At 46.3% G+C, this 143367-nt stretch overlaps 2 protein-coding genes across 12 annotated transcripts in view; one reads left to right on the forward strand and one right to left on the reverse strand.

Annotated features, from left to right (window-relative positions):
* The first annotated feature begins 33488 nt into the window (after window positions 1-33488).
* Window positions 33489-97068, forward strand: ZHX3 (zinc fingers and homeoboxes 3). Of its 2 annotated transcripts, none has more exons than XM_047069594.1 (3): window positions 33489-33603; window positions 92354-95399; window positions 96791-97068. In XM_047069594.1, exons 2-3 carry the CDS (start codon window positions 92540-92542, stop codon window positions 96799-96801), a joined length of 2871 nt encoding a protein of 956 aa, XP_046925550.1. In that variant the 5' UTR covers window positions 33489-33603; window positions 92354-92539; the 3' UTR covers window positions 96802-97068. The 2 variants fall into 2 exon arrangements, with proteins under 2 accessions (XP_046925550.1, XP_046925552.1); XM_047069596.1 differs by lacking the exon at window positions 33489-33603 and adding an exon at window positions 76728-76780.
* Window positions 97069-103075: 6007 nt separating this feature from the next.
* PLCG1 (phospholipase C gamma 1) overlaps window positions 103076-143367 on the reverse strand; it is a 40854-nt gene continuing 562 nt past the window's right edge. Inside the window, exons 2-34 of one of the 10 annotated variants that reach the window (XM_047067808.1) lie at window positions 123121-123273; window positions 122912-123005; window positions 122706-122753; window positions 120110-120194; window positions 119930-120013; window positions 119662-119696; window positions 119387-119459; window positions 119182-119283; window positions 118817-118935; window positions 118645-118730; window positions 118450-118570; window positions 117539-117707; window positions 117302-117424; window positions 117118-117219; window positions 116851-117038; window positions 116414-116614; window positions 116220-116339; window positions 115950-116130; window positions 114987-115064; window positions 114106-114209; window positions 113784-113880; window positions 113430-113499; window positions 112795-112952; window positions 111375-111471; window positions 111010-111234; window positions 110790-110938; window positions 109866-109980; window positions 109618-109779; window positions 109412-109500; window positions 109129-109316; window positions 106869-108928; window positions 103710-106064; window positions 103076-103296 (exon numbers count right to left, since the gene is read on the reverse strand). In XM_047067808.1, coding sequence (XP_046923764.1) covers window positions 108886-108928; window positions 109129-109316; window positions 109412-109500; window positions 109618-109779; window positions 109866-109980; window positions 110790-110938; window positions 111010-111234; window positions 111375-111471; window positions 112795-112952; window positions 113430-113499; window positions 113784-113880; window positions 114106-114209; window positions 114987-115064; window positions 115950-116130; window positions 116220-116339; window positions 116414-116614; window positions 116851-117038; window positions 117118-117219; window positions 117302-117424; window positions 117539-117707; window positions 118450-118570; window positions 118645-118730; window positions 118817-118935; window positions 119182-119283; window positions 119387-119459; window positions 119662-119696; window positions 119930-120013; window positions 120110-120194; window positions 122706-122753; window positions 122912-123005; window positions 123121-123273 — 3659 coding nt within the window. In that variant the 3' untranslated portion in view covers window positions 103076-103296; window positions 103710-106064; window positions 106869-108885. Of the gene's footprint in view, window positions 108929-109128; window positions 109317-109411; window positions 109501-109617; window positions 109780-109865; window positions 109981-110789; window positions 110939-111009; window positions 111235-111374; window positions 111472-112794; window positions 112953-113429; window positions 113500-113783; window positions 113881-114105; window positions 114210-114986; window positions 115065-115949; window positions 116131-116219; window positions 116340-116413; window positions 116615-116850; window positions 117039-117117; window positions 117220-117301; window positions 117425-117538; window positions 117708-118449; window positions 118571-118644; window positions 118731-118816; window positions 118936-119181; window positions 119284-119386; window positions 119460-119661; window positions 119697-119929; window positions 120014-120109; window positions 120195-122705; window positions 122754-122911; window positions 123006-123120; window positions 123274-142024; window positions 142059-143367 lie in introns of those variants that run through there. The other 9 variants (XM_047067812.1, XM_047067811.1, XM_047067810.1 and 6 more) reach the window with 9 other exon arrangements.

Genomic DNA, 143367 nt, shown 5'->3' on the forward strand with positions numbered 1-143367 from the left:
CTGTTTACTTCAGTAGTGAATATCTTACTTCAAACAGCCAAGCAAACAGTAGGCCTGGTACAGGCATGGTGGGCTGGGCAGCCCTCACAATGAAATATCTAGGCACAGTTGAATTTTCTGATGGGATGGCTTATGATCAAGTGCTCGCTTGGTGACTTTCATCAACTTTATGAAGTAGAGGGTGAGGATGTTTGCTAAGACTAAGTGGGAAGAGGTCAGAGTGAAAACAAAGAGATTTGACATATAATTGAGGTCAGGAAGGGTGAACTTGGGGCAACGTCCATGATTTCCTGACAGGATGCAGGACTCTGTTGAGGTAGGAGACGAGACTATGGATGGATTGGGGTATCAGTCATGTTCAGCTTCCTGGATTTAGGAGCGTATGGTTGGATTCAGCCAGGGTTGGGGTTTGGTGGCAGGAAGACAGTGGAACAGAGGATCTGCGGGTATTGTCCAGGGAGTGATTAACATGCCAGATAAGGGTTTTTAGGCTGGATGAGGGGGAGAAAAGGAGCAGAGGTGTCAATGAAGGCAAGGGCTGCATATATTGGAGTGATGGAGTAATAGGAAGACGTGGTTAGGTAGGGGACATGTGAGTGGAAGATTTCAGAGCTGGAGCAGTTAATTACTGGACATGACAAGCTCCTGAAGTGAACCCAGTGAAGATGAATGAAGTCAAGGAGGTCAGTTAAGAGGCTGGAGAGTTGTTTGGGTCATTCCCGTAGTCAGAAAACCAATCACAAGGATGTCAGGATATTAGGGTGGAGAGAAGGAAGGCTGTGAAGTCTTCAGTGAATGAAGTACTAGCAAGAGAAGAGGTGTTAATGACCAGCCTGCAGGCACCTCAGAAGATGGGGGGGGGGGTTGCCTGAGGGCAGTGGAAGAGCAACGACCTGGAAGCTTTAGTGGTTGCAAGGTCTCTCTGGAAGGAGTTGGCCTCGGCCCAGATCCCGTATGCTTCGGAAGGAATCCCAATTGAAGTGGGCTGCATCGATGGCATGTTGTATTGTGTTTCTAAACTTGGTCATGAAAATCATCTGAGGGTGTGTGTTAAAAATACAGATTCCAGGGTCCCATTCCAGACCGACTGGATTAGAATTTATAGGAAAGGAGACTGAGAATGTACATTTTAAAATGCCCCCACCCCACCACCACACACGTACCTGGTAATTCTTTATAATTAGGCAAGTTTTGGAAATGTAGCTGTAGTGTTTAAGATCATGGGGTCTGGAAGCTGACAGCCAGGGTGTGAAAGAGGTGTGGCGGGTAGGAGTGAGCCTTAGCCTATGGTTCTTCATAGCTTAGCTCTCCAGGTCTGTCTGGTATCAATCAGAAGCAGTGAATTAAGGGACCCTCCATTAGAGGCAAACACACTGACCACAGCAAGAAGAGACAGCCAGTGATGACAGAGATGAAAACACTGTATAAGATAATTCAAAGTCTAGCAGTTTGGAGGACATGCATTGTAGAAGAGAGTTCTGTTTGCCTCAGTAGCCCCTGAATACATTAATCATAATTGTTGTTCTCAACAGGAATAGGTCAAGTTATGGTTTGGTTAGTTCTGGAGGCCGAGAAGGAAGTAATGCAACTTAGAAAGCTTTCTAGCATAAACTAGCATGTTTTAGTGCTTCAGTTATCCATAAAATTAACTTGTGTGATACATTTCTATCTCTGAAGATATGGAACTAAAACATTTACTCAATGACCTGCTAAAGATAAGAGCAGTATGATCCCCAAGGGGCTTTATACATGATTAGAGGCTTAATATCATGATGGCTGCGGCCCTACCACCCCATTCTCTGTATTTTCGCCAAGAAAATTCAGTTCCTTTTCATGGAAAAGAAGAGGAATCCTGCAAAAGAATAGCTACTGGGAGGAAATTTGGAGTTAGCCATTCTTGGCTGACCATTTGGAGCCCCCTATTGCTAGTAAGGAGGTTTGGGTTTGTTCAGAATATTTCAACTATACTTCCAACCTAGTTTGTCCTACCCAAACACCAAAGCTGTGGGAAAATCATGTCAGCCCTGCTAGAAGTGGTTGCTATGGACCTTGAGCCTAAAACTTGATTTGCTCTATCATGTGTCCTATTTCTTCTTTCCTTTTAGCACAGCTGGTACTGAGAAGCCTGGCTTTCAGACTGCCACACTGGGTGCCAAACATGGCATAGCATCTTGGTTATATTCCTGTCACTCACCACATCCTTCCACTTACTGCCTCATCTCCTTGGTGAACTACAGGGAGCCACTTGAATGCACATCTTGAGACCTAGAAAATGTGGCAATGGAGGTTTAGTAATGCCAACCCAACCCGAACTTTCCATTTGCAAGTTAAGATTTTTTTTAAAGTAATGCCATTTAGAGAAAAAATGGGAATTCAGACTATTTTTCCCTTTTAGAAAAACATCTTCTAAAGCTAACAAATACTAAACAGAGGCCCATGAGTATTTTAACAGTAATAACATGCTCTTTATTATCACACTTACCTGCCCTATGGGGCCCAGGAACCCCTGAACTCTGTTGTATTCTGTATTAATGAAGGCTCTACTATATTGTGATGCTCTTATAACGTTTGAATCACTAAGTGTACTCAATTTGTGAAGTGTTTCTATGTCTACTGCGAACTAGGCACCTTGGGGGTTAAAAAAGAAGGTCTTTGTTCTCAGATATTTTTAAAAGTTCGACAATGTACATTTAAATCTCTAACCTCAAGCAGACGACCCTGTGTGCTGTGAAGGAGGTGTAATCAAAATGTAGGCTCAAGGATGAAGGAGGTTATTTCTGGTGGTGGGCGGACGTGGCGAGAGGGGATGGTGTGCTTTCATGGAGGGTTTGTATTCAGACAGGACCTTGAATTGGGTAGAATTTGGAACTGTTATATTTGATATTCTGTTTACGGAGGCATCATTTATTTTAGCAAGACTACAGAGATACTTTGGTGCTTAATGAATTAGCTTTCACTCATCCAGAATGCCTCACTCCTTAATTATTTTGATAATTTTTCTTTGTAATTAAGTATGAAGTATTAAGGAATGTGTGGTGGAGAAGAGCTTTTATGGGAGCCCTTAAATAATCTTGGGATCATAGTAGATGTCTCAAATTCTAAAAGAATTGGAAATATAGTGCTATGGTAGTGAATAGAAAACCAGAGTGATAATGGAAGGTATGTGTTTGGGTATATGGTTTAGGAATTGGGGGAAGAAGGAGCTCTAAGTGAGATGGTGAGGCCTTTGTAGGAAAGAAACGTCTTCCCGGTTAGGGGACCTCTTGAATACTCACTGTCTTGTTTCTGAGTGTCTTTTCCAGGAATTGTTGGCAATGAGGGCAGGAGAGCCCTGTGGGCTGGGGCCATAATAAACTTCTCCCTTGTTCTAGTATGGCCAAGCACAGAGGGTTTTACAGAATGGGTCTACCCGCTCTAGGTCTGTGTGTGCCTTATTTCTGGGCGTGGCCTGCTTCAAAGCTATATATTTCTGACAGAGTGGATGCTTTTTGGCTGACACGTGTCCCTCTGGGTGAATCCTCACTCCTTTGGCAGGCCCATTTCTTGCCATGGTAGGTTAGCTACAACTGGACATCATGTCATCCTTGCAGTTGGTTATTATTAGGTCTGAGACCTTGCAGCCAGTTTTTCCTTTCCCATGTAAGACTGAATTTTCACTCATGTCCTTGCCCTGTCATTTCAACACTTAATTTTCCAGGCAGTTGAAAAACATACCATTTGCTACCTTTTATGCTGAAATGGGGCCCTGGCTCAGAATTCTGATTTTTTTGGGGAATCTGCATACACGGTTTTGAAACAAATACTATTTTCCTTGTTTATTCCTGATAATGCCAATAGCATTTTAAAAGCTGAGATATTTGGTAATGCTGTCTATCCCATTTTACCATGCAGGTGACTGAAGCAACTCTTAAGAAAATGAATTCAGTCACTCACCAATAATGTACTTATTTTATGCCAACGGTGTGTCAGATGCTATGCTAGACACCAGTGGGGAACAGTCAGACATGGTCTTTCTCTGGCCTCGTGCCACTTATAGTCTGGTGGATCTATGGATCTATCCATGATAGATTTGTAGATAACTATAGGCCTGGAGACAGAAAGGCGTGGTGCATAGTCCTGCTTTTGCCATTTACCAATTATATGACCTTAGGCATTTGACTCTGTGTTCAGAATAATACAGACTCTGTGTCAACGTGAATAAAAACCTCTTTTAACACGGTTTATAAGAGTTTCATAATAGTTACGTGACACTACATAGAAAAGAGCTTTGAGAAGGTCAAGTCACTGTATATGCAGATACAGGTGGGGGTCATCAGCCCCTGCTCTGTTTAATAGGAATGGCTAACAGAGGGTTTCCACTAGTGTGTGGGTTCAGAGAATGCCATGTACTTCAGAGAATCCCCAAATATAATACTAGGACTAAATACTATTAATATTTCATGAATTCTAATGCTTTTAAATAATAAGAAAACCAGCTATTTTTGGTGCCTGGGGTTAATGTAGGCTACTTAGTCATCCCTAGCAAGCTGTAGATTTAATACGTACTGGCATTATTTCAGCAAACAATGCTTCTGGATATTTACTCTCTAACTGGAAATTTATTACTACAAGAATGGATGTATATGATAATAGCAGTCTAATACATACTTTTATTACGGAGTAGACATACACAAGTTTATCTGAACAGTAATTATAATAAAATAAAAGGTATCCTTGGTAAGAAGTAGGAGGTATCTTTAGTTTTTTACAGATTTAGGTAGATAAGGAGTTTTGAGCTGCGAGATTCCTTTTTGGTTCTAACCTTCTTTTGTTTTTATGGTCAGTCTTCCTGCATATCCCTGAAGGACCTTTCATGTAGATATTTTCTGTAGTAACCTAGACAAGACCCTTAGTCTTTCGGAACTTCAATGTAGTCATAAAATGTGGCCTTTGCTTTGCCATGCCTGCTTCACAGAGTTGAGACATTCAGACCAGACAAAGGATTGGAAAGGATGTGCTTCTATCTGTGATGGTTCTCATTAGTCCACAGGTGTAGTGGTCAGATAGTTCTGGCAAATGAATGCCTCAGAAGGGCTGTGTCTTGATTTGTAGTACAGCCTTGTTCAGGTTGCCTGATTCTTTCTCGTTAGGATTTTTTTTTTAAGTTTGTTTTATTTTGAGAGAGAGAAAGAGTGGGGCAGGGGCAGAGAGAGGGAGGGACAGACAGAATTCCAAGCAGGCTCAGTACCATTCATGCAGAGTTTGGCGTGGAGCTCAAACTCACGATCTGTGAGATCATGACCTGAGCCGAAATCAAGAGTCAGATGCTTAACCAACTGAGCCACCCAGGTGCCCCTGATTCTTTCTCATTAAAATTCAGTGCCTTCCACATCTTTTGGTCTCATTCTCATTAAATAGCTTTTCACTTTATGCTTGGTTAGCCATTCACCAATATTTATTGAGCTTTTGCTATGTGTTAGGCATTGTGTGGGGTGCTGGGCATATAAAGGGGAGAGGGCCAGACACTCTTGGCTGTTTGGTGGGGAAGGAGCCCAAGGCTACAGCATCAATTCTTGCCTGAATTTCCAGCCTGCTGGCCTTCCCTATGTATTTCAGACTTGCCAGTTGCCACAATTGTGTGAGCCAGTTGCTTAAAATCTCTTAATGTCTGTCTGTCTGTCTGTCTGTCTGTCTCTCTCTCTCTCTCTGTGTGTGTGTGTGTACGTACTTACACACATATATCCTATTGGTTCTGTTTCTCTGGAGAACCCAGACTGATACATTACTTAACAAATGCTGTCATCCTCGGTGCAGAAAGAGGAAGAACAAATGTAAACAAAATGCTTAGTGTGGTTTTTAGCCATGTTGAGTTTGAGGTGCCCGTGGAATCCACATGGAGATATCAGCAGGCAAATGTAGTCAGGTCAAGGAGAACTCACACAAGTGGTCTGGACTGCGGATAGAGAAGTTTGGAACCCCAGGAAACACGAACATTTAGGGGAGAGGCAGAGGAAGAGGAGCTGGGAAAGGAAACCAAGAAGGAGTAGATAGAGAAGAGCAGGAGAGAGTGGGGTTGTGGAAATCTGGGCAGGGGAGAATTTCACGGAGGGAGTGCAGCACTGTCCAGCATCTCAAGGTCAAGAGAAATGTTGGTATATGTCCTGGGAGGTGTCATCGAGGTGACTGTTTCAGTGTCGTCGTGCATTACAGTGGGTGGAACAGAGTCCATGGCGATGACATGAAGATGCATGTTTGCTGCTCCTGTTTCCTCAAGAAGCTCACTTATGCAGTGTGAAGACAAGAAGGGGCTGTGGGAAGGGATGATCTTAGGATGGGAGGGGCTACAACATGTTCAGAAGTGAAGAGACAGAGCTAGAAGACAGGAAGAAGGCAGAGGTGCAAGGGAGAGAAAGCTCACGTGCTCCCCGGGGGTGTAAGGACCCGCACAAGGGATGGCCAGAGGTGTTGCCAGAGGCAGAATGCCTGTTTCACTTTATATGGAAAGAGAAAAGGTAATGGGGATACAGGTAAGTTATAGATGGGAGGAGACTAGACGTTTTGCCCTCGTCAAAGCTTCTATTTTCTTTGTGAAATGGACCTTTGGCAGCAACTGATAGCCAGGGTGAGCTGGTGCAGTAAGGTCTCTGAGACAGGAGTGAAGGTATAACCTTATTGCTGCTGGTTATCACTCCCCATTGTCTGTTGAATGTAAGTTTTGCTCCGCAGTCTGATGTTTGTACAGTCTTCCACAGTCTCCCTTTAACTAGTTCTGCCAGGCCACCTATCTTTTCTGTTTCATTCCAGCACCCTTGAACTTGAACTTCAGCCAGGAGTGTCTGCTGTAGCGCTGGAGTGTGGCCTAGAGAGACTGGGCGTTGTAGGGAGGATGCCATCAGACTCAGAGCCAGCAGTCCTGTGGTCCGATCTCGGCCCCTCCATTTACTAGCTATGGGCCTTGGACATAGCTTAACTTCTCTGGGTCTGTTTCTTCATTTGTAAACTGTTAATTATAACAACAATAATGAAGGATGGTGGTGATGGTTGTGTCAGAGGAGAAAACATACTTTAAAGTACTTTGAAGAGGATAAGTAGTATATAAATGGAGCTGGTGTCATGAGGCCATGAGTAACCTTAGCTCCAGGCTTTTGTATAAATGCTCTTTACCACTAGGGCTCTCCACCTTCTCTCTAAATTCAGCCTGTATTACGTAGAGACATGCTAGCTCCTGTAACAGATGAACCCCGCCGAAATCTCAGTGGCTTAAAACAGTAGACATGTTCATGCCCATTTCAAATCCAGTCACCTGTGGGGGTGAAAGGGGCCCAGACTGATGGATGTGCTGCCGTCTTCAAACCGTTGTTGCCAAGATTGCTCTGGGTGTCCATGTCCTGCCAGCGGAGTGGGGGAAGAGAAAGTATGGATGACTGTCTGGGAGGCTTTTATGCACCAGGCTTAGGATGGGAGCTGGTGACCAAGGCCAAAAGAGAGATGGCTGAGGGAGGCATTTACTGGGTGGGAGGCAAATTTGGGGCATGTAGGTTTTCATGTGCGCAGAATGGTGGCAGGGGCTCTGAGAAGCATCGGGCTGGCCCTATGCATCCCTACGACAGGACAGACAGGCCACTCCTGCCTTGGCAGACAGGGCATGGGAAGGCCAAGGGGCCTGGGGCTGGTTCCTGGTGAAGGCAAGCATTGCAATGGTGGGAGAGAAGCCCTCCGGCTCAGGGGAGACAGGTGGATGAGAACTGGGGTATTTACACACCTTCTAAAAGCTGGGGAGGCAGACACTGTTTACCTTTCCTAAGATGAGAACACTGATGAGGTGTGGCCTTGACAAAAGCCACACAACGTATCAGCAGAGAAATGAGCTAGGACTTGAGTCTTCTGACATCAAAGCCCCTGGAGGGGGAGCCAGGAAGTACCCCACCCAGAGAGCTGGAAGAACTGGGCTCTGAGGTTGGTTGGAGGTGAACCCCTGGGCACAGGGTAGAGGAGGACCTCCATGGTGGCTGCACCTTTTATGAGTGACTCACCTTTTGGCTGCTTCAGTTGGAGGAGGCCAGGCAGGACAGGAGCATTCCAGGCAGAGGCAAAGACCCTGAGGTTGGACTGTGCTTAGAGGGTTTGGGTACTGAAAGGGGACTGGGTTGGTCACGGTGAGCAGCAGGGGGAGGTGCATGAGAAGATGTTCGAGAGGGAGGCAGGGCCCAGATCACACAAGGGTGTAAGGCCATGGCAAGGAGCTAAGATTTTATTCGAAGGACAGTGGGAAACCATTGTACATTTTGAGTGGAGGGTAAAGGGTGGTCCAGTTTATAGTTTAAAAAAGACAACTCTGAGGGGCGCCTGGGTGACTCAGTCAGTTAAGCAGTTGACTCTTGGTTTTGGTTCAGATCATGATCTCTCGGTCATGGGTTCAAGCCCCGCATCAGGCTCTGCAGTCATAGCATGGATCCTGCTTCAGATCTCTGTCTCCCTCTCTCTGCCCCTCCCCTGCTCATGCGTGTGTGCGGGCTCTCTCTCTCTCTCTCAGTCCCCCTCTCTCTGTCTCTCTCTCTCAAAAATAAAAACGTTAAAAAAAAATGGACTACTCTGGCTGTTGTGGAGAATGAGTGGAGGGGAGGCCATGGTATATATTGGACGCAGTGGGGGTGGGAAAAGCAGGAATTGAGTAGAAGTGGGTCTGGAGCTCCAGGCAGAGGTTCAGGCTGGTAAAGAAAATTGGATCCTGTATTTCCTGTTAGCTCACTCCCTGTTCTTAGCCAAACTTCCTGTGAGTAGCCTTATCCACAGTATCTACTTCCTCACCTCCTCAGCTCAGCCCTTTGCACTCTGGCCTCTGTCACTGCCGCTTTCCTGAGATGTCTTGGGGAAAGGGTGCAGCCCTTTGTGGTTAGCCAAGTCTGAGTCTTTAGCTCTTGAAGGCTTGATTTGCATCCAGTAACACTGTGAGCTCTTCCTGCCTTGGAATGTTCTCACTTAGTCCCTTGTCTCTCTGGTTCCTCATCCTATGGCCCCTTTGCTGTCTCCTGACTTCTCAGCCGGGCCCTGAAATGATAGTATTCCCCCAGCCTTCTGGCCTTGGTCCTCCTGGGTTCTCTCTGTGCCTCTTTGAACAAAAGAGTCCTCCCCACTTTCATCATGCCAATGTCTACTTGCCTTTCCAGCCTCATCTCAGCCGCCCTCTCCTCCAGGAAGCCTTCCCGACCCCTCAGGCTGGGTTAGGTGCCCCTTCTCCTTTTTCATTTCTCCTGGAGCATGAAGTGAATATGATAGCACTTAGCACCCTGCTTACTTATTTGTCTCTCCAGTCTAATAGTGCTTGAAGGATAGGATTACAACGAAAGGCCCTGTGATCTAGGACAAAGATTGCTTTCTGTAGTTTAGGTGAAAGCCACACTTTGTAATGAAGGTATCTACACCTGATTGTATGTCCTTTAGTAGAGCAGTCATTTCTCACTTGGTCTGAGGACTGGGATTCTGGTATAATGTCTTCTGTGAACAGAAGGAATTACCTCAAAAGAATTAGTAATTGTCTCCATCTTCTGAAAGGAAAAGAAATCTGAGAATTTAAGAATATGAATTGGCTTCAGAAGAGCTTCCAAAGACCTGCCATGCCTGGTAATTTCGTTCTCCACACCCTTGTTCCCACTTCAAAAATGTGTTCTATGTGCCTCGTATTTTGTGATTCCACAGTTGTGGGTTCGCCGTTACAGTTGCCTCTGTGTTGATGAGCACTAAAGTTCTCCTGGACTGAATTGTGATAGCCTTTGAAGGCAGCAAACAGGGTGAACGAAAGACCAGCTTCTGCCTTTATACCCTGCCTCCTGCTAACCGGCTCACTGTGTGAGTGAAAAACTAGAGACAGCACAGTATCCTCTTAGGCATGCAAGTCACAACCCTGCACTTTCAGCAAGGTGGCCAAGGCCACTAAGCTCTCTTCTCCTTCAAATGTCTTCTTCTACCCCTTTTTTTTAAAGTTTAAATTTTAGTTAACATACAGTGCAATATTGGTTTCAGGAGTAGAATTCAGTGATTCATCACTTACATTCAACACCCAGTGCTCATCACCAGTGCCCTTTTTAATGCCCATCATCCATCTAGCCCATCTCCTACCCACCTCCCTCCATCAGCCCTCAGTTTGTTCTCTATTAAGAGTCTCTTGTGGTTTATTTCTCTCTCTCCTCCCTTCCTCCTCTCCTCCTCCTCTCCTCTCCTCACTTCCCATATGTTCATCTGTTTAATTTCTTAAATTCCACATGAGTGAAATCACATGGTATTTGTCTTTGATTGACTTACTTCACTTAGCATAATACATTCTAGCTCCATCCATGTAGTTGCAAAAGGCAAGATTTCATCCTTTTTGGTGACTAAGTAATATTCTTTGTATGTACACACACACACACACACACACACACACACACACACCACACGTCATCTTTATCCATTCATCAGTTGATGGACATTTGGGCTCTCTCCATAGTTTGGCTTTTGTTGATAATGCTGCTATAAACATTGGGATGCATGTACCCCTTCAAATCTATATTTTTGTGTCCTTTGGGTAAATACCTAACAGTGCAATTGCTGGATCATATGGTAGTTCTATTTTTAGTTTTTTGAGGAACCTCCATACTGTTCTCCAGAGTGGCCGCACGAGTTTGTGTTCCCACCAACAGTGCAAGACGGTTCCCCTTTCTCCACATCCTTGCGAACACCTGTTGTTTCTTGTGTTGTTAATTTTAGCCATTCTGACAGGTGTGACATGGTATCCCATTGTGGTTTTGACTTGTATTTCCTTGATTATGAGTGATGTTGAGCATCTTTTCATGTGTCAGCCATCTGGATGTCTTCTTTGGAAAAGTGTCTATTCACGTCTTCTGCCCATTTTGTAACTGGATTGTTTGTTTTTTGGGTGTTGAGTTTGAGAAGTTCTTTATAGATTTTGGATACTAACCTTTTATCAGATATGTAATTTGCAAATATATTCTCCCATTCTGTAGGCTGTCTTTTAGTTTTGTTGATTGTTTCCTTCACTGTGCAGAAGCTTTTTATCTTGAAGTCCCAATAGTTGACGATTGCTTTTGTTTCCCTTGCATCTGGTGACCTATCTAGTAAGAAGTTGCTCCCACTGAGGTCAGAGAGGTTGCTGCCTGTGTTCTTCTCTAGGACTTTGATGGTTTCCTGTCTCACATTTAGGTCTTTCATTCATTGTGAATTTATTTTTGTGTGTATGGTGTAAGAAAGTGGTCCAGTTTCATTCTTCTGCATGTTGCTGTCCAGTTTTCCCAACACCATTTGTTGGATAACAAATGGATATTCTTTCCTGCTTTGTCAAAGATAAGTTGACCATGTAGTTATGAGCCCATTTCTGGGTTTTCTGTTCTGTTCCATTGATTTGTGTGTCTTTTTGTGCCAGTACCATATTGTCTTGATGATTACAGCTTTGTAATACAGCTTGAAATCCAGAATCATGATGCCTCCAGTTTTGTTTCTCTTTTTCAGGATTGTTTGACTATTTGGGGTCTTTTGTGGTTCCATACTTCTTCTACCCTTTTGAGTTCTTTCTGTCTTCTCTAGGTTCCAAACCCACTTTATCCTTTTTTTTTTTTTTTTTTTTTGCAGGTGGAACAAAGAAAATTAAATATTGAATCCCTTTTTCCCAGTGGCTTGAGTTTTAGAAACTTTCTTGCTTTTTTCAGTGTTCAGTGTTCTGAGCCTGACTGAGTAAAAATCAGAGACACCTTTTACTAAGTGCAACACTTAGTTTGATTACTCAAAATAATGCTACAGTTTGTCCTTGTGCCTTTTTGGTATAGTGTGGAGCTGATTATTTTTTAGGAAAAAAACACTGAGGTTGTTATTTATTTTAACTATAGACATCTCTCAAATAAAATGAGACTGCCTGAGTATATAGAACAGTGGCCTGACTTTGAGCCCCCATCTTACTTTCTCAGGCGTTTCTTGTTATTAGGGTGAGCAGTGCTCACACATGAGCCACTCTCTATTGATTCTGCTTACGTTTACTTCTGGTGTCCAAACAAGACATTAGGATTGCAGACTCTCAGATAGGAAGTGACATAGGGTTTTCCAGTATGCCCACTGGTGAGACACCAACTCCCCTTCTCATGTGGGGGGACCTCTCTGTTAGCCCAAGAACATTCTTCCTCACAGGAAGCTGTAATCTGTCTTGTGACCTTTGACCCATTTAATTTACTTAGTTTCCCCCACTATATACAACGTATACCACCCTTCAAGTACGTGAAGGCAGCTATCATCCCTTTCATCCCTCAGGCCCTTTGTTCTAGAGGATGGATAGCTGGTGTTTTCAGATGTTCCTTATTCTACATATTGTGATTCTCATAGATCATCCCAAGGTTTTGTTAACTTTTTCAGGTGGCTCAATCTCTTGTTAAATTTACTCTCAGCTGAAACCCGCCTCTGAGTGAGGTTCTAAAATGTCTATTTAATGGACTCCTTTTATCTCAGGGTCTTAAAAGTAAAGTACTTTGTTATATTTGGTAATATTATAATATGTTTCTCCTTAAAGAAAACACAGGCTTTTTTTTTTTAATTTTTTTTTTAACGTTTATTTATTTTTGAGACAGAGACAGAGCATGAACGGGGGAGGGTCAGAGAGAGAGGGAGACACAGAATCGGAAGCAGGCTCCAGGCTCTGGGCCATCATCAGCCCAGAGCCCGACGCGGGGCTCGAACTCACGGACCGTGAGATCGTGACCTGAGCTGAAGTCGGACGCTTAACCGACTGAGCCACCCAGGCGCCCCAAGAAAACACAGGCTTTTTAAGTCCTGGGGTGCTGGTGCAATGCCAGTAAGGCCATAGAGGTTGATTGCTAGCCACAGAAGAGGTAAGCAACTTCATTTGGGTCTGATAATAAAAGCTAGCATTGACTGAGCCCTCATAGCATGACGGCCGCTGTGCCAAGGACTGTTATTATGCATATCATTTAGTTTAATACAGCAGTGCTGGATGCTGTTATTGACCTCATTTTGATGGTGAAGAAACTGAGACTTAGACAGGTTGAGACTTACCCAATTTTCACGTTTCAGTGTGATCCAGACCTTGAACTCTTAATACACGATTATACTGCTTCTTTAGCACCTTTTTGCTGGGTAAAGCTCTATGTACAATGCCCTTCTCTTGTGTTTCATAGTTAGCTCTCTGATTTTCTTAAAGTGTAAATTTTGAGGGGTTCCTGGGTGGCTCAGCCGGTTAGGCATCTGGCTCTTGATTTCAGCTCAGGTCATGATCTCGCAGTTCGTGGGTTCGAGCCCCGCGTCAGTCTCTGTGCTGCCAGCACAGAGCCTGCTTGGGATTCCCTCTCTTCCTTTCTCTGCCCCTCCCCCGCTCATGTGAGTATGCGCTCTCTCTCTAAATAAATAAACTTTAAAAATATATAAATTTTGAGGGGTGCCTGGGTGGTTCAGTCGGTTAAGCATCCGACTTCGGCTCAGGTCATGATCTTGTGGTCTGTGAGTTTGAGCCCTGTGTCAGGCTCTGTGCTCACAGCTCAGAGCGTGGAGCCTGTTTCAGATTCTGTGTCTCCCTCTCTCTCTGACCCTCCCCCGTTCATGCTCTGTCTCTCTCTGTCTCAAAAATAAATAAACGTCTGGGGCGCCTGGGTGGCGCAGTCGGTTAAGCGTCCGACTTCAGCCAGGTCACGATCTCGCGGTCTGTGAGTTCGAGCCCCGCGTCAGGCTCTGGGCTGATGGCTCAGAGCCTGGAGCCTGTTTCCGATTCTGTGTCTCCCTCTCTCTCTGCCCCTCCCCCGTTCATGCTCTGTCTCTCTCTGTCCCAAAAAATAAAATAAAACGTTGAAAAAAAAATTAAAAAAAAAAAAATAAACGTTAAAAAAAATATATATATATATATACATATATTTTGAAAAGAAAGAATTAGATTGTTCTTTGCAACTCACCAGGGCACTAGAAGAGTGCCCTGCACGTGGTGGGTACTTACAGTAGAACTGAGGTCCTTCTAGGTCTCTAGACCCAATAAAAAGAGACTAAACCTCTAAGAGTTCTTTAGACTTGTTCTCTGGTGCCCCTCCAGACCCCACATGACCCTCTTAAGCCAATAAAATTCTAATGCCATCATGGTGGGCTGGGCTAAACTTTTGATTTGCCTTTGGGCAGCTTGTAGCATGGATCAAATGGGAGAGAGGGGTGGTGGTGGTAGTTAAAGTTAGACTGGCAGGCAGATAGCTGTACTCAGTCCTGGCTTTGCCGTACACACTCTCTAGGGACCTCAGTGTCCTCATTTCCTGGGAGTTGGGGGGGAGAGAGAAAGGCAGGAGGATGGGGGTGGGTGTTGGTTACTCCACACTCTTTCCCACTCTTTCAGAGGTTAAAATAGCTCTTTTGGTATTGGAGATTAAGTTTTTGTGCCCTGTTGCCCAACTCCGCACTTGAAACAGTGGCACAGTTGGAAGGATGGGTCTTTGGGAGGCTGCTCTTTCCCCCAGCCCCCAAGAGATTGGTGACTTGGATACCATTATTAACTTGGGATAAAACTGGACTCATTAACTATGCTTGGACTGAGGAATTAAAATACGGGTCTGCTTTGGGGTGCCTGGGTGGCTTAGTTGGTTAAGCGTCCGACTTTGGCTTGGGTCATGATCTCTCAGTTCATGAGTTTGAGCCTTGCATCGGGCTCTGTGCTGACAGCTCAGAACCTGGAGCCTGCTTCGGATTCTGTGTCTCCCTCTCTCTGCCCCTCCCCTGCTCACACTGTCTCTCTCTCTCTCTCTCTCTCTGTCTCTCTCTCTCTCTCAAACTTAAGTAAACATTAAAATTTTTTTTTAAATACGGATCTGCCTAGGACGTCTCCCCCAGTTCACAGGGCCCCAAGGGTTTAGGGACTGACAGTCTGTGGTCTATATGTGGAAGGTGGGGAAAAAAGTACGAGGTAGGCATTTCTTGAGCATCACCATGTGCTAGGGACTTTCTCCTGGTACAATCACCTTTTGGGGTGAATAGTAGTATTTCTGTTATATATGTGGAAAATTTGAACCCAAATCTCTTGGCCCTAAGTCAGCCCAGTCCTGGTGATCTCTGTGGTGACAGATGGTAGCCAGATATCCCTCACATCTGATTCTGTCTGCAGCCACAGAAATCCACAGTTGATGGCATTGCTGGGAGAACAGGGAAGGACTGTAAAAGAAGGGCTGTATATTTTTTTTTTCCTTCACATCTGTGAACTTGAAGAGACAGGGAAAGAGGAGGAAAAAAACCCAACTTGGCATGAATGATGTTAAGTGAGATCAAATAAGGTGAAAAGCAAAATAGAATCCAGAAATTTAGTTTTGCTTTTACCCAAAGTTCACGGGCGGCTGCTGTACAAAGTCCTTTTTACTTTTCACAAATGTTAAGCACTTTTCATAACATGAATCTCATTATCTTTTACTTTGTTTATGAACTTAAATAGCTTTATAAAAGACAAAGAACCAATTCAACACAAACTGTGTGTCACCTTTGTTATTTTATTTCTTGCTAATGTACAAATTATTACACTTATGAGTTAAAATTATTTTAGCTCCTCATGCATTCATTGTGAAAGTATTTTTTGAATAGTCAACAGTGAAGTAGAAATTTTAAATAAAAAAGAATCCTAACACCCTAGAAAGTAAACTTTTAAAGTTTTTTTCCTACTTTTGGTTGCATGCATGCATGAATTTTATATAGCTGGAAATGTACCAGTTTATATTGTGTTCTTTATGAATGTGTTTCCATGTTGCTATCTAACCTTCATAATTAATAATTTATCACTTTACCTTAAGCATTCTCCTACTTGTTGAATATTATTACTTATTTACCTTGCTTCATGTCATGAAACAGATTGGCAGTTTTGTTGGACATTGAAGTGGTTTATTTATTATTTTTCTTTATAAACATTATTTATTTGCGTCTTTGTACACTAGTTGCCCATCCCTCCCTCGTTTGTTCTTTCTGGCAGAGGGAAAGGAATTGTTATTTTTTTAGGATAATTTCTTAGAAGTGAGATGAGCAACTCTGAAGGTATATCAAAGAACATAAATATGGTAGTTTTAGGGGTTATTGAGAGAAGCAAGATAACAATTAAAGTGAGTCATTAAGCAGGGTTGTCACTTAAAATGTTAATGTGGATTTTTATTAAATCCTAGTTTTTTATTTTATTTTATTTTTTTAATTTACATCCAAGTTAGTTAGCATATAGTGCAACAGTGATTTCAGGAATAGGTTCCTTAATGCCCCTTACCCGTTTAGCCCATCTCCCCTCCCACAACCCCTCGAGTAACCCTCTGTTTGTTCTCCATATTTAAGAGTCTCTTATATTTTGTCCCCCTACCTGTTTTTATATTATTTTTGCTTCCCTTCCCTTGTGTTTATCTGTTCTGTGTCTTAAAGTCCTCATATGAATGAAGTCCTATGATATTTGTCTTTCTCTGACTAATTTTGCTTAGCATAATACCCTCTAGTTCCATCCACGTAGTTGCAAGTGGCAAGATTTCGTTCTTTTTGATTGCCAAGTAATACTCCACTTTATATGTATACCATATCTTCTTTATCCATTCATCTGTCAATGGAGATTTGGGCTCTTTCCATACTTTGGCTATTATTGATAGTGCTGCTATAAATGTTATTGAATCCTAGTTTTAAAAATTATTACTAAAAGAGAAATTAGACATTGACATTTACATACAAAGTTTAACTGAAACTCTTAAGTTGTGATTAAGCTTTAAAAAATAATTTGTTTTTGGCTAAATTGAATGCAGTATAATTTGGAACAAATCTTGTATTTGATTAATAGTATTGGTCCAAGTTATCCTGCATCCCTGAAATATTAGCATTGGCCTGGCAGTCCCCTGGGCTCTTCCCTGGAAGGTGATCATCCCCTTCCTAACCCATTCTGTTCAGCCCTGGGGAGCCTGGCCACTTCTGTGTGTCCACTCCTTTTTAACCTGGGGCCCTCTGGCCAGAAGGGCTTCTTTGTATGGTGCCGTTGTCCTTCCATTCGCCTCCCATGGACTGTAATTCTGCTTTCTGGAGCAACAGTCATGTTTATTCCCCTGGTCAGGAAACTTGAGAAAATCAGAGATCTGTTCTGGTTTTTGCTTTCTGCATCCTTAGCTCTTGGCACAGCTCCTGGCACTTAGGAGGTGCTCAAAAACACATTTGTAGAATGAAATTATCTTGAGACAGTCTTTCAAATATATGAATACAACCATGATGTCCCAACTTAGTCACCTCATCTTCAGGTTTAATATCCTCCAGTCCAGCCGTTCCTCATGAAAGAATTTCCAGAGCCTTCTCCTTCTTAATTAGTTTCTCACCATTGTCTGTGGCTGCTGTTGGCTGTCAGTCATTCTGTTATAATATGTGGCCAGATTGGCACCCAATTCTCCATAAGTGGTCTGATTTGCAGTCATACATTCAAGTGGGCATTACTTTCCCCCCTCCTTAGCAAATCCCTAGTTGCTTATATCTTTTCATGTGATCTGCTGTTAAGCCTAGTTTCTTCTAAGAGGTGCTTGTACTGTTGAGTGTTTTCTTCTAGATTAGTGTCACTTGGGATTTGATGGGGGCTCTTCAGTATCCTCATGTGAGTCCTCAGTAAAAATGAGGAACAAGGGTGGCCCACAAAAAGCTCTGTGGAAGCCTCCCTTCAAATTGACAGTAATCCCCTAATCCCATGTTTTTCAAACTGTGGTGTGCCTACAGATTATCTGGGAATTTTGTTAAAATGAAGATTCTGGTTCAATAGGTCTGTGTGCAATGTGAGATTCCAGTTTTCTAATCAGTTCCAAGGTGATGCTGATGCTGTGGGTCTATCCAGTCATGCTTGAGTAGGGAGGCACAGTTTTTAGAGTTGTTCATGAAAACAAATCCTTTGGTGTCTGGATAACCGTACCCGTCAGAGCCCCCAACAGATACTATCTGATGAGGTGCTTGACCCCATTCCCAGAGGTTCATCTCCTTCCACACTAAGTAAATGAGGGAAACAAGAGTGGTGCTATTTCTACCATCTTCCAAATGGTTGTGTATCTCTCCATGCATATTTAATTGGACCCTTTTTTCCAGCCCGGCAAGCTGTTATCCAACATATTTAGTATCTTTTCAGGTTTCTCGTTATGTGGACGTTTGATAATGTGACCAGCTATACTGAACACTTATTTTTTTATTATTAATCTAGCATACTCTTGTATACCAGAAAGTTACCCAAAGAGAAATTAAAGAGACAGTTTTTAAAAACATTGGTTAGAAAGTATAGTGTTACTGATAAAATTCTTTCATAAGAAATGCTATGGAGCATCCAATTTTTTTTTTTTTTTTTTTTTTTTTTTTTACTCAGTTGGAATTTGGAGAAAATGGATGCATTGTTGAAATTACATTCCTCAACTGAAAGATACTCCTGCAGCTGCCAGCCTTTCAGTAATAGATTAGCAAGTGAGTTTTGTAGAACTCAGGTTGGGGAGGTCATGAGCATCTGATCCCCCTTTTCTGCAAGCTTTCAATCTTTTAGCTTAGGAGACAGGTGCTTTTGTACAAAGCAGATAACACTATGTCCAGGACTTTTTTAGGGTGTTTTAAGGGATGATTATTATGTCAAAATTTGACGACAAAGGCATTTACACTTATTTTGTAGAGCTCAATGTGATCTGCTTAATAGAGTGTTGTCTCTGTATTAGGGATTCCCTACCTCTTGGTGAGATAGGCTCTTATTTCCTCAAAGCTGTAGGATTAGTAGAACAAGTATTCTGCTAAAGGTCTTAAAAGAGAAGTTTTGCTTTGAATCATTCTGTAGGTTAAGCACCTTCTGAGCTCAAAGGTTGTGCTTAGAAATTGACTAGTGTTCTCTTTTTATGAGCAGGCCTTTCGGATGTAGTGTTCTTGAGGGGAGAGGATATCAGAGTCACTTTCAAAGTGCATTCCACCCAGTGCCCTAGTCATGGCAATTTATAGCTTGGTTGTTGGAATTATCACAACCTGCGTGTGTGCACACACATTCACAGAGTTATATAGTCCCTTAAATTTTGCTTGTGTAGACCTGTAGACCATCTTTTCCTTTTGTTTTGAATACAGTAGGTGTGGCCACACCCTGGAAAGTATTCTCCCCACTGAATATCAAAAAAACCCCTCCCCCTGCACTCTCAAAGCCCGTGAGCCCCAAATTCATCATTTGAGCATCTGCGGGACAGGTTGACATGTTGCTCTTGTAGTTTATGCATTAATTTCCTCCCTTTCCATGATGATGGTTTTCCATGGTCGACTAGATCTTTTGTTGTTCTTTCAGCTGCTCACGTGCAAGCTCAGTTGCAGTAATAATCATGCCTTCCCTTTAACAATTTTCTTCATTATAATAATTTTCAAAAATGTATTAATAAACCTCCATGAACCCATCACATAATCTCGACAATATCGACATCTTTATGATCTAGTTTCATTTATTTTCTACTCTTCTTTATCCTTCCTACCACCACACATGGTCTTCTGCCCACCCCCCCATCTTCTAGTCTTTTAAACCAAATTCCAGATATCTTATCATCTCATCTGTGATATTTCAGTTTGTAACCTAACAGATGAATATTTTTTGCCACCTTTTTGTTGAAGTAATATACATAGGGGGAAATGAGCATAAGTGTAGAGGCTCGTGACTTTTCACAAGCTGAATGGATCTGTATAACCAGCACCAGATCAAGAAGCACAACATTTCCAGCACTAAGCAGTGGATTTTTCTGGGTGAATTTAATGTTAATCTCTAATTTGTTCTTTACCAAATATTCTGAACCTATGCTGGTGCATAATTGAAGCTTTTATGGTATGTCCACAATTTAACTAGGCAAATGTAATTAAGTTTTCATTCCAAATACTGTATATGAAACACAGTTTGAGTCTGGCTCTGTCAAAACAAACCAAAAACCCAAGTATTGCTAGTCTCAATGAGTTGATCACTTAGGCACTGTTGATTAATATGTTTAGATAATTATGACTCCTAAATAGTAAAGACAGCATCTTCCAAATATGTCATGAAAGTTGAGTACTGTAACTAGATGTTAAATTAGGAGAATCCCACTCAGAGGATTCTTATCTGATTGATAAGAAACTTTGACTCTGTTAGCATAGCCAAGTGGTTAAGAACAATACTCTGGGTTGAAATCCTTGCCTTGCCACTGTGTAGCCTGAGGCAGGTCCCTTTGCCTCTCTGTGTCTGATTGCTTATCAGTAACATGGAGATGAAACATCTGTTTCATAGGGTATTTGTGAGGATTAGAAGAAATAAGCGTGTAAGGTGCCAAGCACAGTACCTGGTTCATAACCATTCAACAAAGCAAACTGTTTTTATCCTTTACTTCTTTTTAGATTTCACAGTCTTTTTTAAAGGAAGGCTGTGGAGTTTTAGTAGCTTAATAACATTCAAAGTTGTGTCCACAGATTTATCAAATTTTCCAACAACCATAGCAGAACTTTGTCAAACATATGAGTACTTTTCTTTCAAATCGGTCATCTTGAAACCCTCTTATTCAAATGTTGCCTTTGCTCAAAATGTATTTGGACTTCTTTTTTTTTTTTTTTTTTTTTTTTTTTAAATTTTTTTTTTTCAACGTTTATTTATTTTTGGGACAGAGAGAGACAGAGCATGAACGGGGGAGGCGCAGAGAGAGAGGAAGACACAGAATTGGAAGCAGGCTCCAGGCTCTGAGCCATCAGCCCAGAGCCCGACGCGGGGCTCGAACTCACGGACCGCGAGATCGTGACCTGGCTGAAGTCGGACGCTTAACCGACTGCGCCACCCAGGCGCCCCTATTTGGACTTCTTATTACTAGTTGTTAGTCTACAGATGTCCTTTTTGCTGAAATTACAACCTAGGATAGAGGTGAATATGTGCATAATGAAATTTTGTTATTTATTTGATTCAGCAAACTTTTATTGACCACCTAGTATTTGTCAGACATACTAGGCACCAGAAATATAGCAGTGAACAGGTAAGACAGGGTCATTGCCCTATGGCATTTGCAATTTAGGGGACAAAAAGCTTTCACCAGTACCCTGGATCATGTCAACAATGTGACAGTACTAAATAACATTGTTAAAACTGCGGGAAGGAAAATGCAAAATTTTGGATGTTTTGTAGATATATCCAGTACTTTTATTGGTACAACAAAATCTCATCCTTGATATATTACCTGAAAGAAGACAGATAACTTCATTAATAAAATTATATGTACTGAGGGACACTCTGATCTGTAACAGTGCAATGATGTAACCAGCCCTTTAAATTCAAATTTGAAATAAAACAAGGAGCTCCTTTATTTCCTCTCTGTTTGTGACTTTGGAGCCACTCACTCATGAACTTGAAATCGGAAGCACAGTTACGTTAAACAACACAACTGAAACTAAATTATTCACCAGTGGCCTGGTGATGATCAAAAATGGTTATACATTCAAGAACATTTGTTAGGTTCCATTTTTTAGCATATCTAAAAAATGAACATGCTAACTAATTGATTTCTTCTTAAAATTTTCCAAATATTTGTATCTATTCGATTTAACACCTTAATGTTAAATAATTACAAAGTACATATAGTTAAATAAACAAAATTATAGAGTCCCAAAATTCAAAGGGGCTTTAAACATAGTTAAGGATAGTCACCCTTACAGTGCAAAAATGCCCTCAGCCTGTGCCCAACACCTCTGGTGATGGAGATGTTTATAGACTAGGGGGGTCAAGGGCATATAATATAAATGTAGCAACTTATCTGTTATAGGAGTGGTAGTTACCTTATGGGGAACTTTTGGGCCCTCTCTGGAAGTACAGGTTGGTTGGTTGGCTGGTTGTTTTTTTCCAGGTAACATTCTGGCCAGCTGTACATTGTCTTTTGCAGTCTAGTTTCTGTCTGTGGACCTCCATTGTGTCACCTTTCCAGTAAACTTTGGCATTGGGTAGGGAAACATCCCAAGATCTTTTTAGTTTTCTAAGTTTGTAATTAATATTATAGCATAAAATTTTAACCATTTATTCATTTAACAAATATTTATCATCTATTGTGTGCCAGTCACTGTTCTAGGCAGAAGGGATGATAGCACTGGGTAAAACGTCACTACCATCATGGAGATTTCAGGTTCATGAGTGAGTGGCTCTAAAGTTGCAATCAAACATGAAATAAAGGAAATGGATCAGGTCTTGAAGGAGATGATGATTCTGGTTTGGGACATGGTGAGCTTGTGAGGCAGTGGGCCATCCAAGAGCAGATATCTGGTAGGCAGCCAGCTCTGTGGTTGAGAGAAAACTGGCTTTGAGAATTCTTGGCATGTAAGGTGGGACTTGAGGCTATTGGAACAGAGGAAGTCAGCAAGGGAAGCAAGTGGTCTGAAAGTGGGAGGTAGTCTAGGATGGCATGGTGCTTGGTGCCTTGTAAGTACCACATAGAAGTTTTTGAATTCATTTATTTGATCAACAACTGTAATCCTTTTTAAGTAATTATGTAATAAGCATTACTTATTCAGTAATTGTAACATGAAGCAAGTACAGGTTTCTCATTACTTTGGAGAAACTCTTTTCTACTACAAAAATTTGGGAAGTGGAGGTTTTGTGTAATAACCTTTCCCTTTTTTTCTTTTTAAGAATTATGTGAGTAGCACATAGCCAAACTTTTAATAGCCAAAAATATGCAAGTGTGAAGAGTAAAGTTTGCCCCTTTACCCCTCTCCTTACCCTTTTCCCACCTAAGACTTTTTTTTCTATGGCTTTCCACATACTGTTCCTAGAGAAGCTTTGTTCTGAACAGAGTCTGTTTGGAGACTGAAGAATGTAATTCCTCATGTTTGTGTTTGATTCACAAAGACCATAGATAAGTTATATTAATTTTTCATGGTGGCCTCCCCAGGGGATGTTCTTGCCCTTGCCCTTAGTGGTGGGTAATCTTTTATAGGAAGTCCTTCAACTGCATAGTTAGTGGGTAGCTGAAGCTCCATTATGTACTTTGGGAAGCACAGCTGGACAGATGCAGGGTGAGGTGAGATCTCATTTCCAGGATACTAGAAAATCACACACACACACACACACACACACACACACACACACACAGATGGGACATGTAAAGAGTTCTGAAATCTCTTTTATGGTGCACTGAATTTTGGGTGTTACTTATACCAGTCAAGAGTTGATCAAAATAATTCTCGTGTGAAAAGTAGTCACAAGACATTGTACATTTTGTTAGGATTCTTGTTTCCTTAGTTTTACTGAATGTAATGGACCTAGGTTTCTAGAGTTGATGTTTGGCTGTCATTTATAGGTGGACCTCATTAAAAGTACTGAGAGCCTAATTGTGTCTAATGACTTCTGAGGCATTGATTGCACAGTATTAAAAATGCGTAACCATTTGTGCCTGAGGAAGATTGTTACTTGGTAGGGAAGAGGAGAGAGAAATTATGTGATTGCCCTTGGTGTTTGCAGCATATTATAGGATCTAGAATTTAAATGAAAAATTAGTCCAGAGCAAAAGCACTGCTTTCGTATTTGGTATTTTTTGACAACTTGCTGATCTCTGGTCTTCCCCATCTTGGTAAAATGGTACTTTCAAGAACTTAGTTGTTGAAGTCCTAAACCTGGAAGTCATCCTTAACAACTCTGTCCTGCACGTTCAGTCTACCAAAAGACCTGCGGATCCTACCTCCAACATAGAAAACCCATCTCCAGGGGTGCCTGGTTGGCTCAGTTGGTTAAGCGTCCAGCTTTTGATTTTGGTCAGGTCATGAACCCATGGTTCATGGGTTCAAGCCCCCCATTGGGCTCTGCACTGAGAGTGCAGAGTCTGCTTGGGATTCTCTCTCTCTGCCCCTCTCTCTCCTGCTCACACACGCACTCTCTCTTTCAAAATAAATAAAATAAATATTCATACTTTTTAACCCAGGGATTTAAAAATAGTCTATCTCAAAGAAATAATCATAGGTTAAGACACTAATTTATATAGAGATATTTATCTCCACATTATAAAGTAAGTAAACAGTAAACCAAAATGAACATGTTCAAGTGCCTGACACTGAGCAATTGTTAAATTAGGTACATCTATGAAGCTAACAAAATTCTATGAACAAAATGAAGCTAACAAAAATAGACTTTAAAGACATAGGGAAAATGTTTATGTGGTTTTTAGGGATGCTAAGTGAAAAAAATATATACTCCAAAACAGATTTATCCAGAATATCAATTCTATAAGAAGGTATATGCAAAGGAAAGTAAAAATTAATAGTAATTGTTTTTATAACTTGGATTGTGTGAGGGTTTCCCCCTGTATTCATATACTTTTCTGTATTTTCTAGATTTTTACAGTAAGTATACTATAATCAGGAAAAAAATATTTTTTAAATTGCCAAGTTGTCTCACAGAGAAATAAGAATGGCCAGTGATCACATGAAAATATTTAACTTAAGTAGTAATAAAAAATGGGAATAATGCTCAGTGAGATGGAGAATGCCTATTCCATATATTTAAGTGGGGGGAAAAAAGTAATATGTATACTGTGATCCCAGTTTGGTTAAAATTGTATGTATCAACATGCTGACAGTGCTTATCTCTGGATAGTTGATATTTTTTCAGATGACTTTTAATTTTCTTCTTTATGCTTATGATTTGGATTATGTGAGTTTTCTGCCCCTGTAGTCTTATCTATTTTGTATTTTCCAGTTTTCCTATATTAAATGCATGTTGCTCTTATAATCAGGAAATTTTTTCACACATTAAAAAATATCAAATTAGCCTTTCCATCCTCTAAAGCATACTTTCTGCTCATAAAATATGCTTAAAATATTTAACTTGGATGTTAGAATGAGAGAAATTTGAGGGAACTCTTTATGTAATTCAGTATTTTTTAAAAATGTTCACTTATTTTGAGAGAGAAGGAGAGAAAATCCCAAGCAGGCTCCACACTGTCAGCGCGGAGCCCAGCTCGGGGCTTGATCTAACAAATAGTGAGATCATGACCTGAGCTGAAATCAAGAGTCAGATGCTTAACTGACTGAGCCAAACAGGCGCCCCTGTAATTCAGTCTTAAGAGTTAAATGTATACAATGATATAAATTTCTACATTACTTTAAAGAGATGTATCTTTGTTTTGTCTAAGGTATATTTGCATACCTCAAATTATCTCCTTATACGGTTGGCCACATAAGGGCAATATGATGGAAAACTGTCTTTTTGCCATTTTTTATGAAGACTTTTGAGCCTTTTTAAAACGTTTTTTTAAAATGTATATTTATTTTGAGAGAGAGAGCATGTGAGTGCATAAGCAAATGGGGGAAGGGCAGAGAGAGAGAGGGAGAGAGGGAATCCCAGGCTCCACACTCAGTGCAAGCCCCACACAGGGCTCGATTCCATGAACAGTGAGATCATGACCTGAGTTGAAATCAAGAGTCAGATGCTTAACCAACTGAGCCACCCAGGCACCCCTGAGCCTTTTTATTTCTAAAAATTGAGATATCATTGACATACAGCACAATGTGCAGATTTTAAATGTATGGTCCAATAAGTTTTAACAAATATTTATACCCATGTGAATACCACCCCAGTCACTATGTAGATCTTTTTTTTTAACTACAGAAAACTTCCCTCATGCTTCCTTCTTGTCAGTCTTCACCATTCAAAGGTAATCTTTATTCTGCTTGTTACCACCATAGATTAATTTCACTTTTTCCAGAACTCCATATGAACAAAATCATATAATATATTCTCTTTTATGTCTAGCTTCTTTTGCTTAACATGATTTTGAGATTCACCCATAGTATGCATATCAGCAACCGATTCTTTCTTTTTAATTGCTGAGTAGTATTCTGTTGTGTGAATAGCAAGGTTTGTTTCCCCATCCTCATGTATGGACATGTAAGATATGTCCAGGTCTGGGTTATTTTATTATTATTTTATTTTATTTTATTTATTTAAGTTTATTTATTTTGAGTGGGGGGACAGGGGCAGAGAGAGGGAGAGAGAGAGGGAGAGAAAGAATCCCAAGCAGGCTCCTCATGGTCAGTGCAGAGCCTGATACAGGGCTCGAACCCACGAACTGTGAGATCATGGTCTGAGCCAAAATCAAGAGTCAGACATGCAACCAGCTGAGCCACCCACATGCCCCCCAGGCTTGGGCTATTTTAAAATCAGGAATGGTTAGCTTGTAGCTGTGTTATAAAGCCCAGTGTGCACCCTGCTTCTCTTTTCCTATGTAGCAGTGTTGGAAGATCAGGCATTTGTCCTGCAGTTCAGGGCTTGTTTCTAGGAGCCTGTCACCAAGACCACCACAAAGAGAGCAGAGAATAAAACTAAAGCGGCTGGCCAAGTCCAGGGCAGATGCCTCAGGAGTTCAGTTCCTGGGCACAGAATGGCAGGCCTGAAGATGAACTGAAAGCTCCTTTCACAGAAAGAAAGAAGAAAGACAAAGCTCAGCAGCGAAAGAGCTCAGGGCGTCCAGTCAGGGACCAAGACAGCCACTACCACATTGAGACCAAATCACAGCAGCTGTGTCAGGTTCCTCAGAGTGCTGAGCGTTGACCACCTGGAGAGAGGGTGGGGGGGGGGTCCTTCCTCACCCCAGCCGGCCCTGCGGCAAGTGTTGCCTGAGTGCCCATCTGGGCTCCCTTCTGCTGGGGCTTCTGGGGTAAGGAGCTGCAGCAGGACTTGAAGCACTGGCTATGCAGCCTGTGACTGCTCTTCTGATACGAGTCAAGTGAAAAAAACCCATGACCTCTTGGAGATACACCATCTGATAACTGGAAGCAACACTTCCCCGCCCCCCAGACTCAAGTGCTTACCATATATGTGTTATTATCCATACAGTGTAAATTACTCAAGAACAGGAATTGTAAGTTCTAGATTTGAGAGGTCTAGGATGTGTATCTCTGTGACAGAACAGGACACAGCACCTCGTCACCTAGCCTCATTCCTTGTAGAGTTCGTTTCCCTCTGTGCCATCACCAACCAAGGGGAATGTGGCCTTTATCCCATCTCCTTGGGCACTGCCCCTTTATCCCGTCTGTCTCCTGAATCTTGACACACAGTTCAGGTTAACTGAGTGTAAACAGAGCTGAGGAAATGGGGACGAAGAAGTACTTACTCAGTTAGCTTGTTGAAAACACTCTTAGAGGAAGGGATACTGTGGGGGCCCTCATTAGGCAGTGGCAGGACCAAAGAAGAGGGTGCCCCCCACCTGTCATGTTATGGAAGAATTTATGGCAACACTCATCCCGTGAAGAGGGAGTTGACCATGGATATTACACTGACCAGCTTTGCTGGAAACTGCTGAAGGGATCCTTGGATGCTTGGCAGCAGACTCAGCCAGCACGGAGTTCACTCTCTGTACCCCCTAGGCAGCTTTCCCCCTCCCTGGACTGTTGTCTGTCTGCTACCTCACTGTGTCAGAATCTTATCTGATTATCTTTTTGCCCTCATTTCTTGTCCAGGTCTATTTTTTTCTTTGCCTCCTTTTTCCTTGACCTCTTCAACTTAAACTTTCTGGTTAAAAAACAAAACAAATATCAGACTTTCTAACTTTGCGTTAGCTAACATTCCCTGCCCAGGCACTGACCCTGAGCACCTGCCAAAAGATATTTTTATTGCCTTTGGTTTCATTATAGATGACAAAACACATGGAATTGAATGTCTTTTCCCCAGGATTGAGTTGCTAGTTGTTTATTTCAAAACCAGATAGTATTTTCTGATTGAAGTTATTTATAAGCAGTTTGATTCTTTTTTTTTTTTTTTAATTTTTGTTTAGTGTTTATTCTTGAGAGAGAGACACAGAGCGTGAGTGGGGGAGGGGGGGAGCAGAGAGAGAGAGAGGGAGACACAGAATCTGAAGCGGGCTCCGGGCTCCGAGCTGTCAGCACAGAGCCTGACGTGGGGCTCAAACCCACGAACCGTGAGATCATGACCTGAGCCGAAGTTGGATGCTTAACCGACTGAGCCACCCAGGCGCCCCAGCAGTTTGATTCTTAAAACCCTTTTTGATATTACTGGATCAGTGTGGACTATTAGTCCCATGTGACACATGTGTTGAGAGGACATATAAATTAAAGCATTGATAAGTTGACACCAAACATGGGAACTGAAGCAATCTCTGCCCATCAGATAAATAATCTACTGGTTTTAAGGTGACTTTTACTTTTGGGGGATATATAATTTCCTTGAAATTACTAGTTTTAGGAAAAGCCACAGTTATTTTTCCTGGGTTACTATGTTATCTTCAGTTATAATTTTGATACAAGAGCAAAGAGCAGATTTTGTCTAGTCCGTTACCTTTTGTAACTTCAAACAATTATACTCTCTTAGACTTTAGCAAAGAAATTTTAGAGAAAAGACTTTTAAAGTCTTTCACCTCTCCCTACCAAGTATAGTTGACATTTTTAGGTCTAAATAACCAAGGATGTTTGAGCACATTCTTTAGCAAAGTAGTTAATATTTCATAATCAATTTTTTGGGATTTGAAGTATATGAAAGAAAATTTGTGATACCATTCTATGAAGTCTGTTAAACAACTTATTCTCATCGGCGAACATACAAGGTTCCTGTATCAATTCCTCTAGTAGGAACTGAGGATGATGAAAATTAATTTTAAATAAGGGAAATGAACATCTTTGAGTTCTGACCTTTTCCGTAGACAAAAGCAAACAATAAGACCCTGAATAATTGACATTCCTTCTCTGGAATATGAATATTGGGTTCTCTGTGGCAAGTGTAAACTTCATATTTGTAAATTACTCTAGGGTGTTAGTAGATTATCATAGAGATAGAGACAACTAAAGGAAATCATTGCATTACCTTATCAAGGGCGTTTTAAGATAAGGTAAAATTATGTCTTTGAATGGAAAGATATCCCATCTTCATGAATTGGAAGACTTGATATTATAAAGGTGGCAATACTACCCAAAGTAATCTTCAGGTTCAGTGCAATCTCTACCAAAATCCTGGAGGCCTTTTTTGCAGAAATGAAAAAGTCGATCCTAAAATTCATATGGAATTGCAAGGGACTCTGAATAGTCAAAACAATCTTGCAAAAGAAAGATAAAGTTGGAAGAATCATACTTTCCAATTTTATTTATTTATTTATTTATTTATTTATTTATTTATTTATTTATTTATTTTTATTTTAGAGCATAAGCAGGGGAGAGAGGCAGAGGGACACAGAGAGAGAATCCCAAGTAGCCTCCATGCTTAGCATGGAGCCCAATGTGGAGCTCAGTCCCACGACACTGGGATCATGACTTGAGCTGAAATCAAGAGTTGGACACTCAACTGACTGAGCCACCCAGGCTCTTCACCCTTTCCAATTTTAGAAAAGCTACAATAATCAAAAGTGTGGTACTGGCATAAGGCTAGACATATAGATCAATGGAATGGACCCAAAAATCCAGAAATAAACCCATATATCTATAGTTATTTGAGTTTTGACAAGGGTGCAAAGACTATACAATGGTTGAAAGGACAATCTCTTCAGCAAAGGGTGCTGGGACAACTGGACATTGACATGCAAAATAATGAAGTTGGATCCCAACCTCACACTATATAATACAAGTAACTCAAAATGGCTCAAGGACTTAATTGTAAGAGCTAAAACTCTTAGAAGAAAACATAAGGGTAAATCTTCATGACCTTGGATTTGGTAATGGATTCTTAGGAATGACACCAAATGTATAAGCAGCAAAAGAAAAAAGAAAAGAGCTAAATTGGACTCCCTCAAAATTTAAAGCTCTCTGCATCAAAGGACACTATTAAGAAAGTGGCAAGAAAATCTAGAGAACTGGATAGGACATTTGCTAATTTGATAAGGGCGCTAGTGTCCACAATGTATTAAAAACTCTTACAACTCAACAACAAAAAGACAACCCAATTAAAATATGGGCAAGGGCTTGATTGGAAATTTCTCCAAAAAAGATATAAGAATGGCTAGCACACTTCTGAAAAGATGTTCAACATGCATTAGTCATTAAGGAAATGCAAATAAAAAATCATAATGAGGTACTACTTCATGCCTACAAGGATGGCTATCATCAAAGCAAACAAACAGAAAAGAAGTGTTGGTGAGGATGTGGAAAAATTTGAACTCTCCTGCTTCACTGGTGAGAATATAAAATGATGTAGCCACTGTGAACAACAGTTTGGCGATTCCTTAAAAAGTTGAATATAGAATTACCATATGACCCAGCGATTCTGCTTCTGGATATATACCGCAAATAATTGAAGATATACAGTCAAACGAATACTTGTACACAAGTGTTCATCGCAGCAATATTCACAGTAGGTAGAAGGTGAAAACAACTCAAATGTCCATCAGTGGATGAATGAACAAAATGTGATCTATCCATACAATGGGATATTTTTCAGTCATAAAAGGAATGAAGTACTGATATTTGCTACAACATGGAAGAACCTCAAAACATCATGCTAAGTAAAAGAAGGCAGACACAAAAGGTCACATACCCAGAATAGGTAAATCCATAGAGACATAAGGCCTGTTAGTGGTTGGCCAGCCTGGAGCAGGGGGATGGTAGTGACTATTTAATGAGTATGAGGTTTCATATTGGGGTGACTAACAAGGTTTGGAACTAGGTAGAGGTGAAAGTTGCACGATATTGTGAATATACTAAATGTCACTGAATTGTACACTTTAAAATGGTTGATTTCATGTTATGTGAATTTTTAAAAATTATGTCATATAATTTTTATGATCTCATAAATGTGGCTTTGCTGTCATAGTTACCTTGTGACTGTTGGAATCCATGGGCTTTGCAGCGTTTGTATGTTGGGAAAGTTCTTTCCAACTGTGGGCAGGAAAACTCAAAGATGGATGATCCCAAGTGGGTTTCTTTCTAAAATAACAATTGAGAAATATAATTTTGTTTTCAAATTTTTATTCATAGAAGGTGGTAAAACTACCTTGAATAGGCCCTGGGTTGTTTTAAAATGTGGTATGAACTAATGTTTGTTAGTTTCTTCATTTAACTTAAAAAAACTATGTTTAAAATAACTGTATATTATTTGGTTTTTTGAAAATTAAGAGTAATTTTAAAGAATCTATGATATATATATATACATATGTATGTGTATATATATATACACACACATACATATGTATATATATATGCAATTGGAATTTTCTGATGGTTTGTTGTCCTGCACTGCTAGTGATTTTTGTGACAGTTTCTAAAATCATCACATGTGCTTTGTATTGTCAGCGGAATTGGTGTCAGATATAAGAAGGTTCTGTTTTCAGATCAGTCAAGGTGGGCTTGTGTGATAAAAATCTTAGTTGGTTTTTTTTTTTTTTCAAATCTTACACCTGTTTTGTTTTTGAAGGAAGGACTTTAGGTTAGATTTGGCAAAATATCTGGCATTGGAAAAGCTTCTCGCTCAGAGACGTAGAAATGCTATACCAGTGATCATAAAGCTTTTCTTTATGATGAAATTGATGCTTTTGTCTCATAGTTCTGCTTCTGGCCCTGTGTTATTTGTGGACCTGTTTCTCTAGCAGACATATTTATTCTAGTTGTGTTGCACACTCCTACCTGATTCCTTATCGGACTCAAAATATGCCATCCAGGCTTAGAGTTTGTAGACATGAAGCAACAAAGCTAACTGGTCTGCAGTGGATTGAATCCACAGCTTTTGGCATCATCATCATCATCATGTTCCAATAACTGAACTGGAGTGTAAGAGAATAAATGCCTTACTTGAGCAAAGGCTTTGCGATTTCAAAGTTAGAGGGGATCTGGCAAAAGCGTAGCAAAGTGTCTGGAATAAATATTATAAGCTGAAGTTTTGCGTAAGTGTGAGTAGTCAGCTTAAAATAATTGCTTCTGACTTCCACAAAATTAGGAAGATCTCCTTTTTGTTATGTTCATTGGATAATGTTTTAAAATAAGGGGTCAGTTTTTAAGTTGTGGAGAATTCAAAGTTAAGTTTTTCAATAAATTATTAATTAGGAAAAATTTCCAACAAGAGCTAGCAGTACCAACTAGACATGGTACTGCTGAACCATGACAGCCACAGGAGAAAACAAGTTATGCAGATGAGGCTGCCACTTACTGGGGGTGTCTGTTTGCTCCAGGACCCTGCCTTTGAACAGCAGCTTAGTGCATTTCCTTGTACAGTTTACGTAAACTTTCTGTGCCTTAGTTTCCTCACCTTGGCAATTAGAATAATAGAATCGATCACATATGGGTGTTACCAAGAACGAATTAGTTAATGTAGTTAAAGCTCTTAGAACAGTGCCTGACACAGAGTAAAAGCTTGATGTGAACATTAGAGACCTAAGAATCACGGTGAAAGGTAGCTAGGAGCTACTTTGGTGAAGGGTGCTTTTATGTGTTTACATTCACAGATCCCTATAGTTCCCACCCTCTGTCATGTGCCTGTGCACCGTTCTATCTGAGGTTCTGAGGGCCTCTGGTATACTCACTTTAGAGCCATTTTATTGGTAATGGGCATGTCAACCAAAGAGAATGCTTTGGGGAAAAAAAAAAAAAAAAAACGAACTCAAAAGCAGTGGTTTTTTTTTTTTTTAATTTTTTTTTCAACGTTTTTTATTTATTTTTGAGACAGAGAGAGACAGAGCATGAACGGGGGAGGGGCAGAGAGAGAGGGAGACACAGAATCGGAAACAGGCTCCAGGCTCCGAGCCATCAGCCCAGAGCCTGACGCGGGGCTCGAACTCACGGACCGCGAGATCGTGACCTGGCTGAAGTCGGACGCTTAACTGACTGCGCCACCCAGGCGCCCCAAAAGCAGTGGTTTTTCAGCTGCTTCCTGAGAAATTTGAAGATTGCATGAAGCGTCTCTAGTGGTTTGTTGAAAACACATAGTTACTGTCTCATTCATTTGCTGAGAGATACTGTGTGCCCATCATTGGCCCTGGGCAGAGTGGGACAACATCGGTGTTAAGGGTCAGAGACACAGATGATGATAATATGGTTCCTTGGCCTGGAACTCACAGGGTAGACCATTTTTTGGTACCACTACAATCCATGCCAGGAAAGCCCCAGGGCTTTGAATGGCAGAGCATCAGAAAAGAGCATATCCTTAATGGTGTGCATTCTTGAAGTTGTAAGGCCCACATCCATTGATTTTTTCCTCTCTGTTAAGCCATCTCAAACTTAACCAGAAGAGGGACAGGGAAACTCATTGGTGGAAAGAGTGTTAAAATTACTGATTTTATGAATCACCTGAAATTACAGATTTTAGAAATCATCTTGTTCTGATCTATTATCAGAGAAAATTGAGTTTGCTTTATTTCCGCTTATATTTTTTTCATTTCTGCTAGAATTTTAATAGTTTTAAATTGCTAGTTTGTATTTTTACAACCACATTTTACTCTCCTTCCTCCCTGCCTCCGGCCCTGGTTTTTCTGTTTGTGTATAGTTTTGATGGAAATGAATTAGGAAAGGAGATTGATGAGATTGGGTTACTCAGCTTCCTAAAAGGTACTTTATCTCTCCTCACAAAGTGATGAGATGCTGCTTTTTTCACAGGGCTGAATTGCAGCTGCCCAAGCAACAAGTGGACCTTTAAAGATGCAGACAGGGCTGCAAGAGATGAAGGGAGAAAGTGGAGAGACCAATGAAGGGAGGAAAAAGCATGTTTCCTGGGTAAATAGTATGCTTCTGAATTTTAACAAGTTTCTTGCCATACTTTGTAACTCCTAAGTCTTTAAAGCTATATTTAGTCTTTGTGTTATGGTTAAACATTCTTTATTTTCTCCTCCCTTGGTTTTTATTGCTGAGCTCTTTGATCAAATGATTTTTTTAATTAATCTAAAAATATTTATTGAATATATAATCTAGGTGAAATCCTAGATGCCTTGATAGGAACTTCTTCTACCTTAGGCTGATTATTGGATATAATAAAAGTTGAGCTGTGTATTGTGTCTCTCTGATGTGCAGGTTTAGTCTGAGGTCAGCTTTTAGTTTGAGTGCAAGACTTATACTTCTGCTTTATTAAATAACTGACTTGAAAAACTAGAACACTTGTTTGAATGCCACTTACCCAAACCATACTCTTAGGCTGCCCTCAGGAATAGGAAACACTTTTCAATGCTAAATATAATACTAAAGACAAAGCAGACGAGCAAACAATTAATGTAAGCCTTCATTTGCTGAAGTAGATGTGACCTACTTACGGTTTTGGGGTGTTTTTTGTTTTTGTTTTTGTTTTTTTTTTTTTTTTTTTGGTCATTTACTTATCAAGTTGTGAACTCAATTTATTCTGTTACTAAGCCACTCACAAGCTTTAGACTTTGGCATTTTGTTGTTGTTGGCTGTTGTTGTTAAACTTATGAAATAAAGGAAATCTATTGTATTAGTCTTCATTATAAAGTTAAGAACTTCAGTGTGCTGAATAGAAGTTTTTGGAAAGAAAGGGGAGGAAATGGAGTCAGAGTCAGTGATGGTATATAATGCTGGAAGTTCTGTGTTCAGCGTCCTGACGTAGACAACTGCACAGCAACATCACTCCTCCGCAGGTTTGGGGCTACCCAGTCCATGGGAATGTTTCTACTGTTGGAGCTTCTGGAACTTCCTGCCTTATGGTAGACTGCAGCAGGACTACTGTTAGATATAGGACACATTCCAGCTTGCTCATTCTTTAAATTTGAAGTGTAGATTGAGTAAAAACTACTTTGTGGCCTTGCATGTCAATCCTCTAAATTAAAAAGAGCATAAGATAAGCTTTTTCACACGTGAACTTTTATGTACATTTTCTAATGCTCACCTTCACGCCAACTGTTCCAGTCATACTGGTCTCCTTGCTGTCTGCAATCAATCCAGAGTCAACCCAGAAATGTTCCTGCCTCACATCTTATCCTTTCAGATAGCTACATGACTCCTGCCCTCTTTCACCTTCAGGTGTCTGCTGTGGGGACAGAGTTAATAGGAAAGGCAAAGCCAAAATTGGACTCATGAGGAATTCTCTGTTATTTCAGTCTGTTTACCTACTACCTGGCGACACTGAGCCATCTTGCCTCGCTCCAGCCTAGCTCATTGTCCTGCTCCACTCGTACCTATCAAGTACGATGTTTTGTTTACACTATACATCATGCTTTTTCTATGTTACCTTTAAGAGCTTTCAAAATTGATCTTTGACTTTTAAAGGCACATACCATTTGACCCAGCAATTGCATTTCTAGGAATTTATCTCACGTTTAACCTCATGCAGGTATGCAGGTAGCCCTGTTCCCCTTCGGCCTCTGTTGAATCCTCATGCGTACTTCCTATCCCAACGGCACTTGCACCGAGACTCGTTAGCTCTTGCTACCATTATTTTGTTGTGGCTGTGTGTCATGTCCCCCTCTAATAACTTGGGCAACTGCCTGCTTCTTTGCCTAAACTGCAGTGGACTGGAGACATTTGCACAGTAGCTGATTATATCCCCTTTCAGGTTTCTTCTTTTGAACTCCTGTTCCCTTACAGCAATGTTCCCTTAAAGCAATATGGCTGGAACTCCTGTTCACTTGCAAATATCACAAACTGTTACACTTTTTGTGTTGTGTTTTTTAGATATTTAGGTAATTAAGCATATAAGCATGTACTGGTGGTACTCTACTTGACAGCACACTAGAATCACCTCAGAAGCTTTATAAAATACTGATGCCTGGTCATCCCTCCGGAGATTCTGAGACCATTTATCTGGGATGTGGTGTAGGCATTGGCATTTTGTATTTAATTTTTTGGTAATTTTTTAAAATTCCAGTATAATTAGCACACAGTGTCATACTAGTTTCAAGTGTACGATACAGTGATTCAACACATGTATGCATTACTCACTGCTCATCATGATAAGGGTACTTGTTTCCCTTCACCTGTTTCACCCATCCCCCACCCACATCCCCTCTGGTAACCATCTGTTCTTTATAGTTAAGAGTCTGGTTTTTTGCTTGTCTCTCTTTTTCTTTGTCCATTTGTTTTGTTTCTTAAATTGCATAGATGAGTGAAATCATATGGTATTGGTCTTTCTCTAGCTTATTTCACCTAGCATCATACTCTAGATTCATCCATGTTGTTGCAAATGGCAAGATTTCATTCTTTTTCTTAGCTGAGTAATATTTCTGTATGTGTGTGTGTGTGTGTGTGTGTGTGCGCGCATGCACGCATGTGTGTGTACATACTACATCTTCTTCATTCATCTATTGATGGAAACTTGGATTGCTTCCATAATTTGTTGCTTCAATAAATGTAAGGATGCATATATCTTTTCAAATTAGGGTTTTCTATTCTTTGGGTAAGTACCCAGTAGTGGAATTACTAGATCATGTAGTAATTCTATTTTTAATTATTTGAGGAATCCCCATACTGTTTTCCACAGTGGTTGCACCAGTTTGCATTCCCACCAACAGAGCACGGAGATTCCTTTTTTCTCCACATCCTCACCAATACTTGTTTCTTGGTTTTGATTGTGGCCATTCTGACAGGTGTGAAGTGATATCTCACTGTGGTTTTGATTTGCATTTCCCTGATGATGAGGGATGTTGAGCATCTTTCCATGTGTCTATTGGCCATCTGTATGTCTTTGGGAAAATGTCTGTTCATGTATTCTGCCAATTTTTAATTGAATTATTTGGTGTTTTTCGGTGTTCAGTTGTATCAGCTCTTTATATGTTTTGAATACTAACCCTTTATCAGATGTGTCATTTGCAAATATCTTCTCCCATTCAGTAGGTTGTCTTTTAGTTAATTGTTTCCTTTGCTGTGCAGAAGCTTTTTATTTTGATACAGTCCCAATTGTTTATTTTTGCTTTTGTTTCTCTTGCCTCAAGAGACATCTCTAGAAAAATGTTGCTATAGACAATGTCAGAGAAATTATTGCCAGTGCTCTCTTCTAGGATTTTTATGGCTTTGGGTCTCACATTTAGATATTTAATACATTTTGAGGTTAGTTTTTGTATGATGTAAGAAAGTGGTCCAGTTTCATTCTTTCGCATGTAGCTGTCTAGTTTTCCCAACACCATTTGTTGAAGAGACGTTTTCCCTGTTGTATATTCTTGCCTCCTATGTCAAAGATTAATTGACCATATAATCATAGGTTTATTTCTGGGCTCTCTATTCTGTTCCATCAATCTATGTGTACCATACTATTTTGATTACAACAGCTTTGTAGTATGTCTTGAAATCTGAGGTTACGATACCTCCAGTTTTTTTGTTCTCTTTTTAAGATTGCTTTGGCTATTCGGGGTCTTTTGTGGTTCCATATAAATTTTGGGATTATTCTAGTTCTGTGAAAAATGTTATTAGTATTTTGATAGGGACTGCATTATTTAATGTACCTTGTTTTGCATAGTATGAAAATTTTAACAATATTTGTTCTCCCAATCCATTAGTGTGGAATATCTTTCCATTTGTTTGTGTCCTCTTCAATTTCTTTCACCCGTGTTTTATAGTTTTCAGAGTACAGGTCTCTCACCTCTTTGATTAGGTTTATTCCTAGGTATCTTATTGTTTTTGGTGTAATCGTAAATGAGATTGATTCCTTTATTTCTCTTTCTGCTGCTTCATTATTGGTGTATAGAAATGCAACAGATTTTTGTATATTGGTTTTATATCCTGTAACCTTACTGAATTCATTTATCAGGTCTAGTACTTGTTTGGTGGAGTCTTTAGGTAGGCATCAGCACTTTAAAAAACAGCCTGGGAGGTTTCCCTGTGTGATCAAGTGTGAGGACCAGAAACACTATTGATTTTTCTATATTGGTGATGACTCTGGTCATTTTAAACTCATCATAACCATGTAAAGGATTCCTTTGGGTTTATGAATATAAATGGTGTCATACATAAAAACATTTTGCCTCTGGATTTACAGTATTTGTATTTCTTTTTTGTTTTCATGTTACTTCATATTGGAAATAAGTCCTGACACTATATTAACAGTGATGATCAAATACGTCTTCATTTTTTGCCTATTTTTAATGATTACATGGCTCATTTCTTCTTTGAAGTATAATATTGGCATTTGGTTTTAAATAGATACTCTGATAAGGGGAAGAAAGTACACCTTTATTATTCGTTTTAGAATTTTTAAATTAGGAATAGGTATTGAATTTTAACGGCTGAATTTTTGGTATCTGTTAACATGACACGGTTTTAATTTAAGCTATTCTTAGATTATGTTTACTATTATTTTCTTTTAGATTTGAGCATAAATTCTAAGTAAGCTTTGTCTATAGTTTTCTCTCTTTTCTTTAGCCAGCTTTAGGACCAGTTTAGTACAATAAACTATATAATGTATATCTTGGCCTATTTTAGGCGTAATTTCTATATTATGAATTGTTTGTTTCTGGAGAGTTTGAAAGTACTCACTAATAAACCATCAGAGGCTAGTGGCTGTGTGGGAGTGTCATTTTTTTAAAGATGTTAGTCTAGTTAGGTATTCTATTTCTGCCAGTGTTAGAATTTTACATTTTTAATAGGAAATCCATTTATTTAATTTTATCCAAACTTTTTAAGCACATGACACTCCCTTACAATTTTATTGCCTTTATGTCCCTTTTTCCAACTTCATCATTTCCTTTTTTTTTTTTTTTAATTTTTTTTCAATGTTTTTATTTATTTTTGGGACAGAGAGAGACAAAGCATGAACGGGGGAGGGGCAGAGAGAGAGGGAGACACAGAATCGGAAACAGGCTCCAGGCTCTGAGCCATCAGCCCAGAGCCTGACGCGGGGCTCGAACTCACGGAGCGAGATCGTGACCTGGCTGAAGTCGGACGCTTAACCGACCGCGCCACCCAGGTACCCCAATCATTTCCTTTTTTGAAAAAATTAAATTTATGTTTAGTCTGTTCACAGGAAATTTATTAGAAATAGAAAACTTTATTAGGTTGTTATTATTAATAATTATTAATTATTAGAAATGAGAAAACTTTTAACATATAAAAAGAGGCTGTGAAAAATCAGTTTCCACTCCTGCTCCTCAGGTGGGCAGTTCCCTCTCCTACGCAGCAACTCCTGCCTATTTCTTAAGGTTCCTTCCAAAGTATTTTGGGTTTTGCTTTCAAAATCTCTAACTCCTTTCTTTAAAAAAAAAAAAATTTTTTTAATGTTTATTTTTGAGAGAGAGAGAGACAGAGCACATGAGTGGGGGAGGGGCAGAGAGAGGGGGAGAGACAGAATCTGAAGCACGTGGCGGGCTCTGAGCTGTCAGCACAGTGCCGGATGTGGGGCCCGAACTCACGAGCCGTCAGATCATGACGAAGTCGGACACTTAAGTGACTAAGCCACCCAGGTGCCCCTCTAACTCCTTTCTTTAAAAAAAAAAAAAAAAGTTTCTCTAGGTTTTTTTTTGTTGTTTGTGTCTCAATATTATTAGCTGGTGTGCTTAGTTGTTTTTTTTTTTTTCTTAACTACTCAAAGCAATGCTTGTCTTATGTTTTTTTCATTGTCCATAGATACCTTGTGTAGTGATTTTGTTACATTTTCTAACTTGATTATTGTCATTTCAGAGCTTATCTCTTTCAAGCAGATTATTGTTGGGTTTTGTCTTCTGTTGAACCAATCTTGAAGATTCTATAACTTATGTGTAAATTTATCCTCTTTAATTCATGGTTGTTATTGCATTTGTCATATTTTCTATAAATGATTTGTTTCTTGATTTTTATATTAGTTGTCTCTTTTCTGTTATACCTTCTGTTTTGGAGAATGTTTTTTTTTTCTTTCCTTTTAACTTTTAAACATTTTAAAGGTGAACAATCTTTTGAGTTTTCTTAGTGCCAAAAATAACATTTGTTTCTATATTTATTTACTCTCATCAAAGCAAAGAGGAACTTTTCTTTCCTTCCATATAAGGAAACTTTGCTTCTCCCTGTTTTGGCTTCCTCTCTCCTTATCTACTCCCATTATTTTCCCCTTTCACATTTTACATTTGTTCTGTGAGGTGTACTAATCTTCGGAGCTTCAACCTGGTGCTCACAAGTATTTTGCTATTCTTGATTCGGTTAGTTAACAACCACCGAGGTCTCACTCTAAGCTGGACGGACTCTGAGGTTGGTGCAGGAGATGTAAAGATGAAAGCAGTTCTGACCCTGCCTTCAAGGTCCCCTGTCTGGTTGAGGAGGTGGCGTGCATGCAGACTAACAGTGGCAAAAGATGTGATGTGTCAGGTGTCTCGGAGACACGGAGGGAGGGAGAGAGTGAAGTTTGGTGAGTCAGCAAAGGCATCCTGGGAGCTGAGTTATATTGTACCAGTAGAGCTTTGCAAGATAGAGGATAAAACAAAAGGGCAAAAGCCTGAAGATACCCAAGTTCATCATAGCCTAAAGGTACCCAAGTGGCTGGAGATGAGACTGAACAAAGGGATGTTGGGCCAGATTGTAAAGCACCTCGAATGCCTGTCCAACAAGTTCAGTTTGTCGTATCCTGTGGGCTGCATCACAATGGTTTTAAAGCAAGGGGGCACCATGCTCGAGTTTATATTTAGAAAGATAACTGTGGCTCTCAGGTGAAGCATGGGCTGCAGGAAGTCGGTTAAGCAGCTATGGCAGTCATCCAGGTAAGAGATGTTGGGAACTCGAACAAGGTGGTAGCAGTGGTGATGGAAAAGAGAGAATGAGGTGTTTCGAAGCAGTGTCTAAAAGCGCTAGGGTCTGACTCAGGTGAGATTGGGAATTCGTGGTTGACTGAGAGGGGTTGGTTGGTTTGTTTTAGGGAAGGCGATGACCAACAGTGGAAATATTGGCCAACTTATGGAGTGGGGTAATGGATGCAGGGGGGCTGCAGAGACTTATTTGGAGAGACAAGAGTTCATTTTAGGACTTGTCGAATTCAGGAAACCCTGAAGAGATGTAGGGAAACATATCTAGGAGCAGTTAGAAGCATGGGTCAGAAAGTCAGGTGTGTTGTGAGGGCTGGAGATAAATGGGTGGGACACACTTGCTCTGAGGATGTCAGAGTCATGAGAATAGACATAAACCCGGAGGTAGAGCATGTAGACAGAAAATAAAAGGGTTGGGATGGCCTCTGGGCAGAGACCAGTTCTTTATGTTCAGGAAATGGAGATGTCCTGGGCACTCTGATAACATGTCCCACACAGGGTGGTGAGAGCTTTTTCACATGGCTTATTTTATCTTCTCAATAGCCCTGTGTATGGAAATTATTACTACTCTACTTTGTGGGCCAGAAAACTAAGACTCCAAGGCATTGTTACTAATCTAGTTAGTGGGACTGCAAACCAGATCAAAATGCCAAATCGATGCTAGAAGAAGAAAGAGCCGTGTAGAAGAGATGATTTCCTATAAGGGGCAGTGGCCACCACAGGTCCAGTAGGATAAGAAGCCAAGCCACTGGTTTTCCCAGTTAGAAAACTGGTAGCGATCCCAGCCTGCCCAGTTCCCACAGAGTTCCTAAGTCAGCTCTCACTGGAGTGTGGAGAAGCTGAGGAAATGCAGGTGGCTATTGACTGCAGCTTTTGGAGACGGCTCAGTGGGAGAGGATTGACAGGATACCTGGTCTGCCGGGTGGCATCACTGTGTTTACAGATCAAGTGTTTTGAATTGCTCATCTTTTTTTTTTTTTTTTTTTTTTGAGGTCTTATGTCTTACATTGCCTTGTTTCTAGGCTTCTGCTACAAAAAAAAAAAAATCAAAACTCTGCTGGATTTCTTTCACATAATCTGCTTGTTTAACTTGTTTTCTTGGAGTTCTTTTTTTTCTCTTCCCTTTTACACATTGCTTTTAGATATTTCCAGGCTGTGTCTTAGTGACCCTCTTTGATTGCTAATTAGGTGAGACCCTGGGAATTCCTCCTTGTTTCTTTGAGGTCTTTCCATTCTGGAAGTGGTTTCTTCTGTCATTTGAATCTTTTGTTCAATTCAGCTTCATCCAGAATGCTAATTCATAGCCTGTGTGTGTCTTCTGGACAAGAATTTGTTCTTAAACTCTGACAACAGGAGAGCCCAGTGCTGAGAGCACGTACTCTGGAACTAGGGCCTGCCTGGGTTCAAATCCTGACTCTGCTGTCTACTCACTAGCTGAGTGACCCTAGGAATTACTTAGCCTTTTTGTGCCTTAGTTTCTGCACCTGTGGTTGGAGGCGATAATAATACCAAGGGTTGTGCTGAGGACTAAATGAACTGCTGCATCGTGAGCGTGCAGAATACACAGTGTCCGGTGCATGTCATGTGTTCTGCTGTTGTTATTGCTGTTGGTGTTGTCTCGGAGGAAATAGGAGAGATTACCTTTTCTTGATTATCATTCGGACCACGCAAATTCTAAGTGATACCTTTATAGACTATTAGAGCCTTACTTGAAAAACTAGGAATAAGTAAATTCTGGGAGCCAGGTAGCATTCCTCCAGATTTTAAAGTAATTCAGCAATGAACAACTTTGACTTAGGTCCAGATGCCACATCTGGATGCCCGTTGTGTGACCTCACCCTCCCTATGGCAGTGTTTCATTGCTCTCCCTAAAATACAGGCTGTAAAATTTTTATTTCTACCTTACTGAATAGTTATTTCAAAAAACTGTTAATTTTGCCTACCCCATCTGCAAATAATAGATGCTGGCCAACCAGTGCACAGAAGTTAAGTGATTTGCTTGAAGTCCATGATGGAGTTGGATTTCAGCCCATGGTCTGTGTGTGACTCCAGTGGTATTAAAAGAGGAGAAAAAGTTCACTGGGATGTATATACATCAAATTATCTACAATGCTGTCTTAGCTCAGGCTGCTGTAACAAAATACCACAGACTGGGTGGCTGACAAACAACAGAAATTTATTTCTCCCAGTTCTCGTAGGCAGAAGTTGAGATAAGGTACCAGCATGGTCAGGTTCTGATGAGAGCCCTCTTTTGAGTTACAGGTGGCCTTTTTCTTATTGTATCCTCCTATCGTGGGGAGGAGACAGAGCTCTCTGAGGTCCCTTCTGTGAGGGCATAATCTCATTCATGAGAGCTCCACTGTCATGAACTAATCACCTCCCAAGGCCCTGTCTCCTAATACCATTACATGGAGAGTTAGAATTTTAATGTGAATTTTGGGGTGGACACAAACATTTAGTCCATAACAAGTACCAACCCCTAAAGGTATAGTTATGAGCTCTCCACAGTGATTTTTTTTAACAGCAAAGGTGTGCTATTTTTATAAGCAGAAGAAAAACATAATTCCTTGAACAAACAAAAGGGTAATATCTAAGTGTTTGCATGATAGAAATAATAAGGTGAAATCATATCAACTAAACTCTTGTTTTTAAGGAAATTGAGTAGACTTATGAATGAGGGGGACAGTATTTTAAGAAATGATTGACAGAATTTGCATAGTCTCAGCTCTCAACATGTTTATTAACTATAAAGGAAAGAAAAGACAGTAACTTTGTAGCAGAGAAAGCATCTTAACCAAGTGATCAAGGTGAACTATCAACAGTTAGAAGACATACTGATATAATGACCCCTATGATATGATGTACTAAGGAGAATACATCATTTCTGTGTTATTTTTGTCAAAAATGCATAACCTCAGGAGAATGGGTTAACTAAGTGATAGGGATTAAGGAGTACACTTGTCATGATGAGGATAGAGCGTATTGAATTACTATATTGTACACCTGAAACTAATATAACACTGTATGTTAACTAACTGGAATTAAAACTTAAAAAAAATGCATAACCTCAGTGTAGTCATGAGAAAACATCAGGCAAACCCAAATCAAGGGGCAGTCAGAAAAATAACTGATTAATACTCTTAAAAAGTGTCAAGGACACAAATGGCAAGGAAAGATCGAGGTTCTGTCACAGGCTACAGTAGACTAAGAAATAACTACATACAATAGGATTCTAGATAAGACAGAAAAAGGACATTGCCAGAGAAAAACTTGTGCAACTTGAAAAAGATTTTTGGTTTAGTTAATAGTATTGTACCAGTGTTAATGTCCAGGTTCTGTTCGATGTGCTAGGTTTATGTAAGATGTTAACATTACAGGAAGCTGGGTCAGGGATATATGGAAACTCTGTTATTTTCGCAACTTTTCTGTAAGTCTAAAATTAGCTGAAACTAAAAAATTTGTTTAAAAAAGAAAATTTTGATAGGATTCATTACCAGAGTTTTCTGTTTTCTCCCTGTCTCATTTTCTTTTCAGTAAAAAGCCATCATAGGCTAGAGAAACAATTTGGTCCTGGGTAGACACTGGCTTAAGAATAGGAACAAAGCTTGGAGGTCAGTCCCCCTCTCTGAGTGGGTAAATGATAATGGTGATTTGCCACAGTGTTGCCTGTGGGCTCAGTTTTGAATATGTTAAATTTCCTAGACCTTTCTAAAGCTGTGCTGATGGGAGATTTTTCTGAAAATTTTGTGAGGCCAAGTGGGCAGAAAATTAGTCAGTGCAAGATATTGCACTTAAGGAAAAACAGAAATCCAAACCAGAACTTACACAGAGTCATGGGTCCAAAGATATCAATTAGTACCCTGGCATTCTCTTAAGATATTGCCTCACTGCTGCTGAGGCCAAAATGGGCCTTGAAATCGGCGCACATCCACGCAGAGATGACCAAACCCAAGCAGTCCTCTGGAAGCATATGTAGATGAAAGTCTCTCCTTGGTCATTAGGAAGCAGCCAAGTTTTAAAGTCTTGTAAACAGAAAAATCATAAAAATTAGAGGTTTATAACATGTTCAAATGAAGAACGTTGCAAAGAGATAGCAGACTGGGAGTCTGCGTGAAGTCCAGGAGGATTTGGACTCTGTCAGAGTACAGACTGCTCTGTCCACAGGACGGAAGATGCCCCACCAGGCTGGGACTGACATTTTGGTTGCTGCAAAGTTGAGCTCACTATGTATGCAGCTCACTATATATATATGTGTATATATATATATATATGCAGGTTGAATATCAGGTTTGTACCTGATGAGGTATAGCCTGATGAGGGATTGTTTCCCAGATGCCCTGATGTAAGGAGAGGACAGCTCTGCACAAATGGCAGGAACAGTAAGGCTCCTGGAAAGCTATACCACTTCTAAAAATGAGGGGGGAAATCTCGTGTGTCTCCATTGAGTTTGGTTGGTATTAAAACAATTCTGGCCCACCCAATTAAGAATTTAATAATCTCACTGAACTAAAAAGACAAACAAACTTTGTATTTCTGTACTTCCGAGCTGAAGACTCGACTGTTTTCAGTCAGCAGATATTTTGTGAGCACCCGTTATGTGCCAGGCACTGTGTTAGGCCCTGAGAATAGAGCAGTGATCAAGACAGTCATGGTCCCTGCCCTCATGGAGCTCGGTTCCTCTGAGCTCTGAGGCTGAACCAGCCAGCCCACTCACTCAAAGTTGCCTCTTCTAAAATGGCTTGATTTATACCAAGATAAAAGTTTGCCCACATGTAATCCTAGAATTTAAAAACCTCTTTATACATATTTTGTTATTTTAGTTTCCTTCCAACAGTACTTAAAAGGTGTGTTTTCATGTGTATTTCATATGTTTCATATACATAATTTTGAAGTAGTATTTGGTGCCTTTAATCATAAAACCTGCCCCCCTCCTGACCATTCCCCTCAGGCTCTGATGTTGAAGACACTTTGGGAAGGCTTAGTGGGCTTGCTCAGTGCTTCTGGCAATCAGTCATATGTTTACCAAGGCAGAGTGAGCTTGGAGAGAGGCAGCGCGGCCAGCTGGCAGTGTCCAGAGGGAGCCACCTCTTCTCTGCTGCATAGACATTTCTCCTTTCCTGAATTTAATCTCTTGGGTCAGATTCTGAGTTAAGCCTCAAAGCGATGGACCAACTAGAGTGGTGCTAACTCACTTGATTCCACAAACTGTTAGTAATCTCTTCCTTGGCCCTCCTTCCAGAGGCTCTGGGCTTTCTTAAGTAGAGATTTGTCCTCACGCCTTGAGTTGGTAAAATACTAACAGTTATGAATTTTTAGTTACTGTATTTGAGAAGTACAGTGCATAAATGATGAGCAGCATACCTTATTTGTCAGAAGAGTCAAGGATAAGCTATTGGTTGACAATTAATTTGGAAGACTCACCTCTACTAACCCAGTGGAGTATATAAATGGTTGGTCAGTTTTTTGAAGCACTTTTGCAGAACAAAGTCCACATTCATCAGCAGAGCTTTTCGCCATCTGATTCTGATTCCTCTCCAGCCACAAATCTTCCAACCTACCCTTACATAGCTTCTCTTATGCCCTGGTTGGCTGTGTACTGTGTACTTCTGCATTATGAGGTTTTCCCTGCCCTCAAGTCCCAGGTCATCCAGTCCCCTTCCCCCCATCCCCCCCATAAATCCACCTTTGGTCTTCCTCTGGCATTGTTATCCGTTTTATTTTCTGGTGTCCCAGGCCCGTTGTAGCACATCTCCTATGGCACACATCGGCCCCCATTCTGTGATGCTTCTGTTGACATGTCTTCCTCCTGTCCTGGATTGTCAATCAACTCCGTGAGGTGTCAGGGACTTGTGCATTCATCCACATGTTCTCTGTGTGTATCCAGCATAGTGATTGAGTACTGTTCTAGCTACTGTCTAAGCACTTTATATATATTACCATGTTTAATTGTCACACTAACCATATGTGTGCCACATACTTGCTCATTATTAAGCTTTCCCTGCCCTTCTCTGCCTTCGAGTCCCAGATCATCCAGTTCCTACCACCCTCTCCTCACCCCCACGTAGCTGTCTTTGGTCTTCTTCTGGCACTATAATGAGAGAGAGATATTGTTATCCTTTTTTATTTATTTAACAGATGAGGAAACTGAGGCACAGAAAGGTTAAAAATTCTGCCCAAAGCTACAAAGTGGTGGAGTTGGGATTTGACTCCAGGTGGTCAGTTAGGAGTCATGGCTTCTAACCACTGCTTGGTATGCTCCAAGCCCATACTCTTTGCTGTATGCTATACTGGCATAATAACAGCTAGCATTTATCAAACACCAGCTGCGGCAGGAACTGGGCTAATGTTGAATGTTTATTATCTTACTTAATCCTCACAGAACTCCCATGATTCAGAGGGCTTAGGGCTGAGACACTTGTAGGCAGTACTACACTGGGCGCCTCGTAAGTGTTTTCAACTAGATGAACAATCGGATGAATAACAGTAGGGACAGAATTTGGGCAGAGAACTAATGTGTATTGAGTGCCTTACATTTTTTCCTGTAGGAAGGTTTTTCCCAGTATTTTATTATGAAAAATTTCAAATGTTCTGCAAAGTGAAAGAATTCCACAGTGAGCAACCATACACCCACCACCAGGTTTTGACCATTAACATTTTACTCTATCCTGTCCATTTATTTAGCCATCTATCCATATTTTTTAATGTATTTTCCCTCAGTGCTTCAGCATACATATCAGTAAGTAGAGGTCATTATTTATAAGCTTACTTTTTTTTTCTTTTGAGGTAAGATTTGTACATTTCATTGCAGTTAAATTTTAACTGTACTTGTGCTGAGTTTTGACAGAGGCATACACCTATGCAGCTCAAACTCCTACCAAGATATTATCATTACCCAGAAAGTCATGTCCTGTCCCTTCCTAGTCACTGCCCACCCCTAATTCCCAGAGGAGTGTATACTATTTTTATATTGTATGTTTACATGCTTTTTTTTGTTCCAAAAGAGTTTAAGGTGACTCATTCAGATCCATAAAATTCAGCAAGAAATAGGTGGAAAAAAAGAAACTAAGGAATATTAAGGTGCTCTCCTGGCTCCAGTGTGATATGCCAGGCATTTTTATAAGTAATATATTACTTAATCCTCGCAGGGGTATGCATAATTATTTCATTTTATAGATGGAGATGCTGCAAACTTGTGTAGCTAATAAGTAATAGGGACTCTTTGACTCTGAAGTCCATGCTTTTTCCACTGTAGCTCAAATAAAGCAAGACAACAGGTAAAATAAAAGCTTCTCTTAAAAGCAAATACGATCTCCAATAATATGTGCTCAAGTATTTGTAAAACTGTGTTACCTCTTCATGTTGGTGGATGGCGAGGTGGGGTCATTAAAATAGTCCTGCAGTATTTGCAAAGAGCCTTAAGGTCTAGGTTGGCTTTGAGTCCTGTATGGCCCTAAAGATGGGATTCCATGTCCTCAGTAGGAGAAAAAAAGCAGCTTTTCCAGAATCGGTGATAAAAATAGGAAGTCTTGGGGCACCTGGCTGGCCCAGTCAGTAGAACATATGACTCTGGGTGCCTGAGTGGCTCAGTCAGTTAAACTTCTGACTCTTGGTTTTGGCTCAGGTCATGATCTAACAGTTTCATGAGTTCAAGTCCTGCATTGGGCTGTGTGCTGGTGGCGAGGAGCCTGCTTGGGATTCTCTCTTCCTCTTTCTTCCTCTACCCCACGTGCGCTGTCAAAGTCTCTCAAAGGAAAAAAAAAAAGAATATATGACTCTTGATCTTGGGGTTGTGAGTTCAAGCCCCACATTGGGTGTAGAGCCTACTTAAAAAAAAAAAAAGGAAGTCTTAAAATGGTCCCATTGATTATTAAATAGAGCCATACAACAAAGAATATTTTTTATTATTAAATGGTCCCATTGATTATTAAATAGAGCCATACCAACAAAGAAGCAAGCATCTTACACACGAGTCTTGGTCAGAGCTTTCAACTTTGACTTTAATAGGGCTCATTTGTTGTGTTACAAAAGAGTAAAGGTAATATTTGGTAAAAGAATTATAAATATCTAACAGGGGGGCCTTAGAAATATTTATCTCTGCTACTTTCTTTTAAATTTTTTTTTTCAACGTTTATTTATTTTTGGGACACAGAGAGACAGAGCATGAACGGGGGAGGGGCAGAGAGAGAGGGAGACACAGAATCGGAAACAGGCTCCAGGCTCTGAGCCATCAGCCCAGAGCCCGACGCGGGGCTCGAACTCACGGACCGCGAGATCGTGACCTGGCTGAAGTCAGACGCTTAACCGACTGCGCCACCCAGGCGCCCCTATCTCTGCTACTTTCTGCATTCTATGTTGAATCTCCTTTATAATAACAGATTGGATATAGAAGTAAAGGGTCAGGAAGAATTGAAGATTACTTTGAGGGTTTCTTACTTGAAATGTCAGAAAAAGGATCAGGCCTTTTGTGGTAGGAAGGTTATCGCAGGGCTCCTGAATAAAGTTAGGGAATGGCTTTGAAAAAGAAAGGAAAATGGGGGTGTTAACTTGGTATCAACTTGGCAATGTAAAATAGAAGAATTTCCTCTTCTGGGCTGTTCTATAATTTTCATTTGATTCCTTTTTTTATAACTTCTGTTTTCTTTGATGAATTTCTGTTTGTTAATTTGTTTCAGAAAAATTTGTAATTGCTTATTGAAACATTTTTATGATGGCTGCTTAAAAATCCTTTGCAAGCTAATTCCAACATCAGATTCATCTTGGTATTGGTGTCATTTGGTTATGTTTTCTCGTTCAAGTTGTGATTTTCCTGGTTCTTGGTATAATGGGTGATTTTTCAGTTCTCTTCTGGACATTTTGTCTGTTACGTTAGGAGACTCTGGGTCCTATTTAATCATTTCTTTTACCAGGCAGTCAACTAGTTAGGTTTAGCACACAGGTTGGGATCTACTTTTGTGGGCTATGGTTCTCTTGACAGTTTCTTTTCCGAGCCTTTGTTTTTACTGTTTGGGTTTCCTTGGTTTATCTGACACAGCTGGGGCTCACACTGGTCCTTGCTGGTGCTATCTCATGGAGGGAAGGAGTTTCCTCAGGCCTTGCTGTCTGGTGATGCCTTTAGGTGGGGGTTGGGAGTCTCCATCCTGCTGGGTGAAGAGTACTTCCTGGGGCCCTGTAGGGAGGGAGAGTGGTTCCCCACACTGCTTTGTCAGTGGGCTCCTGATCCATCTTTGTTGGTGCTGCCAGCTGGCCTGGTATCACCAGCAGAACTCCCATTCTATTACAGGGAAGGATGAGCCCACCTGGATTGCCTTCTGTTGCTAGGTTGGGGCATGGGAAACATTGGATCTTGGGGGGTGTTGAGAGAGCGGAGGGGTGGGCAGCTGTCATAAGATGCTCTCCTGCTGTGTTGTTCCTCCAGTCCTGGGGCCACTAACCTGTTTGTCTTCCTTTTTCCACCTTTCAGACTTCCCCCTGGGTTGCCTCTTGTGTTATTTCCAGTGTCTGTAGTTGTACTCAGCAAGGAGGTTGAGAGAGAAGCCATTTATACCATGTTGCCTTAACTGTGACGGTGTTCTATTCAACTATTTGTCTTTTTGGATTATTCAGTTTTTTTTTAATATTTTTATTACTTTTGAGACAGAGACAGGGCATGAGCAGGGGAGGGGCAGAGAGAGAGGGGCACACAGAATCTGAAGCAAGCTCCAGGCTCTGAGCTGTCAGCACAGAGCCCGATGCGGGGCTCGAACTCACGAACCATGAGATCATGACCTGGGCCGAAGTCGGACACTTAACCAACTGAGCCACCCAGGCGCCCCTATTCAGTTGTTTTAAGTGAGTTCTGTAGACATCATGATGGAGCGGGTGGCTTCCAACCGTCTGGAGATCTGAAAGGCTTCCTTACTGCACAGACCTGCGGGCCTGCCCAGCACTGACGGTTCCTCAGCTGTCTTCCGCTTGCTTGGCTGCTGCTGTCAGTTCTTCACGTCTGCTCCAAAAGCAGGCATTTCTTATTGATGGTGTTCTTATGCTCACTGAATAATGCAGTAGTATGTCACATTTGTAGCGTGATTAAAACAGATAAACTGCTGCCTTTGTAGAGCCTTTTCTTAGCCTATCATTTTGGTCAATTTTCTTTCTCTTTTGGCAAAGGTTTTGTATTAAATTCAGCCATGCGAATTATATCTAATTATGATTTAACTATGAGATATTTAATTTTTATGTGAACATTTTTCATTTCAGAGCTGCAAAACAATAGCCAATTTTTTTTTTATAGATTAGTGTGAAAAAAAATTTTTGACATTTTCCACTTGCGCGTGAGGAATTTGAGGTCATCTCAGTTCTTCCACAGTAAATGTGCCTTAAAAAAAAATCAGAGTGGGAAATCCTTTATGTTAGAAGCCACGGGTCCCTTTGTATAGTTTACCATAATAGTTTTGCCCAAATAATTTCAGGTTAAAATTGCATACTATTTATTCCCACCCATTTCCTTTATTGGCTGTGACACACAGGAATTACGCCCATTGCTTGACTAACCTTTCTGACCTTTTGTTACTTGGCTATAAATTGACTTGGGTCTTTTGCAAAAACACTGTCAGGGGGGAAAAATCTTTTTGTTAGAACCCAGCCAATTCCTGCTTCAGTGCAGAACAGTTTGTTCTCCTGAAGAAATGAGCCAGTTCAGTGAACAGAAAAACATAGCCATAAACTGGCATCGCCAGAAACTGCAAAAGCAATTGCCCACGATCGTTCCACAGAGCAGGGAACTTTTATAAAAGTGCGACACTTTGGGGAGAAAAATACGGTTTTGCGTTCCATGGGCTCTAGGTAAACGTAACAGACTTTTTAGAATTGTAACCACATTGAAAGGGCCTTCTTTTTCTGGGCTCTGGCAGTCACCAGCACTCGAACATTTTAGATGGGAATGTTGGATTCTCCCTTGCCCACTCCCTGAGTCGCAGACTGCCCTTGGAGCACGTATGCCCCGCATTTGAGTTGATCTGTCCCACTAGGTGTGGGTCGAAAGCTTCTTCTGTTCAACAGCACAAACATTTCTTGAGTGATAGCTCTGTGCAACACACAGAGTCCCAGGCCCATCCCCCAAACAAGACATTTATGGTGGGCTAGCGAATTCCACGAAAATGTGAGAAGTAACTACAGCCTGGCAGCTGCAGGGACAGAAAAACTGTACAAGACACAAAGTCAGTACCTGGCCTGCTTCACTTCATTGGAGTGGTATTTGCAGGCTGTGTGGGAATTTGCCCCACAGAAGGAGAGGAGAAGGATGTAGTGGGCAGTGAGAGGGGTGCGGGAAGTTGACGAGGCGGTGTGGGTGTCCACGCACCGTTAGTAGGATTGCTTGGGTGCGGAGTCTGAGGTGGGGAAGGAGTGGTGGTCAGTGCAGCTGAGAGGGACAGGGACCAGACAGCGTGGGTGTCTGATGCCACGTGAAGCACTCTGGAGTTTATACTAGGCCGTGGGGGCTGTGTCAGGGCTTGGAGCAGGGCTGGCCCCAGGAGCTGGAGTGGGAAGATGTCGGTCCGCAAGGCAGCATGAGTGCAGGAAGGGCGGGTTGGACCAGACTGAGAACGGACCTGGACCCCAGGCTGAATGGAGGGACCCTGTCCTGTGGGGCATCAGTGCTGATGCCACGCCCCGTGTTTTGGAAACGCAAATGTTGTGATGCAGGAGCCCACACGGGGAGACGTGTGTGGGCAGGCAGCATACATCCCTGAAGTCCCCGCAGCAGTCTGCACACAAGAGGAGAGGGACTGTGCTTAGAAATCTCGCAGAGGGGCCACGGCCACCTCGGTGACCTGGGAGGGCAGGGAGTGAGGAAGGAGGCAGGAACCCCGAGACGTCTGCTTAACTCTTGAAACGCCTGGCAAGGACACCGTCACATATCCTGCCTCGTCTCATTTTCCTAGTGAGCCCTGTGCTGTAGGCAGCGATACATCCCATTTTATAAAAGAGAAAACTGAGGTTTAAGAGGTTAGATACTTCACCTCAGACGCAAGCGACCTGCACTAGAATGTTGCCGAGTCAGGGTTGGAACTCCAGTTTATCTGACTCTAACAGTAAAGACATGTCACCTCTGCTCTAACTGAGCACCCACCCCCCTGCCCTACCCTGCCCCCGCCCGGCCCTCGTGCCAGCCGTCTCACAATGCCTGCATCCTCTCTGCAAGAGCTGTGCCTACAAATAGACTTAGACTTTAGTATTGACAGTAATACAATTCATATTTTGAAAGCCTATTTTTCTTTTTTTCCTTAACCTGTCAATCCATGAAAATATCAGATACATGATTTTATTTCTTAAAATCTCACCATTTGGGAAGAATCGGTATGGAAGAGGTCCCAACCAAATAGGCAAAAAGTATAAATGACTCAATACTCTACAAGGAATAATGCAAGCTGGTGCAGCCACTCTGGAAAACAGTATGGAGGTTCCGCAAAAAACTAAAAATAGAACCGCCCTACGACCCAGCAATTGCACTACTAGGCATTTATCCGAGGGATACAGGTGTGCTGTTTCAAAGGGACACATGCACCCCCATGTTATAGCAGCACTATCAACAATAGCCAAAGTATGGAAAGAGCCCAAATGTCCATTGATGGATGAGTGGATAAAGAAGATGTGGTGTACACACACACAATGGAGTATTACTCGGCAATCAAAAAGAATGAAATCTTGCCATTTGCAACTACATGGATGGAACTAGAGTGTATTATGCTGAATGAAATTAGTCAGAGAAAGACAAAAATCATATGACTTCACTCATATGAGGACTTTAAGAGACAAAACAGATGAACATAAGGGAAGGGAAACAAAAAGAATATAAAAACAGGGAGGGGGACAAAGCAGAAGAGACTCATAAATATGGAGAACAAACTGAGGGTTATGGGAGGGGTTGTGGGAGGAGGGATGGGCTAAGTGGGTAAGGGGCACTAAGGAATCTACTCCTGAAATCATTGTTGCACTATAGACTAACTAATTTGGATGTAAATTTAAAAAAATAAAAAATAAAACAAGTTAAAAAAATGTGATGAAAAAAAATGTAATTTTATAATGTTCAAGTGAGTATGTGTATATAACAACTCACATTAGAATAATAAACTATGGCTTTCAGTGATTAGAGAAACTTTTAGGACTAACATGAAGTTAATTTGGTAATTTTTAGTAAATGAATGCTTTTAAAGGTTGCAGAAAACATTTTTCAGGTAAGTGTACTATAGCTGATGGAGAGGTTTACTAAGTAAAAACCATCTTCAGTAAAGTCCCAGGATGAATGAATGATTCTATGAAATATTGATTCTGTAGTCACGAGGTCTTGGATCCCAGGGTTAGGACCTAGGAGGCAGATGGGAAAGAACCAAAAGCAAACAGCCTACTCTGTATCAAAAATATAGTCTTGGTTAATGGATCAGCCCCTATTTAGTTACCAAAGGGAAATACTTTCCCATTTGGGACTGGAGCCTTGAGGTTCTAGCATCAAAGGCTATAATTATGGAATGTTGCAAGCTGTCTCTTTAGCATCTCATTTCACCCTTTTTTTTTTCTTTTGCTTCTCAAAGTGGAACCAAAAATAGTGTTTTTGCGATAGAAAAATGCTCAAAATGTGGGAAAAGTATCTAAGTCTTAAGCTAAGTCTGTATTATGATTTTGTGGTATCACTAGCAAAAGAAAATTTGCCGGATTAATATCTAATGTGACTGAGCTGCAGAACTGTAGTATGCTCCCTCGCCAAAACAGAGATTATATATAGCACAGGAAAAGCCAGCCCTTCTTTCCTCAAGTGGCTACGCAGCAGAGTGTAGCCGTGGCTGGAGAAGCACTTATGTAAGTGGGTGTGCTCATTAGCTGGGCTGTAAATTCACAGCACTGGGCCGCGCGGGTTCTTTGTCTGCCTGGCCTTAGCTCTTGCCTGCTTCCTCCGCAGGGTCTGGGGCCTGTGCCTGGCACAGAAGGAAATGCTGGAGACACAGAACCCAAAACACAGCCCCTGACAGTCTAGTGTAGTGGAGCAGACAGAAGAGCGGGTGGCCACTGCTCACGCAAAGCAAGAGGCTTTGGGCCCCGGAGCTGAGAGGAGGAGCATCGAGGCCCCCCCGCCCCCACCAGCCATGCCTGTGGCCTCTGCTCAAGCGGGCTGCCCTCAGTCTGTGAGCAAAGACAGGTCACTTGCCTTCCTGCACCTCACTTTCCTCCACCAAGAAAAGATTATAACACCCACCTGGTCCGCAGGTATTACACGATGCTGTGAAAATTGAATGTGGTAGCCTTACCCATGCAATGTGCCTTCCCTAGAATTGGCACAACGTGGGCTTTTGTGAATGTTCCATTCTCTGCCCCTTTCCTTCCCTAAGATCCCCAGACCAGTTCCACTCTGTTTTCTCAATACTGATAAACATGGTCCCCCTTGGTGAACTCTGTCAGTATCTCAACCTGGAACCTCAGAATTCTCTCCTCTTCACCGCCCTCCCCCCCCAAACCTTTCCTCCCAGTCTCCCATGAGTGAGTCTCCCAGTTGCTTTGGCCTTGTCTGGGCAGCGGCAGCCCCAGGGGGAGAGTGCAGGGCAGAGGGGAGACATTGCAGTCGTGGCTGCGTCACACTCCAGCGTTTCTTCTCATCTGGGTCCCCTCAAATCTTCTCCTGGTGGGTCTTCCTCTCTTGCTTCAGGTTACTGATCGGAGAGAAGAGAGTGAGGATTTGCTCATGCCAAGTTGCCTACATCTAGAATCCTTTCCTCCTGCAGACATTCTCCTCCCAGCCAGAGTCCTGCTGGGCATTCTTCGAAGGCACCCCACTGTGGGACCACATCTGGCTCCCATTTGTCCTAATGTTGTCGGAGTCCAAACCTGGAGGAGTTGATGAGTGGACACTGGGGAGATCTGCTCCCTTTCTTGAGTGGTTCATGGCTCCCCTTCCTACTCTCCAGCCCCCATGCCCAGGCAGGCCCTTCATCTAAGGCAGTGGTTCTCAGCAGGGCACAATTGGCAACGTCTGGAGACCTTTTTGATGGACACAACAAGGAGGTGGGTGGAAGGTGCTGTAGACACCTAGTGGGTGAAGGTCAGAACATTGCTAAATATCCTACGATACCCAGGACAGCCCCCACCCCCACCCCAACAAAGAATTACCTGGTCTAAAATGTCAATACCAGGTTTGAGAAACCCTGATCTAAGAGATTTTCCACATATGTTTCTTTCCTTGTGCTTGTCTGCCTCTGTGTCTGTGCTTGGGGGCTTGTGTTAACCTCAGAAGCTCTTGCTCCCCAGTAGATGGCCGGCCTTACCTCTCTGAAGTTTTTGTTAATCCCCACCCCAGTCAGAGTTGGTGCTCACCCTCAGGTTTCCAGACTCTGTGTGTCCATTCGTGGCAACACTTACCATCCTTTGCCTTCTGATAATCCCCTTCAATGTGGCCCTTTTTTCTCTTTTGAGAGTAGAGTAAGAGCTTGGCTATAACGAGGATGACCATCCAGGGGTGCCTGGTGCTTAGTCAGTTAAGCGTCCAACTTCAGGTCAGGTCATGTTCTCACAGTTCGTGAATTCGAGTCCCGCGTTGGCGTCTGGGCTGACAGCTCAGTGCCTGGAGCCTATTTCGGACTTGTGTCTCCCTCTTTCTCTGCCCCTCCCCCCATGTGTGCGCGCGCTCTCTCTCTCTCTCTCTCTCTCCAAAAATGAATAAATGTTAAAAAAAATTTTTTTAAATGGAGATGACCATCCAAACTCCAGTTTCTAGAGTAATAATATTCCAAGGCCCCAAATCTTTTTCGCTAGGAGAGTCCGTGATACAACATGGAATGAACACTGGAATTGGCATTAGGAGATCCAGTCTGATAACTAACTATAACATTCCAGCACTGTGGCCCTAGAAGTAACTTCCCTGAGCTTCAGCTTCCACATAGGTAAGGTGGAGATAACGTCCATTTCCTGGGTTTGTTTGAGGCTGTGAGGAGATGTTAGCACAGAGCCTGGTACACAGTAGTCAGTCAAATGTGGGTTGAACCTGAAAAATGAATCCGATATGACCCCGAAAACGGATTTATTTCCCGTTGCCTTGATAGCAGCAATCTTAATTCCAGGCGGCACCTCACCATTACACCCATCAGAATGAGGAGAAACCCTACTGACACCGGGCTGGTAGCACATCCTGTTCATTGTAGAAGTACCAGAGTGTTGAAATTTTCACCTATTCCCACTGACTCACTGGCTTCTGGCTCCCCACTGTTTTATAAGGAGATATTTCTCTTTTGAGATTTCTGGGGCCCTGGAACCATACCCTGAAGGTTGGGAGGTCACCCTGACCTGAGGTGAGGAGAAGTCAGCTGCTTTGTAAGGAGGCTGCTGAGGCATGAGAAGGACACTGCATCCATTCACTCCCACGACTTTCTAGTACATGAAGACCAGCACGGAGGAAGTAGTCTTACATTTTGTTCAGACATTATATTACATTTGCCTTTTTTTCCACACTGCTAAGTGTTTAGTGATAAGTAGATCCCATGTGCAAAGGCAATTTTCATGTATTCCTAGCGCTAGGGTTATAGAAACCATCTCAATATCCAAACAGTGGAAATACCGTCTAACATTACCAGACAATTTCAAACTTACTCCTTTTATATATGGCCTTATCTCTAGAACAGAGAATAAGGCTGTGCATATCAAAGGAAGAACTGATCCCACCCTTGGCAATAGCTATAAAACGTCCTCAGAAATGTCATCGGCCGTCCATTTTTATCAGTGGCTAAATAATCAAGAGATATTGCATGAGTAGGTCATGAGTCAGAGGCCAGGGGATAGATGGTGTGTGATCAGCTGGACGTCAGCATCGGTAGGGCTCACACAACTAACAGCAGCTTATGATGGTTCATCATCACACCACATGCCGCCTTTGGTTTCCTCCAAATCCTGGGGAACTTAACTCTACGTCCCGGGACTGAGCTTTTCACTTTAACATACTCTCTAGTACTATTCGCTCTTGCAGGATGTTCGTGTCTGTTTTCTTGCCAACCAGATGTGAGGTGGGTTAAGAGCGTAGCTTTGAGATCAGGAAGACCCGGATTTGAATCCCAGCCTTGCCTGTTGCTTGTGTGACCTGAGTGAAGTTACTTAGCTATTTAACTTTGGTTTCTCAACTTGGAAAATCGATTGATGATACTTAGCTCATAGGATTGTTGTGAGGACTAAATTAAATGGGGAAGTAAATGTGAAGCACTTGGCACAGTGCCTGACATAGAGTAATTTTTTTCGGTCAGTGTTGGTGGTGGTAGGGGTTCTCCTTAAGCACAGAGACATTGTGGCTGTGAATTCTCCTGTTTCTACTGCATTTCTTAGCACAGAGCTGACCATCTCATAGCACTCAAATATTTTTATTTGAAATGGTGACAGGGACACACATCTGCATACAACACATGCTCAAGAGGATAATTTGACAATGGCAATAACTTTAAAAAAAACCTCTAGAGGTCATGTTTTAAAAGTGTTTTAGCTCATTTCTAGAAATTTGATACATAAGAAGGAATCTAAGATAAGTCAGTCCCTACTCTTTGCAGTAATTTAGATCATTTGAAGGGAAGACATCTAGACCATTTCATCTCAATCCTTTGCTGAAATAACTTCACTTGGTTATGATTTACTGCCATGTCCTCTGTCTTCTGGAGGGTCAGTGTAAAGAGTGGCTGTTTGTGTTTTACCAAATTTAGCCTGCGTCCTCACCATTACCCATTTCTCCTTACATAGAGTTCTGAGATATGTTTCTCCTTGAGTTTACCTCCAAGACACTTTGTGTAAGAGTGAATGTCCATCTTCATTCAATAATGAAGTGCCACTCAAAATGCATTTCCCTGTTTGCCCTTGATAACTAGAGATCTCCAAGTTGAATATAGTACCAGGTGAGAAGTGGAGAACATTGTAACTGTCCCCGCCGCCCCCCTGCCCCATCTCTTCCACTTCCCCACTCCCTTCCCTAGCAAACAGACAATATTTATTTTTGTCTTCCAGTAGAGAGGGATCCTTCTCACTCTCAGCTCCAGGGGTGGATCTTGATGTGTAAACCCAGTCAGGTAACCCCTCGCATGTTGCCACAGTGATTAACCCAGTGGCAGTCAGTGCCAAGGTTCAGTGCTAGGCATGTGACCCAGTTCAGGCCATCAGAATGTTTGCTGAGGATTTGGGAAGAAAGCTCCTCGGTGTTTTGAGAGTCTTCTCTGTGTCCTTCTGTGTCCTTCATGAAGCCTGGGACTGCTATAGCCATCTTGCCTTGATTAGGGAAGGTACTCCTAGGATACAGCTAACAGAGTAGAGAGAAAGAAAACAGGCCTTGCTTTTATTGTAGAGCAAAGGAATCAAACCCAACCTGTGGGTTCTTCATGACCTGTGTTAGTAAACCCCCTTTATAATATAGGTCATTTGCATTGGATTACTTGTACCTTAGAATCCAAATGGTGCTTGGTAGATAAATTTCTTTCTATTTTATATATATATATATATATATATATATATATATATATATATATATATATATATATATATATATATATATTAGTGATTCTAATCTATGGACCAAGACTCTTACCTTGGAGGAGGGGGGAACAGGTTAGAGTGCTCCATTTTGGCAAAGCATGAGTTGCTTATGTATTTCTGCAAATTAAGGAAGTTTCTTGCCCATATATTTTCAAATTTATCTGAAGATTTTGATTAGTGAAATAAAAATTTAGGTAAAAGTACTGAATGTATAAGTTTCTATCATGTGTTTTCACATTGAATAGGTGTTAAAGTGTCATGTAAACTTCCGTAAAAATTTTTTGTGGTAGAGAAGGCATTGCTTAAGTGTTTCCTTTTTCCCTCCCACCCTCCCTCCTTCCCTTCCTTTCTCTAATTCTTTCTCTGAATCCTTTATCATCCTTTATCTCCTTCTGTTTAGTCTTGTTATCCCAACATTTGTTAGAAATAGCTGAGATATAAATTCTAATTAATTAATTTAGATGTCTACATTAAGATTCAGTTCAGCTTTCCAGATCCTGCACCTGTGAGCTATACAGACATGTGAACAAATACTGGGTATTTGAGTGCTTCTATAGCAAGAGAAGTGAACTGAAGTTCAATCTCATGCAACACATTGGGTATTGGATGGGAATACTTGTAATTATACCCCCTTTTTATTGCTAGTAAAGCAGGACACTGCAGGTGAACTCCTGTCACTCGTGTGTTTAATAGATGCCCGCTATGTACACATCATCACTGCTGAAGGTGAGCGGTCCCGCGCAGACCCCTTACCTCAGATCTTGTTCTTTGGAAAGACTGTACACCAGATACTATATGAACCAGAGCTATTTTTATAGAGGAATATATCAGTGATTGTTCTGGAACCTCTTAGAACTACTGTGTCAGAAGACCAGACTGGAACCTTGCATTTTATAAATGTCAATCACTGCTATTATGAAATATGCTCTTTGCTATTTCTCAGATGCTCTTTTCTTTACCTTTTCTATTTTGCCAGATTCTTGACCAGTAATTCTTAGCTTTTTTTTTTTTTGAGCCATTTACAGTGGTTTCTTGTCATAGAACCAAAATTTTGACACCCCTTCCAGCCTTGCACACACACACATACACACACACACACACATAAAATTTGTTGCAAGTAGAGCATTGCAGCAATTCATAACTATAACTCTCTCATGGAAAAGAGGCTGTTGTTGGCCCTGCATAGGTGTAAGTGAGCTAGCTGAATCCCATTCGTGTCTTTACTGGTGAATAAAGTAAAGCTGAATGCAAGGGAGATCCCTGAGACTTATCATAAGGACAACCCTGAATTGTTTCCTAATTTGTTCAAAACAAAACAAAACTTACCAAGTCTGGTATTACATGTCAGCAGTGACATAAGCTTGCTGAGCTCCCCAGTATTTGCCTGGCCCCTGTGTGCTGCTTCTAGAAGACCAGGCTGAGGCCGCCAGCTGGCTGTGGAGCCCTTATTCTAAGACTGTGCTGCCACTTTCTTGTGACACTGGAGTCAGAAGCAAAAGGGGCTTGCTGCCAGTAACCTGAAGGGCTGTCTTCAAGCACTGACCTATTTTTACCCTGTAACCGGTTCGGGTTTCTCTTTTCCCTCACAGTACTCACTCATTCTTTTGAGTACTCAAGAAGCCAGCTCCCTGGTACTTCTTTGGCTTGGTTGTTTTTCAGTTTGACATAGGTCATTCTTAACTGGGGACAGGAATATCTGCCCCCTTTCCCCAGTTGGAGGATGGGGGTTGATTGATGAGGATAAAACAAAAGGGACAGGAAAATATGAACCAGGTGAGGATGGGTAGCTGATGAGGAAGAACAGAACAAGGTGAAGCAGGTAGAGGAAGGTATTTGGGATTCTAGGTCCTGGACTCTGCTCTTTACATCCTAATCATGCATATGGACTAATTAGTCTACTCCTCAAACTGTGCTTTGGCTCCATACACCTGAGCGATAGAGGCATAGTGATACGGAGATACAGCCCTCGCCTCTGCCCGCAGTCTTGTCGGGGAGGAAGCTTGTTACACAGTGATGGCACATCATCACCAGGGCTGCAAGGGAGAGGCGTGCCAGCAAGGCTGCTGACTTGTCAGGCAGGAGCTTCCCAGCCAGGCCAGCCCTTCGCCTCCCGTCACCTCCACTCCAATGTGTTTGCACCTCCATTGGACCAGTGCCCAGTCCGTGTCATGCTTGTGTGCTTGTTGCCACTTGGGTATGTGCTTGTTCAGGTGCATTGCTCATGTCTCCTCAAGGAGACCTGTGGGGCAGAAGGGAATGCGTGATGCATGGCCCCATTCTTCCAGTGGTGACATGGCTGGGGGCCATAGGTTTTTAGTTGTTGTTGTTCTTGTTGTTTTTAAGGCCCTAAGGCCTTTCTACCTAGAATGCTACATGCTCCTCTCCTGCCTGGACAATGCGTTCCCACCCTTTAAGATCTGCTCCCACAGGGTGTTAAGTTCTACTCTGTCCTGGGGAACATCCAGATAGTTCTTCTATTGTGTTTCCACTGCCTTTTTCCTGTTCTCTGTTAGCACTTATAGCTTTGAGCATCAGCTTTACACCTGTATCTGTCTGTCTCCCCCACTGGGCTGTGAATCTTGGACACAGGCCTGTGTCTTGTTCACGTAGGATATACCAGCTGCCTAGTAGTGATGAGTCACATGCGTGAAGTGTCTGTGCCATATAAATGAAGTTCCTACCCAGCACCAAGATGACTGAAGATATGGAGAGGACCTCAAAACATTCTTGAGTGATTTCCAGACTTTTTGGGTTCGTAGAATATCTTTTGTACTTAAAAATAAAGGAAGGGATATGGAGAACATTTTGGACAATATAGCCTAGGAGAATGTAAAAAGTGGCCTGTTGTCATTCATGAGACAAAGAGACATTGATAAGGAAGGGTCATGTACACTGTGACACCTCAGGGGCACCTGTTGGAAGAGTGTTCCCCAAGTTCTGTATTTAAGGTCCTCTTTGGCGCAGGGCAATATTCAAATGATCTGGTAGAAAGCATTGCCATGCTTCAACATGAAATGTTTGTGTGCCAGCTGATTTAGAGATAGCCATGTTTAACATCTACAGAAGTTCAGGTTGACTGTGTAAGAGCCTTCTTGGTTCCCAAGGCATAAGTGCCACAGTAAGTGCTGGATAAAGATGGAGGTAGTGATTAAATGAACACCAGGATTCGCCTGGTACAAGCTTCTCTTGATTCTTTCTTGGTTTGGACCTTATATTTTGAGAAATACTGATAAATGTCAGGAATCTTCCTCAACTGAAAGCTATGTACACCAGAGGGTGCTGTGTTTCAATTTTCATATCTTTTCTTTCTTTTCCATTCCTAAGATTGTATGTTACGGGATTTGTTTGAAGATTAACCAGCTGAGGATTTGCCCTCAACAAAAGACTGTCGAAGGCCTAAACACACCCTACCCATTTACTGCTTTCTCAGCGTAATTAAAGGCATTTGGAAGTAGCTTACACCACAGACATTCCCGTCCTCTTGCTATATACTGCTAGTTCTTAGTTGTTAAGTTCTTTCTTTAAAACTAGACAACTTTTCTTATGCTGCAGCTTAAGTCCATTTCCAGTATTCTTTTTTTGGTGGAAATGGAGACCATCTGGTCACCATCGTCTATGTAATAACAATGATTGAAGATGGTTATTAAGTCACCCTTCGGCCTTTTCTCTTGTCTAGGCAAAATTGTCTCTGTTCCTGTGGCCATTCCCCATAAATCTCATTTCCAACCCTTTAATCATTTTGGTGGCTTTCTGTGGAAACTACATCAAAGGCTCAGCTTCAGTGACTCTATTCTGGTGGGATCTGGGCTGTCAGCTAATGAATTCAGAATGTGGTTGTTTTAACCATCCAGTTTCTGTAGCCAGTCCCTACATTTCCAAGCCATTCAGGATCTGCTAACCATTAGGGGGATGGTTTACTACCTCTTAATTGTGACACACTTTATAAATATGATTAACGTGCTGATTTGACTTAAAACACAAATTTTGGCTTGTGAATAATTATAGCTTTTTTTTCCCCCTCCCAGCCTGGTTTGTTGCATTTAAGATACTTTTCTGAGCTGATTATTAAGTGGATATGTTAGCTTTTTGGAGGATAGTCTGAATTTTGTTGTGTTTCCTTCATTTATTTATTTGCTCAATATCTGTGAGTGCCTACTGAGTGTCAGGATCTGTGCTAGGGATTGAGGACCCAAAGATGAAGAAGACGTCTTCCTTAAGTTCAAGGAGAGCTCACAACCTAGAAGGAAAATCAGACACATATTTTTTTTAAAGAGACAATATAAAGTATAAAGTGCTATAAAAGGTGGCAAATCAGTAGAAATTTAGAAAAGCTTCACTGAAAGGGCGTCTGGATGGCTTAGTTGGTTGACCATCTGACTCTTGGTTTCAGCTCAGGTCACAATCTCACGGTTTGTGAGTTCAAGCCCCACATGGAGCTCTGCACTGACAGCATGGAGCCTGCTTGGGATTTTCTCTCCCTCTCTCTGCCCCTCCCCTCCTTGTGCTCTTGCTCTCTCTTTCTCAAAAGTAAATAAACAAACCTAAAAAGTTTTTTAAAAAGAAAAACTTCATTGACGATGTCATATTTGAACTGGGTCTGAGCGTGAATTAGTCTTCAGGGATAATGGAGGTAGAGAAGGCTCTAGTGAGGGGACTCGAGTACATGTGAAGGCAAGGAGGTGTGTCATGGTGCAGCGAACCTCGGGTTGGCCAGACGTGAACTTGAGTGGCTGAAGAGGCAGGCAGATGCCAGACTGAAAACTGCCCATACCAAGCCAACAGGTATCCAACAGAAATATAAGGTACACTTCATATGTCATTTTAAAATTCTCAGAGCAACATTTTAGAAGTAAAAATAAGAAACGAGCTATCAAGCCTTGGAAAGATATGGAGGAACCTTAAACGCATATTACCAAGTAAAAAGACAGTTTTTCAAAAAGACGAATACTGTGTGATTCCAACTATATGACATTCTGAAAAAGGAGAAACTATAGAGACAGTAAAAGGTTAGTGGTTGCCAGGGATTAGAGAGAGGGAGGGATAGAGCACAGAGGGTTTTTAGGACAATAAGACTATGCTGTAAGATACTATAATGGTAGATACATGTCATTAGAAATTTATCCAAGCACATAGAATGTATAGCATCAGGGATGGATTGTAATGCAAACTGTGAACTCTGGATGATAATGATGTGTCCATGCAGGTTCATCAGTTGTAACCAATGTACCACTCTGGTGGGGGATGTTGTTAATGGGAGAGGCTAAGTATATGTGAGAGTAGGGGTGATTTGGGAAGTCTCTATACCTTCTGCTCAATCTTGCTGTGCAACTAAAACTTCTCTCTAAAAAAAATCTTTTAAAGATAAAAAGTCGGGGCGCCTGGGTGGCTTGGTCGGTTAAGCATCCGACTTCAGGACTTCGGCCCAGGTCATGATCTCACGGCCCATGAGTTCGAGCCCCACGTCGGGCTCTGTGCTGACCGCTCAGAGCCTGCAGCCTGTTTCAGATTCTGTGTCTCCCTCTGTCTCTGCCCCTCCCCTGTTCATGCTCTGTCTCTCTCTGTCTCAAAAATAAATAAACGTTGAAAAAAAATTAAAAAAAAAAGATAAAAAGTCAAATTAACTTTAATATATTTTTATTTAACTCAGTCTATCAAAAATGTTAATATTTTAACATGTAATTAATATAAAGGTTACTAATGAGATACTTTACATCACTTTCTTCTGTACTCAGTCTTTGAAATTTAGTCATTATCCGATACACAGCATCTTAATTTGCACTAGCCACATTTCGAGTACTTAATAGGCATATATAGCTAGTGGCTGCTATATTGGACAGAGCGGGTTGTGAAGACTGAAACCTGAGCTTGCCTGATTAAAAAGCCTCGATTCTCAACCACACTGCTCTCCTGCTCCATAAGCGCTGTAATGATAAATACAAGAGGAAGGGAGCTTGCAGACTATCATTTAATCCCACGGTTTCACCTGGTGCCCTCCACACTGCTGGTGGCCCCAGTTCAGAGCATCGAGAGCAGTGCTGGTCAATAGAAATATAATGGAAGCCATATTTGTGATTTAAAGTGTTTAAGGGGGGCGCCTGGGTGGCTCAGTCAGTTGAGCGTCCAACTCTTGATTTCAGCTCAGGTCACAGTCCCCGGGGTATGGGTTCAAGCCCTGTATTGGGCTCCACACTGGGCTTGGGGCCTGCTTGAGATTCTCTCTCTCCCTCCACCCCTCTCCCCTGCTTGCTCACTCTTAAAAAAAAAAACAAAAACAGTTGAACATAGAGCTACCATATGATCCAGCAGTTCCACTTTTGGGCATATGCCCCAAAGGATTGAAAGCAAGGACTTAAAGAGCTATTTGTGTTCCTCATGTTCATGGCAGTGTTACTCACGATAGCCAAAAGATAGAAGCAACTCAGATGTCTTATTGATGGATGAATGGATAAATAAAATATGGTGTATAGATATATACAAGGGAATGTTATTCAGCCTTTTAAAGGAATTCTGACACATGGATGAACCTTGAAGACATTATGCTAAGTAAAATAAGTCAGTAACAAAAGGACACATACTGTCCTTGTATACATACATCTGACACATGGATGAACCTTGAAGACATTATGCTAAGTAAAATAAGTCAGTAACAAAAGGACACATACTGTCCTTGTATACATACATCACTTACATGAAGTACCTAGAGTAGTCAGATTCATAGAGACAGAGAGCGGGCTTCTAGGGGCTGGGAGGAGGGGATGAGGAGTTAGTGTTTAATGGGTACAGAATTTCTGTTTTGCAAGATGAAAAGAGTTCTGGAGATGGATGGTAGTGATGGTTACACAACAGTGGGAATGTACTTAATGCCACCATGCAGTGAACGATCATTAAGATGGTAAATTTCACATTATGTATATTGTACCATAATATATTTTTTAAATCCCCCTCCTTCCAAAAAAAAGATGTAATAACTTCTGAGACCATCTATGAACATTTAGAATGGGAAAAGACATGAAGGAGACATGAGAGTGAAGGCACTGAGAAAAATAAGCTACCAAAAACTATAAGCATACTGATTCAAAAAGGTAATTTAAGGGTGATTTAAAAGCTACTAGATAGCATTTGTTCTGTCACTACTTTAAATAAAGAACTCTGTTCTATTTTGCATTAATTTTCATATTAAGTCTTCAAATCCCGTGTGTATTATTACCCTTATGATACATCTCAATTTGGACAAGCCACAACTGAAGCGCTGAGTAGCCACATGTGGCTCATGGCTACAGTATCAAACAGCGTATGTGTAGAATTTTCTGACCCTGGCAGAAACTCTTTAAACCAAACAAACAGATTTGTTTTTAAGGATGTTGACTCTGCTGGCAGTGTTAGAAATGGACAGAAGGGGAGAAAGAACTAAGGGCTAGAAGCTTGAAGGGTTGCTTTGGACTCCAAGCCAGAGCAGACGGGGGACTGAATTACAGTAAAGCACACAAGGATGTGCCAGTAGCCCTTGTGTGTGGTGCACTTGCTTGGTGTCAGGCATAGTATTGCACCCCTTACGCCTCCACTTTATTCTTGCAGCAGCTCTGAGAGATTGAGTCTAACACCTCCACTTACAGAAGAGGAAATGCAAACACTGAAGACACAAGCACCTTGCTCAGGTTACCAGTAAAAGCTCATAGGTAGTAGAATCGGGATATAAACCAGGCCCGTCTGGCTCCAGATATTATGCCCTTAACCATTGGACTATGTCTCTCAAGGATGTAGACAGAAGGTCCAATGTGAAACATTTATAGACTTCTAGGATTTGACAACAGCCAGATAAGGGGAAGGTGGGCGAGGGCTGCATAAAGGATGCAGGAGTGATTTGGAGATCAGACCTGTTGCTTGGAAATCTGGATGAATGGTGGGAAGTGAGATGAAGATCTAGGCAGTAGAACATGATGGCTGAGTCTTTTGCTTATTTTGTTCTGTTTCTTTTGAGGTGTGAATGCCAGGTAAGGAGAGGCAGAAACTAAGTGTGTAGCTTTTAAAGAACTACAGGGAGCAGTGGCAGTTGGAAGTGATGGATTTGGAGCTTGACAGATAGTTTAGAGCTGGCAAGGACACTTTGGATGTCACTATGTCACTTGGGGACAGGAGATTGCAAGGTCCTGGGCAGGGGGAGTTTGTTGCCTTGTGAAGAGCTTGTAGAGGCGTGGGTCTTAACCTCCTTTGGGTCCTGAATGACTTTGAGACTGGCTGAGAAGTTGGAAAGAGCCACTTGACCAATGACCTCGGTGCAAGTAGTTTGGACAGACTGGGAGGAGGCAGTGGAGCCTGCAGGGTGCCAAAGACCGACTGAGCAAGGAAGTTGAATAAGCTGGATGGTGGAGGCTGGCTCTGCGGGGGAGGGGGAGGAGGGAGGATGGGAGAGAGCCAGTTAAAGGGCTGACTTCTATTCTTATGAGACTTAAGTGGCATTTTAACTAAAGTCAGATGAATTTTATCGTCCAAGATTGTCATAGAAACACCACCACCAAACCAATATGTAATATTAAAGCTGCCCTAACAAACAGATAAACAAATACAACTTTTACCAAGTTTATGATGGCTGACACATCACATCCGTTCTCACATATGCCATCAGGAGAAGTTCTTAGAAACTTTTGATTTAGGCACTGGAAATCTCATGGAAAAAACATAAATATGCTTACTAGTTTGCATGTCCCCAAACACTCTCCTGAGCGTGGCAGTGGTGAGTGTGTGTGTGTGCGCTCGTGTACCATGGGAAGAGAGTTGAAATGGGAATGGGGGACGCGTGTACATTATTCCCAGTTTGATGATGGTTGTGGATATTTGATGATGGTTGTTGGTATTTTATATTTGTACAGTCATGGTCACTCTTGTTTTCATGATTTGTCATTGACTTTACTGTTTTATAGACTAGAGGAGGCTCAGGTGCTGAGACCTATTGCTCGTCCCTACCCCTGGGGGACCTTGGCATCTTAAGGTTGCTCGAGACGGATCCAAGAGCCCCCATGAGGCCCCAAATGCATCTTCCATCTAGCTTTCAACACCTGTGTCCTGATACCCCTCAGGACAACAACATGAAAGTGAGTGTGACCCTGAAGAGTTACAGGAAAATGTGGAACTTGTTGATCAAATCCAGTTGTCCATTATGGTTAGACACCCTAAGATAAGGGGTGGATTTGCCTAGAACTACTCTGGTTCTAAGTCACAAGACTGATAAACCCAGTGAATATTATTTAATCATGCCTGTCAAGGGAAACTGACAGCTTCCTTCTGAAATACTAACAGCATTCAAAACATTACTTATAGAGTGAACATATTAAAACTGTCCTGGACCACCTGGGGTAGCACCACAGTCCCACAGTATTCTGGGGACCGGGCCTCGGGCTCCTGCAACTCCGTTCTGCTCAGGCCTGGAGGGCTGCCCTACTCTGGATAAGGGATCTGGAGATTTTCCAACAGACAGGGTGAACGAAAATTTTAATTAGCTTTCCTCCCTTCTTGATAAGGAAATAGATTTGAAATTTGACTTGTCAAATTAAAAATAGAGAAACCTGGGGGACATCAGAAAGGACAGGGGAATGAGCTAAAGAGGGAGATGATTTGGTGACAAAAGCTGCCGGGTGGAGGCAAATGGGACTGCTATGACTGGGGCCGTGCTGCTTGGCATCATTGGATTATGGAGAGCTTTAGAAATAGTGATATATGGGGGCGCCTGGGTGGCTTAGTTGGTTGAGCATCTGACTTGATTTTGGCTCAGGTCATGACCCCGGGTTGTGGGATCAGGGCTCAAGTGGGGCTGTCTGCTGAGTGTGGAGCCTGCTTGAGATTCTCTCTTTCTCCCTCCCTCCCTGCCTATCTACCACTCGTGCATGCTCTATCTCATAGTAAATAAACTTTAAAAAAACAGTGATACATATATATCCAAGAGAATTGAAGGCAGGGTCTCAAAGATATTTGTACACCCATGTTCATAGCATTATTCACAACAGCCAAAAGGTAGAAGCCACCTAAATGTCCATTGACAGATGAATGGATACAGAAAATGTGGTCTCTGTATACGGTGGAATATTATTCAGCCTTAAAAAGGAAAGAAATCATGTTGCCTGGGACAACATAGATGATAAACCTCGGTGACATTGTTACAAGTGAAATAAGCCAGTCACAGAAACACAAATACTGCGTAGTTCCACCTATATAGGAGATATTAAAGTAGTCAGACTGTTAGAAAGTGGAATGGTGGTTGCCAGGGCCTGGGGGGAGGGGGGAAAGGAAGTTGTTCGGTGGAAACAGAGTTTCAATTTTGCAAGAGGAAAAGGACTCTGAAGACTGTTGCAGGGCAGTGTGCATATAGTTGGACTACTGTGCAGTGCACTTAAAAATGGTTGAGATGGTAAATTTTAGTGTTTTTTTTTTTTTACCGTAATTAAAAACACAAGCAGGATAAATCAACGGATGTACCTTTTGCTGTTACACTAGATTATCATCCTCCCATGGCTAGCCTGTGCATGGTAGTTAGAGCAGCACGGATTGCTGCAGTGACTGTGACTTACCGCGTGCTTACTGTGTACCAGGAGGCACGCTGTATCCTTTTGTAACCCTATCAGTTCACTGAGCAGCGTGCCAGCTCTGCGAGGTAGGCATCGTTATCTGCACTTACCACTGGGGAGTCCGATCATGAGAGAGGAAGTTGTTTGCCCAGGAATACACGGGTCGTAATGAAAGGGTTTGGGGACAGACCCAGCCCTGTCTGATACTAGATTTGTAGCCCCATTCTCAGCTTCCGCTTATTCATCCGTTTATTCACTGAAAATCCTTACTATGTGCCAGGCCCTGTGCCCGCCACTGAGGATACCGTGGCCATAGGCCCTGATGTTACAGAGCTTAGAGCCTAGCTGAGGTGAGAGACAGTAAGCAGGAAAAGGTGTAAATACAGATGCAGTGACCAGTTTTGGTAAATGTTATGAAAGAGACAGGGTGCTGCGTGGAGGACTGGTCAGCATGGAAGTTGGGGCCTGACGCAGACATGTTCCCAGAAGAGCTCACGAGGGCTGTGATTCTCAGGAAGAGAGGTGTGCCGCCACCACCACCGCCAGGGGAGTCTGCAGGGGCCTCGCTGATCCAGATAACATGACTGAAATAAAGGACAAGAAACGAAAACATTCTCTCAAGACAAGAAGGTAGAATTCGAAGAGGCAAAGGGAAAGAAAGCCCAGAGCTCCTCTGTCAGGATTATAGACGAGTGTCTGAAAATGTGCAGCCCAGTGGCCTGTGATGAAAGAATCCCAGTCCTGCCAAATTCCAGTAGTGTTCTCTTGTTCCACTGGGCCACGTCACCCCTCTGGGCCTCAAATTCCTCATGTGCATGGGGAGAAAAAGAAAGTAAAACATCCACCTAGATAGGTTTCTGGTAGTATTAGTAGTGATAGTATAATCATTACAGCACTGCTCCTGTGTAATTGTCTTCTGATGGGGCTGCATCTCGAATGCTTAGTTCTAATTGCCACATTTTGAGAGTGACCTGGACAGATTAGGTGTATCCAAAGAGCAGGTCACTACAGAAAGTGTGGAATGAGTTTGGGATGCTTACCCTGCAGAGGTGAGTGCTGACAGGGGAAATGGTCATCTCCAGTGTGCACAGGCTGCTATGTGGACAGAGTGGTTGACTGAAGAGTGAACAATGAAGGGTGTTCACTTGTTCTGTGTCCATTCAAAAGGCAGATCTGAAACCTGGGAATCAGGCCTGACTAAGAAAGGAACTTTGCAATAAATGGTTATAAGCGATAATGAGCTCCTGGACCACGGGGCTACTCTAACTAGAGACTGGATAACAGGTTGCTGTAGGAGTCTTTAATTGGGAAGGATGTTGGTCTGCATATATGTCTGATTCCTTTGTCTTAGATGTTTCTAAGTTATTTTAGAACAGTGGCTTTAAGCTGGCAGCAGATGGAGTATATTTAGATGTTGTGTTATATTTAGTTGTAGATGAAGTGGCCAATGTACACCATTACAGAAGTTCAACCAAAAGCCCATCTGTATTTATTAGAAATTTAAAATGTAAATGAGCGCCGCATGGCATTGACCTTCATCACAGGTTCTTGTCCTCTGCCCCAACCCCATTAGCCACTCACCTTTTCACTTGTTGCTATCTGTATCAGCCCACACACTTTGGAAAATGTGCTAACATTTTTTCCATTTGTATGTTAATTCAAATTCTAATTGTTTTGAATACGTGGTACATTGACATTGTTGAGAATTTTAAAGGGTTCACTGGGAAAAGCTTCCCTGACTCCCTATTCCCCTGTCCAGAGGCAACCATGGTTACTAGCTTCTCATGTATTTGTCTAGAGATATTTTAAGTGTATACATACCTAAGCACATGTGTTTTTTTCTTTCTGCACTTTGCTTTTTTATTTTTTTATTTATTTATTTTTTTTTTTTTTATTTTTGGGACAGAGAGAGACAGAGCATGAACGGGGGAGGGGCAGAGAGAGAGGGAGACACAGAATCGGAAACAGGCTCCAGGCTCTGAGCCATCAGCCCAGAGCCTGACGCGGGGCTCGAACTCCCGGACCGCGAGATCGTGACCTGGCTGAAGTCGGACGCTTAACCGACTGCGCCACCCAGGCGCCCCTGCACTTTGCTTTTTTAAAAAGCATCCAACTCTTGATTTTGGCTCAGATCATTATCTCACAGTTCGTAGGATCGAGCCACATGTTGGGCTCTGCGCTGGGCATGGAGCCTGCTTAAGATTTTCTCTCTCTCCCTCCCTCCTCTGCTTGTGCACATATACACACTCCCTCTCTCCCTCCCTCTCTCTTGCTCTAAAAAACTTTTTTAATTAAAATTAAAAACCTGTATCAAGATGTCTTGAAGATTAATCCATAGTAGTATAAAAAGTGCTCCCTCATTCCTTTTCACAGGTGCATATTATCCTACTGGCCGTGTTGTGGACAAGGAGGCTATCTCCAGTCCTGTGTTATTACAGCATGGACAGTGGATTACCTTGCATGTCCACTATCGCACACGTGTACAAGTATATCTGCAGGCCATGTTCCTTGAGGCCGACTTGCTGACTCAAAGGGAATAAGCATTTGTAATTTTGTTAGCTATTGTTATATAGTTCTCAATAGAGGTTTTACCAGTTTTCTCTCTTGCAAACAGTGTGAGTGCCTTACTTCCTCAAACCCTTGCCAAATCAGTATATTGTCAGACATTCTGAGCTTTTCCAAAGTAAGCGAAAGAAAGAATCTGAGTGCTTTTAATTAGCATTTCTCTTACTGGGAGTGAAATCAGTATCCTTTCTCCTGCGTACAGTCTTGCTGGGCTTTGTAGTGAGGCCATTGAAGAAAGTCATCGGTGCAGACTGAGCCTGGAAGGAGGGGGAGGAGCATCATATCCACAGGAGAGAGCCTGAGAGTTCTTTTTTAAATGAATGTTCGTGAGAGGTTCAAGCAGGCTCAGTCTCCTGCAAGCTAGTTAGCCCGTAAACTCTCTCACCCACATTGGAAAAATTCAATTAAAACAAAACAAATGTAATTCAGAAGTAAAACCACATCCAGAACAAACCATTTATATTGCTTTTTAAAAATTTTAGTCTTAAATTTAATAAAGTGATTTACTTTTGTATTTGAAACAAAATTTAGGATGCAAGTAACATAATAATGTTTAAGTTTGCAAGGAGCTGCCCCGTGCTTCCCAGCGTGCAGGCTCTGACTGGTTGACTCTCAGGGTATCCTTTGATCCCTCAAGGTTTGCTCCCAGCCTCCTCCTGTCCCCAACTCCTCATCCCCCACCCTGCCCACCCTCTGTCCGCCTTCCCTCGGCTTTTGCGGTGAGCAGGTTTTGGCAAAGACCACAGTCTTTTCACTCGGAGCATTGGCATTGCACAGCCTCACTGCTCAGTAGTGGCCTGACCGTTAGTTCTCTAAAATGCTTCTGACCAAACTGGCCCCGTCCAGTTTTTCACCTGGAAAGGAACCTTCCAGTCTTAACAGCAGAGGTTCGCTTTTGAGTTTTGCAGTAAGCTTCCCAGGTTCAAACCTATCTTGGTTGATGGCAGGGCCGTCCTTCAAGTCCCTCAGATCAGAAACCCAGGAGGTCTCCCTGATTGCTATGGATACAGTGTCCACACACTCCATCCAGTCCTTCAGGAAATCTTGTCGGCTCTACTTTGAAAACGTATTTAGAATCCAGCCACGTCTCTGCCTCCATCTGCACCATCCTGGTCCACGCTGCTGTCATCTGCTGCCCGGATAACCTCCTGACAGGTTTCCCGCTTCTCCACTTGTTTCTCCTGCTGTCTGTTCTCCATGCAGCCAGCAGAGGCGACCTGGAGACACAAGTTGGATCGGGTCAGCCCTTTCTGTTCCAAGCGCTCCCCATAGCTCTGCCCACCTCAGGGAAACCAGGTCGTCATGGCACGTGGCTCTGCACAGTAGGCCTCCTCACCTCTCTGACCCTGTCTTCTCCCACCCTCTCGACTCCTCCCATCCATCTGTCCTGGCCTCCATGCTGGCCTTTGAACCAGCCGGGCACATTGTCACTTCAGGGTCCATGCCAGCTTGTGTGCTCTTCCCACACATCCAGATGGCTCCCTGCCTCACCTCCAGGTCTCTGCTCCCGTGTCATGTTCTCAGGCCATTCCAGACACCACGTTTCACACTGCGGCCTCATCCCTCCCCACCCAGTGTGGACTCCTTCTCCCTTCCCTGCTTTATTTCTCTCCATTGCACTTACAATTTGATTGATTTATTTGCTTTATGGTCTGTCTTCCAAACTAGAATGTAAACTCCAGGAAGGTAGAGATCTTTATTTATTTATTTTTTAGATCTTGCTCATACTAAAGCATCTAGAACAGTGCCTGGCACAGAGTAGGTGCTTAGCAAACAGTTGTTAAATGAACTGTCTCTCTTTTCTTTACCAAACTTGTTCCTCAGAGTCTGTCAAACCTAAACTAAAATAAACAAGTGTACTTTGGTACTGGTACTGGTGATGTGAATTAAATCCAGGAGCACTCATCCCTATTTTTTGAGGAATCTCACAGTGTAAATACTCAGGCATCATTTGGGTAACAACATGGGGAGAAATCAAGTATGACACAAGAAGTGCCATTAAGGAGAATGCTAAATCCATTCAGACTGTATCTGGAGGATTCAGTTTCGATTCAGGCGCCGCTCCTAAGAGGGCTGTAGACAAATAAGAACACGTTCAGAGAAAAGCAATGGGGAGGTGCAGACGGTCCAACCCGTGACACGAAGTGCAGGAACAAGAATGGGGAAAAGACTTCTAGGGAATAGGATTCCTTTTTTGAAATGTTGAGAAGGTGTTCTGTGGAAGATTACTAGGTCCACAGAGAAGATCTGTAGACCTGGAATCATTTCCTTACTCCCCTCCACCCCATCCCAAGCACATCTAGCTCTTGTGCAACCTGAACGTTAGAAGAGAGGCCTTCCTAAAGAAAAAAAGTATAAAGAATAGAAGTATAAATTTATAAAAAATAATAGATACAGGCCACTGAAGATGCCTGTGCAGTGAGGGTCTCCAAAGCATCAGCTTCATTTATTTCACGATAAATCCACCCCAGTCAGATTGCATATGCCAGCAAAACTGAGCTCCTTGTAATTCTCCGAACACACCATGTTTTCTCTTCCTTCAGTGGCTTCACATAGAGTGTTCCCTGTCTAGAACACTCTTCTCAACAGTATCTACTCATCCTTTAACTTCTAATTCAAAGGTTACCTGTTCTGTGACGCCTTAGCCGAGTCCTCCGGATAACTTAGGTGGTATGGCTTTTCCCACACCCTCACTGAATCCCATGCGTGCCTCCACTATGGTACCTGGCTTCTTGTTTGACTTTGGTTGATTTGTCAGGCTTCCCTTATACTGTGTATTGGTCAGGATGGGCTGGATTATGCCATAGTAACAAGCAAGTCCAAAAACCTCAGTGGCTTAAAACAACAAAGGTTATTTCTTGCTCACACTGTGTGTATACATTGTGGGTCAGCTTTTGTTCTCACTTTATGCTAACAGAGTAGGCACAATCTGGAACACTGCCAGTTGTGGGCCAGAGAGTAAATAGTGAAGCAGAACATGTACTTTCTCTTAAAGCTTTCTCCTAGAGATGGCATACTTGTCTACATTCCATTGGTTATAACTAATTGCAGGTGGTTAGGGAAATCCAACGTGACCTGTAGGCGAGGAAGCTCCAGAATATTGGCCAGTAGCCTCACAGCCTCAACAATTAGCTTCTTGAGAACAGGGGTGGCACAATTCTAAAAATCTTTATATACCCAGTATCTAGCACATGGTACTTAGCACATAGTAAGTCTTCAACTATTTTGAGTGAAAAATGTAGAGAGCAGAACCTAAAAGAAGGTAATTGCTTTCCGTTTACTGCAAGGAACCATTTCCAACATCTTTTCAACCTCAATAGGTGCTGACCTTCCTGTCTCTGGAAGTATTCAAGCATAGGCTTTCCTAACTGGTTAGTGATATTTTCAACATAATTCATGCAAAGATGAGTGATTAGAGACTGATGTGGTCTCTAAAATCCCTTTAATTCTGGGTACTCTGTATTTATATCATAATCACCTTTCTGAGCTTGAGAAGGAATAAATTTGTGTTCACGGAAAAGGTGATAACATCTGACTGGAGCAGGCTATTTCTGTTGGTGACTTGAGAGAAACAAGAATGAGTTGAGGGGAATAAACAAGTAGAGGGCTCTGGCCCCAAGCCCTCCACTGAAGGGTGATTACTAAATGCACAAAGTATCGTGTCCCTTACAACCCAGAGCGTAAAAGGAGGCCAGCACTGGACTTGGCGTTGCTTTGACACTTGAGGATTCGGCTTAGAAACAGGCTTGAACTCTTTGTGATTCCTTTCTTTGTTTCAGCAAAACCTGATAATTGTAGCCAGCAGATCTGCTGGCCTGCCAAGGTTCTGCCCACACACATTCCTGAGGATGGACGGTTCCCTTGTGTTCTCTTTGTTATAGATTCCTGATGACTGACTTGGTCTAGTCACTTGGCCCCGCTGTAACAGAACTCTGTAGTCATACATAGGAGTAAATAACGTGCCCCCTCTTCTGACAGTGTAAAATGTTATACATATTAAGGATCATGGTAGCCCTGTCAAATCCTAATTAAAAAAAAGACAACACTGGAATAATTCAGCTTCTAAAACCTTTGAGCCCTTGGTAAGTAGGCTCAAAATAATAGAATTCATAATGTAAATAATGTAAAAATAATTAAAGGTAGTGGGTTTATTATTCAGTTGGTATTCAGAGTGAATATGGTCTAAAAAACAACATGGGATTTAGTCAGAATATCAGGCTCGTCCACAGATCTGCTGTGTGACTTTGTCACGTCACTTCAGTGCGAAGATGGGGGAAGGGACAATAACCACCGGCGACTTGGAAGGCTAGGGGGATGGATCAAAAGAAATGAAAGTACTTTGCAGGCTATGAAGCACTTTGAGTGATAACATGGAAGTAAATCCAGTTTCCTAGTTGGTCATGGAAATTTCTCGGCCTTTCTTTCTAGCATAGCGGTGGCGCCATCAGTGCAAATTGATCCTCTTGTGTGTGGTGTTATCTTAGACTCCAGAAGTCTCTTCAGATGGAACCTATTGATTCAGTTCGGAGCTTCTGGCAGTGGTTCACAGCACCAGCCACTGATCCCCACTGCTGGGATCACTTGACTCATGCTGAACAGTGATCCTGAAAGGTATCCACACGTTCGATCACTTATAGCCCTGACTGAATTCATATGAGAACCTGCCGGGTTTTTTGTTTTGTTTTGTTCGCACATCTGGCTCCAGTACAACTTGTTGACACGCTTCGGGTGCTTAAGGGGTTCACTGATTTTTTTCAGCTACTGTGTGCAACTCCATGCAAATATGTGATATTTAGGATGTTTGTAAGTAGGGCTCTTTTTAAGTATCAAAATTCTGTAAGTAGGGCTCTTTTTAAGTATTGAAATTCTGCAAGGATTCTGCCTCCATTTGTGCCCTTATGGATTTCAGGGTGTCAAGCGTTCTTTGAAGTGGTCAGATTCGTTAATGGATTAAGAACCGTGAGTGGTCACCATCCCTCCACCTCCCTAGTCCAGGCCACAGCAGTTATCATGTATTGTTCCAGGCAAATGACCTCCACAAGTCAGGCTTAGCAAGTAAATGACAAGATAGTGATACCACTTAGGGGCTCCATGTTGACAAAGCCTGGGCACCCCTCCTGCGCAGATGGTTCATGTCACATCGAACCTCCCTGGCTCTGTGTGAGCGACTTACAACCACCCCATATGCTGGCCTCTCCATTGCAGGGTGTACTGCTCACTGGCACTATTAATTTTACCTATTTTAATATCTACTGATATTTTTTAATTAAAAGCAATACATTGGGCACCTGGTGGCTCAGTCGGTTGAGTGACTTTAGCTCAGGTCATGATCTCGCGGTTCGTGAGTTCGAGCCCCACATCAGGCTCACTGCTGTCAGCCTGTCAGCATGAAGCCTGCTTGGGATCCTCTGTTCCCCTCTCCCCACCCCATCCCCCCGCCCCCGCCGCCACTTGCGCTCTCTCAAAAATAAATAAATATTTAAAAAGCAACACATGACTGTTACAAATTCAAACAATATAGAAAGCACAAAGTTACAAAAAAAAGGTAAATGTTCCTGTCTGTCCTAATAAAATCACTCACTATTCAATGGATCAGTATTTATTCTTTGTTCTTTTAAATTCTGTTTCTATTCAAGAAATATAAGTCTACAAAGATTGTCCTTTAAAAAATGAAACATATTTTGCAGCACATTATATATTATTATTTAAATACGTCTTAGAGATGTATTCACATCAGTACTCATAGGTCTTAACCTTTTTAAATGGCTGCGTTTCATTTCCTAGTGCTACCTCTATTGTGTGTTTCATCCCCACCCGACTAATGGACGTTGTTGCTACTACGAAATGATGCAGTGGATAACCTGATTGGGATCTTTGCGATCATGTGCGTGTATTTTTGTACTTCATCAGATTATGTGGGCTTTTCAGAGTGAAATGGCTAGATAAAAGGAAAGGCCTTTTCAAGTTTTGATGGCTATTGCTAAATTGACCTCCATAAAAATTTCACCAATTTATACTCTCCTATTGCATGAATATGACACAGTCTGTTTTTCTGATTTTTGTCAATCTGTGAAGAAGGAGGAAGAGCCTCATTTATTTTATTTATTTTTTTTTAATTTTTTTTTTTCAACGTTTATTTATTTTTGGGACAGAGAGAGACAGAGCATGAACGGGGGAGGGGCAGAGAGAGAGGGAGACACAGAATCGGAAACAGGCTCCAGGCTCTGAGCCATCAGCCCAGAGCCTGACGCGGGGCTCAAACTCCCGGACCGCGAGATCGTGACCTGGCTGAAGTCGGACGCTTAACCGACTGCGCCACCCAGGTGCCCCAAGAGCCTCATTTAAAAAAAATTTTTTTTAATGTTATTTTTGAGAGAGAGAGAGAGAGACAGAGAGAGACAGAGAGAGAGAGTGAGCGAGCACGAGAGGCTGAGGGGCAGAGGGAGAGGGAGACGCAGAATCGGAAACAGGCTCCAGGCTCTGAGCCATCAGCCCAGAGCCTGACGCGGGGCTCGAACTCCCGGACCGCGAGATCGTGACCTGGCTGAAGTCGGACGCTTAACCGACTGCGCCACCCAGGTGCCCCAAGAGCCTCATTTAAAAAAAATTTTTTTTAATGTTATTTTTGAGAGAGAGAGAGAGAGACAGAGAGAGACAGAGAGAGAGAGTGAGCGAGCACGAGAGGCTGAGGGGCAGAGGGAGAGGGAGACGCAGAATCCAAAGCAGCCTCCAGGCTCTGAGCTGTCAGCACAGAGCCCAGTGCAGGCCCAAACTTAGCAACCATGAGAACATGACCTGAGCCAAAGTCAGATGCTCAATGGAAGGAGCCACTTAGGTGCCCCGAGCCTCATTTTTAATTTAATTTGCATTTCCCTAATTACCAGTGAGGTTGAGCATCTTTTCTAGTTAATAGCTTGTGGTAATTTGCTTGTTCATTTCCTTGCCCCCTTTCTAGTATTTTTGTCATATACATTGTAAACATTATCGTCATCTTATAAATTTCCTCCCAGTGTGTCACTTATGTCTAAGCCTTATTAATGGTTTCCTTTAGTAGTCCAAATTTATCATATTTATGAAGTCAAATCAATCAACCTTTTCTTTTGCAGTTGCTAGGTTTTAAGTCTTGCACAGAAAAAATTTTCAGCACAACTTAAAAAGACTTTTACTGTATTTTTTCTAATATGTTTGTGATTTTGTTTGTTGTATTTCTCTGTTAAATTCACCTGGAAATTATTTTTCTTTAAAATATTGGTGAGGATTGAACTTAGTTGCTCTAATACTTATTAATTTGCCTCACTTTCCCAACTGATTTAAAAATAGCACTGTTTTCATACTCTGAAAATTCCATATATGCAAAGTGTATCTAGATGATCTATTCATCCGTTTATCATTTCTTATGCTGATAATACACTATTCTAATTACTCAAGCTTTAAATGTTTTTTTAATGTTTATTTTTGAGAGAGAGAGCGAGGGAGGGGCGGAGAGAGAGCGAGAGAGAGAAGAGAGAGAATCCCAGGCAGGCCCTGAAGTCAGTGCAGAGTCCAAGGTAGGTCTCGATCTCACGAACCATGAGATCATGACCAGAGCCAAAATTAAGAGTTGGATGCTTAACCACCCAGGCACCCCTCAAGTTTTAAATATGTTTTGATGTTGGGCACCTGGGTGGCTTAGTCGGTTGAGCAGCCAGCTTTGGCTCAGGTCATGATCTTGCGGTGTGAGCCGCACACCAGCCTCTGTGCTGTCAGAGCCTGCTTTGGATTCTGTGTCTCCATCTCTCTCTCTCTCTCTCTCTCTCTCTCTCTCTCTGCCCCTCCCCTGCTTGTGCGTGCTCTGAAAAATAAATAAACATTAAAAAAATATGTTTTGATGTCTTGTAAAGCAAGTTCATCTAAATAGTTTTGTTTTAAAACTTAAAGCTGTTTTGTGCTTTTTGCCTTCCAGAGGAATTTCAGATTTAGCTTGTCAAATTCTATAAAGAATCCTGATGGCAATTCCTCAAACATTTTTTAATAAAAACTTTCAGACATACAGAAAAATTGAACTAATTTTATAGTGAACACCCACATCCTCATCACCTAGACTTTACCGTCCCCATTTTACAGTACTTGCATTACCTGCTGGAATTTTGATTGTGATTGTGATTGTACTGGATTTAGAGATTAATCTAGAGAGGACTAACATCTACATAGTTCTGAATCTTTGCCTCCAGGAATATACTATGACTCTCCACTTATTTAGGTCTTCTTTTTTGTTCTTGTTAGAGTTTTGCAGTTTTTGCCATATAGATATTGCCCGTGTTTTTACAAAGGTTTACTCTGAGATCTTTTCCCGTTTTGGTTGTTAATGTGAATGGGCTCTCCACCACCCCCTCCCATTTCCTTCTCTAATGGATTATTTTTGGCATAGGGGAAATGTAATGATTTGTGTGTATTGCAACTGTATCTCATCATTTTTTTTAAGCTTATTTATGTTTTGAGAGGGATAGCATAAGCAGAGGAGGGGCAGAGAGAGAGAATCCCAAGCAGGCTCTGCACTATCAGCACAGAGCCCAATGTGGGGCTCGATCTCATGACCATGAGATCATGACCTGAGCCGAAATCAAGAGTTGGACGCTTAACCGACTGAGCCACCTAGGAGCCCCTATCTCATCCTCTTACCCAGTCCTCTTATTAGTTATAAAAGTTTTTCAGGAGATTTTCTTATTCATGTGCAAATAACACCAGTTTGTCTCATCTTATTGTCTAGGATCCCATTACAATGTTAAATAATGATAGTGGGAATTCTTATCTTGTTCCTGAGTTGAGTGTTTCACTACTAGGTGTAGTGTTTGTTGTGGTTTCTGGTAGAAATCCTTTATCTCAGGACGTTTCCCTCTTTTTTCCTTCATTTCCTAAATCTTTTAAAAAATGAGAGTTTAGACCGAAACAATAGTAGAGACCATTTGGACCTGTGAGACACATACAGAACCCTCCACTCAACAACAGCAGAATGTGCATGCGCCTTCTTCTCAAGTGCACCTGGAACATTCTCTGGGGTGGATCATATATTAGGACATAAAACAAAGCCCTAACAAATTTTAAAAGATTGAAATTATACCAAGTGCCTTTTCCAACCACATTTCTTTGTGGTTGGAAATGAGATGAAATGAAATGAAACAAATCACTAGCAAAAAGAAAACTGGAAAATCCACAAATATGTGGAAACTAAACAACACACTCTTGAACAACCAATGGGTCAAAGAAATCACAAGGGGAACTGGAAAATATCTTGAAACAAATGAAAATACAAACATAACATACCAAAACTTATGGATGCAGCAAAAGCAGTACTAAGAGGGTCATTTATAGTGGTAAATGTTTACATTAAAAAAAAGGAAGATCTCAAATCAACAACTCACTCTGCACCTCCAGGAACTAGGAAAAGAACAAACTAATCCCAAAGTTAGCAGAAGGAAGGGAACAATAAAGATTAAAGCAAAAATAAAATACAGAACAGAAAAACAATAGAAGCCAGTGAAACAGACTTGGTTTTTTGAAAAGATCCACAAACTTTGGCACACCCTTAAAACAAATTGGCACGCCCTTAGCCAGACTAAGAAAAAAGAGAGGAGACCCAATGACAAAAATCAGAGATGAAAGAGAAGACAGTACAACTGATGCCACAAAAATTAAAAGGATCACAGGAGACTATTAGGAACAATTATATGCCAACACATTGGGTAACCTAGAAAGAATGGATACATTCCTGGAAACACACAACCTACCAAGACTAGATGATGAGGAACCATTAAAGATCTGGTCAGACTTCTAACTAGTAAGGAGACTTGAATCAGTAATCAAAAAGCTCTCCACAAAGAAAAGCCCAGGACCAGACAGCTTCACTGGAGATTTCTACCAAACATTTAAAAAAATGACACCAAACCTTCTCAAACTCTTCCAAAAATTGAAAAGAAGGGAACACTTCCAAACTCATTTTATGAGGTAAGCACTACCCTGATACTAAAACAAAGATATAACAAAAAAGCTACTGACCATATTTCTGATTACTGTTGATACAAAAGTGCTTAACAAAATACTAGTAAATCAAATTCAATAGCACATTAAAAGGATTATATACCATAACCAAGTGGGCTTATTCCTGGAACCCAAGGAATGTACTACATATGAAAATCAATGTAATATACCACATTAACAGACTGAGGGACCAAAACCATAGGATTATTTCAATTGATGCAGAAAGAGCACTTGATAAGATTAGACATCTTTCATGATAACACTCCAAACACTAGGAATGGAAGGTAATTACCTCGACATAATAAAGGCCATATATGAAAAGTCCACAGCTAACATTATGCTTGATGGTAAAAAACTGAAAGCTTTTCCTTTAAGATCAGGAGCAAGTCAAGGATGCCCACTGACACCACTTCTATTTCAACATACTACCGGAAATCTTAGAGCAATTAGTCAAGAAAAATAAAGGCATCCAACTTGGAAAGGAAGAAGTCAAATTATCTCTCTTCACAGATGATATGATCATATATGTAGAAAATCCTTAAGCTTCCACAAAAATAACTGTCATAACAAAAGAATTCAGCAAAGTTGCAGGACACAAAGTCAACACACAAAAATCGGTTGTGTTTCTATATACTAGAAGTGAAAAATCTAAATAGGAAAACAGACTCATTTACAGTCGCCTCAAAAGAACAAAATAACTAGAGAGCCCAAAGACTCATACACCAAACACTACAAAACAGTATCAAAAGAGACTAAAGAAGACCCAAGTAAAAAGAAAGACATCTTATGTTCATGGATTAAAAGACTTAATGTTGCTAAAATGTCCTTACTACTCAAACCAATCTACAGATTCAGTGCAATTTTTATTAAAATCCTAATGGCATTTTTTTTTTTGCAGAAATGGGAAAAATCCTGAAATTCATATGGAATTTCAAAGGACCCTGAATAGCCAAAACAGTCTTGAGAAAGGAAAGCAAAGCTGGAGGCCTAACAAATCCTAATTTCAAAATATATTACAAAGCTACAGTAAGAAAAATTGTATGGTACTGGCATAAAGATGGACATAGACCAATGGAACAGAGTAATAGCCCAGGAATAAACTCTTGCATATGTAGTTAAATGATTTCCAACAGGTGTGCCAAGGCTACTGCACAATGGAGAAAGGATAGTCCCTTCAACAAATGGTACAGGAAAAACTGGATCTCCACATGCAAAAGAATGAAGTTGGACCGTTACCTCACACCGTATACAAAAATTAACTCAAAATAGATGAAAGACCTAGACATAAAAGCTGAAACTATAAAACTTCAAGAAGAAAATATAGGGGTGAGGGCTTCATGACATTGGTTTGGTAATGATTTCTTGGATATGACATGGAAAGCACAAGCAATAAAAGCGAAAATAGACAATGACTATAGACAAATAGACAAATTTGACTATCAGATTTGACTATATCAAACTTTTTTATTTCTACACCTCAAAGGAAACAATCTAACAAACTGAAAAGGTGACCTATGGAATAGGAGGAAATACTTGCAAACTGTGTTATCTGATAAGGATTAGTGTCTAGAATATATAAAGAAATCCTATAACACAACAAATAACCTGATTGAAAAATGAACCAAGAACTTGAATAGACTTTTCTCCAAAGAAACTGTACAAATGACCAACAAGTATATGAAAAGATGTTCAGCATCACTAATCATTAGGGAAATTCAAATCAAACCAAATGAGGTATCACCTCATACATGTTAGGGTGGTCACCATTAAAACAAACAAACAAACAAACAAAGAAACAAACAGAAAATAACAAGTGTTGGTGAGGATGTGGAGAAATTCATTGTTGGTGGGAATGTAAAATGGTGTAGCTGCTATGGAAAATATTATGAAGGTTCTTAGAAAATCAGAAATAGAATTACCATATGTCCAGCAAGCCTACTTTGGGGTATATATGCAAAAGTATCAAAAGCAGGGGTTCAGAGAGATATTTGTACACCCTTGTTCACAACAGCATTATTCACAATAGGCCAAACATGGAAGCATCCTAAATATTCTTCAAAAGATGAATGGATAAAATTTGGCATATATGTACAATGGAATGCTATTCATCCTTAAAAAGGAAGGAAATCCTGTCACATGGTATAACACGAATTAACTTTGAGGACATTATCCCAAGTGAAAGAAGCCGGTCACACAAAGACAAATACTGCATGCTTCTACTTTTATGAGGTATCTAAATTTGCTGGACTCACAGAAGCAGAAAGTAGAATGATGGTTTCCAGGGGTTAGGGAGGGGGGAAAAGGGATCCATTGTTGTTCAGTGGGTATACAGTTTCAGTTTTGCAAGATGAAGAGAGTTCTGGAGATAGGATACACGAGAATGTGCATATAGTTTACTGTGCTGGACACTTCAAAGTAGTTGAGATGGTAAATTTTATAGTGTGTGGTTTTTACCACAATAAAAAATTGAGAGAGCCTGGGTGGCTCAGTCAGTTGAGCATCTGACTCTTGATTTTGGCTCAGGTCAGGATCCCAGGGTTGTGGGATTGAACCCATATCGGGCTCCGTGCTGAGTGTGGAGCCTGCTTAGGATTCATTCATTTATTCATTCATTCTCTCTCTCTCTCTCTTAAAAAAAAATTGAGAGTATAATCTTATTAAATGCTGTTTTGGTTCTTCTCCTTTAATTAATTAATGAAATTAATTTTTTAAAGAAATTTCCTAATATTTAAGACACTTTGAAATCTTGGCATAAACCACAGCTTCATTTATGACAGATTATGAGCCAATTTCCTTAATATATGGAGGACTCTCTACAATGCTAAGCAAAATAAGTCTGTCAGAGAAAGACAAATATCCTATGATTTCACTCATATGTGGAATTTAAGAAATGGAAAAAAAAAAAACCCAGACAAACCAAAAAATGGACTCTTCCCTAGAGAGAACAAACTGATGGTTACCAGAGGGCAGGTGGATGGCGGGATGGGGGAAACTGTTGAAGGGGATTAAGAGTACACTTGTCGGTCATGATGAGCACTGAGTACTATATGAATGGATTGTTGAATCACTATGTTGTACCCCTGAAACTAATACAGCACACTATATGTTAACTATCCTGGAATAAAAAAATATATATGGAGGACTCTCAAAATCCCCTAGAACAATGGACAAAAAAGAATTTGTTACAAAATGTCAATGATATGTGAGAAGGTTTTCAGCCATGCCTGTAAAGAAATGCAAGTTAAAACAATCGTGACCAGTTTTTTGTGTGTCAAATTAGCAAAGACTAATAGTAACTATATGCAGTGATAGTGAGGGCACTCTAGTTCTCTGGTGGCAAGAGTGAAAATCAGTATCTATTTGGAGGACAACTTTGTATTTTACTAACAGTATTTTACTAGTAAGAAATTCTTATAAGAAGGTCAGAATTTCAGAAATTCTCAAAAGCACAAAAATACATGCAGGGACAGTTTTTAAGCCATTGCCTGTAATAGCTTAAAAACTAGAGAAATGTGCAGATGTCTGTTAACAGCTGGATTGGTTAAGTAAATTACGATGCACCCATAATTAGAACGTCATTTCAAAGAGCGAGCTGAGGGGTGCGTGGGTGGCTCAGTTAAGCATCTGACTCTTGGTTTTGGCTCGGGTCATGATCTCACTGTTCGTGGGTTCGAGCCCCACGTCGGGCTCTGTGCTGACAGTGCGGCGCCTGCTTGGGATTCTGTCTCTCTCCCTCTCTGTCTCTCTGCCCTTCCCCCACTCTTGCTGTCTCTGTCCCTCTCAAAATAAATACACGTAAAAAAAATAAAAGCGTGATATAAACTGTGGACTCTGCCACTCTTCCCATTGTCACGGAAGACACCAAGGAGCAGAATGGGGTGTAAAATACAACTCCATATTTTGTTGTTTAAAAAGTGGTTATAATAATCTATGCCTAGAAAACATACTTGAAAAATGGACACCAGATTGTTAACACCAGCTGTCTTTGGGGTGAATAGGGACGAATTTTACTTCAGTTCATTGTTTCTGAGAGAGAGAAGTTTCTACATAAAGAGCATAATTTGAAGGAGGAAGTAAAAAGGGTAAATCTCAATGTAAATCTCTATTGCTAACAATTTTTTTACAAAAAGAGAAGGCTACCTGCAAGTTTTTGTTTTGGATAAAGTTGAGATGTACATAGCGTCTGTTATACCATAGGACCGCCTTTGCAGTCTGTTCCAGGGCAGTTTTTAAGAGAATGCCAAGTTGGAAGAGTGGGTATCACTGTTACAGTCGTAGGAGACAGCCCAGTCCTTGGTGTGTCAGATGACCTCCGGGGCCCATGCACCGAGAACCCCAACGTCTACACAGTTTCCATACAGACACCCAAAAAAGGGGAGGGGCTTGGGGAGCCCTGCCCCGTCATGCAGTCTCAATAAAGCATACTGTGCCCCCCGAAATAGGAAGATGATTACTGTAAAATATTCGACTATACCCATATCTGTCGAACCAGCCTCATTATAGAAGTCACGTTCTTCGTCTGTGTGGTCCTCTGTTTGATCTTTCAAAACCACGAGCAGTATGCCACAATCTCTCCGTGAAGTTCTGTTTCTGTAACTCTGCCAGCTGCTCCCATGGTTCCTGTTCTTACTGATAAGTCGTGGGCTGTGTGTTTAGGAGGGCAGCCAGACTTGGAAGGAGTCTGCTAAGAGTCGCCTTTCAAAACATTGAGTCCTCCTGTTGAGCTCGTTGTGCTTCTAGTTCCTTCCTCAGAATTAAAACCAAAAAAAAAAGTTCTTATCTATAATGTAAAGTTAAACACTTTAAGAATTTGATCTATAAACATTTTTTTCAAGCCCCACATGGATATTTTGTAGTATTGAAATGTAGCGATTAATAACTGCAACTTTGCTAATTTAGTGAATTGAGCGGCTCTGAATTCCCAAAGACAGACTTTTCAAAAAGTTATATGCTAGGGGTGCCTGGGTGGCTCAGTGGGTTAAGCATCCAACTCTCGATTTCAGCTCAGGTCATGATCTCACAGTACGTGAGTTCAAGCCCTGCATCGGGCTACATGCTGACAGCACAGAGCCTGCTTGGGATCCTCTCTTTCCCTCTCTCTCTGCCCCTCCTCCACTCATGTTTCCTCCTCACCCTTCTCTCTACCTCTTCCTCCCCCTGCCCCTCCCCTGCTCACTTCTCTCTCTCTCTCTCTCAAAATAAATAAACATTAAACAAATTTTTTTAAGTTAGATGCTTTTCTTATTAAAAAAAAATTACAAGATGAATTTTCAAGACAGAGTATAGAAAAGATTCTACAAAGAATGATGAGCATGCAGTTGTCACCTGGACCTTGTCTGTGGCTCTTTGGCAGCTTAAAACCTTGCATTTATATCCGCCAGTGTCACTCAGGGCTTGAGTTAGGAGTTCCACGTGGTAATTAGAGCCTCGTTTGTCAGAGCTGGTCCATGAATGTCTTGTGGATGAATGGTTTTTTAGATAATTGGGGCTTTACCCTTTAAGTACCTCTTTTATTGGATGCCCTGTTAAAAATGCATGACAAGTAAGCAAACCCAACTTACCTAAAGGTAAGGTAATGTTGCTAAAAACAGCCCACGGTAAGCATCCACTTGGTGAGCATATGGGTGTTCACTGTAAAATTCCTTCAGCTTGGTTGCATGTTCAAAATTTTTCCTAATAAATACTGAGGGGAAAACAGCATTTTTGAAAGTCCTGCACACCCCTTATTCCAACAATGTTGTGGTTACTCAATGTGTGTGTGTGGAATGGTTAAGGCTGCCGGCTCTGGAGCCAGACTGCCAGGTTCCTGGGCCGTCTCTGCTGCTTCCCAGCTGTGTGCCCTTCAGGCGGTTACTGTCTTCTCTGAGCCTTGCCTTTCTTGTCTGTAAAATGGGAATGACAGTAGTTCCTGCTCCAGGGTTTGTTGTGGGAATGGACTGAGAAGATGTGTATATACGTGCCTCCCACAGTACCGAACACTCTACACTTTGGCAAGTATGGCCACTCTACCCCCACTACCGTTACATTGCAGGTACCTTCAGCGTTGACCCCTGGCCCACTCAGAATCGTTACTGCTCTCCTTGGTCATTGACTTGAATGACAATTTGGGGCTACTTTGAGACTTAATCTTCAATGCCATGGGTATTTTCCCCCCAATCAAATCATCTTTATGTTGTCCACCTCCCAGCCTAAATTGCCAGGAACGTAATTTAACTCTTCCTCAGTGAAGCCCAGCCCCATCCCAAACCTCAGTGATGGCAGTGTCTCGGGTGCCTGCGCCCTGTAGACAGAGCTGTGCGCTTTCCTGCCCCTGAATTCTGCTGGCTGCCACCTTCAGGTGAGCACATGGTCTCTTCGTTTGCCCCCGGGGCTGCTGTTTGCTGGTGGCTGTGCATTCTCTTCCCTCTCTCCCTCCTCTCCAGCCTTATGTTCACAACCCAGGACAGAAAAGAGGACCGAGGTAAATTAGGAAGTGTCACGGATAAATGATGTCACCTGTATAGGGACCTCATAAGTGGGAATGATGCCCTTTTTCTACAGAACTGAGTGCTAGAGCTTTCTGTCCTCCACCTCTCTTGGGTTTGATGTCCTTCTCGTGGTTTTCAGCATATTCACGTTTTTTTGCAATCATCACAACTATCTCAGAACGTTTCATGTTCTTAGAACATTTCATCACCCCAAAAGAAACCTCGTACACGTTAGCAGTCACTCCTCATTCTCCCCTCAGCCCTTGGCAACCACCACTCTACATTCTGTCACTTTGGATTTACCTCTCCGGGGCATTTCCTACAAATGTGGTCATATAATGTGGCATTTTGGAGCTGCCTACTTGCAGTTACCATGTTTCTGTCTGTGTTGGGGCATTTTAACGGTGCTTCGTTCCTTTTTACAGCATAATAATAAGCCAGTTACATAGACATACCAAATGTTGTTTATTCATCCATCTGTTGGTGCACATTGAGATTGTTTCCACCTTTTGGCTATTGCGATGGTGATGCCATGAGTGTTTGTGTGCGAGTGTTTGTGTGAACATATTCTTACTTCTGTGTATATACCTAGCACTGGAATTACTGGGTTTTCTGGTAACTCGGTATTTAACTTGAAGTTGAAGAACTGCCAACTAATCTACAAAGTGGCTGTGCCATCTTATGTCCTGCCAGCAATGTACGAAGGCTCTGACTTCCCCCCATCTCCACCTGTACATGTTATTTGTCACTGTGATTGTAGCTATCCCAGTGGGGAAGTGGTATCTCCTTGTGGTTTTGGTTTTTCACTTCCCTGAAGACTAATGATGTTGAGCACTTTTTAATGCTTATTGGCCATTTGTAGATCTTCTTTGGAGGAAGGTCTGTTCAAATCCTTTACCAATTTTTAATTGGGTTGTCTTTTTATTGTTGAGTTGTAAGAGTTCTTCATATATGCCAGATACAAGCCCCTTATCAGATGGAGGACTTGCAAATAAATTCTCCCCTTCTGTGAGTTGTCTTTTTCACTATCTTGCTGGCAGTCTTTGAAGCACAACCGTTTTTAATTTTGACGGAGTCCAATTCACCTGGTTTTTCTTATGTAACTTGCACTTTCAGATATTCTTTTTGATGTCCCCAGTGACTTCTCTGGAAATCTGATTTGCTCACTGTGTACAGAATTGCATTATGCTTAGTTTTCCTGATTTGGAATTGTAAAGCACTTGCTTTAAAATGTTTGCCAGTAATAGAGGATGTTAGAAATGTTGATACTTGTGGAGGTGATAAACCCATTTCTGTGCCTTTAGCCTCAGGATGATAGAAAAAATACATCCTATCTATGCCCAGAGGTCATTTCACTGTCAGTGACAGTGGGACACTGGAAGCCAGTTCAGTAGCAGGGAGGGTGATTAAGTTCTTAGTGGGACCTTATTAGGCAACTATTGAATGATATCATTAGGAAGCTTAATGAAAATGTTTATGATGAAATCTTCAATTAAAAAAAAAATGAAACACAGGGCACCTGGGTGGCTTAGTCAGTTGAGCGTCTGACTCTTGATTTTGGCTCAGGTCATGGTCTTGTGGTTTGTGGGTTTGAGCTCTGCGTCAGGCTCTGTGCTGACAGCGTGGAGCCTGCTTGGGATTCTCTCTCACCATCTCTCTCTTCCCTTCCCCCGCTGGTGCTGTCTCTGTCTCTCAAAATAAATAAATAAACTTAAAAAAAAAAAAAAGAAACACAAGTATGTGCCTTGTATGACTAAAATATGTGTTAAGACATTTGGACTAGGTTGAAGGGTATACAAAATTACAGGTAGTTTTAGTTTCATCTATTTTATTTAATACTGATATTTTATCTTAAATATCAATTTTAAGGTATTTTACCTAACAATTAAAAATTCAGTTTAAAAAAAGTGTGCATGATATTTCAAATCAGTGGGAGCAATGGTGACAAGTAGTTAGGTCTGGTGTGCTTATTCTTATCCCACCCAACTTTTTTTTTTTAACAGGAATTATTTTTTATCGTCATGATCATCAGGGTTAGACTTACAGAAAAATAGTTTGCTGTGAGTATTTAAGAACTTGAGTAGAGATATTTTGTCTCTTTACATTTTCATATTAAATCCAAATACTGATGATAAGGTGATTTTGGAATTAGAATTACTATTTATTTTAGTCATTACCAGTATTGCAGTTTGCTATGTTAATAATAGGGGTCCCAGAAACACTTTTCTCTCATGGCATCTCATGAAAGAATTATAATGATTTTATATGTAAATAAACCAATCACTCCAACATTTGAAACAAATTTCATTGAAAAAAATTCTTTTTATTCGGATTCTGTGTCTCCCTCTCTCTGCCCCTTCCCTGCTCATGTTCTGTTTCTCAAAAGTGAATAAACGTAAAAAAAAAAAAAAAAAATTGAAAAAAAGAATTTTGGGGCACCTGGGTGGCTCAGTCGGTTGAGCGTCCGACTTCTGCTCAGGTCGTGATCTCATAGTCTGTGAGTTTGAGCCCCGCGTCAGGCTCTGTGCTGACAGCTCGGAGCCTGGAGCCTGCTTCAGATTCTGTGTCTCCCTCTCTTTCTCTGCCCCTCCCCGGCTTATGCCCTGTCTCTCTCTCTCTCTCTGTCAAAAATAAAAATAAACATTAAAAAAAATTTAAAAAAATAAGTTTATTTATTTAGGGAGAGAGAGAGAGAGCGTGCGCAGGGGAGGGGCAGGGAGAGGGGGGGAGAGAGAATCCCAAGCAGGCTCTGCACTGTCAGCCTGAAGCTCGATGTGGGGCTTAAACTCAAGAACCGAACCGCGAGATCATGACCTGAGCCGAAACCAAGAGTCGGACGCTTAACCGACTGAGCCACTCAGGCGCCCTTGAAACAAATTTCAAATGATCAAAGATGTTAAAGTGTTTTGTTTGTTTCTTTTAAGGAACAAAAAGGCACCAAAGGAAATATAAAGGGAAGTAAGCACGATGCTAGGTCACGTGTATTATGCACACCCAAGGTGATGCTACAGTCTGAACTCCTGCACCGCAAAGTGGGTCCGTGGCTCCCCTGGCCCTCCGAGCTTCGGCTTCAGTCCGGGGTACAGCCAGTAACTAGGAGGTGCTCCCCCTTCCGTGGCCTGGACCGGGTGTGATAGGGCAGCAGACAGGGAAAGGCCGCAAAGGGAGGCCCGGCTCCTGTGGCAGCCAGCAGCCCCGCACCCACTTTGCACACTGAGGCTGACTTGGCCTCTGGGCCCGGCTTGGGGGAGGCAGAGGCGGTGTCTTGTTGTCATATGTGGGAAGGCTATGAAAAGAAAAACCCTTGTTGGCCCAAACATTTAAACAAGAGTTACACTAGGATGTTTTGTTCTCACTCTGACATGGTCAGAATTAATTTGGGCGTCCAAAACAGGATTATTTTGTTGTTGTTGTTTGGCTTTTGAATCTGAGTAACTTAATACAAGAACACAGAGGAAAATACAAAACAAAATGCATGGCTTAAGTCTGTCAGGGCATGGAACATCCCCTGGAACACCCCCAGGGTATTCTTCGGGGCATGATTTTGTTAGTGTTTGGGGGGCTTCACATTCAAGCTGCTGGTGACCTTCTTTGTGAAAAGGCCCCAGTGATCAGAGGCAAGCAGCTGAGTGTGTGTGGGCATCTGAGAAGTGCGTGGCCAGAGCCCGAGAGATCGTAATCACCGTTTTCTCTTCCTCCTTAGGTTTAATAGGAAAAACTTGCCTTCTGCAAACAACTGAAAAAACTGCCCTCAGAAACCGTTTCTTTGGCCCTCATGGAGCAGCTGGAACTTCCACAGTGAGGCCCTGGACAGGACAAGCTCTCTCTCCTGCCACCCGCCCCCCCCCCCCCCCCGCCCCGACCCCGATCAGCCACAGCGGTGGTCGCCATGGCCAGCAAGAGGAAATCCACCACCCCGTGTATGATCCCGGTGAAGGCGGTGGTGCTGCAGGAGGCCGGTGTGGAGGCCCAGCCGGCTGAGACCTTGCCTGAGGGGCCCCAGCAAGAGCCACCCCCTGAAGTGCCCGCCGGGGGCAGTGGGGAGGTGACCCAGATGCCCAGCAGTACCGACGGCACCACACTGGCCAATGGGCACCGGAGCACTTTAGACGGCTATTCCTATTCCTGCAGATACTGTGACTTCAGATCCCAAGACATAACCCAATTTGTGGGGCACATGAACTCAGAGCACACAGACTTTAACAAGGACCCAACTTTTGTATGCACTGAATGCAGTTTTCTGGCAAAAACTCCTGAGGGGCTTTCTCTGCACAATGCCAAGTGTCACTCGGGGGAAGCCAGCTTTGTGTGGAATGTGGCCAAGCCAGACAATCATGTAGTTGTGGAGCAGAGTGTCCCCGAGAGCACCTGCACTCCCGACGTCTCGAGTGAGCCCAACACTGAAGGGACCGACGGACAGGCCGAAATCATTATTACCAAAACCCCAATCATGAAGATAATGAAAGGCAAAGCTGAAGCCAAAAAAATTCATACGCTCAAGGAGAACATCCCCAGTCAGCCTGTCGGTGACGCGGCCTTACCAAACCCGTCGGCAGGGGAGACCGAGGCGAAGGAGGGGGACCACTCCTTTGTCGACGGGGCGGTCCCGGTCGGTCAGCCAGCCGCCGGCTCGGCGAAAGCACCACACGTGGCCAACGGGCCCCCGATGGGAGCGGTGCCAGTCCTGCCGGCCGGCCTCGCCCAGTTCCTCCCCCTGCAGCAGCCACCCCCCGGGCGCGCCCAGCACCACCACCAGCCGCCGCCCACATCCAAGTCCCTCCCCAAGGTGATGATCCCCCTGAGCAGCATCCCCACCTACAACGCAGCCATGGACTCCAACAGCTTTCTGAAGAACTCGTTCCACAAGTTCCCCTACCCTACCAAAGCCGAGCTCTGCTATCTGACTGTGGTCACCAAGTATCCGGAGGAACAGCTCAAGATCTGGTTCACGGCCCAAAGGCTGAAGCAGGGCATCAGCTGGTCCCCTGAGGAGATCGAGGACGCCCGGAAGAAGATGTTCAATACGGTCATTCAGTCTGTGCCCCAGCCCACGATCACCGTCCTCAACACGCCCCTGGTTGCCAACGCCAGCGGCGTCCAACACCTCATCCAGGCCGCCCTCCCAGGCCACGTGGTGGGGCAGCCAGAGGGCACGGCAGGTGGCCTGCTGGTCACTCAGCCACTGATGGCCAATGGGCTGCAGGCGCCTGGCTCGTCCCTACCGCCGGCAGTCACGTCTGTCCCCAAGCCGCCCGCCGTGGCGCCCATCAACACGGTGTGCTCCAACACGACGTCGGCTGTGAAGGTGGTGAACGCGGCTCAGTCGCTGCTCACGGCGTGCCCCAGCATCACCTCCCAGGCCTTCCTCGACGCCAGCATCTACAAAAACAAGAAGTCTCATGAGCAGCTGTCGGCTCTGAAAGGAAGCTTCTGTCGGAACCAGTTCCCGGGCCAGAGCGAGGTGGAGCATCTGACCAAAGTGACGGGCCTCAGCACCAGAGAGGTGCGCAAGTGGTTCAGCGACCGCAGGTACCACTGCCGGAACCTGAAGGGCTCCAGGCCCGTGCTGCCCGGTGACCATGGCCCCGTCGTCCTTGACCCCGGGCCAGACACGCCCTTCGCCCCGGCGGCCAAGGCCCCAGAGGGGCCCTGCGTCCCACCGGCGGCCACCCTGGCCGCCCCTCCTTCAGCCAGACGGCAGGCCTGGCACCAGACCCCTGACTTCACGCCGACCAGGTACAAGGAGCGAGCCCCCGAGCAGCTCCGAGCCCTGGAGAGCAGTTTTGCACAAAACCCCCTTCCTCCCGATGAGGAGCTGGACCGCCTGCGGACTGAAACCAAGATGACTCGGAGGGAGATCGACAGCTGGTTCTCGGAGAGACGCAAGAAAGTGAGCGCCGAGGACACCAAGAGGGCCGATGAGGGCGCCGCTCCGGAGGAGGCGGCGGCGGCTGCGGAGGACGACGTGGGAGAAGAGGAGCTGGCTGGCGACCTGAGGGTCCCTGGCGGAGACGGCTCCCCAGAAGGGGCCGGTGGCCACGCGCTGGCCGAGCGCAAGGTCAGCCCCATCAAGATCAACCTCAAGAACCTGCGAGTCACCGAAGCCAACGGCAAGGGCGAGCTCCCGGGGCTGGGTGCCTGCGAGCCCGTGGACGGCGGGCCCGGCGAGCCGGCCGAGCAGCCCCCGGGCAAGGCAAGCTGCAAGAAGACGGCCCAGCAGCGGCACCTGCTGCGGCAGCTCTTCGTGCAGACGCGGTGGCCCAGCAACCAGGACTACGACTCCATCATGGCGCAGACCGGCCTGCCGCGGCCCGAGGTGGTGCGCTGGTTCGGGGACAGCAGGTACGCCCTGAAGAACGGCCAGCTCAAGTGGTACGAGGACTACAAGCGGGGCAACTTCCCCCCGGGGCTGCTGGCGGTCGCCCCTGGCAGCCGGGAGCTGCTGCAGGACTACTACCTGAGGCACCAGACGCTCTTCGAGCGGGACCTGCAGAGCCTGTGCGACAAGACCCAGATGAGCTCCCAGCAGGTCAAGCAGTGGTTCGCTGAGAAGATGGGCGAGGAGACCCGGGCCGTGGCGGACACCGGCGGCGAGGACCAGGGCGCCGGTGAGCCCGCGGCGGCTCACAGAGGGACTGGTGACGGGTACTCGGAGGTGTCGGAGAACAGTGAGTCGTGGGAGCCCGGAGCCCCCGAGGCCAGCTCGGAGCCCTCTGACGCGCCGAGTCCCCAGGCTGCACTGGAGCTGGGTAAGGAGGCCCCTGGGAGTGCAGGGCCATCCTCCGTGGGGAGGGTAGGAGGTCCCCGATGGCCCGTGGGTGCCTGCCATCTCTGAGGCTGCCCCACAGCAGGAGCAATCGGCACAGGATGTGACTCTGACACAGGGTGGAGAGTTGTGTTTTTATTTTGTTTCACGTTTCTCCAAACCTGTGCAGGGGGCGGGAACACAGTGAACCTACGAGGGTGCCAGCTTTTCTAGCCATTTCTTAGCAATCGGAGAACAGGTCAAAGCGCCATCTGAGTCCGGCAGACCCACCACCCCTGCATAGGAGAGAGCAGTGGGGCTATTGAGGAAATTCAACTCATCTTGGCGAGCAGAAGGAAAGAGGGGCTTTAATCGTCCTCAGATACGTGAAGCCCTTTTTTTTAAATGATAAAAGTCCTATAAATTTGTATTTCTTTCTGATTTGTTGTTCTTTCTGATTTGAAGTAATAGAAAGTCATCTTCCTTCTTGTGGAATCAAAAGCCTGCATTTTGTTCCTCAGTTTCTCTGGATCATATTTCTGGGATTATTAGAACTTGAAAGAAAACTTGAGATGATTTTATTGAAGGTAGTTTTGTAGCCACAGATAAGTCACCTTGTCAGTATTGGATCCTGACCCGAGTTCCCAGCCCGTCCTTTCCCTCCCCACCTTTGGGTATTTGTCTCCGTAGAGGCCTCCCTCATCACAGGATGGCCAGGAGCGATCAAACTTAGCTCTTCACAGGAGGCTGTGGGAACTGAGGAAGTATCTGGATTCTCAGATTCTCCGATTTGGGGACATTTAGAAGTTGTTTCCAGGACCTGTTATTTCCAGACTTGACCTTGTTTTCTTCTGGGCTCCCATGAGTCACTGAGGTCCTCATAGGGAGTGATGGGCCCCAGGGAACAGGAGTGGCTTCACAGGGCTGGTTGCCTCAGGCACCTTCTCCAGCCCTGGGCCTGCCCCTCGGGAATGCCCACCCTCCCTTGCTGGCAACTAGAATAAACCGATTTCATTTTTTGTTTTAAATTAAAATTTCCCTTAAGTGTATTCTTGGTTAGCTGGAAATAGGGTGGTGGTTACACAGCCCTGTGAATATATTTAAAGCCATTTAATTGTACGTTCAAAAATAGTTAAAATGGTAAGTTTTATGTTATGTATATTTTATCACAACTAAAAAAAAAAAATGGCTAGCCTGGAGTTGGGATGAATGGGTTTGAGTCACGGTCCCTTGGGCTGGAGAATGGAGGAGTGGCTGGCAGGAAGGCATTGCTCGTGGCATTAAGAGGTCCCTGGAGCCAGCAGTAGCACCCTGGCACGGCGAGGATCAGGCTGCTTTGGGGGCTATACGAGCGGCAGCTGATGTGGAGGTGACAGGCATGTGTTTTCTCCTCAGAAACGGACTGAATTTGAACTGATTACACTGAAGGACTGGCCAGTCTGGGATGCCGCCTGCCACGTGAAGGGGCTCCACCCGACTCTCCGCTGCCACATGCTGTTCCCACGCCCGCCGCTGGGCACACACGAGAGCTTCTGGAGGCCTCGCTGCCAGCCCGGAGCCCACTGCCACCTTGGGCCCGCCACCACCAAGCGAGCCAGCCAGCGGGGATCGCAGAGTCCTCGTCAGTTCTTCCTCCCACAATGTAGGACCTTTCCTTTGCCTTCCAGTGGATAAAATAGTTCAGATTTCATATTCATAGACACAAATCAAGTTTTTAACATATAAATCTGCCTATATACATTTAATAAAACGTCAGATTGTAAACACTTTCATTACATAGAAACTTTGGTTAGCAAGCAGTACATTGCCGTCTACGTCATCTCTGAACATGCCCCGTGTCTCTTCTCTAGAGATCCCTGGGGCCACGCGTCCCCTCGGCAGCGGGCCGGGGGCACCGCACACTCAGAGGCGTACCTGTGCGCTCCTCCACGAAGGCAGGGCTTTTGAAGAGGTCTCTGCCGTCATGCCGGGCTCGCGTTGCCCTGCGGGATGATAATCTGTGCAGAAGCGCCGGTCCCTGCAGTTTGTACGTGATGGCGCGTGCTCGTCCCACCCGAAAGTCCTTACAGCCCTTCTCCTTTTTCATGGGCGTCGGAAGCATGGACCAGAACTTTTCGGTTCTCAGATCACCTTAGAGAAACGTTTGTTGTCAAGCCTGATGTACTGACCTATGTGCCCACATTTTTGTTTTTGTTTTTGTTTTTAATCTAGATGTGTTGAGAGTGAGAGGGAAATTGAGAAAAAGGGGGCTTAAAGTGGAAGCGCGCAGCCCCGGCAGGTGGCTTTGGCCGCTGTGGTGTTCAGAGCCCTTGACCCTCACTTGCTTCAAGGCTGCCTTTGGTTGGGAAGGAAGACCTGCACTCAGCCAGTAGTCCGAGTGAGAGCTGACAGGATCTGGGACTCCGGAGTTCTCAGAGCTGGGGTGGGCTTGCACGCGGGGGTTCCTGGCGGGACGCCCAGAGTACTCGCGGCCCTCACGCCAAGAGCCTGGCTGGGTGCTGGACATCACCGGACGGGTGCTTGTGAGGATTTTTCAAGTTCTGCATTTCTGTCCCCAAAACTTGGAAACAAAATCTTGGTCTACTTTAGCCTAATCCTCCCATCCGTTTTTTTTGTTTTGAGAAAATCACAGGAAAAGGTGCTTTTGCAACACTGGGGAACTTGCTTACAGAGCTGTACTACATGGTAAATCCTTCTCTCCCCAAGACGGGCTGCTCTGACAGCAGCGGGTGGAGGGTGGGGCAGGCAGAAGGCCCGTCACGTGTACTTCTCACCTTCTGGGGACCACCCGCTTCCCAAAGCACCGCGACCACATGATCATGCTCCTCCCGGGCCCAGGCTGGGTGAGTGGCAGGGCCTTTGGGCAAGAAACCCTGGTGGTGGGCTAGGCGTCGTCCTTCTCCCCAACCCCACGCGGGAACTGAACTGCATGGGGCACTGTGCTGGCTTGGCTCCAAGGACTGAAGGTGGTGGTGGCGCCTTCTGCCTTCCAGGAGAGGGGCTGTCTTTGCCAACCCCAAGCCCTTGAGCCCCTGTTCTTCTAAAGTGTCTTCTCTTCTCCCGGGCCCTGTAGGGACCACCTCTTAGTTGTTAACAAGTGAGTACTTGGCAAGTTTTGCACCCCATGTTTGTGTCCTTTCCATCTGAGTGTGAAGCTCTTTAGCCCCAAGGGCCTGTTTCCAGAATTGCCAAGAGTGGTGAGTGATTCTTCCTTCAGAGAACAGACACCTGGGATTTTTCCTTTAGTGTTTATGTACATGCAGATTAATTTATATATACACATAGATACAGGACAAATACTTTGATACTTTACTCAGAAGATGTACATCTGAGGTGTGCACCTGAGGAATCTAGTGGCGTGTGGGTGCCGGGGACAGTAGCCTGTGTTGAAGGCAGTGCTGGGATCCCAGGTGCGGCTGGGGTGGCCCAGCCGGAAACCATCAGTGTCTGAGACACCACCCTGTGGGCCCCGCTCCAAGTCCTGCACATACTGGCCAGAGCGTTGTGTCTTTAGAGAGGGTTTTCTTGGTTATTTAATTTGTGTTCATATTTCATTTACAACCCAAACAGCAAAACAAAAAACGAATTACGTGGTAGACAAGTTGGTGCAGGACATAGGGACCCCGCCTCGGCACCAGCCTGTCTTTGAAAGGTGGGAAAGCTCCGTCCGGTGCTGCCGCCTGGGCGTGTTTTCCTCACAGATGTTCGCTCTCCCTACGCCCAGGGCCACCCCGCACATGGCAGGACCGCCCAGGTAAGGAGCCCCGCAGACTGGATGGTTCCTCCCCCCACTGTGCTCTTGGACCGGATTGGGTAGTGGGGTTGGAGCCTCAGACAATGAAAGGTGAAGGCAAGAGAGACAGGTCAGCGAGCGGGTGGCCCAGGAGATGTTGCAGCAGGTGCACAGGGCTTTGGGCGCTTGAGGAATACGGCTGCCCCGGCACGCGGAAGCACGCTGGCCCGGAACCGGAACTGCACCCCGTGCGTCGGGCCCCTGTCCTGCTGTGAGACATCACTGCGGTTTTGCACACCGCCGGAGGGTGTCTGTGACATCGCCTCCATTAAGAAGGCAGTCTGTGGGCTGTAGAGCTGAGAGAGGTGGGACGGGGTTTCCTAAAGTGACTGGTCGTTCCCCTCTTCTCCCGACGCACTTGGACTTGTCACGGTAGTAAAATCTTTGGTGTTTCTTGTTGCCTGTCTTGCACGTTTGGTTTATTAATACTTTTACACGGAGTTGTAGATCCAGTTCTAATGGGTGAAACTAGATCATCATTCTGATCAGAGAAATCTGAATTTATGATACATACACTTTGCATATTAAAAAAATTTTTTTAAATGTTTTTTGAGAGAAACAGAGTGCAAATTGGGACAGAGGCAGAGAGAGAGAGACAGAGACAGAGACAGAGACAGAGACAGAGACAGAGAGAGACAGAATCCGAAGCAGGCTCCAGGCTCTGAGCTGTCAGCACAGAGCCCAACACGGGGCTCAAACCCACGAACTGCCAGATCATGACCTGAGCCAAAGTTGGATGCTTAACCAACTGAGCCACCCAGGCGCCCCTACTTTGCATATTTTGATTACTTATTTGAATTCTTGACTATTAAAGAGCTTTTTGATTTGAGAGGAGCGTTCCCATTTTCGGGAGTCGAGGGTTCCAGAGTGTTGGATGGCCTGTTGGTGTTTGGGGTTTGGTAGCATCATGTGACTTAGAGCTCCTGGCTTGGCCAAGCTGCGTGGGTGACCAAAGCACCAGGACCTGAAGGCCTGCTTTCCGGAAGGACAGGTGCGGGAGCTGGGCAGGGTGCTGTACTGACGGTGCCGTCCAAGCTGGCCATGGGAGGCTGACCCACCGGGAAGTTTCTGCAGGTTTTCCAGGCTGAGTTGTGGCTCTTATCCTGCACAGGTCCTGTGTTACCTCCCTCTCCCCTCTGGCTCTGGGACATCTGTGCCGGGCCGCCTTCCATGGAGGGTGGGCGTTGGCCTTTCTGGCTGGGTGCTCGCCTTGTCCGCACACCCTCCTCGGCAGCCTGCCTGTGCTGCCCGCTCTCGGCCCTGTTGCCTTGTGTCTGCCTGTTCTCTTCTTGTACCGAGATCCTTGGGTTTGAGCAGCTTTGTCAGTTTAAATGCCACAGTCCACGTGGATAAAGGCACTTTGTAGAAGAGAACCAGCCAAACCAAACCTGAAATTTGGGTTTTTTCTAATTTTCCCCCCTTTTCCTTGCTCAGAGTTTACTCAGGGCAGGTTATTGATTTGACCCACCTTTTGTATTAAGTTTACATTTTCCTTTATCTTATCAATGTGGAAGGCTCAGTTGTAAGCCGGAGAAGAAAAGTCCTGTAGATGTGCTAGGGTCCACACAGCTACTTCCAGGCCAGAGCCAGCAGCTTCCTGGGGCAGGAGGCAAACAGGGCTGGGCTCTCCTCACTACTGCCCGGGGCCGTCTCCAGGTCCTCTGACTCCACTGCTTTGCTGAGGAGCACAGGCTCGCCTAGCCTTCTTCCTGCCCAGACCTTGGGGCGCATCTCCGTGTGGCTTGGGGACCGTCTGGCACCTGAGAAAGCAGGGAGTGGGGAGCCGAGCTTTCTTTTGAATGGACCCCTCCCCAAGCCCGGCTTCAATCTGAGGTAACCATCGTGCTGTTTCTCTGGCCACTTAGAACAGCCAGGCTGTGCGACACCAGGGCTGAGAAAACTAGGCAACGTCTCAACAAAGTGACGGGTTTTGATTTGGGCCAAGTGCCTGGGTAGAGGTGACGATCATGAGTGCCACCCAGGCAAGCTCTAAGTCCCACGTGGAATGGCGAGGCCTGTGTTGTGTACCTTGGCACCGGTCGTCCCAGGAAGGCAGTTCACTGAGCCACCCAGCATCTGTATGTGGGGGGTGTAAAGTAAAGGGCTCAGGGCATTTGGCCCGGGGGGTGATCCAGGGTCTGCTTTTCTGTTCTTCAGTCCTGAGCGCACTTGTGAAGACTGGCCACTAACCTGGCCTGTCTTCACCAGACTGGAGATCGGACAGCCCGGATCCAGTGGGAAGCAACGATTCTACCTGCCAAAGTCCAGAGCAGGGGCAGAAACCTGATGCCCGGCACGGCCTAGGCAGGCACTGGTCACCCCATGGACAAGGGTGGGAGCAAGCACCTGCTGCCTTGACTTTTAAAAACGCTCTCCTTGGTTTGCAGGACCGCCAGGATCCGCAAAGAGCATATGGCTACTGCTCTGCTGTCACCAGCCCCAAGGCTTTAGCAGCCCTCAGCGCCTGGCCCTTGTGGCTGCTCAGGCTGGAGCCAGAAGGAGGGGTCTGCACAGCGAGCAGGGCCCTTCTGGCGGGGGCAGGGGTAGCTGCCTTCTCTTCTGCTGTCTGCTGGGGGCAGGTGGCAAGCCAGGGTACCGGAGAGGGGTCTGAGCGTCCACCTGCCGTTAGTGCCTCTTCTTCTGGAGCCTGGCCCTCCTCTGTGTGCACGTGCGTACCCCTGAGCACTTGAATGTCGATGAATAGCTTTTCCTGGCTAATGCTTTTATAACTCTTGTTCCTTTCCACTGTAAGTGGGTGACTTAGGAGTATTTGGAAGAAGCATTCGGCTGGAGCCGAAGGTAAATTGTCCAGGGTAAAGACTGTTTGGAGTCCCTGAATATAGAAAGCTACAAGTGCGTCTTTCCCAGGAGTCAAACCCCAGAGTAGATACACTGGTGGAGGGTAACAATCTACTCACGTGGTAGCTGTTCTGTCATTTGTGTTTAAAGAGAGAGATGGTCACTCATCCTTGGTTCCTACCCCCACACAGTGACCTCATTCTTGCAGTTTGCTTGAAATGCTGGTGGGGCAGGAGTCCCAGGCTGTGTGGAGCTGGCTGGAGGGGGAGCCAGGCCGCCCTCAGTACGGACCCAGCGTGGTCCTCGGGCCAGGGGAGAAGGGGTGGCCCGTGCAGAGGCGTTCCCGCGCTGCCGCGCCATTTAGCTGTGTCGGGAAAACCCGACTGTGCCATAATCGTTATTACGAAGAAAACGCCAACCAACCTTCCCCTCTCCCCTGCCGGCCATTGTCCATTGAAAGTTAACTGAGCACAGTCTTTGTGGAAGTCAGGGAGGTTGCCAGAGCTGCGGGGTCCTGCCTGAGAGTGCTGATTCCTGGTTTTCTACCATCCATTTACCTTCTGGTCTTCGGAGTGACCGGAGGCCCTGGGAATGGCTGGGGTGCAGTCAGCTTTATAAAGTGCGCCTCCCAGAGAGATGGCTGAAAGACGTGGTCACCTTGGTGCTAAGAGACAACTGCCCTGTTTGCCCAGAGGCAATCTGCAACTTCACCAAACTATACAAGAGGGTCCCCTGACTGCGGTGGCCAGGGTGAGACCAAACCAAGGGGGCACACTCTGTCGGTCAGGCCTGGGTGGAATGGGAGTTCTTTATCCAGAGTACGTGTTTTTAACAGAAAGCCATAACTCGCCTTCGGACAGTGGCTATGCTGAGGTGGGGGTGGGCTGTCCTCTCTGGGCTGCCTCCAGGCCTCACGAGGTCCCCTGTGGGGATGCTGCTATTTCTAAGATGCAAATTGCACATTTCCTAGATTTTGTATCTGTGGATTTGGAGAAGGGAGGGAGCAGGGACAAACTGCGTATACAATTTGATATGGGCCGAAATGGTACTTCAGATCTTTTGATTGTTCCTAAATAAAAACATAAATATGTTTCACATCTGCTGACTTTATTGTGTGGGGGAGCCAGAAAAACTAGAAACGTTTCACATCTGATTTATTCAGTGGGCAAGCCAGATCTTAAGCTTGGATGGATGAGCAAGGCCGTTCCCCTCAGCCCGCTTCAGGAAAGTTCCTCTCTCCGTCTCCCACGCTGCTGTGTCCACAGGCCTGGCTTCTGTGTGACAGAACTGTGAGGTTTCTAGAATTACGCTAAACAGACAAAAGGCAGGAAGGAGTCAGACTCACTGTCATCGGGTGTCTTGTGAGAAGGTGCTGGGAAGTCCTTTTCTTGTCCCTTCCCCCACCTCCTCCCGCCCAGTGAGGAGAATGTGCTCAGAAGCAGAGCACTTTCCTCTTTGCTAAGGGGGTGCTGGTGAATCGGTTAAGGATGCGGAGGCCTTAAAAGAATAGGATTTTTTTAAAAAGCTTAATTTCTGGGGCGCCTGGCTGGCTAGGTTGGTGGAGCATGCGACTCTTAATCTCGGGGTTTTGAGGTCAAGCCCCACGTTGGGTGGCAAAATCTTTTCTAAAAGCCCAGTTCCTAAGATTCAGAGCAAGTGAATCTTGTTGGGGTGACCCCGAGGGCCTGTGACAGGAAAAAGGAAGCCCAGACAGAAAATCACCTGGGGCAGACACACACCAAGGCTGGCCAGTGATTCTGGTCCCAGGTGGACACGGGGGCCTGTTCCCGACTTGATCCTTCCAGAGGCCAGCTGAAGTCTTGGGAAAACAACTTTGTGCTGAGTAAAGCAAGAGCAGCCCGGTATGGCAGCCTGAGCCCGGGGTGAGTGCAGACTCGGGCAGGGGCTTTCTGGGACACAACTGTGGGCAGAGTGGGCAGTGGCAGCCCGCTGTGGGTGGCTGAGCTTCCTGGGGGCACTTGCAGTGGCCTCCGGGCAGGAAACAGAACCCCTGCCTGACTCCTGGGCAGGAGTCCCCTGGGGATCATCAGAGGAAGACCCAATGAGGAGTCTCCAGCGGAGACGGGGCTTGATCTCTTTAACTGAGATGTGAGGAAGCAGGAACTTACTCTGTTCTGTGAGCTACTTTGGTGGGATAACCAGATAGTGCTTATGATGGTTTTTCCCTTCTAAAGAACAGAAATGGCGAGAGAGGACAGGCTCAAACTTAAAGACAAGTGAGTTTTTAAGGAGCTCCAGCCTCCAGATGATGTTCAGGATGTGTCTGGTCAGGAGGTGGGGGGGGGGGGGCGGGGAGGTCTTGTGCCCACGTGCTTGTGGCCACAGATCCTTGTTAATGGCACTGTCCTCAACTGGAGTCAGAAACTGCTCCTGCCTTCCCCCTTTATAGAGGGGTTCTTGCCTGACTCCTCTTTTTGCAGGAGCTTCGGAAAGCTGCTGACCTTGCAAGTAGTGCTGTGTGCACGGGGTGAGAGAAGTGCAGGCCTGCAACTCTGAGCAGTTACTTGTCCCTGGTGTGCCAGCCAGCCAGGAGTGGTTCCTATTGGAGACAGCAGGAGAGGAGACTCCCCCTGCAGGGAGCCAGTCCACTTCTCATCTTTGCCCCTGGTACCATGGACTTCCTCTTCCTGACCGTGGTTTTCTGGTTTCCTCTGCCCACACTTGTAGCGTCTCAACCCTGACCTTCCATTCAGTTCACCCGGGAAAGCTTTTGAAAAATACCTATGCTAGGGCTGTAGGCACGGGTATTTTTTAGAAGCTTCCCAGATGATGCGTAACCCAGTGGGTAGAAACTCGTGCCAATCCAAGCTGCCCCACCACAGGGACGTGGCCCACATGCATGACGAGGCAAGCAACTACGCACCATAGGGCAAGACCTTCAGTCCCAAGTGAGGGTTTCCCCTCACCCCCATCCCTTCCCCTTTGTAGGGCCTCATGGGTCGATTAATGAGCTCAGGTCTGTCTGGAGGAAACAGGAGGTGAAACTGATCTGTGTGCTTGCAAGACTGAGACTTGTCCTGTTTTCTACCAGGAAGAAAGATCAAGGCATTTGCAGTGAAAAGCCAAGTAGTGTAGCCCGGGAGCCTGGAAGATAAGTGTGCCTCAGGTCCATGAAGCTGCCTTAGGGACGTCAGAGCTGTTCCTCTCCAAGTCATACTCCAGAAAGACACTTGTTCAGTAAATGGGGATTCATCCTGATTAAAATAAAAATGGTCAACACCAAAAAGCCAAGGATGTCCTGTGATGACAGGCAGCCCCTAACCGAGGGGTCAGCACAGAACTCTTCCTTCACACTGGACAAGCTCTCCTGGCCACAAGAACCTGGAGCAAGAAAACCCAGTTTAGAAGTTCAGGCCAACTTCCATCAACTCCCTTGTCGCTGGGAAAAGAACCATCCTTTTGAACAGGACAGAGAAGCTCTAGGGAGAAAGCCAAGGGGCCAGCAAGAACCTGAGCAGTGGGCGCTCTGATACTGGCTCTTATATCTAGTTCAGTGGATGAAAGGAAGTATTTTAAACTGATCCCAGTTCTCCAAGTGGGTGGTGCTCAGAGGGAACTAGAATGAACCAGGACTTGCCCTCAATCTGTCAAATTGGGAATTGTTAGGTCTTGGTCTGACTTATCATATAGGAAAGGGATGCTCCGAACCTGTAACTTTTTTTTTGAAGAGGGCGCAAGTGAGCAAGGGGGCAGAGAGAGACTCGGGGATCACCCAGGGTTCATGTTACCTAAAGCAGGGCTCGAGCTCACCCCTTTAAGTGGGCCTCAAACTCATGAACTGTGAGATCATGACCTGAGCTGAAGTCAGGGGCTTACTGGCCGAGCCACCCACATGCCCCTCAGAACCTGTAATGTAACTCTTAATCAGCCTTGGACTTAATCTTGCTCTCCATGCTTTGGTACGTGAATTATCACACCAGTGATACACTAATTACCATCTTAAGAACCAACTGATTACACTTACCTGCATCTTTTCAGGATCCCTGGGCTGGCTTTTTATGCTCGTCCCCATCCATCCACCAGGCAGGCAGCTCTGTGTGTGGCATCATGTTTGACCTACACCGGCACAGACCACCATGAAAACAGCCACAGGAAGGTAAGGGCAGTGCCTTTTCAACCACATCTGGGCAGAGATTTGGTTGCAAGCTATCGAGGCAACCAGAGTGGCACCCGGCAACCTCCTTTTGAAAGGCGGAGGCTTCTGTGAACTGGGAAAGGGCTCCGGCTGCATCCCCGCTCACCAGGGTTGGCAAGCTGCAGGGATTCGGGCTGCTGTCCCCGGACATCCTGTCTGCAGGGGAGCTGGAAGAGCAGGTGTTCTCACCCCACTCCGTAGCCCAGAGGAGGGAAGAGATGCTTGACCTGGGAAGTTGCCAAAAACTTCCCACCTGCCTGTACCGCACAATAACCACCTGACAAGTTGTCTCCAGACAACCGGCTTCCCGGGGCCCGTGAAAGAGCACCGAAGTTAAAAGGACACGGGGCCGATTTATGTGGCAGTCAGATCTTAAGAGGCCAGCACAACTGGCAACTGAGGCCGAATGAGGGCAGTGGGCTTGCGTGTGCCAAGTGCCAGCTGTGCCGAAGGGCACCCTTGTGCCCACGGGCCTGCACCCCTTCGTGGGGCTGCCTTCCCAACCTTCCCGTCTCCTTTCCAGGGTCTTCTCACCAGCTCAATGGAAGCAGCCAGCTGCATGGTGACCGCTCCCTCACCTGCCCACACAGCGGGCCGATCCTTAACCCTTTTCTGTCCCTAAGGGAACGCACACTGCGTTGTCTTTGCCTTCCAACAAAAATCACCTGACCAGAATAGGCTTTGCTGTTTTCCTCCCACCCCTGGCCCGTTCCCGACAGCCTTACCATCTGTAGCACAGCTGTCCCCACGTGTCGGGTGGTCGCCGGCCCCTCCCTGTGGCTCTGCTCCAAGGTTGCCCTCCAAAGGTGAGGAGCAAGGAGAGTCACTAACTTTGTTACAATACTACTGAGAAGAAAAATAATACTGCTGTTCTTTTCAAAAGGAAAGCTTTTCTAATAAAATTTACGATTTTTGTTAATATTCTGATTATAAACCAAACGTTGGCAGCCATATGTAGATATGTTTGCTATGGACAGGATTGCGAGGTCATACTTGCAAAGACAACTTTAGAATTAGTTTAAATAAACCAATACATTTTCTCAGAAATTGTATAATTTCCTTCGGTTTACAATCCATGATCTGGGAAGTTTAATGCAATGTTAAATAATTTACTTTCTACCCTAAAAGTAAACTATAGAAAACTGAATCACTATTAGGATTGAATAACAAGGCTTTAACGGCTCAGTGGTTTTTCTTAAGAGTATATAAATATATAAATCTTGAAAAGGTAACACTGTTAGTTGAGCTGTAAAATCCATAAAAATAACAGTTCTGCCACAGTGCACAGACCAGTTCATTCGTTTTGCTTCCCCCACCCCCCAACCAAGCAGCTTTCCGGTTAGAAGTGGAAGACAGAGAAAATCATACATCCTATGTGAAATAATGAACATGGTAGGAAACGGTGTGCAAAAAATAACCTTTAAAATTCCATACTCCAACATCACAGATGCCCAGCAAGAGGACTTTCAACTGGTTTAATGAATATTTGGGCTGATCTCCACATCCTCCCACAGTGCTGTCCGCAGACTCAGAGCCCAGGTCTTATGCTGCAACGGGGAGAGTGGTCTTCGGTCTGGAACAGGACGGGGGTGGGGGGGAGGGGTCCCCTAGCCGACCTGCTGAAGGGTGCCTTGAAGAAGGGCCTGTCAGTTGTGTGCAGGAGCTTCCCGAAGGTACTGGGGAAAATCCCCGGCGTGGCCTGCGACCTGCTCCTCCGTTCTGGCCACGCCGGCACCCATCTCCGACAAAGGCCTCAAGTCCGCTGACCTTGCTGTTAGACCTTCCATTGCTCGGTGGCCTCTGCGTCAGAGCGAGGCACGCCCTCCCAACGTGGCAGGAGCTGCTGTGCTCGGCCAGCACGGCCACACACTCGTCTACCCTAGTGAGCAGGTCCGGATTCCAGGCTCACATCCCGAGTGTCAACCTTGGGCTGCCTCCCGGCTTTGGGCAGCAGGCAGGTGGTGCAGCCCAAGGCAGGGCAGGACATCCGGGTCCCCCTCATCCTCCCATGGTCCTGAGGGGCTGCTGTCCCCATTCCAGGCAGCGCCCTGGGCCTTGGCCTCCTCAGGCCCCTCACGCAGTGGCCTGCAGGGCGACCCTCCATGGCCCACAGCAGCCTGGCTTGCCCAATGCTGCTATTTCTAACACGATCCCCTGTATCTTGGAGGCTGGGCTGTGTTCCCAGCCACGGGCAACATGCCCTTGTGCTGTGTCCTCTTCCTTGAGCAGGGGGGGACCCTCTCCAGGCAGGTCCTGTGCTCCTCTGCCCTGGCTCCAGGGCCAAACCGTGGGGGCATCTACCCCCACCCCTGCCCGGCTGGGGTTTTAAAGCTACAGGACAATGTAAACTTGGGTTTGTTTCCCTGGCCCCATGAGGCTGCTGCGGTTCCTTAGAGCCTCCTGTGCCACAGGCTGAGGCAGCCTCTCTCCAAGGGGCTGCAGCCATGGTCCTGGCCCCATAGATGGAAAGCTCCATCTCCAGAAGTCAGGACCAGAGGTGTGTGCTTAATTAATTTGAGACACAGTACAGTGTTTGCCTTCCCCCAGAGCTGGGGCACGGAGGCCCCGAACAGTAAAACAACTCATTAATGGCTTGGTTTTGTCTAGCAGTCACTGCTGGAATCCAGGCTCCAGGCTACGGGGCCAGGAAGGCTGCCACGACAGGCCACTTCTCAAGAACCCGGCTCACGGCACTCCACGAGGTGCATGGCACCCGCTGCTCTCAACGAGGCTGGCACACAACTAGAGGCGGTTGTCCCCGTTGACCCGAGTCCTTCGTGGGGCCCTGGACACAAGGAGAGAGTGTCCTTACCAGCGGTGGGGCCTCAGAGTGCAGTGGGACAGCCCAAAGCCAGACAACTGTAACTTCCACCCACCCAGGAGGCAAGAGAAGGACCCAGAGGGGCAGCAAGCACTTCTTCCCATCGCTCCCACCATCCCCCGCCTCCAAGCTGCACACTGGCCACCCATCCTCCAGCCCCTCACCTCCGTTCCCGACTGTCAAAATGGTCTGCCAGATGCTCTTGGGAGATACGAAAGTCCTCAAACGGCTGCTGGTAGCGGGCTTCAAAGGAACCTTCCCGGCCCCGGCCATGGAACAGCTGACCCGAGGCATCGGAGCCCCGCTCGCGCAGAGACATACTACTGAAGGGACTGATGTCACCGTTCTCCTGCTTCAACAAGGGCGGTGCACGAGAGATCAGTGCCTCCCCGGGGCCTTATGAGGCTGCTGCCTGGCTCCTCCCCAGCCCCCCTTCCTCGTGCTCACCTTGGCAGGGAAAACCTCGATCTTGATGAGCAGGGAGGCCAGCTCCAGGTCCTCACTGTAGTTGTTCTTCAAAGGCACGGCTCTGTATCCTAGGAGAAGGCCTGGCCCTCAGCCCAGGAGGGAGCCAAGCAGGGGCCTGCGCCCCCCCACCCCCCACCCCGTCCCCAAGCTAGATCCCGGGCACTGTCTCTAGGAAGGATCCTCACCTGCCTTCAAGCCCTTTACTGGGAAGGTGGCCTGAGCCAGGAAGTTCTGGTCACTGAACATGTCCTCCTCATACACCACAAAGCGCAGGAAGGCGAATTCCGGGTTACTGATCTGGAAGTGGAAGGGCTTGGCGGGCCAAACAGGGTTCAGTCCGTTGTCCACTGCAAAAGTCAGGGCAGAAGGCCTCAGGCCACCATCAAGAGAGGACAGGGTCACTGGCGTGGTTGAGTGGGGAAGGCAGACCTACCCACAAATTCTGTCTTCTGTTTGATGCTGTCATACTCTGCTCCGGCCACCTCAATCTCCACAAAAGGACACACGATGCCTCGGCCATTCTTCGGCAGGTGCCGGGCCCCCAGCACCTGTAAGGCAGGGTAGAGATGGGCTGGGGGACTGTCCTTTCCACTCCCTCCAAGTCCTCACTATGCAGTGGAGGCAGTGCGCCCTCTGCTGGGCCCCAAAGACATGGCCCACTAAGTGGCTCATGGCATCAGGGGCCTGAGCAGTGGTATTATTGGAAGAAGCTTCAGCCAAACTTCTCATGGGAGTTTCTGCAATCTACTTCATCAAACTCATGTCTGTTTCAATATGCAAATCTTTTAAGTTACTTCCCCACAAGGTTAAAAAAAAAAAAAAAATCGAAGTCTCTTCTCGGGAAAGCAGTACCCACTCACCTTGTGCTATCCTCACCTCCTTCAACACTGCTCAGCCCCACCCGCCCCGCACCCCACAGCTTCTCACCAGGGGGCATCAAGTGCTCAGGGACTGTTCTAAAAGAGAGCTGGGGGTGGGGGTCACTCTCCCTCAAGCCCCGTTCCAGTAAGTGCCATCCCGCTGGCTCCTGCGGATAGCTCACCACGGGCCCTGGTTTCCTGTCCTGCCAGGCAGCGGCTACCCATGGCCTCACTGGACAGCCTGACTCTTCAGTGCCAAGAACTGGCTGCATTTAGCCCACCTGCCTCGGGCTTTCGCCACTCTGGGCCCAGCCCCACGGTGGAGACTTGCAGCTGCCTTCCTATCTCAGAGGACGGTCACACCTTCCTCACGCTCAGGAGCCAGTTCGGTGCCCCCCGCCAGTCACACAAACCGGCACCCCATCCCTGACTCCAAAAACGAGCCCCAGAAGAGCAACCCCTGCCCACCCTAAAGCCCACAGGCGAGCACCACCCACCTCGATGCAGATGGCATATGGCTCCAGGCCTCGGAGGCTGCTCTTGTCAAAGGGATCAAAGGCCTCATCCCGCATGGTGCTCGGCTGCAGCACGTAGCCACAGTGGCCACCGGCCATGAAGAGGGCCTGGTTCATCTGCATAGGCTTGTCTGAAAGAGCCGAGTTACAGTGGACTCTGGCCCGATGGCGCCCCTCCCCACCCCACGGGGCACCTTCTCACCTGGGGTCTGGAAGTTGAGAGCCACGAGCTGACTGCCACAGATCCACATGGGCAAGGGGTCGTAATTGGAAGAGTCCAGCCGCTGGCCCTTGGGGTAGATGCGGGAGAGCTGCAGCCGGTTGTACTGGAGAAACTTCTTGCCTTTGGCCTTGTTCACGTATTTCTCAGCCTTGGTTTCCGGGAAGGACGACATGTCCCGGTAGCAGGCACGTTCTGTGCCAATCTCTGGGCCAAACAGGGAGAATGCTTGCAGAGCCCACCCACCCGGGCAGCTCCCCCACCCCCCATACAAAGGGACAAAATGTACGTCTTCCACGTACATGGGAGGGCGCCCAAACACACCCCCACCAGCCCTCGGCCCTTACTCTCTTCATCAAAGGGAACAGGCCGACAGTAGACAACCAGCTCGGAGAGCTCCAGGGCGATCTTCTTCCTCCGCTCCATCATCTTGCCCTCCGTGAGCTGGTGACACACACACATGGCCTGATGCCCCACCCGGAAGGATGCCCCTGCCAGCTTAGGCATACCCACAGTGCAGGTACTCTCTAGGCCCTGCCCTGTCCCCCGAATCTCCCACACCCCACTGGACAGTACACCCCAGAATCCTCCTTCCTTTGCCCCCAAGGCCACACTTGCCCTCCTAGGACTCTTAGAGGCTGATGTCCTCATCACCCACACCCCAGTGACAGCTCAGGGTCCTGGGGTTGGCTGCACTCTTTGGTGATGCTTTGTGACCATCGGGTACCCAGCCTCCCTTAAGCAAGGCAGCCTCCTGTGACTTCAGTGGGGACTCAGGTCTCTGGCTCGGTCTCAGGTCTCGGTGCTGAGGAGACTCCTCCCACCTTGCGGGCCTAATGGCTTCACACCCTCAGATGCCCCCCTGCCCGACACAGCCACCTACCCACCGTGGCCACTCACAAGCGCATCCCGTCCTGTCCTCATAGCTCCGGAGGCCCACTTTCTTCCATCAAGGGCTCCTACACTCACATTCTTACTTCCTCTTCCAGCCCAGACCCCAGAATCCATCCCCTCAACCAGCCAGTCTGCCAATAAAATCCTCAGCACCTTCTGTTCTCTTTGCGGCTCACAGGTACCCATCCTCCAAAGCAGCCACAGACCTGCCTTGTCGCCCTCCACCCACACCAACCACCCGGGGAATGGCCATCACACAGAATTCCCTTAACCCCTGTGAATACATCCTTCCCTCCGCTCCCCCAGGCTCAGCGGAAGTGGCCTCCCTCCTCTCTGCTGGCTCCTCCTACAGCCAAGCGTGAAAGCTGGCCCCAGCTCTAGCCCCATAGAGACCCACCACCATGGTTCCTAGTAGTGACACTAGGGCCATTTGCTGCTGCCAAAACCCCGGGCACTTTCAGGTTATCGTGCCCGTTGGTACCTCTGCAGCCCTCACACATCAGATACCATCCACCTCTCGGCCCTGCCCTTCCAGGCTCCCCCTGCCACCAACACCCTCCAAAGTTAAACCCTCTCCCCACTCCACACCACCCATTCCTCCCAAGCCTCTGGGCACCCGCTCCTGCTTCCAGCACAAGACTGCTCTTGCTCGGCCCATGTGTGTCCAACTGCCGACCATGCAGATCCACAGGGCGGCCCACGGCCGCTATCCATCTCTGTCCTGAACAAGCCACACGGCCTGCTGTGTGTGTGTCTGTGTGTGTGTGTGTGTGGTTTCCTCCAGGTCCCAGCCTAGAGGCAGGCCTGGTGCTGCAGGCCTCACCCCCAACAGGTTCACATGCTGCCCACCTGCACCCCACAGATGCCCCTTACCCTGGCGTCTGCCGTCTGGGCCACTTCTCGGATTTTCTTCACCCAGTCCTGCAGCTCCTCTTGTGAGTCAGCAGCGACATCCAGGGACCAGTGCGCCACGGAAGCCATACTGATGGAGAAGACGAACAGCCGGTTGTTCTTGCCCTCGGGACGGATGGCTGGGAGAGCAAGAGAAACAGCGCTTGGAAAGACGTCCCCGTCCCCCACACTACAGCCCAGGCACTGGCTCGGAGCCCCTCACCACCTGCCCTCCACCCCACGGGGTGTGAGGGAGGTGATGCTGCGCTGCCAGGAGAGGCGACCAGGGCTCAAACCCCGGTCTCGTGCGGGTCACGTGCCCCACCCTGTCTCCAAGGTCCCGTCACACCGTGGCCCAACCTACAAGGACTGTGGAGGTCAGCTAGCCTTCCGCATCACCCAGTGCCTGGCTCAGGGTAAGCATGCAGGGGGTCAGAGCTGGAGGTGAAGAATCGAGACTGGCGTGTCAAGAGAGTATCCAAGCACAAGGAGAGCTCAGAGTGAGGACAGCCTTTGGGAGGCCAGCCACTGGCTTCTTCCCACAGAACACAAAGGGAGCCACAAAGGAGAGCCTGACCCTGAAGAACCGTGGGCTGGAGAAAGAGGCGGGGGCTCACCAATCTGACAAGCTGGCACATCCAAGACCCCCCGGAGCAAATCCCCCAAGGGGCTGTTCTCGTCCAAGTGCTGTGGAAAGCAAAGCCCATGGGTCGTCAGCACATCTGCTTTACATAGATGCATGGGAGGAGATGTCTGTGTGCGTGCAACAAACACACCTTAGGCACACACCCATGACAACACAAACACAGCAGGTGTATTGGAAACTGCGGACCCCACAGGGGTGTGACAGGACCGCAGGTGACTGGTGGCTGTGCATGCACAGGTACACCCAACACTGTGTGTGATCGGCATATGCACAAGAAGAGTCTGGGGACGGGGATTCTGTCGCACCAACATGGCTCTGCTCTCACCTCCCTCTCAGGCTCCAGGGCTGCGGGGCTGACCATCTCTTCCACGTAGTTTGACGGGAACCACAGCTGCTTCTTCCCACCATAGTCCCCCCGCCACCTGTGGAAGCCACAGGGTGCTGACCCCAGCAACCACTCCAAACTCCCACAAGGAGGGTATCCCTTGTCAGAGTCCCCGCACCTACGCCAGGCTGCAGGAGCAACGCTGGTGCGCAGGTATGTGGGACAGACACACCACGACAGCACAGTGGCAGGTGCACAGGGGGCCCCCGCCTCCCAGCCCGCCACACATGCCAGAGGCTTTGGCTCTGGGGACCAGGCTCACCAGCCACCTTCTTGCTTCTCCACGTTCTGGATGATGGCGCTCTTAGTGAAAGTCAGCTCATCCTCTCTCTGGGCCTTGTAGTCAAAGAGTGCTTTGACTGCACACTGCAGAGGGGGAGACACTGGTTAGAGCAGGCAGTCTATCCTCACCACTGTGCTGACGTGGGGCAGCCCACCCAGCATAGTCCTCGCCATGAGCCCTACAGGAGGCTCCAGGACACATGTGACCCAGGGCCTCTGCCACGGAAGCTCCTCAGGGTCCAGGTGGAACATTGCAAGCCCCTCAGCCCGGGCCACAGGGAGATTCTTGAATCTCCCCCAGAAGCCAGGGCTCACAGGCTAGGAGTGTCTGTAGGTGCCCTGGGTGCCTCCCCCAGGACCTGAAAGCCTATGGGCATGACTGGGACCCCATCATTCCTCATCTGGAAAGTAGGAGAAAAAACCTTGTCCCAGGCTCCCTGGCTGCTGAGGGACAAAGCACAACTCCTTACTCCTTAGAGAAAAAAGCAGAGAGAGAAAGGTCCTTTCCGAGGGATCTGCACAAGATAAGGGAGTGAGCAGCAAAGAACAAAGTTTCTGGCCCTTGTGGCCGACCCCCGCCCTGCTGCCACCCAGGAAGTAAATGAGACTTACCCTGAGGAGCAGTTTGGAGGGGTCAGTGTTGACCCCTAGGGACAGGGACTGGGAGGGGGTCAGCCCCAGGAGAGCTGTGGTCAGACACCAACCACACATCTCTCACAAGCTCTAAGGACTCGGAAAACCACAAACACCACTTCTCCACAACGACCACAGATGCACCCCTCCGCCCCCAGCAGAGAAATACAAGCCCAGAGCAGCCAGGAGCCTCTCTAGCTTCCTGTGCCCAGACACCCGAGGTCGTACCTTGAAAGTCGGCATAGGATTCGCCTCCACATAGAAGCCTGGGTTGCGGCCCTCATACAGGGCCCCGTAGTCCGGCTCCTGGAAACAGGACCGAATGGTAGATGTTAACACCCAGAGAGAACAGGGGCTGCTGGCTTCCCTGTGCCCCTCAGTTGGTGAGGCAGGCCTCCACATGGCCTTCCTCTCCAAGCCAAGTCTGCCCCCTCCCCTGGCACCTGGTCCACCGGCATCTTGGACCTTAGCAGCACGGCTTTGCCCTTCCCTCTCTCCCAAGTTCTTAACCCTTGAGGCCCACCCCGTGATTCCGAAACCTCTCTGTTCCCGAAGGCCCAAGGTGCTGCCCGACATTCTTGCTTAGTGGCTCGCTCACTCCCCACTGGGCGCCCCCACCCCACGCTGCCTATCCATCAGCCCAGCCCCGGGCCCCAGTGTGCACAGTCCTCTCTCTGGTCACCTGTGCTCACCAATGCCAAGTCTCAAGCAGACCTCCCGCCCTAGTCCCCATCAGTCCAAGTCCTGAGCCCTCTCTGTCCCCGTGCCATCTGTGTAGCCTTCTACCTCACATGCCTCACCCTCATGCCTCTGCCTCCTGGAGCCAACTCCCCTGCCCTGGCGACAGTCCAGTTCACACCTCCTGAGTAAGCTTCTGGCCTTGGGCCTACCTTTCCCTGCATGAGCTCCTGGACCGCCTTACCCCACACCCCGGCTCGCGGGGGCTCTCTGCTCGAATGCCTTCACCTAATGCATGCCCATCCTCGCAGACACGTTCTTGTGGAGGACATTCCCTCTGGGACACCGTCCCGGCACCCGCACCATGGCCCCTAGCTGGGCAGAGTGACCCTCCCAGGAGCTCCTACAACATCCCTGGCTTCTGTGTCCCACATACCGACTGTCCTGCCACTGCCCAGCAGCTAGCCCAGGGTCACCCTGTCCACCACGCCCCCTCAAGCACTGGGCCCTCACAGCTGTGCCGATCTTCTCCAGCGCCTCCTCGTTGATGGGATAGCGCAGCTTCATCTTGCGGTACAGTGGGTGCTTCTCATAGTAGCTGATGAGGTCCACGAGGCTGTCGAACTCTGAGTTGCCCAGGACAACCGTCTGGCCCTCCTGCTGGACGCGGCAATGCTTGATCTTGCCCTCAGCCCTTAACACAACAGCCACACAGGGTCAGGGCAGCCCAGACTCAGGCATAACCCCACACCACCTACAGTACCCTGAGGCCACACCCCTCACCGGAAGGAGATGGCGTAGGAGTTGGGCTCATTCCGTTTCCTCACCAGGAAGGCCCCATCCCGGGGGACGCGCATCAGCATGTGCTCGGCCTGAGCTCTGGTCAGGCTGGCATGGTACCACCTGAAGATAGGCCCAAGTCAAGCCCTGGCCATCACCTCTCACGTCCCCCACCCAGCCCTCGGCCCCTCCCTCACTCTTTGCTCTCGTGGGCATTGGTCTGCGGGACTGGCTCGGAGAGGCGCATCTCAAATTCGTTGCAGCGTAGGGGCACCTGCTGGTAGTGTGTGATGAGGTCATAGAGCGAGTCAAAGACCAGGTTGTCTGTCAAGAAGAACTTGGGGGCCCCAGCGTCCTGCCGAGAGTGGATCCGGCAGTGCTGGACTTTTCCATTCCGCCTGAGGGAAGACAGGGAGGCAGTGAGGAGCAGGCCGGGCCCAAGCGAGGTACCTAAGTTGTTCGGGTGTGGGTGGCCCTGCAGGAGGGCTTCAAAGCACCCTGAAAAGTATATGTGTGTGCATGCATGTGATGAGATCACGTTCCATGGGAGAGCCTGTGACAGAGACCAACTACGGACCGTGGTGGTCTCTGGGAGGTGCCGCGTCAGAGTATACACGCGCCAGGAGTGGGTTACCAGAAAGAGAGTGTATAGTCGCCCACGAAGGTCTCGCTCTCTCGCACGAGGAAGGAACCATCAGGGGCCCCGGTCTCGATGCAGTACTCGGTAAGCAGGCGCTCAGCGATGTGCCGCCCATCCCGTCCTGCCCCGAGCTTCCCGTGGAACCATTTCTCACTGGAGTGCAGCTCTGTGCTGCCACTGGCCTGTGGGGGGAGGGCAACAGCAAAGACACTCAGTGACTCTGACCCCAGCCCAGCCCCCAGCCCTGGGCTGGCCCCTCACCTCCTTGGGCTCCTCCTCATCCTCGTTGCCCTGGTCACTGCTCGTCTCCTCAGAGTAGTAGATTTTGCTGCTGGTCAGGACGAAGTAGTGGGGATACCACTCCTAGAAGACAGAAGTGGGGCCCATGAATGGAGCCCTCCTCCCGCGGTGCCCCTCCCCATGCTTGGCCTGGCCTGGCCCTCACGTGGTTCACAGGGTCCTCCAGGTAGAGGATGCCATTCTTGATGGAGTTGCTGATATCGTTCTCGGAGTACATCACTGATGTAGGCACCTCTTCATAGGCACTGCCCTCTGCCAGCTTCTTGTGCTATGGGGACAGGCCAGGACATGGCAGTGCCCCCTAGTCCCAGCATCCCTCCTCCTCACCCAGGCTGCAATGGCCTGGGAGAGGTGCTGGGAAGTGTGGGGGGCTCACCCCTACCTTGATAAGGATCTTCCTCTTGAGCTGGTTGGGTGAGGGGAGTCCATCGGCAGCGATGTCCACAGGCTTGGTAAGGAGTGTGTCCCCAAGCACCTTCTTGAAGTACTGTGCCATGTTCCTCTGCTGGGCAATGCTGCAATGGTCCTCAATGGACAGGATGACCGGGTACCTAAAGGGTAAGGAGCCAGTGCAGTGACAGAGGCCTTACAATTCTGAGGGATCAATGCTTAGTCCAAACACCCCCTCAGAGAAGGAGGTGTTAGGGACCAAGGCCCTGGAGGCCCTGTCTGTAAGAAAGCTACCCAGAGAAGATGCTGGCCTTGGTTGCTGGAAGGGTTAAGAAGGTTCCACAGGGGCACCAAAGGGTGCAACAGGAACAAAGGGGTGGAACCCCTGCAGACAGAGGTCCCCAGAGTTGGTCCAGCTATGGGGGCTCTCCCAGCAGTGCAAGAGACATCCCACACCAAGAAGGTAAGGAGAGACAGGAATCACCCTCCAGTTAGTTGCCGGAGCCCCCGATGATCCCTTCAGTGAGGCATGAGAGACTAGTGAGCACAGGTAGGGGTGAACAGGAATTGCAGGACAGCAGGTAGGGATGTGGACAACTCTCTGGGCTGTGAAGGGAAAGGGGTTGGTAGGACAATGGCCTAAAGAGACCACTGGGGTTAAGGAAGTGTTTTTTGCGGACGGGTAGAGCTTTAGTTTGCTCCACAGGCTAGAGAAAAACCATTGAAGAGGGTGGACCATGGATGTAAGAAACAGGGAGGGGCTTAGGAAGAATGGGTCAAGCAAACAGCAAGAGGACGAAAGAAAAATGGGGCATGGGGACAGGGCACTGGAGGGGACCCTCTGTCACAGGACAGAGCTGGAGCCAAGCTGACCCCAGCCCTCCTCCCTTCTCTCCCACTCACTCTGAGGCCACAAAGGCGTGCTCCTTGATAGTGTGCAGGACGTCTGAGAACTTGATCTTGGTGGTAAGGGTGTGTCCATGGTAAATGACTGGCATCCCATCTGGGCCATCCCAGCAGTCCACTGGGGAGCAACATGACCACAGTCAAGAGGGCAGGCCCCCCCAACCTCCTCCCCCAGCCCTGGCCCTCACGCACACTCAATGCAGCGACAGCCCATCCGCAGGCAGCGAGCGTATGCTTCCAGGGAGGACTCGCTGGAGAACTGGTCCCCGGTCAGGTATCTGGACAGGGAAGGAGAGGCAAGCGTGGTTGGGTGAATGCCTCCCTCCCAAGGGTGGGCCAGGTGGGGCCCAAGGGAGGCACTCACGTGTTGTGGGAGGAGGAGATCCAGTAGTGGGAGAGGGGGTTGTTCATGGTTTCTGGGCACACTGCATCCAGCTGTGAGTTCCACACACTGTTCTCTTTGGAGAACAGGAAGGTGACAAACTGTCCAGGAATGGGCAGGAAAAGAAAGCCAGAGTGAGCCCCTACCCCAATCTGCTGGCATGGCAGTGGTGGGAAGGAGAGAATGCTCACGGTCTACTGTGGTGGGCCAGGAAACCAGTGTGTGTTGGGGGGGGGAGGGTGAGGGGAACGAGGTAGCTAGCACCCCTAAGGAGAATCTGGCTCCTAGGACCCAGGTGGGCTTCTGGTCGGCAACCCTCATTCTGGTGAGTAAAAGGCAGGGCTCACCTCATCCAGGAAGAAGTACGGCTCTTCAATCTCTCGCAAGGGGTCTCGGAGAAAGCTGAGCATAAATTCTTGCACCTGAAGCCGGTCGTCGGCCCACAGCTCCTGGTGGGGGTGGGGTGGTGAGGAGCGCACGAGACGCGGCCCGTGACGAGCCCAGTCCCTACCCCCCAGCCAGGCACCCTGGCACCGCCGAGCCCAGCCATACCCCCTGGTACTCGAGGAGGAACTGCTGGAACTCAGGAAGGGACACGTGACAGAGCTCCGGCCGCTCCACCGCCCTGTGGGGAAGAAGGGAAGTACCTGGCAGCCAGCTGGCTGGCACAGCCCACAGACAGTGAGGGGCCCCTCGGAAGGCAGAGCCCAGCTCCCGGCCAGCACAGCTGCCCCAAAGGGTCCCGCATGGCTCACCCCCTCCCAATGCCTCCCACCTATACGGGGAGGGACCAGGGGAGAACCCTACCGCCCCACTTCAAACCAAACCTCAGGGCACTGGCTTCCAAGAAGGGGAGGTCCATCTGCAGGAGACAGAACCTGGTCAGAGTGAGAGCCCCTGGGGAGGCCATGTGGGAAAAGGGCTTTCAGGAAGAAAGGCTGGGACAACAGACAGGGGTGGGCCTCAAGAGGAGAAGAGCTGGAGAAATGGCACCCAAAAGCCCTCAAGCGGGGCAGCAGGGCTGAGGCAAGCAGGGCGGGGGCTGGGGTGGGAAAGCAGGGGCAGGGGCCATGGGAGGGCAGGTGGCTCATGCACCGTCTTCTGGGCGCTGTACATGAGGCTGCGGTACAGCTGAGCAAACTGCCCATAGGTGATGTCACTGCTGCGCTGCTCCAGGTCCTGCATGGCACAGGACAGGGCTCCGGTCAGGCCCACAGCAAGGGGCTCCCGGGCTGCCCCCACTGCCTGCCTGTGGATGGCCTGAGAATTCCCTACCGTCAGACGCTCTCGGAGGAAGCGCATGTTGGGGACCCGGTAGTTGACCTGGGACAGCATGTTCTTCAGGTCCTTGGCTGATATACTGAGGAAAGAGGGACATCCCCAGTGGCATCACCCAACCTCTCATGACCTCTGACCTATGGGCTGAGTCCACCTGGGGTTGGACAGGTAAGCACTACCCTTGGACCTATGTTTCTGATGGGGAGACTAAATCAGAACCCTTGGGGTGACCAAGAGAAGTCCCCTCCTTTCTCTGGGCCTCAGTTTCCTCATCTGAGCAAAGAAAAAGGTCATGATTCTGGCAAGAAAGGAGCAAACAGGCCCAGGGAGGTGGGTCAGGATGGGGGAGGGGAGCCAATCTTTAGGTGTCAGGCACTCAAGCCTGTACCTCTAGTCCCCCAGGCTCTCCCAGAGGCTGTTGGTCCACCCAGAACACAGGGAGGCAGCCTCCCCCTGCTGAACTTCCAGGCCCCGCACAGCTTGCTCACATATTCCCTGTGAGGGGCAGCTCAACAGTGATTCCTCCCCAGTCACCCTGGAATGCTGGGAGTTTGTGCCTCAATACCCAGAACTGGTGGCGGTAGTAGGGGCGGGGGAGGGCCTGCTCAGTGAACTACCACTGCTGGTGACTGGGCACTCTCCTGGGGTCTGACGGGAAAGTGTCCCTGCCCTCCGGGGCCCAGGATTTGGGGATAGGGGACACTGCTGGGCCCTGGCAGCAGAATGGAAAAGATGGGGGAAAGGGGAGCTTTCCCCTCCTCCTCCTGCTCAGGAGCCTGGCAGGCAGCAGCAAAACTTCCTTCCAGGATCCACCTCTGTACTGAGTGGTCTTAGCTGGTGCTGGCAAGTGCTGTTGAGCAAGTGCCTGCTCTCTGCAGGCACCGGCTCATCTCTGACCCCCAGTCACCAGGAGGGAGACCGTCAGGGTCCTTGCTTTGCAGGTTAGGAAACTTGCTGCATCACCAAGCTTTCCCTCTGTGGACTCTTTGCCATTAGCATTACAAGCTAAGCAAGCTATCTCTCTGACCAAAACACTTGTCTTGACCCAGCTAACCCCTCCAGCTACCACCCCCTTCTCTGCTCCCCTTCACAGCAACACCTTGAAGGAGCCATCCACACTCCCTTTCCTTCCCTGAACTCGCTTCTCCACTCCTCAAGGTCACCAACAACCTCTGTGCTGTCAAGTCCAAAGGGCACCTCTCTGTCTTCAACACACTTGACAAGGCCTGGCACAGCCGACCATTCCCTCCTCCCCAGGCTTCCAAAACTCCCCGCCCCCCCCCCCCCCACCCCGGCCAGGTTTTCCTCTTACCTCACAAGTTGCTACTTCCCTTGGCCAGCACCTCTTCACCTCTCAAATCCCCAGTGTCCGAGCAGCCTGGGATCATATGCTAGCCCTCTTCCCTTTTCGGGCTATGCTTACCCCCACCCCCCACCTCAGGTGATCTCCAGCCTCATGGCTTGTAGAAGAAAACATCTCTATACTCCTGAGGTAACATCTCCTGCCCCAACTTCTCCCTTAAACTCACTCTACCCACCTGCCAACTCCATGGCTCTACCTGGACATCTAAGGGCATCATAAAACTTAATACACCCCAAATGAACATGTAAGCTCCCCAAATGTGCTCCTCCCATGGCCTTCCCCATTTCAGTCAATGGCAACCCCACCTTTTCAGATGCTCCAGCCAAAAAGCTTACTGTTATCCTGGACTCCTCTTTCTTTTGCATGCCAAAATCAATGGTAGGAAATTCTGTTGGATTCTATCTTCAAAATACAGCAGAGCTCAGGGGCGCCTGGCTGGCTCAGTCAGTTAAACATCCAACTCTTAATCTCAGCTCGGGTCATGATCTCAGGGTTTTTGAGACCGAGCCCCATGTCGGGGTCTGCGCTAACAGCGCGGAGCCTGCTTAGGATTCTCTCTCCCTCTTTCTCTCTCAAAATAAACAAACTTAAAAAAAAATAAAACAAAACATTAGAGCCCAAATCCAACCACTTCCTTCCCCCCGCCCACTCAAACTCTCTCATCTTCCACCTGGAATGCTGAAGCGGCTCCCTGGCCAAGCTCTCCGGCTCTGCCCTGCCCTGGACTCTCCAGAGGCACCAGCATTCCTGTGCAACTCAAGTCAGGTCACCAGATGCCTCCCTTCAAAACCCTCTGTGGTTTTCCAGCTCTTTCACAGCAGCAGTCAAATGCCCTTACCATGACCTGATCTCTGTCCTCCACCTCTCCTTGGCCCCTCTGTCACAGGACAGCTTCAAAGGCACGAGCTTCAGAAGGCACCCCCTTACATGCTACAGGCCCCTGACCCTCTCTGTAGGACACCCAGAGCCAGTTCTCCATGTCCTGTCTCTATCCCCAGTGGCAGGGCACACAGCTTGTAGTCCCTGGCCTCTCTCACCAGCCTGCACCAAGGCCATTAGAGGGCTTTCTGCAGGAAGTTACTTGTGCCAGAACCACTCGCCTGCCCCCCAGCTCTGCTAAAGGCAGGCCTCCCTGGGTCCTCTGGTTCTCCAGCAGCTGCTCAGAGACATGGCTACTGTTCTGGCTGCCCCAAACCACCTGCTGGGCTACAGGCACAGCTCAAAACCTACCGATCCTCACGATTCCGATCCACCGAATAGAACTGCTTCCTCAGCCACCTGGAGGGAGAGAAGCCTGAAGTGAGAACACTTCTCCAGCCAGACTAGTTCTGGGGAAGTCAGTAGGCAGTGTCCGGGCACACAAAGGCCTGTGTCCCTGCCTCTGCTCCCTAGAACCTAATGCCTCCAACCCTAACCACATCAGGGGTGGTTCTTACCTTTCAATCTGCAGAGGTGTGGCCGCCTGCAATGTATCTTCCATCAGCCAAGTTAACCCCTTGATCCACATGTTCACTTCATCCTCAGATGTAGCTGTGATCAAGGGGTAAAGAGCTGAACTGAGGACACATACTTCCTGCCGAGCCAGGAGCCAGTAGATATTCCCTCTAACTACCCCCTACACCTCCTCCAGACCCTGGACTCCTACCTTGCAGGCTCAGGGTCTTCAGGCGGAACTCCATCCCATACAGTATGACAAAGCAGTGTGACTGGTCTGTTCGGAAAGCAGGATCCTCTTGGTAGCGATCAAAATCCCGTGAGGTCTTCCCTGGGCGGATCTCCTTGATTTCTCGAATGTCAACTAGGAAGACAGAGAAGAGACCAAGATCAGGCTGGGGTCTCTGAGTCCACACCAAAATGAGGGCAGCCTGGTTTCCTCACTCATTCCCATACTCTCCCTCAGGGAAGAATGACAAAGAGAGACACCCTGTCCAGGGGCAGAGCCAGGAATGCTCACAGTCCCACTAGGTGGTAAAAGAGAGTTGGGCTAAGCCTAAGGACAGGCCTCTACTAAAAGCTGAGCTGTCTGAGGGAGCAGACAGCCCCATCCTGCGTACCTTCCCTTGCTGAGAATGTAGGCAGGTCACTCTGACCTGGAAAAAAGCTGGACTCTAAGAGAGAGAGAAATGGGGACTAAGGCTGTTCTTCTGTGAGGACCATTTCCTGATACAAAACACACAAACTGTAAAGTCCCAGGGCAGGGCTAGGAAGACCCAAATTGTCTCAGGATCCATGGGAGAAATGAGGGATCAGGCCCAGGGGACTGATGTACCCCTGAAAAGGCTCACCACCTAAAGACATGCCCAAGCAAGTCTCAGCAAGAGGCCTGGCAGTGGGTATCCAAAGGGATGTTTCCCCATCCTGACTGTCAAAGGGCCTGGTGCTCCCCTGCCCTGACACAGTACACATCGGGGAAGCACAGGGGCCTGAATGGGAGACAACCTGCCTCAGCCACTAATAAGGGAGATGATGCCAAGTGACTCATTTAACTTCTTCCAGTCTCAGTTTTACCACATATAAGGCCAAGGGCTTGACTGAATTTCTCTAGTAAACAGGGTGGTAGAAAAACATACATGGACTCTGGGATCAGACTGCCTGGACTAGAATCCCAGCTCTACCTCCCACCAGCTGTGTGACCTCAGCACAATGACAAACGCTCTGACCCCACTGTTTCATCTGTTAACACAGGTAACAAGTAACAGTGAGGGTGCTAGTAAGATCAAAAGTCCTAAGAGCCAAAACTGCCCAGCCCTGTATGTGGCACACCGGAGCTCATTCAATGCAAGCTCCCTTCCTCTGCTCCCTCACCAAAGTATGCTTGGGGCACAGGTTCTAGCCCCAGGCCTGGAGAGGGCCCTAGCACTGCGCACGCAGCACAGAGAAGGGCTGCCTCCCACCACACACCCACATGATCGCCTGGTGCTGGCTGTGACCCTGGAGAGGGCAGACTTTCCAAGCCAGATAGAGACGGCTTTAGGGAAGATCTCTTCAAACAGAAGAAGCCTGGCTTACCACCAGAGAGGACTCTCCCTGAGCACTGCCCTGGCACTACAGCCCCTTCAAATGCTCTCAACCCAGACTGGCCCAGAAGATCTGGAGCCCGGAGTAGCTCTAGCACACTACGGTCCACCCCAGTGCCCTCCCAGCTCCAACTGTACACCACTCTGGCTGAATGCCCTAAGGGGTCCAGAACCGGGCCCTCTTCCTCCCCTTCCAGCCACAGGTGTGCCTCATCTATCCCACCTGAAATAGAGGCACTGCTTCTAGCCCCAACCCCAGCTGCTCCCATCACAGCATTACTGGCTCTACCTGGACCTCACTCCCTGCTCCCTTGCCTTCATCAACCCCTTAGGCCTGGTCCTCCTGCTGAAACCCCTGCCCTCACCCCCAAGTCCTCTTTACCCATGAGCCACCCTTCCTAAGTTTTCTGAATCCTTAAAATAACATTGTTCTGATCCTTCCCAAAGTTGCTCACTGAGGAGAACATGCTCCTTCTCTGGCCTTCAAGGCCCTTCTTGGTGGGGCCCAGGGATTTACACCCCCAGCTTCTTCCCTCCCATCTTTTCTGCTCCATCTAAACTCAGCTGGACCAAGCGCAAGAATGGCCAGTGCTTCTTATCACCCACTGCGTCCCAGTCCCTAGGATGGACTGTCTACCTCCCAGGCTCCATCCTCTCCCTCCAAAGACCCAACTTGGAATCCTACAGCAATCACACCCATGACTCCTCGTGGCAATACGTGTGTATGTGTGTGTGTGTGTGACAGAGAGAGAGACAGAGAGACAGAGAGAGAGAGAGAGAGAGAGAGAGAGAGAGAGGAGGGAGAGAGAGAACATTCCTCATCTCCCCCTAGGCCAGGCTTGCTGAAGGACTGAATGAACAAATGAAAAAAGCAGGCACACGGGTGGGGGAAGGGGCCACAAAAAGCGGGGGAGGGTTTAGAAACAAGGAGTTACACTCAGGTAGAAACAGGGAGGGTGGGGGGAACTGAGTCACAAAAACCCAGCCTGAGAAGATAGTTTCCAAGGATGAAAGGAGGAGCTGAACAGGGGAAATGCCCAGATCAGAAACTGCAGAATAACCACAAACCCTGCCCTTTGAAACAGAAACCAGCACACTTTTCCGGTGCAGAGCTGCTGTCATTCCTTCCCACACCTCTCACAAAGGCACACAACCTCACACACACAAATGCATCTATGCCAGGGCCTGCATGCTCCACAGCCTGGGCCCTTCCTCTCAGCTGCCCGCCTATCACTAGAAGTAGTCCAGGACGTGCCTACTGCTCAGCAGGCAGCTAGAGGGTCAGTTAAAAGCTTGGGGCCAGGCCTCATGGAGCCCTGTGTGGGTGCACGAGCACATGTGCATGCACACGCAAGCACACGCGCGCACACACACACACACCCCACACACACTGCCAGCAGGCCCAGAAGAACTTCTGTCCTGTCCTGTGCTCCTGGGCACATTCCCCTGAGACTAGGCTGGAGGCAGAATGGGCTCCTGTCTAAGACAAGACCCAGGGAGGCCGAGCAGCTACAGAGCAGCTCCAGGCCAGGTGTCCAAGTCTCCCCAGCTCCCGCTTAGCCACACTTGATCCCTTATACTTCCCCCACATAAGGAAGTGCCAGCCTGGTCCTGATGCCTTCCAAGTGCATCAAGGCAACAGCAGGCTAAAAAGGATGTAACGCCTGGTGAGATGCTTTACTACGTTCTTAAAAGTCATATCCTATGTCACCTCCCAACCCCACTTCCCATCCTCCTGCCTCCCAGACAAACACAGAAAGGGTCTCCTTTCCTAAGAGAGCCAGGACTGGTCCGCCAGGGACTGCCATCAGGCGAGGAGACTCCCTGGGACAGGCATGGCCTCTGCCTTAGTTGGGGGGAGGGGGAGGCTGAGCCACCCCAGCTGTCTGGGTCAGAACTGCAGTAGAACAGGAAGGGCAGGGACAGAGACCCTCCCAGGACCTGGGAGCTTGGAGAGGAGAGGAGAACTACTTGGAAGAGCAGGAGAGTAGCACCCTGCTTCCAGAGTCCCACGACCCAGCACTCATCACCCACTCACAACCATGGGAAAACAATGTTCAAGGAACACTGGGGAAAAGAAAAGCCAGGGTACTGAGAGGCCCTCGGTAGGCTGGAAACAAGGAAGTGAGACAGGACGAGGGCAGGATCTCACAACCAGGGGGACTGTGGCCAGGCCAGCCTGCTGCTGTGTGGCACAAGAGAGTGTAGGGCTTTCACCAATGACAAAGGCCCATCTTCCAGCTCACTCCAACCTGAGAGGGCCTGGGGTTCCATCAGCACAATGTGGCCAAGCTCAGCCTGTCCGGAGGCATGGTGTGCTGGAGGACCAGGTTCCTGAGGCCCATGCTTTAGGAATCGCATGAGTATCACCACTCCAAGCATGGCTGTGGTGGACAGTAACAAAGATAAAACTATCCCGGGCATTTAATCACCCACACATCCTCACGAAGATATAGAGACTAACCCTTCTCTAGAGAGGCTTTGGGGTAACCTGCACCTGGGCCAGGGACTGGCATCACATGCCAGCTCTGCGGGCTGAGGACCTTCTGCTGGCCAGGCTGCCTGGAACTCCGGGCAGAAGCCTGGGGGTCCTGTGGCAATCTGCCTCCTCCCACTCCCTCAGGAAGCCTGCCCTGACCATCCCCTTCCTGAAGGCTTGCCCACACCTAGCAGAGGAGAACCTCCTAGCAGAGGTCTTAAATTGCAGCCCTGGGCAGGCCCTCACTCTTTCGGCCTTGGTTTCCCCATTAGTAAACTGGCAATTTTTCTTACCTCACAGTGTTGCAGTAAGGGCTTTGCCAGGAACCAATGATCCCAGTGAGTCTGAAGGAGCTTTGACCCCTGCCTGCCTATGTGCCTAATGTGTTAACATGGAGTCCAAGGGGCCAGCAGCAGGGGAAACCAATGCAGCCATCTGCCAGGGCTTTGCTGGGAGTGAACCCAGACCTAGGAGAGGTAAAGCTAGGCCGCAGCTGCCTCGGCCAAAGGAAAAGAATACAAGCAGCCATTTCCTTAGCTCAAAAAAGGAGTTCACGGGGATGGGGCACCATGGAGGAGTGGGGCTCCTGGGACCAAAGTTCAGATCAGTGCACGCAGACATGCTCTAAGCCAGGAGCTGCTTCTTGAGCCTGCAGTCCCTGCAGCCACAGCAGCCACAGCACCCCACCTGCACACTCATCAAGAGTCTGAGGCATATGTACCCTATGGTGCAGCATCAGAACGGGAGACAAACAGATCTGAAATCACAAAGATCAATTTTCAAATCCTGTTTCCAAGCGTATAGCTGGGCTTCAGTCTGCTCTCCTCTCTGGCAGACCATGGATAAAATGAAGGTTTTTGTTAGGACAGCCAATTGACCATCACATGCAAACAGACTATGACATAAAGATATTCACAGAGGAGACTCAACCTTGACCTGCCTTGACCACCCCAACCTTGGATTGATTTTTATGCAGAAGGAAACAGGCTCGTTGCCTGGTGGCAGGGGCCAGCTCTAAGCATTGAGGCAGAATGCCACAAGACTGAATCTGCAGAACCAAAGCTTGCATGACCAGACAAGGAAACCCCCACCCTTCTCTCCTCTTTTGGCCCAGGGACAGACTCCTTGCCACAGAGACTAAAGACCAGCAGTTACTCAATGCTGAATGGCTGGGTCAGGCAGGCTTGAAGAGCAACTGCCTTCTGGACATACCAGTAATGGCAGTCACTTTCCCTTTAACAGCCTCAGTTTCCTCATCTGAGCCCCAGAACTGATCCCATGCACTTTGAGAGGTGGGTAGCTAGACAAACAACAAAGAGTACTGTTGCTGCTCTCAGGGCCAGCTTAGAACTTGCCTTTGTGGGAAAGTAGGTCCCTAACTCTGGGACAGCACCCAATCTACTGCATGAGGAGAGGAGAGGGTGCCATGAAGGGGACAAGCTAAATGACAGGCAGCCAGTTTGCAGCCTGAGAAGGGGTTGAAGACAATGACCATAGAGGACCTGTCTATGCTAGGCTCTTCTGAGGGAAGAGCTGCTTCCGGTCTTAGAATCCTGCTTCCCAACCCCTCCCAGACATCAGGTGGAGCCACAAGTGCCCCACCAGCCCTCCTCTTGCCCAGTACAGGAACAACAGAGAAGAGAAAGGGTATGGGGGGGGAGGGGGAAGGGCGGGGAGACACCAAACCTTTATCAGGGTATCTTAATGGATATGGCTCAGGAGAACCAGCCAATCCTGATCCATAGCAGATTTCATTCTACCCATGGTAGGCCCTGGGACAGGGAGAAGGGAGCCCAGCATCAAATCCAAGATTCTAAATTAGACCCAAGATTCTTGGTCAAGAACCAGTATCCTAACGTCCCCTGCCCCCAGTGAAGCCACTTTCCAAACAGCCCTACAAAGATAGAGGTCCTCCAAACCTACTGGTCAATTAACCACCCATCGGGCAAGGAGGATGTACAGAGAAGGATCATGAACACCAAACACTGGAAAGGCAGGCAGGAGGCACAGCCCCACCTCTGGGCCTCATTTTTCTCACCTGCAAATTGGGATCACCACTACTGGCCCCTTCTTCATTGGGCTACTATGAGATGTCAATAAGAGACACCAAAGTGATCTCACCAGGAAGAGACAGAACGACACACTGAAAATTAAACCCCCAAATGATGAACATATGGCCAAGAACACCACCACCAGCACAACAAAAAAAACAGAAGGAAGTGGCCCATATCACAAATTTCTGGATATGAAACATGCTTTCAGTGAAATATTTTTCCTTTTACAAGGCAAGCTAATTGATGAAACTGCAAAAATTATTCATACAGAAATATATTATACACACACACATTTTGCAATTTATAAGAATTACAACTCATGGTAAGTATGAACGTTTGTTTGTTTGTTTGTTTTTCCAAATCCAGAGAGCTTGAAAGAGGTAAGTGAATGTTATCTGGTCAGGTCTGGGGGTTTTCATTACTCCCACCCGTGGTATGTGGACTTCCAGATCTCCTCCAGGCCTGTGTGCCTAGCCTGCAGAGGGCGCTGGGGGAAGCTGGGGAAAGTCCAACCCTCCTCCAAATGGGCCAGGTCCAATCAAAGCAGCAAACTGCAAGGACCCCAGCCCATCAGCTCTCAGCCCACACTCCTCCCTCCAATCCTCTGCACATGCCAGGCCCACCTTCTCTCCATCAGGCCCAGTCCAGTGGCATACCCAGTGCTCTGCCACTCTTGTCACACTGTCTAGTGCTTCCAGGTACCTAGGTCACTGGCTGCGAGCTAGCTCCCCAAAGAAGATACTACATTTGGCTCTTTCCATTCCCAAAACCTAGGTCCTAGGAGGACTCAAAATGTTTACAGAGTGCTAAGGAGCAAGAATTAACACATGAGTTAGACTCCAAAGCTCGTTATCTAACAAAGGCAGCAAAGACCAAAGATGCTCAAAGATGGTATCAGGGATGGCTTCCTGGAAGAGGTGGTGCAGTGGGGCAACAAAGGCAGGAGCTACAACCAATATGCAAATACAGAAGTTGGTGAGGTTTACTACGGGGATAGAAGAAAGAAGGAGTGGTCACAGTTGGGAAGGAGGGGGGAGACATGGCCCCTGGGGGCCAGTGCTATCTGGAAATACTGGGAAGTCCCTACACAAAGGTTGCTGCAGCTGATGGGAACCACAGGAAGCTAGTGGAGCTCTGAGGAACAGAAAAAGCAGGGCTCCCTCAGCACTCTGCCCTCCTTGGCTCTAAGCCAAGGCCACCAGGAGATTCAGAAGAGCAAGTCCAGAGAGATGGACAATCTCCCCCAGTGGGGCACCTGGTTCATTCAGTACAACATGTGACTCTTGACCTCAGGGTCATAAGTTTTAGCACTGCACTGACTGTAGAGATTACTTAAAAATAAAATCTTTAAAAAAAAATCTTCCTCCCAAATGCTCTTCCATCATTAGCCCTTCCAAGTACAGCCTGGGGTACACAAATGGGCCATTCCCAGTTGCCCCCACCCCACCCCACCACCTCTTTCATTACCCTCTAAAGAAACTACACATGCAGGGAGAGGGAACACAAATGGAAACACAAATGGAACGGACCCTTCTCTTTCAGAGGATGCTGAGATGGAGGAAGGAAGCCACGAGGGGAAGCAACTGCTCTGTGCCCAATTCCTGGCCCCCTACTTCTGTCACCCCTACACAAGTTCCCGTGCAGCGCCCCAAGGATAGGGCAGGCACTGCAGTCCAGAGCCCCCTTCAGAGGGAGCCAGAGACAAAGACACTCTGCCCCCAGGCAGCTGTAACTAGAAGATACAGCTTTCACAGCCTGCAGACCTCCGAAGGGGAAGGATGATGGTGCCTGGAAGGGAGGCAAGGACAGAACCTAGGCACAGGTGGGAAAAACACGTGACAAAGCTGGAAGCAGGGGGCATGGAATGGGCCAGCAGTCACCACGCTGCTCAAGGCCTCTGGAAGGAGAGTTCCCCTCAGATCCCCCAATCCCCTCTGTTCTGAGACTGTGACCTTCCCCCTCTTACTTTCCAACAGAAACAGTCAGAAGCAGCTCCCAGCTCCCACCAGAGAGGAAGTCAAAAGTGGGGACGGTGGGGGGGGAGGGGTGGTAGCTATCTACCTCCATTTTACAGACAAGGTTTGAGGCTCAGAAACTTGGGGCCACAGGGTCACTCAACAAAGAAAAGGTGAGGATGGGGCTTATCTCTTCCCATTCCTGTGCAGCAGCTGCTTTCAAACCAGAGTAGCAGGGGAAAGAGGCCACAGCCCCTTCCCAGGGTGTACACAAGGAAACCCTGGTTGAATCTGGGAGTCCAGGATGTACCAGGGCAGAGTTTAGCCTCTGCTTCTGGCTGGGGTTTCATCAGTCACTCCTCCCCAAACACCTGACTGAGAAGGGCAGCCAGGTCTGACTCGGTGTCTGGGCCCTCTCCCACCTTGATAAACAGGAAAAGGCCATTCAGACAGCTGGATGGAGGTCTGCAGGGTCCTCCTACATGGGACCTTGAACCCATATGTACTAACTGCTTCAGGTTACAGCTGTAAAGGATCCTTGCCAGCACATGAATCATCCAAAGTCTAGATTCTAGATGAATCTCCTCTTTGGAGCAATGAGAAAATGGAGGTTCCAAAGGGTCTTATGCTGGTCACATGGTGGTTCATGGCAGAACTAGGACCCTCTGCATGGCCCATAGCTTTCACACCACCCAGACAGGCAGCCTCTTGCCTATAATGCTAGACTAATCCCATCGATGTCAGAGATGGGAACACCATGCCTAGGCCACAAAGGAAGGAAAGGAAAGGAGGCCCCACCCAGAGAACTCAAAGCTGGGAGAGAGCTGAGCAGTTGCCTATTATGCTTATTCATTCATTCCATCATCTAATCAAACAAGTATTAGACACCTATCTACTCAGTATCAGGGCCTGGGTTGAGTCCTGGGTAAACAAAGATCAATAAGGCACTTGAGTTCCTGCCCTTCAGAAAAGCCCCTGGCTGATGGCGGAAACAGATGTGGAAGCAGATAACTGTAAGGTCGTGCAAAGATGGAACAACAGGGAGATGTCTGTGGTGTTGACAGCACAGAGAAAGTGAGCAGGGCTCTCAGGGACTTCTCAGACTGCTCTGTAGAAGGCAGGTCTGAAGGGCTGATCTGTCTGTGTCAGGCAGAGGGGATCATGGAAGCCAAGGCATCAATGAAGCAGTTCGGATGTTGGAGGTGGGAGTGGGCATTCAGTTTCATGGAAGAGGGTAAGGGACAGCAGGCCTACACTGGCCTTCAATGCCACAACAGGGGAAAGTTGCACTATGGACAAGGGCTTGCTCCAACTTTCCTATCCAGACCTAAATAACTCCCCAAGCAGCCCATGGGTCAGCCCCCCAAGCAGAGGTCCTGTAAACTCTGACCTGTGCCACCACCACAGGCTGATGCTGTCCAAGTTTTTTTCTAGATGTCTTGTGTCTGCCAGGCCCCAGCTACAGAAGAGGCTGAGGGCCCAGCAGGGCCAGGTCCCATAACTGTCCAGCACCTCAAAAGTCCAATGAACTGTTCCCCCTAGTATATTCAGGCCACCAGGAGAACCAGAGCACTGAGTTTAAGTCACTTTTCCATCGTCCTCTTTCCTGACCCTCAGAGCAGTCAACAAGGTTGACCACAGCCTGCCTCCTGCTTGGAGCTCTGCCCCTGGCTTCTCCTTCATAACTTCTCCTGAGTTTCCCCCTTCTTCTTGGGCTTCAGGCCTATCCGCATTAAACACTGGCCTTTCTCAAGGCTGAGGCCAAGGTCCTCTCCTCTCCCAATGTTCTACCTTTTCCCAGTTATTGATGCGCAGATTTCAGTTCCTCCTCTTACAGACACCACGGTCCTCACCTCTAAGCTTCAGACCCTTCGGTCCAACTACTACTTGCCATTTCCACGTGCTCACCTCAAAAACAACTCAAAGTAAACCCCTCAAGCCCAAAAACACTCTTCAACATTTCTCTCACCAAAACCCAGGCCTCCTGTCACACCTCATGGGTCAGCTAACAGCATCACCTCCCAACAGATACAAGAACTAGAAACATTGGAACCATTCTTAGCACTTCCTTTTCTCTCAACACCTGCAACCTAATCCTTGGACAAGCCCTACTAGCTTTATTTATTATCACAACAATGTTTACCAAGCACCTAGATGAGTAGGAATCCTATGCGTGTTTTGTCTTCTCCAATGGAGTGTGAGCTCCGTGAGGGCATGGATTGTGCCTGTCAACTTTTAGTCCCCAGGGCCTAGCAGGAAATGGAATGCCTTGGAAGACAAAAAAATCTAGGCCTCCCTCCCCCAAGGAAACAACAGGGGCCTCTGACTGGGGATCCAAACCACAGGGGCTGAGGTGGGAGGGCAGATGGGAGGGGGACAGCAGTGGCCTCCTCTGCGGAGCTCCTTGTGAAGCTCCATGCCAGCCCTGGCTCCCTGCCTCTTTGCTTTCCGTGTTACCACACAAGCCCTATTCCTTCTTGGGGGAAGCGGGGTGGGAGGGAGGTAGGGGGCCAGCCCTTAAACCCCCAGCAGAGTCAACCCTGACCAGGAGGTTGGAAATGTACTAAGTAATGAAAGAAGTCATGAAGGCAAGGCCTGCTCACCCAGACACCCTCTTCTGAGCACCCCACTAGGCTCTCCTGCTTGAGCCAACCTCTCCTCAGCATCTGGCCACACTCCCTCTGGGCCATGCCAGACCAAGCCAAGGCACTCTTCTTGTCCTCCTTTTACTTCCTGGGCAGGCAAGGCCTTGAGGCATTTTCTAGCCTCTGACCTCACTCCAAGGTGACGGGAATTCACTGCCTCCCCAGGAAGCCCAGCTAGGGGCTGGTCAACAGGAATGGCTACCTTGGGACCTCCCCCTCCTGATTTTAATTTCCTAGTTCTACCCACTTAAGACAGCTTCTGGCCTCACCTCCCCTAAAGGCTCCTCGCTGCCTCCCACCCCAGCCTGCAGAGTCTCATCCTCCCACTGTGGGCCAGTTCTCAGGCCAGGGACTAGGACATCCTTGTGGAAATGGTTCAGGCACCAGGTATTCTCTGGTCACTGGAGGGGATACTCTCTGTATTTCACTGCTGGTCTCAAGGGGCCCTGAGTAAAATCCTAGACAAAGTGACATATGTTACCCTTTCTAACCTCCTCAGTGGATATGCTGAGAGCTTCCAAGAAAGGCCAACAGGCACATTATACTCAATTGCTACTTCTTTGGGTAGAGGAAGTGACTAGTAGGAAGAGGAAAGTTGCCTCCCAACAAGTGGAGGAAAATTAGCTGGAATTGGGGGAAGTGGTCTGCAGAGCCTCAGAGAATCTATCACCCCCCCGCACCCCACCACTGCCAACCCCCACTGCTGACCTCCTGCCCCCAAGCAGGCTGAAAAGCCTTTGGAACCTGTGGCCAGCTCCTCTTCTCCTTCCCAGGGTTAGTCACTCCATGAACTCAGACACACACTCTTGGGCCTGAGGCTAAAGTCACTCAATCCTGTGGGGTTAGAATTTACCCACCACACACCCACAGCTTCACAGCCAAAGGCCCAGTGTGGTCAATGCCCTACTCCCCCCACAGACAAGGCCAAGCCAAGGACACTGTGACCTGGGGCCATCCCTTAAACAACCACTTCCCTCAGCTCAGCCATATCCCCAGGTGTCCAAGAAAACAGGAAGCCAACCCCAAAGTGAACGGCCCACCCCTACTGAGTTAGAATTAGATCTCACACAAACAAGTGGTCAAACTTGCTGTGGCCCGGCCCCTCACCAGTCTGGTCAGTGTTCACTGCCAGGGCTTGGAGCTTCCGTCAGACCGCCCACTCTTCACCGTGCCCACGCCTTGCTCCCAGGCACCGCATAGCCTTTGTACAGATTCTCTAACCAATGCTGGCATGCCAGCCAGCAGGAGGAGGGACTCCACCAGGGCAAGATGGGCTGCTACAGAGGAAGCTGACTGTGTCTGGACCCTTGGGTTCAGCCTATAATGCCTTAGGTACAAATTGCCTCTTGCTGGCTCTGGGCTTTCACGGTTTTCTCCATGTTCTAGATTGCAAGCGTCCCAGGATCAAGGACCAAGTCACCTCCTTTACTTGCTTGCTACCCCCAGAGTCCTCTGTGCCAGGCATGGGCTCAGCAAAGGAGATGCCAGTCTTCTGCAGAAGAAAGCCCCACCCATTTATTCTGCATCCTGAGTCTTACTGAAGCCAGGGCCACCCGCCAACACCGGGAAGGGCCCGGAAGGAAGCAGCAGAGCCTATACACAAAGCCTACATGTGGCTATAAAAAGGAGCCCTCCCTGCTTCCCCCAGGATGGGCCCGGTTCCTAGGAGGTGATGAGTGGGGGAGAGAGCTAGTACTTGTGCCTGGGCACACAGCCACTGCAGCCTCTTAAAGGCTAGCCAAGCACCACCTCGAAAGGAGCTAGTGTTACAAGGGGGGTGGGGGGGAATGTTAAGAGCTAAGTGAAAATGAGAAGCAGAGACTCTTAGAGTCCCATCTCCTGGGACCCCAGCCCCCTCCAAAGCAACCAACTCCATGTTCTCACTGCCTCTTTCCCCAACCCCAGAGTATTCAAGGAAGACCCATTTCCCACACTTCTTTACCTCTCCTCCTCCTCTCCCTCTCCTGAAGGCTCCCTGTGGAGGTGCCAGCATATCCAGCAAAAGGACTCTAGGAGCATCGGTGAGGAGGCAATGAGAGGCCCTATCTCCGGGAAAACAGCAGGAAGCTATGGCCACAACATCATAGGTTCAGGGGCAGCTCAAGGAGGGCACAGCAGGGAGATAACAATGAGGCAGTGGCACAGCTATGGTACCTCAACTCTGAACACAAAGGCACCTTACTACAGAGAGCACGGCCACACGGGCAGCAGTCTATCTGCCCCAACAGCAGAGCCACCTGCACCACTGCCCATGCCAAGACACAGAAATGAATTCTTCCCCAGCCTCTAGTCTCCGAAGCCCTCTCCAGCCTGGTTTGCCCAGCGTTCGGGCCCTGCACCAGGAAGCTGACCCAGAGCCACTGAGGCCATTCTCTGAGAACCAGTGGAGTGGCTTGTCAGGGTCACACACATATAGTAGAAGTGGAAAATGAGCCTCACTTGTTGTCTGCAACTGAGATCTGGGGTTACTCATTATCAGAACACACTCTCACCTCTCCTGACTGACAGAACAGCCTCTGGTTTCTTTCCTCCACAGCACTCCCCAGGTCCTGCAATTATTTTTTCTGTCTTTCTGGCTGTACCTACCTCGAACTTTACATTTATTACTGGACCCCATGGTGCTTGGCATGTCAGCAAATGCCAGAGCCCAAAGCCAGGGAAGCACGGTGCTGCCTTGCTTGTTCAGTGTGTCACAAGAGCCCAGGAAAGCTGGGGTTTGGGGGTTTTTTATTGTTGTTTTAAGGACAGAGTAGCTATAGTGATAAAACACACTGGCCTAGAGACCTACTACCACTGGGAACAAGGCAGAGTTTGCAGTTCTCACGTCTAGGTTAGCAGGCCTAACACACACCAGCTAGGCAGGCAAATGAAGGAACACCTGGATGAATCTTTGCATTTGAGCTTGTCATCAAGAAGAGGCCCTTCTCAGAGTACCTCAAGCACAGAGCCCCAGGTCCTCATTTCCCTGCAGAGGCTGAGGTGCAGTCATCATCATGAGCCAGTAACAGCAAGTCAGAGCAGGGCTTTTTTGTCCCCCACTTCACATCACCTGCTATATTCACCCCCAGCCAAGAGTGTGGGAAAGCGTCTGCTGGAGGTGCCATGGCAAGATGAAGGTGGCAGATGATCCAGATGGAGGGTCTACGTCCAGTTTGTCCTCGGCCAGAAGCCTGGGCTGGTCCAACAGCACATCTGGCCAGAGGGCAGAGTGGATCAGATCACTCTGTCCACATTAAAAAACAAGTTGGTCCTCCAGAATAGTCTATCTTTTTGTCATTTTCTCAAGAGTGGAAAAATAAACTGAATACTGTAGTGGAAATCAGAGATCCTACACTCTGGTCCCAGCACTGCCACGAACTTGCTGCACCTTACCCTGGCGGCCCTGGTTTCTCATCTATGAGAGAGGGCTAACCATTCTTGCCCTCCATTGATACATGAGCTGTGGCGGCACATAAACAATACCACAGATAAGAAAATGCTCCATAAACTCACTGCACTATTCAAATACCCAATTTTCCTCATTCTCCAGTCCTCCATGCACAAACTCAGAAAAGGAACAAAGAAAACAAGCAGGAAACAGATCTGTAGCCCAGGCTTTCAGAACAGCCACCAGTGGCCATGCTTGGTGGTGGAAAGAACTTGAGCTCTGTAGTTAGCTAAGGCGAAAGCATACTAAACAAATACTTATTAAGCGCCCACAAGTGCCAAATGCTATGCAGAGCACTTTCACATAAAATCTCTTACTCTCATATGCAACTTTATTTGACTATTGCTAATATACAGCTCTATGAGGAAGTGACTTTTACAGCTGAAAATCAGTTTCAGATAGGTTAAAGTAACTTACCCAAGGTCACAGGAAGAGTTGAGACTCGAACCCAAATCTGACTTGAGCCACAAATCTTCAGTCATATGGAGCCCAATTACCAATGGCTGCTCAAGGCCACTCAACACCCTTGGCTCTGCCTAGAGTCTTGTCATCTGTTCCCTTATTGTTCTCAAAGAGTTCCCTCTAGGGAAGCACAGGCACCATGCTTCTCCGAACAGAGCACTCTACACGGAGCACCAGCACATTCCCTTCTTCCTTTGTCACCCCCATTTCTCCCAGGACTCTCCTCAAAGTTGCCACTGACTTCTCCAGTTCTAAGGAAATAGAGAGGGGGCAAAAAGTCTCCTATCCCCTAATATCAGACCTTTGTGACATTAGGCCTCACTTCCTCCCTCTGACTTATTCATCTCTGACCTCTTTGAAGCCATATAAGAGGAAAAAGCACAAAATGGGAAGAGAGGCCATGACTTAACAAAGACTGACAAGAACAGTGACAGCAGAGGCAGAGACAGCCCTATTATACTCAGGTGGTAGCATTAAAGCACTTCCAGAAAACACGGGTCTCCAATCAATGTGCTCAGATAGTATTTCTCTGGACTAGGCACACAGAAATAGGCCAATATGATACCAAGGCAGCTGCTTTCAGCCAACTACCCTGTCACCTTGCAAAAGTTGGCAGCAGGAAAGAGCCCTAACAACATCAGGGCTGCTGAGAGCTTGGAGAGAGAAAATGGGTAGGCCCCCTGGTCTCCAAACCAAAGGGGTTGGTGGCCAGGCACCACACCCTCAATACAATAGGTACATTAGCTGTCTTCCACTACTGGGTCCTCCTGGGGAACTTAATCCTCATCTTCCTCCTTGTCAGAACACCCACTGTGCCACACTCCATGTGAAACACTTTATGAAGACTCTCCTCAAATGTTCACAATATCCTTACGAGACAAGTGCAGCTTATTCCTATAACCATCTTTTGTAGACAAGGACCCCAGAGAGAAAGTCACAAGCTCAAAATCACAGAGCAAGTTAGTTACACAACCTAAGTAGTGTGAGTTCAGAACCCAAATGCTAAATTATAAACTACTATGCTCCACTAGCTCATCCCTCCAGACCCCCTCCCGTCCACCACTGCTGTATCCCTGCCTTGCCTCAGCAAGGAAGTCTTGCCCCCACTCATCAGCTCTCTCCTGAAAAGTGCAGCAGCTCCACTGGTTTCCCTCAACTTCTCCCAGATAAAATGCAAGACAGCCCTGCTTCAGCCTCTACTGACAGGCACGGCCTATAAGACGGAGCGTAACCTATGAGCATGGCACCCTGTGGCTGTCCCGGAACTGCTCCCCACCACCCCCAGCCTTACCTCTACCACACTAAATGCATACCCAACCCCCACATAAGGATCCCCAGTGCCTCAGCGTGGGCACAGGCAAGTTCTTCAATCAGTCAAGGCCCAGCTCACCGGTCACCTCCTCTGGGAAGCGTTCCCTGGCTCTCTCCTCTCAACCCCAGCTCACTAAGCCGAGCTCGCTACAGAGCTCTTGGTATAGACCTTTATTATGGTACACAGGATACACGGTTATAATTACATGTTCCCAGTTCTGTCTCTTCCAAGAGTGTGGGAGTTCCTCAATGGCACAGTCCATGTGTTATTCACCTTTAGTGCCTAGCACTGGGCAAAGAGGAGGTGTTCAAACATTTATTGAATAAATGCTCCTCATTCTAAGAGGCTACACAAAACAAGGTTAGTGGCCAAGATCTCTAACCAGTGACTCAAGCCTATCATCTGTGTATGTACGTATGTATGTATGTACGTATATGTACGTCATGTACACGTACGTACGTACACACACACACACACACACACACACACACACACACACAGAGTCTTAAAGTCAGATCTGACTGATTCTAGCCACAAACCTCTAGTTACTGTGGCTCAATTACCATTGGCTGCTCACGGCCATTCCTTACTCTTGTCTCTGCCTAGAATCTTGTCACCTATTACTATCCTTTTCTCAAAGATGTCCCCCCAGGGAAGCATGGGCGCCATGTATAAAACACTCTACAAGGTGCACAAGAACATTCCCCCTCTTCTTATCGCACCACCACGTCTCCTAGGGCTCTCCTCAGCTGAAGGTCTTGCGGGGTGGGGGGGCCCAGTGCTGGGTATGCTCAGCTTCTCCAGTCATCTGTGAAGCAGGCCCTTTCCTACGTTCACAGGAAAGAGAGCCCCAGCTAAAAAGAGGGCCTGGCAGAGCTGGTCTGGAAACCCACACGTCAGGGCAAGCGTGGGGTGCTAAGGAAACACTAAGAGGTCTGACTTCCCCTGGAAAAACTACAGTCAGACAGGAAACACACAGGCAGGGATGGCTAGCTCTGGAGATCCGGACATGTGTTCTTGCCCATCTCTCACTGGGAGCAATCAGCCAGCACAAAGAAAACCCCCATGACACCCAGCCTGCCCACCTCAGGTGCCTTGGGCCCAGCCATCAGAGCAGGCCTTGTGGTCTGTCTCCCTGCCAGCCTGACATCCACAGAGGTCAAGTCCAGGATAACTGGTCCCAATATCACCTCCTCTCTGAGCCTCACTGCCTAGTCTGGGCGGTTTACTCTCTTCTGCCACCATACTGACCCCTCCCTCCCTACCCCGGCCAACTCCCATCAAAGGTACCACTAGGAATTATCATTGTCTGTTTTAGTTTCCCTGAGAGCAAGGACCTGTTTTCATTTACCATCTAAGGGGCCTAGCATCTAGAAGGGTAGGCAAGAATCAAAGACAAAAGCCTGAGGCTCCAAAAGTTCCACAGAAGAGCATGGCTGTCATTCAGAACCCTCCATGGAATCTTCACACAGGCCATTGTGCCCACAATGACCCTTGACTGAACCAGCTCACCCCAGAAAGGCACCAGAAGGAAAAATGTGAAGCCAGAACCTAGAGAGGCTGAGGCTGTCTGTAATGCAGGTCTAGGCACAAAAATCTGTCCTTAGAGGAGCAACAGAGACCACTGGGACATGGAGCCTGAGGCCCACTGTCAACACAACCCTAGGGCTGAGTCCTCTTGGGATGGCCGGCCAGCCAATGACTGGAGAGCTGGGTCTAAGTGAGGCTGTCACAAACTAGGACTATCACTCCATGGCACAATTCACTCCCTATATTTCCATTTCCTCATCTGTAAAATGGGATAGGACTCCAGACACACACACATACCCAGGACCCTTGTGAAGATTAGCCAAGAAAATATGATGAAAAGTCTCTGTAGCACTCAGCAGGAAGTCTATAATTGCTTTGTATTCATTTATGTCAGTATCTGCAACATAAAAAACCAAACATCAACCTGGTTCCTGTCACATCACCATGACAACAGACACCAAAGCACTTCCCCACCCCTCTTTTTAGCCAAACTATCACCTTAGAAACCAGCAAGTGCCAGGTCCCATTTCACGAGTGGCAAAGTGAGAGAGCATGGAGTTGGGTCAGAATGAGGCCTGATGCATGAGCGGTGTGCATTTTCACTGAACCACAGCATCCCTCCTTCAGGTCCACAGACACCCTGAGGGTATGAGAAGTGCCTCTCTCCTTGGCCAGGCTACAAGCACTATACGGAACCCTAGCAGAGTCAGCAGGAAAAGGCCAGGTGGCAGGGATCACAGCTGGCAGCCCAAACTTCCTCAAAGCCTGCAGAGGGGGCTGCAGGGATCAGAACTCACCAACAAGGTACCCCCATGAATGGGCAGAAGTGGGGCAGCTTCAGCAAGAGGCTCCCTTTACAAAGTGTGAACTCTACACAAGCATCTACTAGCATTTTTACTCAGACTTCTTCAACCTGGGCCTCCAAAATCAAAGGGCCTAGACTCCTTCTATAGTCTTTGCCTATGCTCCAAGCTGATAAGATCACTGAATCTGTATTTCTCTAGCTTATCTACCCTTGGGGGCTAGGGCCGTGGGTCCTCTGCATTCCTGCCACCAGCCTCCAAAGACCGGAGACACCATGGACTGGATTCTTCCCTCTTCACACCCCTCCCTTCTGTTCAGGCCCCATCTTACAAATAAGAAAGTCACACCCAGGAGTCAGATGTGCAAATCTCCATAGATTTACTCCGTAAGTTTTACTCTGTCATGTACTGTTCTATACGACAGGTGGGTGGGTGAGGAGAAGAGTTGAAGCAAAACAAAACCATTTCCTCCCTTTTTCCGGGTAGTGATCTAAGTGAAATGTGAACTTGGTCCCCATCCTCCTCCCTTCCTATACTCTCACCCTCTCCTAAAGCCACGCTCCACCTCCCTCAACATTTCCAGTCCAGGGTTGAGGAGGACAGTCACAGTCTACTAATGCTATCGTTATTATTAAAACCAGCTCACACTTATTAAACGTTTACAGTGTGTCAAGCACTGTGAGATGTTTTACATCAATTTTCCTATTTAATCCCCAGAGCAACCATATAAGGTGGATATATTACCACTCCCCTTTTACAGATAAGAAAACTAAGCTGGGAGTAGATAAACAATTGGCTAAGGAAAACACAACGAATATACAGGCTTCAAATCCAGCCTTGCCTTCAACCAGTGTGCTGCACTTACCCCTGCTGGTCACACACATGGTTTGAAGTGTTAGTTACCCAGGAAATCTCTATCGAGGAACCTCCAGCCAGTGCCACCAATTCAGCAGAGCAGAGGGAGCACCATAAAAGCAAGGAAGGGGCTGTGCCTGGAGTCTATCTCAGCTCCCTGTAGTATCTGTCCTTCCTCTACTTTGGAATCCAGTCTCTCAAATCACTAAAATTTTCTCTTGATGGCTGACAGGGCTGATGGAGGCACAGAGGAAGGCAGCTGCCATTTCTAAGTTCAGCAGCTGCATCAGATCTGGAGCTTGTAGCTGAGGATGGCTGCCTCACCACAAGACTTTCCTTCCTCCCAATCTTCTCACCCATCTACACACGTGTACACCATACCCAAGGAGGTCTGTAGGACGTTCCTGTGGGGGTGTCACTTCCTGACCCCCCTCCTCCACATGGACCTGGTTCTAACACCAGTCTCTGGGGGGGAGGGTCCTTGCAGGAAGCAACCTACAACCTAGGGTAGCAGCACTATCTCTCACACTTGGAGGCGGGGGAATGGAGGGTAGAGCTGGGCGCCCATCCGGCCACAGCACAGGCATGGCGCTAAGTGGAATAACACTGAAAGACCTGTGGGGTTTTTCAAAATCCCCTAACTCCCTCCTCCCAACTGAGACCTGCCCCAAAGCAGCCAAGCTCAGTCCTGAGAAGGCAAAGAGGCAGGAAACCAAAAGTAGCCGCTCCCGGCTCTCTGCAGCCATGGAATACAGGACGCAGTACACAAAGGGCTAGACCCCAAACTGGCTGCACGCTCTTGAAAAAAGTACCTGACTCCAAGGCACTGAGGCTGGCCTTTCTGGGCCAACCTCTTGAGAATGTGCTTCCAAGGGCAAGAGGAGCCTGGCCCCTTTACCAAGAGTCCTTGCCCTGGCTTTGGGTGACTGCCCACCCACACAGACCTCTAAAATTCAGCTTCAGGACAAAAGCAGCAACAGGGGAAAAAAGCCACTGCCTTCTCTCAGGCTTTTCCAAACCAAACAGGACCACCTTCCACCCTCCCCAAGAGAGATGAGTAGAGCTGGCTCTGATCCAAAACCAACCCTACCCTAACATCTGCCTAACTTCTACTTAGGGAACCCAAAGGTTCCTTTGCAAATGGAGCCCAGCCTGGGGCCCAGAAAGTTTCACCAAGACTGTCTTTTGGGAATAAAAGGTGGTGGGCGGTGACCGTCTGGTCTGGCCCCAGGTTCTGGGGCTGGGTGGGCTGACGCTGCCTTGGCTTCCCTCGCCTTGGCCAACACCACTCCCGAGCTTGGAAGAACCAGACCCCTGCCCCGCCGATCTTAGACCCTCTAGGATTTTTAGGCC

The sequence above is a fragment of the Lynx rufus genome, unplaced genomic scaffold (assembly GCF_022079265.1).
Source record: "Lynx rufus isolate CCGP_SWC_20201006 ecotype Redwood Valley unplaced genomic scaffold, mLynRuf1.p SCAF_8, whole genome shotgun sequence".
NCBI lineage: Eukaryota > Metazoa > Chordata > Mammalia > Carnivora > Felidae > Lynx > Lynx rufus.

Coding starts and splice junctions, on each gene's coding strand:
- ZHX3 (XM_047069594.1), top strand. CDS start 92,540: ATGGCCAGCAAGAGGAAATCCACCACCCCGTGTATGATCCCGGTGAAG.